General features: G+C 30.9%; 4 protein-coding genes across 8 annotated transcripts in view; 3 read left to right on the top strand and 1 right to left on the bottom strand.

Moving 5' to 3' along the window:
* Window positions 1–10,804, top strand: part of LOC118188241 (transmembrane protein 17B-like) — a 16,000-nt gene extending 5,196 nt beyond the window's left edge. For all 3 annotated transcript variants that reach the window (XM_035358637.2, XM_035358636.2, XM_035358635.2), the window contains exons 2-4: window positions 163–263; window positions 4,091–4,204; window positions 10,404–10,804. In XM_035358637.2, coding sequence (XP_035214528.1) covers window positions 171–263; window positions 4,091–4,204; window positions 10,404–10,658 — 462 coding nt within the window. In that variant the 5' untranslated portion in view covers window positions 163–170 and the 3' untranslated portion in view covers window positions 10,659–10,804. The remainder of the gene's footprint in view (window positions 1–162; window positions 264–4,090; window positions 4,205–10,403) is intronic.
* Window positions 10,805–35,732: 24,928 nt separating this feature from the next.
* On the top strand, window positions 35,733–36,611 carry LOC146996954 (E3 SUMO-protein ligase ZBED1-like). The gene is made up of 2 exons (XM_085819719.1): window positions 35,733–35,983; window positions 36,065–36,611. The coding sequence occupies exons 1-2, from the start codon at window positions 35,733–35,735 to the stop codon at window positions 36,609–36,611; spliced, it is 798 nt and encodes a 265-aa protein (XP_085675845.1).
* A 24,335-nt stretch (window positions 36,612–60,946) lies between these two features.
* LOC118189006 (uncharacterized) lies at window positions 60,947–126,436 on the bottom strand. 3 transcript variants are annotated; one of them, XM_035359536.2, is made up of 17 exons: window positions 126,156–126,436; window positions 110,219–110,332; window positions 108,014–108,067; window positions 104,735–104,806; window positions 104,450–104,639; window positions 102,576–102,703; window positions 101,100–101,188; window positions 100,192–100,368; window positions 99,615–100,033; window positions 99,363–99,527; window positions 87,130–87,179; window positions 86,574–86,822; window positions 82,295–82,526; window positions 79,224–79,459; window positions 72,641–72,743; window positions 63,094–63,627; window positions 60,947–61,185 (listed from the first exon to the last, which is right to left on the bottom strand). In XM_035359536.2, exons 2-17 carry the CDS (start codon window positions 110,240–110,242, stop codon window positions 61,181–61,183), a joined length of 2,727 nt encoding a protein of 908 aa, XP_035215427.2. In that variant the 5' UTR covers window positions 110,243–110,332; window positions 126,156–126,436; the 3' UTR covers window positions 60,947–61,180. The 3 variants fall into 3 exon arrangements, with proteins under 3 accessions (XP_035215427.2, XP_035215428.2, XP_035215429.2); XM_035359537.2 differs by having other exon boundaries at window positions 79,224–79,417; XM_035359538.2 differs by having other exon boundaries at window positions 79,224–79,402.
* A 381-nt stretch (window positions 126,437–126,817) lies between these two features.
* Window positions 126,818–129,209, top strand: LOC118189005 (2,3-bisphosphoglycerate-independent phosphoglycerate mutase-like). The gene has a single exon (XM_035359535.2). The coding sequence runs from the start codon at window positions 126,911–126,913 to the stop codon at window positions 128,432–128,434; it is 1,524 nt and encodes a 507-aa protein (XP_035215426.2). The 5' UTR covers window positions 126,818–126,910; the 3' UTR covers window positions 128,435–129,209.
* The last annotated feature ends 6,380 nt before the right edge of the window (window positions 129,210–135,589 follow it).

Here is a 135,589-nt window from a genome sequence, read left to right as displayed (position 1 = left end):
AGTCTATTTATTCAGGCTGCAGCCACAGAAAGCCATCTAATCTAGATATTTGGAATTTTAATTATAGCTTAGTCATCATTAACAATAAAATAAAATTTGCTCATATGATCTTGTTTTCTATATATGAAGTACTAAAACAGTCTCTGCATTTCTTTTATTTAGAAGAAGTTATGTCAAGTCTGCCTTTACAAATGTGCCTATACTTCAATGCAAGTTACTCTCCTCTTTGGATAGGTATTCGTATGGGTTGCCTTATTTATAAGGTTAGTTTAATGCAGTATTCATTTTATTATTCTTTTTTTTTTTTTTTTTATTTGTAAAATATACTATATTTAAATACTTAACATGAAGTGTGCTGCAGAAAAATATCTAATTATATAAATTTTCAAAAATATTTTTAACAAAAAGAATATCATGGATTATCTTTGAATCAAAATATAATTAATTTACATTTTCATGATGCACTACCAGATTACACACATTCCTCCCTCATCAGTACTTTATATAAATTAGCAGAATGATTAATTGTAATAGATTCATTTTTGTATAGATTGCATTTTTGATAGACAAGTGGGTTGCAAAAAAAAAAAAAAAAAAAGAAAAGAAATAATATGGCCATTAAATTAATTACAATGGCTTCCAGCATAAACAGATCTTGATGGCTCTTGACTTTCAAAATGGCTTTGATTATGTTTAAAAAAGCAGTCTTTTTAAAATGTCTATAAGTTTGAGAATATGTAGAAATGGATAAAATTTTTCTTGGACCAATGATATTCAGTTGTGTTTGTGGTTGAATGTTTCCCATTATGTAAACTTGGCTCTGTGCTATGGCTCTCTTAATAAAATTCTTGGCAATCTTCTATTATGACCAAAAGAGAATGAAATAATTTACATATAATACAAGTTATCAACTTTTTACATTGAATACAAAATCTAAAGATGTTTCACGTTTATTTAAAGTGCACAAGCTAAATAAACCTGAAAATGCTACATATGTAGAAATCACTTTGGATTAATAACTAAGTTTGGAGCAGGTATAAGATTGTGGGGATGGATACCTTTAAAAATATGATATTAAACTTTTAAAATATATTATTATTAAATTATATTGGGGGAAAGGGCATGCTTCACAAGACTTGCTATTGAATATGGAGCTGAACCATTGTCTACAGCATTTGAGACCATCTGGAAAAAATTCAAAATTGTTCACAACAGTACTCTTAAAATAATCATAAGTAATGCTCACCCAAACAAAGTCATGTAACTCCAGTTAATCTGAACTAGTAGCAACTTTTATTTCAGAGCCACTAGTAGCAACTTTTATTTCAGAAATAACCATGATGCAAGTTTTAGGTAATTCACCTTGTATGCATACATACATATAAATATATACATATGCTCAATTTAGATTAAAAAGTTAGAAAATCCTTTTTTTGGATTTGGCAGAAGACATGCTTGTCCATATCAGAAGTACCCTAATTAAATCAATGATCTGTCACAAACATATCAGTGCAGTCAAATTTCAGATCTAAATTCTTCCCATTAACTAAAAGTTTTCTATAGATACAGATAGAGCTCAGGATGTTTGTTTTTACTATTGACTGCATGTATAGATGGATGGCTCAGGAATACTGGAGCATTCTTTCAAAATATTTTAATTCAGCAGAGCTCTTAATAAATTTTATGGTATTATGGTGGTAAAGTGGCTGCTCTTTCTTTAGGTGATGGGTAATTGGCAGAAAAATAGAATCAAATGTTGTTAACTTTAGACTAACAGACGACTGCCAGATTGTTCTTCACTCTCTTTTGGAAAAGAGACTTACTTACATTATTATCAAAAGCAGTCTAGCTAAACCTGATTTATTTTCAATAATATTCTCTAGTTAATTTTTAGTCCAAAAGGAGCATTAACCCAAATGGGCTATCAGTCTCGAAATGGGATTTTGCTTTGAATAACTGTAAATGGCATATCGCTTTTCAAATTGTTGCCACCAAATATCATTGCCCTGTATTATTTTTAAAGAAATTAAATAATGAAGAATGTACATGAGTATATGAATGATTTTTGCAATGTAAAAAAAAGGGATACCTAGAGCCACCAAATTTTGAATAATGTAGTCCTCTATCCAAACTTGTGCACCTGGAATCTTGAATTTTGAATTTGTTTTATGATCTGTTTCATATTTTTTAAAAACTTTAATGAACTTTTGATTAACAAATTCAAAAATTTAAAAGCGAGCAGTGACAACACCGTACGGAATAAAGCATTTTTACCTTCAACGCACGAGACTGTCTTATTGAATTTTATGTGGCATAAATGCGAAGATAGTGATATTTAATAAATAAAGTTAACAGACAAAATGTTTATAATAAAAAGACAAAAAACATTTTGCTAGCCATCTTATTAAGAAAACTGAATACTGGTATGATGAACTGAGAAAAGAGTGAAAAATATAAAAATGGTATGCCAATACTTAATACTGCATTGGGAATTCTAAATTTTGTTAAGTTAAATAAAAATTTTGTGATTTTGCTGTTAAACTGTATATGGTGTAAGTGTAAAGAAAGTGATGCTTAATAATGAAGCTAAAAGGGGAAAACAATTGGGTTAGCAAGAGTGAGTGCAACAGCAGGCTAAGTAGACTGTAAGCTCAGCAAAAGCACAAAAAATCTTTAACAAACCCTTTTGGGTGACCATTAAAATCTGAAAGCTTTCAGATTTTTTTAAAAAATTATAATAACATGTATTAAGTTCAGCATTAACATGTACTAGCAAAACATTTTCAAAGAAATTGCCAAGGAAAAGTCATCAAATTCTTTACTGAGAACTTCAGTTCTCCATGACATATTTAGAGCTCTAGGCATTGTATATTTCTATCTCAGAACTAACCGTGACTATTTTTAAAAACATGTCCCTCATACAATCTGTAGTGGACACAATAATATACTAGTATTATGTGGACTAGCTATGGCTGGCAATAACTTCTACATTTATTCTGATCTTAATCATATTGTAAAGAGTGTTAAAATTTTCCTTATTTCTAAACTTTATCTAGCAGCCTGATAGAACATAATAGTTGAAAAGTGTAAGATTTAAAGATAAATAAATATGATAAAATTAATCATGTCACTAAAAATATTTGTAAATGTTTATCATAACAGTAAATTTTAGGTGTAGAACTAACCATAGTAATGAATTAAAAATTTAGACCTTTATGAATAGTTTCAAACTAGAAGGACCTCCCACGGTACAGTGGATTTGATCACCAATTATTGGTAATTAATCCTAGATTTGATTCCTAATGAATAGGGCTACCTGCATTTTTCCCTCACTTTTGTGGTTCTTCCAATATATAATGTTTAATATGAGCCAGGTTCCTTTAGAAAGTCTTTCATGAAGCCATAATTAATTAACCAGGATATTAAGGAGGTCCAGGTATATTAAAAAGTCTTCAGACATAAGCCTAGACCAACTATGAATTAAAGAACTCAGTAAAGGAAAAATCATGCTATTATACAGGGAAATAAAATAAAATAATTGTATAGAACTTCATGGTTAAGCTGTAGTAGTGTAAGACAATCATATGGACATTATCATTTTGAAAAATCTTTTTGATCACAATGTGAATAATGCTCAAATTATATAATAGCATTACGCACTTAGTTTTAATGAATCAAACACTACAATAACATACAATTCTTAGTTTTAATGAATCAAACACTACAATAACAAACAATTCTTAGTTTTAATAAATCAAACACTACAATAACAAACAATTCTATTTTGACAAAAATAAATAATGCAGCATTCTTCTTCTTTGACTGAAATAACTGTATCTTTTTTTTTTTTTTTTTTAATTTTACATTGGGGAGGATTTTATATAATTTTTCAGAACTAAGTATACAGATTGCTACAGTTTAGAAATTAATAATTAATTAATAGATTAAATTAAGAACTGTTAACTGTAAATATATTTTGTAGTGTAAATCATTTTAACATAGTTAATAAACTATGGATTTTAAAATATATTATTAAAGCATACTGAAACCTCAAATTTTAAATATATATATGCATATTGTTCTTTTTTAGTTTTCTGAGTTATCTCAACTGTATAAAATATTATTGACAGCAGTATTAGTTGTCATGATAGTAGTTGAAATGACACGATTATATTTGGGTTATGCAGGAAATTTAACAGAAAAGGTATGTTGTTTGTTATATCAATTTAGTTAATACCTGCATGTTTTCTCTAATTAAGAAAAATTAAGAGTTATATAGCAATTTTTTTAAGTTATAAATTTTTCATATCAACATCTTAAGTACAAACTTCATTTTATACATCAGTCAGTATCACTAACTTGGATATTTAGTTATCTGTACGTAATACTGAAAATGTCACGGCAAGAGCTGGAGAGATAAATAATGAAATCAATCAGTATACTTTAAAAGTACAAGATCAGTTTGATAATTAGATTATACTTTCATTGAACCTTACACCTGTAGTAAAAATATGCCCCTTTTTTAAAAAAAAGTTTCTGGAGAATATTTGTAAAGCAAATTTTTTTGATATGCTGAAACGTATTTACTAGGTCACCTTCTGAGTAATATTTACTGAAATACACATACTTGTTTCAGCATACCTGACATTCTTAGAAGTACTGAAAGAATGCCTCTTTCAATATCTGTCATAGATTAGTTGCTGCATCATCTCTAATAGCTTCAGTTGTTGGAAAATGTTATCCCTAAAGAACCATTCTGATTAGAGATAATAACCAAATGTCACAAAATGAGATTTGAAAAATGTTTATAGTAAGTATTACAGCATTCTGTTTCCATGCTCAGAATTCCTTAACTGATGTGGCCATTTTACTAGAAGTGTTGTGATTACTGAAAAATGCTTGAAAGAGCAGCATGAACTACACTACCCTGAATGATGTCACTACATATTTTTCATATTCTTTCAGTATTGCAAATTCCATTACATTACAAGATTATTTTTCTGTGAATTTCTGAAACGGAGGTGTGTAGTCTGTAAATTGTACATGCAAGCAGAAAAGTGTTAAAAATAGAAAAAAAAAAAAAAATTATCAGATTATAATTTATTAATGAAATTATATATGCTGATGAATACTAATGAATCAAAAGGCTGAAAACTTTCTACACTGCATCCTGTTCCGTAGTAAAATTTATATTGATTTGTTAGATTGTGTCAATATAAAGACCAAAGAACCACATTCTATACACAGTGAAGGCAGTATAGCAGTGATTAATTACAATTTTAATAATACAGATTCATTTAAATGGCTGGTCAGGCTGACCAGCAAAATTGTTGAACACTGGCATTTTGACATGATTTGATTCTAGATGAACAGGATGACTGCATGTGTGTTTTTATGGTTTTCTCCACATGTATATGAGCCAGTTTCCCATAGAAGATTCTCCACTGGTAACCACTGAAAATGAAGCTGATCATTACATAAACATGTATAAGCCTGCTGAAAGTTTAAATTCATCCAAAATAACCACTAATGACAAAAAAGGAAAAGGGAAAAAAAAAAAAAAGAAGATATCTGGATTCCACATAAACAAAAATTAATTTAACATAACATGTTAGCATATGTGGATTTGTTTTTCAAATGTTTGTTAACTAGTAATGAAAAAATGTCATGTACATAAAATCTGAACACGAAAGTTTATAGTCCAACCTGAAGAGCTAACTCAAAAAAAAAAAAAAAAAAAAGATGAGATTAGAAGTTATAAATCAATATTTACCTAACCCTTTGGGTGTTACAGGTTTGATCCTGAAACCTTAGCTTCCCTAAAATGCCATGAATAAGTGATAGTTTCTTCATTATAATTCCAAAATGACTCTGCCTTGACTCCTTTTCTTTCAATATAGATCCAACCCAAAATTGGATCCATCAAGGATTGGCAGAAATTTTCATTTTTAACGAATTGGAAAGCTAACCTTCTATGCACAATTTTACGCCCATAACCCTTTGAGGACAAGTAGCAAAATGATTGATTTCAATGTATACTATCGACAATTAAAGAAAGATGTTTTAAAGCAGAAATATTCAGAATCGAACCATAAAAATATTGTGTTTCTTCATGGCATTGCCAAACTGAATACACTTTCAGTCACTCATTAGAAAACATTTGAGTTTGATAGGGATGTTTTATCACATCCAGTATATAGCCATGGCTTGCACCATCAGATTAGCATTTGCTTTGTGCTCTGCAAAACTTTTTTCAGGTAAAACCTTTATTTCAAATAACAGTGTTAAATTCCATTAGCAAAATGATTTCTGTAGGGGGAAATCAGTTCTTTAACAGTGGAATCATGATGAACATAATGACCAACAGAATACTGATTAAAGCAGAAGGTACACAACTCAAATCTGTGAATGGCCATTTATGAAATGTTGAAATTGGTGAGAACCACACTTTAGAATAAATATTTTATGAATAACTATTATTATTATGTTTAAAAAATACGAACCCAAAGATACATACTTTATATTAACATATAAAAGTAATTAAAGCTTGAAAAATTATGTATTATTTTGCTTCTTAAATATTAATATTTATACAATTACAAACAATGATTCACAAGTTTACTTCATTTAAGAAACAGAAAAGAGAATTTGTTTATGATAAATAAGCACACAATTCAAAATGTAAATGAGAAAATGAAAATTTTATCATTTTATCTGAATCATGTAATCAGATTGTACCAAATACTTTAACTTACTTTCACAACTTTGATGAGAGAAGCCCCATGTTGAAGCGAAACTTGAAAAGCGTGAAAAGATGTTTTGGCAGTAGCACCATTTCGTCTTACTTATCACCGTTTTTGCTCCCTCCTTTTTTTTACAGCATAACTTTTTTACATATATATATCCCATATCTAGTTATGTAGAATCAAACAACAATGCAACTTTTTAAAAAAACAGCAAAATTGTGCTACAATTACAAAAGTATTCTAAAAAAAAAGATTTTGTTAACTCAAGTAAAACTGGAGAAATTTTGTTGAAATTTTATAAAACTGTTAACAACAAAAAAATATCCATTTTTTCCCCCTTCAAATAAAAATTTTGTTTGAAATAACCAAAATATACTCAATAAAACATGTTTTATAGTTTTAATCAATTTCTTTTCTGGGTGTAAGCTTCATTATTAAATGATCAGTGATAGGCTGCAGAAAATCATCTAGCAGACCGCATGTGGCCTACAGGCTGTATGTTGTGCACATCTGAATTAAAACTAGTTCTTTGTGCAATTTTTTTTTTAAATCCAAAAGTACGAGGGTAGATCTTTCCCCAAAAAAGATTACAAGGGGAATAAAAAATGTTTACGAACAATAGACAGGAAATACAAAAGGGCCTATCATTTTTCAGTATATCACACATACTTGCCTATCATTTTTCAACATAATCATCAAATCTATTTTGGCATTTATCTGAAGCCAGAACCAGCTTGTTTAACCTAACTTGGTAGAAATCACATCCCTTCAAATTTAGCCAGTTCTCAGTAGCTGTTTCACATCACTATCTGAAGAGATTCTCATTCCAGATAATGCTCCTTGAATTTTGGAAAAGGAAAATAGTTGCTGGGTACTAAATGGGGAAGGGTGACTCCAGACTTTCCACCTAAACTTTAGCAGCAATTCTTGAGTTTGGCAAGCATGGTTTGGCATTGGTGAGGATGACACCATCACCATCACTCGCCAGGCTGAATGGTATGGCCATACTCCAAATACTCAATCAGGACAACGAATCATGGCTCACACCTCAAAGCGAGATCACTTTTTTAAACATCATTTGCTCTGACAAATCTGCGAAGTTACTCTTCCTACCCACACAACCGCTGTTTGACAACCAGTGACATCTATCTACACTCTGGGTATAAAGTATTCTCTTCACAATAGTTACTGCTTGTAACCTTTCAAATGCTGATGCTCGTACCTTTTTTTTGGAGGGGGGGATTCACTTATGTAGTTTTCATATAACCCAGTATTAGTTCCCTCAATGCAACTTCTCTGATTAGAGAGAGAGTAATTTAATAACACATATTGGTAATTTTATTATCAGATGTCAATAAAAAATAATTAAATATTTTAGCTTTAGAGAAATGGATTGTATATATTGTATTAATATTTTTTTAAAATTGTTATAAAAATAAAAAGTTTACATGTTTATTTTAGCTATGTGACTAAAAATTTTATTTGAAATAGAAATGATTTGTTTGGTAAACAAAACATAATTACATTAATTTTTTTTCAAAAATTAAAAGAATATATTTTATTAATAGATATATTTGTTTTTAAACTGCACAATGCTTTTTAAAATAAAATTCAATGAAGAAAATAAATAAAATAAAATCTCTCCTACTGTTACTTTCCACTTTCATTAGTGATGCTTTAACTGTTTTATTTATTTTCATTGGTTTGCTGGAAAAAGAAATTTTTATTTTATTTATTTATTTATTTATTTATTTTTTATGGTGTGTGTGTGAAGAAATTCTTCAAGGATAAAAGATCCATCTTTGTCATCAGATTTGTTTTGTACTAGTTCTTTGTGCATTTTTTTTTTTTTTTTAAATCCAAAAGTACGAGAGTAGATCCTCCTCCAAAAAAGATTACAAGGGGAATAAAAATGTTTATGAACAATAGACAGGAAATACAAAAGGGCCTATCATTTTTCAATATATCACACATACTTGCCTATCATTTTTCAACATAATCATCAAATCTATTTTGGCATTTATCTGAAGCCAGAACCAGCTTGTTTAACCTAACTTGGTAGAAATCACATCCCTTCAAATTTAGCCAGTTCTCAGTAGCTGTTTCACATCACTATCTGAAGAGATTCTCATTCCAGATAATGCTCCTTGAATTTTGGAAAAGGAAAATAGTTGCTGGGTACTAAATGGGGAAGGGTGACTCCAGACTTTCCACCTAAACTTTAGCAGCAATTCTTGAGTTTGGCAAGCATGGTTTGGCATTGGTGAGGATGACACCATCACCATCACTCGCCAGGCTGAATGGTATGGCCATACTCCAAATACTCAATCAGGACAACGAATCATGGCTCACACCTCAAAGCGAGATCACTTTTTTAAACATCATTTGCTCTGACAAATCTGCGAAGTTACTCTTCCTACCCACACAACCGCTGTTTGACAACCAGTGACATCTATCTACACTCTGGGTATAAAGTATTCTCTTCACAATAGTTACTGCTTGTAACCTTTCAAATGCTGATGCTCGTACCTTTTTTTTGGAGGGGGGGATTCACTTATGTAGTTTTCATATAACCCAGTATTAGTTCCCTCAATGCAACTTCTCTGATTAGAGAGAGAGTAATTTAATAACACATATTGGTAATTTTATTATCAGATGTCAATAAAAAATAGTTAAATATTTTAGCTTTAGAGAAATGGATTGTATATATTGTATTAATATTTTTTTTAAATTGTTATAAAAATAAAAAGTTTACATGTTTATTTTAGCTATGTGACTAAAAATTTTATTTGAAATAGAAATAATTTGTTTGGTAAACAAAACATAATTACATTAATTTTTTTTCAAAAATTAAAAGAATATATTTTATTAATAGATATATTTGTTTTTAAACTGCACAATGCTTTTTAAAATAAAATTCAATGAAGTAAATAAATAAAATAAAATCTCTCCTACTGTTACTTTCCACTTTCATTAGTGATGCTTTAACTGTTTTATTTATTTTCATTGGTTTGCTGGAAAAAGAATGATTTGACTTGTATTATTTATACCTTGAAATAATAAAAAGATTTGACTTGTATTATTTATTCCTTGAAATATTACATTATACTGTAGATTCAGGGCTTAAATTCAGTGGAAGCCTACTGAAACCTGGTCTTTTATTTTCTATTTATATTAAAATAATTATTTTTTCTTCTTTCCTAATGGCCTGTCATAAGCACTTCTAATTCTAGAAATTAAGCCTTGAATATAAATTCACTTCTATTATTATTATATATACAGAATATGGTTGTGTATACATAATATGGCATCACATTTTTCCAATTTTTTAAAAATTATAATTAATTTAATAAAACATTTAAATAGACAGTTAAAATGAATCAAAAATGTATCTTCTAACACTCTCTTCATTCTAGCAACTTATTTTTTTAGATGACACATTAATAAGCATAAAATACTAATTTACATTTTAAAAACATTTCAATAAAATGGTTTCATGCACACATTATTTGAATCTTCATATAATACAAATGGAATTTCATATTTTATGAACACCATTGATACCATCTGTAATTTTGTTAAAAGTAGGAATTTTGAACATTTTATAAAAGTAAGACTTGTATACAATGAAACTTAATAATGAAAACTTTATTTCAGGTACCTGAACTAGCAGGATTTTGGATGCTAACATTGTTCCTACAATTTCCACTACACTGTTTGTGTACATTCAGCAAAGACTTTTTAATTTTACCTTGGGAAATAGTAACTGATATGATAATGATGGTGTTTCTAGTTTTAGAGATAATTATTGGATATTTTGCTGTCAAAGTTATTGCAAATCATCAAGCTTTAAAATTCAAATTGCAAATGGTGAAATATAATACTACTAGCACCGAAACATTTTTAGAATGATACTTCTGTACTTAATTTAAAAATGTATATCTTATTATTATTATTATTATTATTATTATTATTATTATTATTATTATTTTTGGGTGTTTGTGTGTGTGTGTGTGAAGAAATTCTTCAAGGATAAAAGATCCATCTTTGACATCAGATTTGTTGTGTACATCCTTTTTATATATTATTATTATTTCATTTATGAAGATTTTAAAAGCTAAAAAATGTACAACATAGCTGCCAACTTTGAACGCTTTAAAACTGGGAGATTTTGCCAAGAAAACTGTGCATGTTGCATGGTTACACCATTTCAAAGGAGCACTAAACTGACTTTAATTCATATTATAATATATTATTCAAGTTATTGTATTATTTGTAATTCAGTTCGGATGTAAAATACAATAGCATTTAATTGCAAATATTGAATTTACATTCTTTAACTCATTTAACTCTCTTACACTTTTATTCTGAGAAAGTCCTGAGTAGTGAAGGCAAATATTTACTTATCCAAAGTATTTTTAATACATTGAAAATAAAATTAATAATTAATGCACATGGTATTTATGTGCATAAATTTAGTAATGTACCATATATTGATGTAAAACAAAATTAAATGCAAATATTAACAAAATTAGGCACTGCTCGAACCTATGGAATTTATGGCTTTATGTCTACCTTGTACCACTGCAACATTAGTGCAACTGAATTCATTTGGAGTGATATAAAGCAACTCCTATGGAATTGCAACAGAGTTAGAGACATGGCAATGAATAAATTATTAAAAATTACATAAAAAACTCTTGAAAAATGGAATGACAGTAACATATTTACAGAAAACTGAGTTACTGCACTCACATAGATAGTGACTATTGGAAAAAAGATAGTTTAATGGAAGATTTATGCGAGTCTGATTATTTCTTCTGATGAAGAGGATGACAACTGAAATATGTATAAAGACTGTGATACAGAATAATAAGAAGTATAGAGGTTAGAAATTTTGTTTTTATCACCCTCAGAATGTATAATATTGGATATAGCTTTTAGAGCAAAAATCAAAAGGATATAATAATTATTTATCACTGTACAATTGTTATAATTAATCACTAAAATTTTTATTTAGTGTGCCACAGAAATTTTAGCTCAGGTGAAAGAGATAGAATAATTCTCAATTATAATATAATAATTATTCATTGTCATATAATTAATTATAATAATATAATAATCAAACTCATTACACTAAAATATAATAATTGCAGAATTATAATTACAATTAAACTTTAAAATGAACCAAAAAAACATAATAATTGAATAGTTATAATTACAATTGTAATGCAATAAAATTTACTAATAAAATTATTGAATAATGTATGTATGGCAAAACAAATTTGGAAAACACTTGTATTTTTACAAATGCAGAGTTGCCAACTCTCCCGATTTAGGCGGGAGACTTTCGATTTTCGACCGCTCTCCCGCCAACCCGATTTACAATATATTTCTCCCGACTTTTTCTTATTCTTAAAATTTCTCACCATTTTTATGGAACTTGGCTTAATACTTTGTTATATGAACAAAAAAAAAAAAAAAAAAAATGATTTTGGACGTCTGAAAGCAATTGAATTTTCTCTAGATATCTAAAACAAAACCTTGTGAATTAGATAACTTCTGCTTTGTGAGAGAATGCATATACTAGAGCTGGAGCAAACCGCATGTATTCGTTACTGAGTAACGGGTACATCGGTTGACTCGAAGTACCGATTCGGTACTCACAAATCCATTTCGTTACTCGCATCTGTCGTATGATGCGGTTTATTCGAGTACGAATGATGCAGTTATCGTGCGAATACGAATGATGCGGTTGCTGTTCGAATACGAATGATACAGTTGCGTCACAATGCGCTCGTATTTTTCATTGATAATTTTGAATTCTTTTGGGCATCGGGAAAACTCTTGTTTACATTATGTGTTTTAGTTGAAATATTATTTAGTTGATATTTAAAAAGATGAGCAATTTTGATAGCGTGAAGCGTTATTTTGTATTTCTTTTTACATTAAGATTTATAGTGCATATTATGTTTGTAATTTGAAAATTTAGATGATTATTGATTTTTTTTTTCTTGAGCGTATCATGGTGAGATTTTATTGATTTGAAATATTTATATACTGTACTGAGGTATTGTTTATATAAGAATATGTAGGTTAATATAGGTTCTTTACTTCCTTGTATGAAATAAAAAGGAAGTAAGTATTGTAATCCAGGAAACTTTTGGGTATCATATTTCAACGGAAATATCCATTTTTGACTATTACGGAATCCATGTGAATTATTTTTTTGGGCGACGTCTGTACGTACGAACACAATGAAGGACTCTTTTTTTTTTTTTCCCCTCCAAAAACGGATTGTTAAATGTAATCTCATTTACTCTAAGTTGATACCTGAAAGGGATTTTTTCGTGATGTGTAAGTACCTATGTATGCATTTCGCATAACTCAAAAACGATTAGTTGTAGAACGTTGAAATTTTGTATATGGGACCGTTATAACATCTAAATGTGCACATTCCTTTTTATTGCAATCGGTAATACTACCAAACGTAAATATGTATATATATATATTAAATAAATTATAATTAAATGTAAAGTACATATATATATGTCCTTATAATTAAATGTGTGGTGTATTTTAATTATGGCAAAGCACACTAGGGCTATCTGCCTAAAGGGAGGGATGCCTTCGTGGAGGACTTTCTGAGGGAAACTGGCTCGTATACAAGTTACACATGGGGAAAACCACGAAAACACCCATGCAGCCAGCCCGTTCGCGGGATTCGAACCTCGGACCGAACTACCAGTGTTCAGCGACTTTACCGCTCGGCCGCTGGTGGGCTATAATTAAATGTAAAGTACATATATATATATATATATATATATATATATAATAAAATAAAAGCCAAGTAAGGCGAAAATAAAAACCGCAATCGTTGGTTGCAGTCAGGACTTATTTTTTAAAATTAGAAGTGTTGGAGCTCTATGGAAGGCCATCAGTAAAGATGAATAAATAAATAAATAAAATAACTATTACAATAATAAAATAATTAGCAACTAGAATATTAAATTATTATTATTATAATTCAATAAAAATTTAAAGACAAATAAAAATTTAAAGACAAATAAAAATTTAAAGACAAATAAAAATTTAAAGACAAATAAAAATTTAAAGACAAAGAAAATTTAATTAATTTTTAAATTAATGGTGAATAACTAAGTAATGAAATAAAATACCAGACATCGTCTTGTTTGGGGGCTGTAGCTGAAATTGCAATTTAAGAACTAAGCCGAGCATTAGCTAAATTTAGGCTTTTGATCAGCATATAATGTACTGTTTACCACAGTATGGATAAAAATTTGGTTATGTAGCCCATTCTTCTAAAACGATGTTTCGTCGCTGCCTTCCACCACCAATTAATTCCCTTTTGTTTTCGGTTTGGGTTTATTTGGTTACGGCAAAGCATACTAGGGCTATTGCCTACGGAGAGGGATGCCTTCGTGGAGGACTTTTTAAAGGAAACTGGCTCATATGCAAATTACACATGCGGAAAACCACGAAAACGCCCGTGCAGCCAGCCGTTAACCGGAAATTGAACCCTGGACCGAACTATTAGTGTTCAGCGGCTTTACCGCTCGAGCGCTGCTGGGCTCTTTTTTCGTTTCATTCGCTGTTTGAAAAACATGTGTTCACTTTATGGTAAAGCAAGCACCTGTTTACTTCAATTAAAATGGGTTAGACGATATGATTCTTACTACTTTAATCTTAGCTTTTGATTTCTAATATTGATTCAATATTTTCTGTAGACAAAGTATTCTGATTAGAATAATGGATTTCAAACATGTCCAAAGGGTGTGTATCTGAATATAATTAGATTTTTAAAAGATAGGGCCCATTTTATTAGTTTCACATATTTCTAAAGCAATTGAACCATAGTATCGCTGTTTTGAAAGAAAGTAAAATTGTGACAAATGTATAATGAACATTAATATACATGCTTTATTAGAAGTAGTCAGCCTTTTTAAACGTGACCGTCTATGCTTTTAGAATGATTTGGGAGCTCTGTGCATTTGCTCTGCCATCTTAAAAAAGCAGATGTTCAATTATCAAAGTATGTTTACGTTCTCAAGAAATACGGGTCTCTTTCAGAAAGCGACCTCTTAGAAGTCGTCAATAAATGATAGAGTATAATTATTTTCTAATAGATAATAGAATTAATTTATTTTAACGTCAATTTAAAAATGGCTGCTTGTACTAAGAATTAAGAGCAATAAGACTCTAATTTTTCTTTCGCAATTAGCTGTTATGCTAGCTGAATTGTTTTCTGTATAATCTTTATTGTGTACAATTGAAATATTTAGTTACGCATTCAACAAATAAACAACAAATGTAAGACAAATCATTTAAAAAATTAAATTTTGAAACATTAATAATAATTTTTCTGTTATACATAATATTATTAATGAATGATGAATTTATATTATATTATATATAAATCAAACTTTAAACTCCTATTCCTTTATAATAAATTGAAGAAAAGGAAGTGAATTAATTTTTAAAAACAAGACGAAAATTTAAAAAAAAAAAAAAAAAAATTTTGTCGTATACCTAGAATCTAAAAATAACGAATACTGAATTTATCGGCTCATATAATAATAAATGCGTATTCATATTGTAACAGAAATTTTGTTAGAAGTCTAGCATATGTATAGTTATTTGTAATCTTTTAAAACTGTCGTAACATGATGCATATTTATCATTATCGTGAACCAAAACAGTATGCTTTACATCCTTACAAATATGCGTGATAGATTTTAATATTTATTTCTGCATATACTTAAGTTTCCCAGAGACATGAAAGCAAGTTAAGCAAATTTTTGTTGCATTAAGCAGACTTAAGTCTTAAGTTCTCTGTTAGCTAGTGTAAAATAATTTCGGATTTTATGAGCCTTCCAGAATTATTAGCAAAATAATGGAAATGTCTTTACAAAGTGTTTTGTAAGCAAACAGCAAATGTACACTGAGCAGTGATCAACTGATATATTTCTTAAATGATTTGGTTTAGTTGATTATGACAAAACACACTGGCACTATATGCCTAAAAGGAAAAAGTCCTTCGTAGAGAACTTTCTAAGGAAAGCCGGCTCGTATGGTTCGTGGTAAGCTGGCTTGTAAGCAGGTACGTGGAAAAAACCACGAAAACGCCCATGAAGCCAGCCCTTTCGCCTGAGATCGAACTCAGGTCGGAAATGCCAGTGTTCAGCGATTTTACCGCTCGAACGCTGGTGGGCCATTTCTTAAATGAATGAAGCTATACTCATAATATTATGAAATAACACCGATTGAAATATTTAGTGCTTCACTATTATCTCTAATAAAGTAACATAAAAATTTTCCTACCTTTTCTAAATTTCTTTTACGTTCTTTATTAATTCGTACTTAACCTATACATGTGCAAATGTGTTTATCGATCATATTGTTAAGTGTAAAAAGCAATTTGACATTTATCATATAGCATTCCTTGTCTCAACAAAGAGTTTTTGGAAAGGGGGTAAATCGGGGAAAATTCACATTTTCGTCATTAGCGGTTCTGATGAAAGAAATGGGGGGAAGCAGCGACCAAAACAATGAATAACGGACAAATAACAAAATCTAATCTTTAATGCAGTCTCCCAGTTTCTGTATTGTATTTGGGAAAGTTTTATGGTCATTATGAAAAGTGAATATTTGATATGGATACCACGACTTCCTTCTACGACTATTTAAATTATGCTTATTTTTGCTGCACTTCATTTAAACTTATTTCCTCGAATTATTCTAACTTAATTAAGCGATACCCGAAGGCAAGTTACAAATGGCATGAAAGATTGCAAATTTTGAAATTAAATTTCTCGGCCAATCTTTGTCCTACGGAACTCAAACTTCTTGTATTTTTATTTTTTCATAATGAGTATAAACTTTGGCAGATATAAATATAGGAACCAGAAGACAACATTAAAATTTAGATTTCATAATTTGTCCAAAATTAATTCTTTTTAAAATTTGACATTGACAAAATATGAATATTTTTGTCATTTAACATACTTCTGCATTTTTATTGCACCGTATTTAAACTTGCTTCCTCGAGTTATTCTAATTAATTCACCAGACCCTCAAGGCAAGCTGAAAATTACATCAAAAACTGCAAATTTTTAAATAAAATATGCCGATCAATTTTTGTCGTATGGAAGTCAAACTTTTTTTTTTTTTTTTTTTTGTCATAACGAGTATAAAATTTTCCCAAATATAAGTATATGAATAGGGAGACAGCATTAAAAGATAGATTTCGTTATCTGCTCAGAATTTATTTTATTTTAATTTGACATTGCAAATCATGAATATTTTCATGAGTTAAAGCACTTCTGTAATTGGGAATGTATGACTACGACCAACGATTGCGAAAATAAAAGCCAGGTCAGGGAGGGGAGAATATATATATAGTTCATGTTATCTTTCTACTTTCATTATAAATGTGTGTGTGTGTGTGTGTGTGATTTCAAGATTTGGAGCTTTTGATGTCATTTTTAACTTGCCTTGTGAGATCAGTTATTATATTAGATTAATTCAATGAAAAACGTTTAAATGAAGTGCAGCAAAAAATGTGTGCAATTTAAAAGGCTCTACAAGGATGCCGTGTGTGGTGTTTGCATCAGATCTTTGTTAGTTAGTAACAGATTGGATATGACAGAATAATATCTTGGGGGTTTTCGAATGAAAAGTGAAACAATGCAAAATTAATGTTTCGAGACTAACAGCATTTTTGGGCTAATATTTTCCCCCAAACTTGCAAGATATGAATCACATTAGAATCATCACTTTAGTCTCTTTCATAAGAAACTATCATCACTTATCAGTTTCCTCCTCAAAATTCAATAATGTTTGCTGTCCCAATTTAATATAATTCCAATAAAGTTTTTAAAACATAAAATAAAAGTCTAGAACTATGAAATAAACTATGAAATGTTTCTAAACATCGAAATAAAAATGTCAAGTGAGCAAGGGTATTTGAGAATGAAAATAAAACATGTGGATAATGCAAAATCAACATGAAAAAATATTATTTATTAGTATTATTATCTAATGAATAGAAAGAAAGTTTCAGAAAGTATATATCATAATAGAATACTATGATCTCAATTATCCTCACCCACCCTGTTAAATTCAGAAGAGGAAAAGATCTGTTATATCACGCTTTTGGCTTCAAGGTTTATCCTCAGTGTTGTGGATTCCTCCACAAGAAAGGCCGACAAAGGAAGGGCTTGAGCTGGAGACGCCAGTAAAAATTAAACCATTAAATTGGGAATAAAAGATCCTTTTTCTCTTCTGAGTATGTTATAGAGGGTTGTAGGAAAAAATGTCACCCGGAAAAAAGGGAAACGGAAAGAATGTCCCCGGAAAATAAGGAAAGGAAAAAATGTCACCCTTCGTTTGCAATGAGAAATATAAGGCATGTTTAGAAAGATCGCCAAGCTGGGTGATAAAAGTTTTATCTCAACAACCGTAACTTCGGATGGCCGGAAACATGTGCGAGTAGAAGCAAGCAGATGTGTTAGCTGCTTGTTTCTTCCATGGAGCCTACCTCCATGGTTTCTTCGTTAAGATTAAAAATAGAAGGTTGTTTAGCGAAGAAAGCTTTCGCGATGGAAGCCAGGGGGGAAGGCGGGTTGTCCAGCGTCGGTCATTGTCAGGTCTTTAGTAATTACTCTCCTCACACCCCATGTAGTTATAGCCTTAAGCTGCGGTTTAGTGAAACATTTATTGACGCACAACAGAAAATTAATTCATCCTGAGCTTTGGTATAAGAAACAGTTGTAGATGCAATTTAAAGTTACGGTTTGCGATAAGAACAGGACTAAATTTTTTACCTAATTAATTTTCGCATATTTTTTTTTTTTTTTTTTTTTTTTTTTCTCATTTGATTTTAATTAAAAGTAACGCATCTGCACAGGAAACAATTGTTTAATTTTGCACTTAAGTTTGAAAACAAGAATACCACAGTTATTAAAATTAAGAGGTTTATTTCAAAATTATTAGTCCCTGAGGGACTAATGTTTTCATTTTGTAATTTTGCGTCGAATCACTCTGAATGTCCGTTTCACTTTTCAAACTGTTGTCACCAAATATTGTGATAAAACAACGGTACCTAGAGCCATCGAGTTTCGAATGACGTAATCCTACTGCGAATATGGGCAACTGGAAGCCCAAATTTGAAATTTGGAATTTGTTTTATTATCGATTTTATATTTTGTAACGAATTTTTGATTAACAAACTCAAGAATTTCAAAGCGAGCCATGGCAACGTTGTACAGAAAAAACACTTTTATCTCCAGCGCGTGAGACTGTGAATCGGAAATTCTAAAAATGTGCTCAATTTAAAATTATTTTGCGATACTGCTCTTGAACTGAATTTTATGGTTTAAGTGCGAAGAATATGATATTTAATAAATAAAGGTAACACACAAAATGTTAAAAAAAGGCCCGTTTGGACGTAATTTAAAATCTGAAACCTTTCAGATTTTTTATTTTACTAAAATTTTAAAATCTAATTAAAATGGATCCTATAACCATGCGATCTGGATTTAAACATTTAATATGCAATGAACCCTCTTATGGCGACCTCTTCCAAAATAATTTCTCAGAGTAGAAATTAACACTTGTACCGAGCATTATCTCTTTAAGACGACCACTTCCACCAAAGGCCAAAATAATTAGAAACGCGGATGATCGTATTAGAGAGGATTTAATGCATTTTACAATGCACCAATGCGTAACCTACTCAGAGCCTGACCATCTAGTAGCTCATAAACGATTGGCGACCATCTCCTTAAGACGATCACTTCCAAAAGTGACAGGCATTTCTATAGGTATAAACAAACGCTTGCACTGAATATCATCTTTCTAGGGTGGTGATCTTCACAGAATACCAAAAATCAACTAGAAACATGGATGGATTAGGATTATTCAATTATGGCAAAGCGCACGAGGGCTATCTACCTAAAGGGAGGGATGCCTTCGTGGAGAACTTTCTAAGGGAAACTGGCTCGTATACATATTATACACATGGGGAAAACCACGAAAGCGCCCATGCAGCCAGCCCATTCGCGGTATTGGAATCTCGGACCGAACTACCAGTGTTCAGCGTCTTTACCGCTCGGCCGCTGATAGGCTGAAATCTGATGGATGGCTGATGGATATCTTAGAAAGTATTTTTACTTATAGTAGTTATATTAATTACAATTACGTGTAAAGCTTATGGAAACTTAAAAGCAGCCAAGCGGTTAAGTTGCTGAATACCCTGGTTGTTAGATCTGGGTTCGATTCCTAGTAAAGCAGCTTTTCGTGGTTTTTCCCCGATATAACGTGGTTACGAGCTAGTTTTCCTTAGGAAGCCCTCCACGAAGGCAACCATTCTCTTAGGCAGATACCTTTCGTGCGCTTTGTTATAGTCAAGTAAATCAAACCAAATTAAAGAAGCTTATTCCTTCTACTCTCCAAATTGAGCTCCAAATAAGTCATACGTGGGAGCTTTTCGTATTCATAACGTAAAACGTATCAAAACGGAAAATTAAATAAATTTAATTATTTAACTTGATTATCTAGAATTCCAGTTTTTAATTTATCTCTTGTTTCCAAAAATCTGAGCATGAATAATTGTGTAATAAAGCATAGACCGATAACTTTGAAATTCAGAGAATAACTTAAATGGCCTTCGACCACTAGCAGCTGAGAGGTAAAAATCGTTGAATATTGGTAGTTCGACTGGCGTTCAAACCATGGCGGATGTGCTGCTTACCAGGAAATTTTCGTTTTTTTCTCCATGTGTAACATAAATACGAGTCAGTTTCTATCAGACGTATGAAATAATTTTTGTCAACTACTCGCTATAAACAGTCCTCCATGAAGGCATCCATATTCACTTCGGCAGATAATCTTATGGTACTTTGTCATAACCTAAATGATCTGATTTGATGATCATGCTAATTTTTTCTCATACTGAAGCCTGTGATGCTTTAAATAATGTTTTATTTATCATAAACTGTGTTAACTGCTTTAAATTAACCAAATCAGGATTTTTTTCTGTTACATTTCCTTTTTGAAATTTTTGACATCATTTTAGAATTAAGACACAATAACACGCCGAATAAATACTAATTCAGAAGTCAAACAACAAAAATCAGCGTTATACCTACAAAATTTTGTAGGTATAACGCTGATTTTTGTTGTTTGACTTCTGAATTATCATTTTAGAAGCCTAAATATGTCAGATCGTTTTATCAAGACGTATTATTTGTAACTGTTTTACATATAAGTACAGAGAATCTCATGACGGTGAACTCTAAAAGTGTTTCCTACAACATCAACTAACAGGCTTTTATACATTTGCCTCTCGTATGCAACCATCTATAGAAGTGGCCTAAAAATCGCTTGCAGCGGCCGTTAGTGGTCGCATTAGAAAAGTCTCATTATATTTGCATTTTTGTGGCATTTAATAATTTCAGTTACATGTCTGCCTTATTGATTTTTCAAGAGCGTGAAACAACTTTCAATATAAATTAGAATAGTAATAATCTTTTACATTCCATTCGGATTATTGTATTCATATGAAAGTCTTGAATCAATTGTTGATCATTATTTTGTAGGTATGCTATTGCAAAAATTTAAAAATTCTTAATTATGATATTTTCCGATATTCGGGCTTTAAATGCCCAAGTTATTTAATTTTATGCCAAGATTTAAACTTTGTGCATTTACAATAAGAAGATCTTAATTCTGGAACTTTTTAACATCTGAAGCTGGTTAAAACTGGTTGAAATGTGTTGCAGTCGCAGTTCGTATGCAAAACCATTCTCGCACTGATTTGTTTTATGCTTAATTTATAGCAATTTCCCTAAGTAACCAAATTTTAGATTTATATCATTTTTTTTAATTGTGAAAATAAACAAAAAGAAAGAAGAAAATTTTTCTTTCTTACATTATAATTATTTTCAGTTCATCTTTTATGATAATTAGTGTATTTTTCAATTTTCCTCAACTGTCAAATCTTGTATTTCTAAATATTAGATTATTTACAGTCCCTGCAATTTTAGAGTTTTTATGTTAAACTCTAAAATAGTTATTAGAAGAATTATTAGAAGCATTTGATGTAATTAACGACGCACGTCGCCCATAGATTTGCCCATAGATTCGCAAATTTTGAATTTTCAATATTGTTGGAAGCATTTGAGCAGAAAATTCGTCTTTTCTAGCAAATTGCAAATTTTAAAATCCAAAAAATTCAACTCCATCAATCCAATTTTCAGACTCAATTAAAGGCACTGAAGTTATTTAACATTTAAGAACTCTCGGTGATTTAGAACTCCCCGGAATTGGTACTCAAGAAATGATTTCAAAAATGCTCTTCTACATCTATTAATAATTGTTCTATCCCTTGAATAGCTAGTATCTTCTGCATTTTCTTCTCATTTCTTCTTTGGTGGTTATTTGAATCATGGCAAAGCACGGGAACTGTCTGTCTAAGAGAAAGGATGAATTCGTGGAGGACTTAACGAAGTATGAGAAAGGGAAACTTGATTGTATTTACCTTACACATGAAGAAATAACTAAATTATCTTGCAACCAGCTTGTTTGCTGGGATTTGAGCCCCTGTCGAACTATTAGTGTTAAGCGACCGCCAGAGTCGTAGCTAGGGTTTTCAGCGCCCAGGGACAACTGAAGATTTCGCGCCCCTTACTGCTTGCCGAGGATGAAAAACATTTAATTCTACAATGTCTAAATTCAATTTCGCCAGATAAATTTTCCATAAAATGAAAAAACAATTTTCAGTACACATAAATAATTAATTGAATGAATGTAAATTTTTACTGCAGAATACATAAACTTATTTTCAGCTCAATGTAAAACTGTTCCCACGCAAAATTTATATTATAAGAAAAAGTTAAATGTCTGTTATGTCGAATATTTCTTCACTTAGATTGCAGAGACATTCGATATTTTATGGAAGCAGGAGACTTGAAAAATGAGCAACCCCCTCTCCGGGAATCGAACCGCGGATCTCTGGAATACGCGCCCAGCGTGCAGACCACTACACCACGAAAGCACGTCAAGAAGGCTCAAGTCTAAAATTTATGCATATTTAGCTTTAATTATATATTTTGCATATTAACATTTAAAAAAATACCTGACTAAATTACTCCTGGACGGTTGTGTATAAGCCTATGGTTTGTTTGATCAAGTGCGACTCATTTGTAAAGTATTGAATGGTGTACTCGCTTGCAAAACCTTGTGAATTTTGTGTTTCTTGAAAAATCGGCAATACTAAGTATGATTGCTAAATATTACATTCTTTTTAAGGGAACATTATAGTATAATTATAAGAATATTTTCTCCTGGGATATACTTTCATCAATGATATGTTACTGTAGTGCAGTTTTGCTAAATTCCTATAAATCAGTTCTAATTATTCTAAGCTGATTTACTAAGACTTGGAATGATGCTCAAGGCCGGCGCTAGACGTTTTGCCGCACGGTGCCTGCTTTACAACTTCAAAATTCTGCCGCCCAGCTCTTTCCAAAGTTCTAAAAATTTTGCTTTCTCTCAATTCTGCCGTCCGGTGCGGCAGCACCGATTGCATATGCTCTGGCACCGGCCCTGATGATACTAGGAATGACTAGGATTGTCATTTCCTCATAAACATGATGCTTACTAAAAATTACAGATGTTTTAATTAATAACAACCTTAAAAACTGGTTGTTAGTAGCTTTAATTTTGACTCCATACACTTCAACAATTAAAAAAGCCAAAAGATAGGAAGTTTCCTTGTCAGTCTTTTTGAGTCCTTTTCTAATACTGCTAAAATTCTACATGATATTTGTTTTAGAACTGCTAAGAAACTGCTAACAAAATTTTAAATACAAAAGTTATACTGCAATTTTAAGTCTGAAAAGTAATTAATTCAGACTTGAAAGCTCTTGAAACATAGAACTTGAGCTCAAAACAATAAGAATATAATTTTGCATTCATTTTTTTTAATTATACGATTGTTGCTTCATTGATAACAATGTTATAATTAGTTCGCTGCATTAGAATCCATATTTCTTACTAATTATTTAAACATGAAAAATGAGAACTATAATATTTATATGTACTTTTTAATCTCCTAACTAACTTTTAATTAACTTTTTAACTCCTAACTAAGTCATAATAAAGTTTTCTCATAAATAGGAAATTGACTGTTTTCAACAGTTTTCACCTCTTCTTCAAGAAAAATTTCTTTTACGGTCCTAATTAAAAATTACAGAACAGCAGAACATAATCTATCTCACGAAATTTGCTAAAACAAATTCTTTCGCATTAATTTTGAATTTTATTTAACTCAAATTTATTCAATATTTCGAGTTCTGGATAATCAAATTAGCGGTATCATTCTAAAGCTGCAAAATGTAATTAAGAAGCTCAGTTTCGTTTCTAATGATTCATTTTACCACGCCACTGGGGAAAAAAAAATATCTGAGTTTTCAGATTTTCAATTACGTCCAAAGGGCGTTTTTTTAATGTTTTGTGTGTTACCTTTATTTATTAAATATCATGTTCTTTGCACTTAAACCATAAAATTCAATTCAATAGCAATGCCGCAGCATATCTTTAGAATTTCCGATACACAGTTCCGCGCGCTGGAGACAAAAAGGTTTTTCCCATCCGTAGAGTCTTGCCATTGCTCCCTTTTAAATCGCTGAGTTTGTTACTCAAAAATTCGTTAAAGTTTTGCAAAATATAAAATCGATAATAAATCAAATTCCAAATTTAAAATTTGGTCTTCCACATGCCCATATTCGAAGGAGGATTACGTCATTCAAAATTCGATGGCTCTATGTACCGTCGTTTTATCACAATGCGAGAAATATACATACATTTATGCAGATTTTTCATTATTTAAAGGAAAATCTGAAAGCTTTCATATTTCATATTGCGACCAAAAGGATTTTTTTTAACGTTTTGTGTGGTACCTTTATTTATTAAATATAATGTTCTTCGCACTTTACCATAAAATTCAATTCCACAGCAATATCACAAAATATTTAAAAAGCGCAAAATTTAAGAATTTCCAATACACAGTTTCGGGCGCTGGAGATACATTTCTTTTTTCGTATAGTGTTCCCGTTGCACGCTTTTAAATGGATGAGTTTGTTAATTAAAAAATTCGTTAAAGTTTTGCAAAATTGGGAATAGCTAATAAAACATATTCCAAATTCGGAATTTCAAGTACTCATGTTTGGTTGGAGTACTACGTTATTCAAAATTGGATGGCTCTAGGTACCGTTGTTTTTTTGAAAATGCGTAAACATTCATGCATTTATGCAGAATCTTCATTATTTAGTTTCTTTAAATACAATGCATGGCAATAATATTTTGTAGCAACAGTTTGAAAAGTGAATCAACGCAGAAAGTGAAACTACGCAAAATGTCGTTTTGAGACTAATAGTCCTTTGGGTCTAACGCCCCTCTGGACTAAAATAAATAAATAAATAAATATTAAATTAGCAAGTTAAAAATCGGAAATAGCAACATTTAACCGATAAGAAAGTCAGAACGCCTTACTACCTCGCTCGAAAAATGCAATTTTGAATACAATGATAATTTTGCTTCTTTATTAAATTATTCTTATAACAGGGCTTGCATGAATGGATTATATTCTACTACACGAAATTTTTTAATAGCAATAAATTGCTACAGTTAGAGAACGAAAGTACAGTAAACCCTTTCTAAGATGACTAGCACAGGTTCATAAGATTTTGGGCTTTTGCGAATTATAGAAATAGCTCTCAGCACCAATGTCCAAGTTCTCAGAAATATTAATCAAAGTAGGAAGATAATCACCAGAAGAAAAAACACTGTTCACATTCAGAAGTGCATTATTCTATAAATGAAAATACATTAAGCCGATTCGATTGCGTGTATGCCCGTATCTATATTTATATATAGTAAAAATTATAATATAAAATAAATATAGTGTAAAATATGTTACCGTTAAAACGTATAATGCAGTTATTTCCTCGAATAAGTGAGTATTCGACGGGGAAAAAACTAGCCAAAGCTAATTATTTTAAAATAACTATATTAATTTGTATAGAATATAGTATTCTATCAACTAACTAATGATAAATGCCGCACAGACGGTGTAGTGGTTAGGGGAGCCAGCTGCGATACCTAACGGCCTGGGTTCGAGTCCAAGGGAATGCATAGTTCTAATTGCCCGTCCCTTCATAGGAGGCAAAGGTGGCCCACTTATTAGCTGCATGCATAATAAAGTGACAACTACTTCTGGCCGTAGTCGAAGTCGGCTGAAGGCCCATCATTCATATTAAAAAAAAAAAACTTAATAACCAAAAAATCTGAAAGGTTTCAGGTTTTAAATTACGTCCAAAGGGGGCGGTTTTTTAACTTTTGTGTGTTACCTTTATTTATTAAATATCATGTTCTTTGCGCTTAAACCATAAAATTCAGTTCAATAGCAATGTCGCAAAATAATTTTAAAATATCTTTAGAATTTCTGATACACAGTTCCGCGCGCTGGAGATAATTTTTTTTTTTCGTATAGTGTTGCCATTCTTCGCTTTTAAATCGTTGAGTTTGTTAATCAAAAATTCATTAAAGTTTTACAAAATATGAAATTGATAATAAAACAAATTTCAAATTTGGGCTTCCAGATGCCCATATTCGCAGGAGGATTACGTCATTCATAATTCGATGATTCTATGCACTGTTGTTTTATCACAATGTGAAAAATACACATACATTTATGCAGATTTTTCATTATTTAATTTCTTCAAATATAATTCAGGTCTCTAACATTTGGTGGCAACAGTTTGAAAAGTGATTCGCCATTTATAGGGATTCAACGTAAAGTCGCAAAACGAATAGTCCTCTAGGAGCAAAGTCTCTTTAGCCCCACCTAATGATAAACCATTAAAGTGAAAAAGAAATTGACACTAAAAAATATCTATCGTTTTATAAATTAACTGATGATAAATCCTTAGTGTTTAGAAAATTATATTTCATATTACGGATAGATTAAATAATAAAGGAATGCGTAATATAATATTATTGCTATATTCGTTAAACCATAATAAAATATAACAGACTATACTACGCCAATAGTTCTGTTTAAATTTTTACAGCTTATCAAATTATTAAGCTATTTAGTCCTGCAAACAAGCAGCTTTCGTGTGCCGTCTTTACTGACGATTCCTCATTTATCAACACTTTAATGTGACACAAACTGTTAACTTCCAGTTAGGGATGGATGAAATTTAGTTTTAAGGGCGGCAATCATTGATATAACAGAGAAGAAACATTTGCTCCCCATGGATTCTTTCCTTCCGGGTGATGTGAGTCGATTTCCTAAATGAAACGGATGAAGCAAACGCGGGGGAGAACATACCATTTTCCCGCAGGCAAGTTGGAAAAACCTCCCATCGAAATGACCTTGCTCGGCTGCAGCCAGCTCAACGTCTTACCCTTAAAACCTCCCTCAAGAGAATTCGCTATAACCCTACCGGTTAAATTAGAATTTGGCTGGTTTACAAAACTAAGATTGGCGGCATTATTTGGCGAGATTTTAGAGTTCCTTTTTTTCCGTTCCTTATTTTCCGGGTGACAATTTTTCCGTTCCTTATTTTCCGAGGACATTCTTTCCGTTTCCCTTTTTTCCGGGTGACATTTTTTCCGCACACCGTTATAGAGAGTAAGTTTTCTCTTTCCTTAATGAGAAATGAACCACGGGGTTCTTCCTCAGGGGTAGGAGCGCTTTGAAAAAAAGCTTTCTATGTATGAAATTGTCGGAAAGCCTTTCGTCCTAAGAGGAGGTAAACGGATACGACGGCTTTGTTAAAGAAAAAAAAAAAAAAAAAAAAGTTTTAGCACTGTCTTCAGTTATTGTTTAATCGGACCTTGGACGATAGAACCTTGCTCTGTCTCGATATTACATTGCTCTAAGAGCAAACAGAAGAATAGACAAACCTATTATTGATTAGTATTACCATCTAATGAATGAAAAGAAAGTAAAAATCTCACAGACAACAAACAGTACGTATCACTAGAGTACTATGATCCTAATTATCCTCACCTACCCTGATATGTCGCAAATTTGGCTTCAAGGGTTTTTTTTCTGAGCGGGAGCGCCAGTAAGAATTAAACAATTAGATTGCGATATCCCTTTTCTCTTCTGAGTATTTCAACAGAGAGTAACTTTGCTCCTCCGTTAATGAGAAGTTGACCATAGGGTTGTTCTTGGGGGCAGGAGTACTTTGAAAAAAGCTTCTTATGTGTAAAATTGTCAAATAGCCTCTCGTCGTAAGAGGAGGTAAACGGATACGGCAACCTTGTTAAAAAAAAAAAAAAAAAAAAAAAAAAAAAAAAAAAAAAAAAAACTTGATCTAACGTTGGCGTCAGTTATTGTTTAATCGGATCTTACTCTGTCTCCATATTACATTACTCTAACAGCAAACAGAAGAATAGACAAACCTATTATTTTCAAAGAGACATTTTGTCAGAACGGGAATCACTGAGAATTTCTCACGGCAAACGAAAAGAGGAAAATTTTAGCCCCTCGCTTTTAGGACACTGTGAAGATTTGCACGACGCCTAATTTTAATTTCTGCGTGGTTATAATTGGCCTAGAGTAGATTGTGATAAACTGGAATTCGCCAATTAAATTCAAGTGAGGCGTGGTGTGTCAGAAGATGACTTTTAATTAATAATTAGGTCGGGAGTTAAATAGGGAAAAATTTCGTCGAAAAGAGTTTTTAGTCTGAGTTTTTCTTTCTTTTTTTTTTTTTTTTCTTCCTGTATTTGGTTTGGAGACTTGAAAATGAAATGTCGCTTTACCTTGAAAAGTGAGGAAAATAGGAAGATTTTGGAAAAATGATGCCTGTCCTTTTGCTTGGGCCTTGAGTTAGAAAATTGAAAAAATCGCAAGAAATATAGTTTTTAAAGATGGTGAAATGGGCTTCTCTTCCTTTTTGCTTTACGAAATGAGTTTTGGACTGGTGAAGTTTCCTGTCCGAATGATTACAGATGGTTTGCAGATATTCAATAAATGACTTAAGGAGAGATGACTTAGATTAGACTGATTCATAGAGGCTCCTGTTTTATCATGTCATGTTTTATAGACTTTAAGATGGATTGTACTTGTTTATAGACTTTTAAGTCAAGACGGAGAGAAAAAGATTGTGAAGGAGAGTTCCAGCTGAAAATCGACTGAGCGATAAAAGTTCCTGACCGCGGTGAACCAGCCTTACAATTAAAGACTGACTGTATGAGTCGATGATTATATAGGACTTAATATAAAAATTCATCCATAGCCTGACTCTTAGTGTATTACCTTTCAGAGCTGAGAAATTTGATTTTATTGATTGTGTGGGAACAAAGTCTGAAAAGGTATGTACAATTTTTCCTCTTACTTTTAGTGATCTATATATAAACTATTATTGATATTTTAATATGTATTAAAGAGTTAAATCCGAGATTAAGGAAATGTTTCTATTCCTATATTTATTGTGATCTTAAGGTGTTAATATGTTATTTAGGACTCTATACATAAAAATGAATAATTTACAACTAGGATATGTGGCTATTTAAGAATATGTTTTCTGTCCACTACAACACAATAACGTATTGTTAATTGTATATTATTTATCAAAGTGTTGTAATGTTGCGGTTATGCTAACTTTCAATGTTCCCGTAAGGAACTGTAAATTGTAGATGTGAAAGAACCTTTTGTTAATTATTTCCAGTTGTAATTGATTATTTAATTATTCATTCGGAAAAAGTGATTTAATATGTTTCACAATTTTGTGACTGATATTTTTCACCCCAAAAATTCACCATAATATTAGTCCCTAATTACCAGACTGAATATGATTTGCAAGTTAAATGTAAATCTGAGTGGACAGATAAAATTAATTTATGGTTAGTTTAATTAATTACAAATAATTTTATGAAGATTATTGTGTTGTGTATGAATATTCGACTGAAAATTAGTTATTTATTTACTTAATTTAATGAAAGTTCGTTACCTAATTATTCAGTTCATCCATTGTTAAAACGTGTTCATTCATTGTTATGACTATTGCTATAACTTGTGTATTGTTTGCAAGTACTTATTTTTATTACGAGTGCATATTGGATTGAACTTTAGAACTGACCTATTTAAATGTCGAATCGAATCATCTCATTAGAAACAAGTACCTAACTTTATGGCTGTTCGCTTGTATTAATTTAGGTTGAGCATTTGTAGTGATGAAGTAGTGCGAAGAGCGCCGCCAAAATAAGCGATAAACATTAGAGTCTCATCATAATTGGAGAGAGCGTTGACTGTTTAAATATGTTATTGAAAACTAGGAATTTACTTATTCAATCCATTGCATTAGTGGTTTATAACTTATGTATATGTGTTTTAGCTATTGTTTAATGATTTTTGCTTTAGTTGTTTGGTACTGAGTTGTTCTCAAAAACATTGCTAGAAAGTTAAGTACAAATTATATTGAGAAATATGTATTGGTGCTATGTGGGTTCAGAAACTTAAGAAATGGGAAGAGTTAGACAAAAAGATGTACTCGGGGTAACAAGCGAGGATCGTTTCAGTCGTGTTTTTGGCTTTGATCCATTAGAGTCCACAGTTTTCAGGCTCCGACTCAGATTGTTATTTTTAAAATTTTATAGATAGAGTTAACCTTATAGATTCGCATATCGGGTAATCTGACTCAGAAACTTTGATGGCCAAAGAATAACATTAACAGGAGAAGTCGTGAGTTTCATTCGCAATAATCCCAGATTACGAAGAAAAACGGATTTAAAATTTGTGTTAGAATCTCTTAAACATAGATTTTCTACCACTCAAAATTTGCATTCGCTTTACAGAGCCTTGATCTAAGCCTTTCAGAAGCTTCGGGAATCAGTTTGACAAAATGCAGCTCGCGTCGAAGCTTTATCGTATAATTTATCGTATCTGTAATCGTATCGTATCTGTATCTTTATCGTATCTGTAATCTTGGATAGACAAAAAGATCCAATTTCAGAAGCACACCGTCTGGAGTTGTTATTGTCAGTTTTTACACAAGGACTGTTCCTCCATCTCAAGAGGCTGTTGCTTCTCCAAAATCACAAGTCCTTCTCATTACGCCCACCAGCGGCCGAGCGGTAAAATCGTTGAACACTGGTATTTCCGATCTGGGTTCGATTTCAGGCGAATGGGCTGGCTGCATGAGCGTTTTCGTGGTTTTCCTTATGTGTAACGTGTATACAAGCCATTTTACCTTAAAAAGGCCTCCACGAAGGCATCCCCTAGGCAGACTGCCCTCAAAAGCTTTCCCATAATTAAAATAAATCCAAATAAGTAGGAGAAGATTTTGAAAGTTGGAGAAGTGATTTTGATCTATCACATTTACCCACAGCTCAGAAGGAAAAGCTGCAAGATCCATTGAGTCGTTATAGACATATCTTTAACCTTATCGGTATTGGAATTGTCGCGATGTCTAGCTATTCTTCATAACATTAAGTTACGCGACAGCGTTTCAGCGCGTCAAAGTGCCATGTCACCTGAGGGATAAATTAAATAGACAGATCTCAGACATCATTAGGGAAAGCACTTCTGCTTATAGTGCCCGAAAATACCCACAAATTAGTCACAGATTTCAGGAAGCTAACGAAAAGACGGTGGAAGATAGTTTCTCCCTTCCGAGCACATTATGGTTAATGAAAGGATTGGGGGGCTGTTTGAATTATCCTCGACTTTAGGTTTCTTTCAGATGAAGATGCACCCGTCGGGCATCTTCAAATACAGGTTTTCGCTGCCACAGGACATTAAGAATGGTCTCGAGTGGTGTTCGGTCTTAAACGCTTCGAGTTCCTATCCTTTCAGCGGTTAATGGACACTGTCCGGCTTGTTCCCATTACAAATAAGAATTTATATTGACAATAATATTGTAAATGGTTCAAAAGCATTGAGGATTATTTAGAAAAACTGAAAATTTTTCTTTGACTGGTTAAATATGCATAGCCTCAAACCAACAAATGCAAATTCTTATAGCTCACTGTGAAGTATATGGGATATAAATTGTCCAAAGGAATTATACAACCGGACGATAGGAATCTAAGAGTGGTTCAAAAATATAAGCTCCCTTCAAACAAAAAGGAAGTTAGAAGATTTTTGAGATTAATTGGGTGTTATCGTAAATTTATTCTAAATTTTGCTTAAAGAGACTTCTGACGAAACTGACTTAAAAAAAGGAAAAATTTAAATGGTTAGAAGATGTTCAACATGCCTTTGATACCTTTAAAGCGGAACTCTTAAAGCAACCAACTCTTTAGTTTTTTTTATATATTATTTAAAACATGTAAGAGTTATTTTAACATGTAAAGGAATATTTCTTTTAATTATACTTATCAGATTTTTTTTCTACCTTTAATTTCAACAATACATATTCTAAAACTCTTTTTTTTACTACTTTCTTAAGTACGCATCTCATAGAATTTACTTTACAATACCTTTTAACAGATTGCTTTCCTGTACGATTTCCTGTACGAAAAATTCTTGCTTAAATAGTTTTATAAGCGGATTTGTCAACAGGATTTCAATTTATTTGTACATTTCAATGTTAAGGTTATTATAAATTTAGATGCATTGAATAATTAGATTTTTTCACAGTAACTTTCACAGGAGTTTGTGAATGAAAAAATCTTTAATTTCAAACACATTTATAAATAATTTGATAAATATTTACGTATTTTGTTAAAGGCAGATACATGCATTTTGCAAGCATTTGCATAAATACCCATACATATTTCATATTTTTCATTTCCGGCATGTATAAATCTTCTGTGCATTCACTATATTTTTCGAGTAAAGTAATTGACAATAATTTAGCATAAACCCGAAATTTTTACATAAGAAATATGTATAGATATAATTTGAATGAAAATTACATGCGTTATTTTTAATACCCACTCAAAGATCAGATTTTCTTCGAAACCCAAAGTGATTATTTTTCAATTATATAAAAATAAAATGATGAGTTCAAAATGAGCAACTATAAAGCCTGTTCTCTAAAAATTTTTAAAAAGTACACGTTATAATGATATGTGAATAACAAAAAAGTTTATTTTATTTAAAAAAATTTGGCGTTTGGAGCGTAAAATAAAAGCAGCGAATACTCTATCAAGGGTATCAGAAGGCGTATACAGTTTTAAAGGTAACGTAAGGTATTTTTCATTCTTTAAGCAGGCCCACCAGCGGACGAGCGGAAAAGTCGCTGAACAGTGGTAGTTCGGTCCGAGGCTCGAATCCCGCGAATGGGCTGGCTGCATGGGTGTTTTCGTGGTTTTCCCCATGCGTAACGTGTATACGAGCCAGTTTCCCTTAGAAAGTCCTCCACGAAGGCATCCCTTCCCTTAGGCAGATAGCCCTCGAGGCTTTGCCATAATCGCACACACACATTCTTTAAGAAGAACATTTTTGCTAAAATCTATATTTTTGTACTTCAACAGCTTACAATTTTATAAAACAAATTTATAATCAAAATCGCTGTTGTTAGTTATCGAAAAATAACCAAGATGTGATTTTTGCTTAAATGTCATTAAACTGTACAAATTGCTATTATCCATCACACAATGAATGTTTATTTTATGCGAAAGTGTTCCGTTTTTTGATTTGTATGGAACTGTCGTGTGTCGAAATACTATCAAAGCGCTGTCAAGGAAGCTTCTGAATGTAAACACCCCCCCCCCGATCTGGAGAAAGAAGCCTCGGAGCAGTGCTTCACTTGTAGTGCAGAGTTCCTTCCTATCTTACCTAGATGGGTTTTGCACTGCGGGGGGGGGAACTCTCCTTATCAGTGAGTGGAATCTGAATGGGGCCTTTGTTTATTGTCCTGAACTGTGCTTAGTTAATGAAAACGTCATTATATGTTTTCTCAAGGTAACGGAAATTTTATGGTCAAGGAAAATAGAGCGGTTTTTGAACTAATGAGAAGTTTATGATGGCTGAAAGGAAAGTAAAATATAAACAAACGCTTAAGGATCAATATCGTGTGTAATCAATAAAAATTAGGGTTTATGAATTTCTGATGGCATATAAAAGTAATTTGTTACGTTATATGTTAAAGTTTTTATTGTGTTGTGTCTAGAACCAAAACTATTGTGTAAAATGAAAATTAAGATTAGTTTAGTAATATTATTGCTCTTAAAAATTACTTTAAAGATTACATGGATTACTTTAAAGATAATTAGATGCTTATTCATATTTTCATTACTGACTCACGCAGTACCAGCCAATAAGATGTATTTCCTTAAGTGTAATACTGTTGTCATTAAATATCGGTATCAACGTAAGGAAATATTCTAGATTTTAAGATTTTAATTTAAGTTAAACAGTAATTATCAGATAGACTATTTTTGAATAAAATTTTAATAGCTTCCTGAAGGGATGTTAGAAAGTATATACAATCGTAATTAAAAATATAAATAATAATACTATTCAAAAAAATTTTGCTTAAGTATAACGAAGATTAAATTAATAATCTTCACAGACATTTCAAATCGAAGTGTTAAAAAAATAACTTACATAGACTCGTTATCAGGCCTAAATATCATCAGGCTTACCTATTTTAGCAATAATAATAGGAACATAATTTAATACAGTATCTGAAAGAGAAAATATTGAGTGATGGAGACCGTTGGCTCAAGTACAAGGTAGGTGTAAGGCCTATACAAGATACAGGTAGTCAAATTGAGGATCGATCTTACGACCTTCAGTCTCTAGCCAATATATAGCTTGGCGCACGTTCACTTCTTACGATTCTGAGTTTCATTATGCAAATATAAGTAATTTATTTTAAGACTGACTGAATGAGATTTTACTGATTTCAACTTATATAGACTGCATTTATTATTTATATTTGATACTTATTTTCACTAACGTTTTTAACGAGCTTTTATTATTTTATGTTACAGTGCAATCTATAATGGATAGGAAGAGAAGTCGGCTATGGAGGTTTTTTACACAGGCTACCGATGAGAAGGCAAAATGTGATATTTGCCACTCGCTATATTCAGTAAAAGGTGGCTCAACAACAAATTTAAAAAAACACCTCATAAAAAAACACAGGTCAACTTACGAAAACGTCATTCTATGCTCCATGTCGGATACAATAATTCAAGAAGTTCCTGTGTCATCAACATCAGCAGCAAGTACTGAACATATTAATCATTCAATAGAACTGATATCTCAAACAAATTTAAAACAAACGACGCTGAGTACTTTCCTTAAACGCCCCGTAAGTGTAGTACGGGAAAAAAAAATAAATGACTTAATTTTTAATATGATAGTCAAAGACCTACAGCCTTTTTCTGTCGTTGAAGATACTGGTTTTAAAGAGCTAATTAGTTATTTAGAACCTGGTTACAAATTACCTTCAAGGTACACATTTAGTAATACCTTCCTGGACGCTCAGTACCTTGAAGTCCAAAGCAGATTAAAAGAAGAATTGCAGAGTGCAAACTTTGTATCAATTACGACCGATGCTTGGACTTCGCGAGCAGCGACTTCACATCAGGCCGTTACTGCCCATTATATATTAAATTGGGAGCTGAAGTATGCACTATTGGGTTGTTTTGAATGTCATGAGCGACATACAGCCGAATATATAAAGAAGGAATTATGTAACTTGCTGTCTCATTGGAATTTACAAAATAAAATATTTGTCTGCGTAACAGACAATGCAGCAAATATGAAAGCAGCCATACGGTTGGCCAATTTTGAACATTTGCCTTGTGTCGCGCATACGCTTAATTTAATTGTGCGTGCGGGACTTCAGGGCGCTGAACTAGATTGCCTCATAAAAAAAAATAAAAACCATCGTGGAGCATTTTCACAGAAGTCCGTTGGCAACGAAAAAATTTGCTGAGGTGCAAAAGCAGCTGAGGCCTGGCGAAAAGCCTCTTAAATTAAAAATGGACATAGTGACCAGATGGAACAGCACCCTGGATATGCTAGAAAGAATGTGTATCCTTCAGGAGCCTCTAGAAGCGGCCCTTGGACTCCTACACAATCCAGTTGCAAATCTGTCAGAAAGTGACTGGCAGGCTCTTCCAGATGTAATTAAAATTTTAAGACCATTTAAGCAGCTAACCGAAAAAATGTCGTCTGAAAATAAGGTTACTGTTTCAATGGTCTTAGCTGCGACTGAAAGTGTAATTAGCATGTTTGAAAATTTAAATTTAAATATTAATATAGAAATTGGAAAAAATCTATCTAATAAAATAATAACAGAATTCAAATACAGGTTCAAAAATTGTTATAGAAACCCAATATTATCTAAAGCAGCACTATTAGACCCGCGGTTTAAGAAGTTGGCATTCAGACTAGCTGATGAATCAAATTATGAGTGTGCTAAAACTCTGCTGAAAACTGAACTTGAAAAATATTTTAATGTTGACAAACAGCAGACAGTGCAATCAAATAAAGTCACGCCAGCAATATTCACTGACACTAACGAGGACTCAATATGGAAAGACTTTGATGCAAGAGTGACATCAAACTCCGTCTCAAACTCAACTGTATCCAGCATCGTCACTATGAGGCAATATTTTGAGGAACGCATTCTTTCTAGGAATGAGTGCCCATTAAAATGGTGGCAGGCGCGGGCATTACTCTACCCCGAACTTTCAATTTTAGCAGAGAAATATTTATCGATCATGGCTACCTCGGGACCATCCGAAAGAACGTTTTCGAAATCGGGGCAAATACAAAGTGAAAAACGTTGTTCCATTCAACCAAAACGAATGGAAAAAGTTTTATTTTTAAACATGAACAAAAGATTACTTCGCTAAAAATAATATGAAATTGTTCTTTCTGTAATGCTTAATTTAATTATTTTTGTAAGTTTTTTAAAATGTGCATAAAATGTTTCATAGTTTTTTTAATTTTTAATGTCCATATATAATTTTCCTAATGTTGTCGAATCGAATGTCATTTAAAACAATGTTAGGAATTGTTATGATCGACCTGAACAAACATAATGCTTTACATATCATATTATAATCATAATCATTGATTTATCAATAGGCCAACATAAAAAGGGATCTGAATAAGAATAACAAAACAAGAATAGTTCAAAATACAGAAATGTGTAAAATATGTATAATATGTAATATTTATATGTACAAAGTTTGCTAAAACCAACCGGTAATTGAAGAAACTGACCCAGTCAGAATAAGACACTGCCGGAGACTACTCTTGGTGAGCAGTTTTTTATATCAACAAGTTAAGGGGTTGGTTTTTATTCGTCTCTCACTCAAATGCCTCTTTATGTATCTGAGTTGATATTATCATTTTTATTTAGAAATAAATGACTTAATAATGTATAATTTTCTGTAATAATTTTCTAGATTTTATTCTCAGAAAAGATACCGAAGTGAATAAAAAATCTGTAGAATACTCATGTGAAATGGGTAATAAAATTCTGGAGATCAAAAGAAAGAAATGCATTTGTAAATAAATTAGTGTGTGTTGTTTACGGTGTTGTATCTCAAAAAATAAAACAAAACAAAAATGTTCATTGCATGTTTTTTCAGGACTATCAATCCGGCTCCGCGAAAGATTTTTTAAAATAATTTTATAAAATTTAAAATAAGCAAGGTAACATGCACATTAACTATTTTATATAACAACCAATCTATGAATACATTGCCTGTCATGTATGTTCTTTATATATTTTAAACATTATATATAATTATTTCTAAATTTACAGTGTGTAAAATAATATAGCATTCTATTAAAAAATTTGTTGCTGTACTTTTTAGGAGAATAAAGGTTTCATATGTTATCTTTACCAACTTTCATAATAGTATTCTATGTTTGTTCTTAGAAATTTTCAGCAGAGATATTATATTTTGCACACGGTGTCATATGTATAATCGCAAAATACAACCTGAAGTAAGAATATTTCAAGTATTTGTTTCTTATGTACAAATAAGTAGTTTTGTATTAATTTAATATTTCACACTCAATTTATTAACAAATTAATTAAATTTTATAATGGTTCTTAGAAAGCAACCTTAAACCAAGCAAAATAGACTTTAGACCATTTAACACATTATATATTCTGAAAACATAACATTAGTGTAACCATTGTAAAGCAGTAAATTAATGTTAATTATGTAACTAAGTGCATAGTTATTCTCAAATACGCACCTATTTGTGATAAAGTAGATAGTATAATGAATTGAATGATGCTAGCTTATTAAATCTGCTTGAAAAAAAGCAATTATAAAGAATCATATTTATATAGTTATTCTACTACTATGAATAATTCTTCTAAAGGAAAGAAAATGCAACTGCCAAATCAGTTTTGAAATGAAAAAATACCAATGATGATACATCATGTAATCGTAACTTTATCCAAAGATATTGCTGCAAAGTAAAGTGGAAATCGTTCTATAAAACAGACAAACAGCTTTCAGACTCCGACAAATTGTTACCATTTTTCATAATTAGTGTTCATCAGCAGTTGAATGGATAATACTGTAGAGCACTGGTAGTTTAACTCATTGCATGCAGGTATATCTTGCCAAGCCATAAATCAACCTTTCACTTACAAGAAGAATTTAACAAAGCTCGCCTACTTGGCCTCACAAGTTCATCCGCACACAATGTGCTAATAACGCAAAATCAGAACTTAAGTAAATAACAAATAAGTCTAAATTAATTAGCTAACAAGCTAGACCAAAATTCTAACTACTGCCGCAAATAAATTAATCTTCGGCTGTATAGACCAAAGCAAAGATATCAAGTGGACAGAAGAACGCTGGTAGAGTAGAGAGTCGCGCAATGCCGACTCTGTATTCATTTAAGTCATATAACTGCTGTGTTTATCTCACGACTTTCGAGTTATGATTTGAATTTAGTATATAATCATGTATTCATTATTATATTATTTTTTATATTACCTTAAAAAAAATATTTATATGTGAGCTATTAAGAGTGTTGTGATGATGTACTAGTAGCTCACGATCGACCTCGTTCTAGATATGACTACCTGAACAGACAAAGTTTTCTTACGTTTATTTCAAGAATAAAGATATAACAGTAAATAAATTGAGAAGACGAATGCGGATCTGATTGGGAACTAGCGCAAAATAGTTTTGACTGGAGTGTCTACCTTTGAGGAAGATTGAATTTTGATTAATTGCAGGATACATGAAAACTATCAGCCTAGCAGAAGATTTGTATTCGTAGAATGCTGTTTACCGGAAAGAGAATAATCTTCCCGTTATGCATATGGAAAATCTCGAGTTGCGAGTCTTTTACTTAAGTTACTTTGCATGAAAATATGCAAATTTTTTCGATGCAAGGAATTTTAAGCTATTTCTGCTTTAAATGTTGTAGGCAGACGAAAAGAAATTTTTAGCATACTAACTTATTATTTAGGGCTTTAATCAAAATAATATTCGTCTAGTAATTTTTTTCCCCAGTGAGTGACTAATTTTCGGTATTCAGGAAATGTTACATTGCACTAATCAAATAGTTCAATTCTCCCCCAGCTCAAAAAGTATCTATAATAACCATTCTCGAAATATTACTCTACAGTAATCGCGTTTGACATTGAATAGAGAGAATATGGGAATGAAAAACAAATAATGCCTCGTTATTGCATAAAAGTTAACTTTGTTTTATATGTATGTGGAAATTTTATATATGAAAAGGATGTTACTATTCTTATTTATTGTAAGAATTGTTGTGTTTCTTATCAACGCTTATGATCTAAAATCGCTTACATATGTAAATAAATCATCAAAATATGTAAATTAAGCAATAACTGATTTAAAATTAAAAGATAATAATAAAAAATACAAGAATCTAAACAAGGTATTTTAACAATAATGAAACTCATTTAAAAAATAGTTTACTAACTGTAGATATCAGAGTAAGTTAAAGATAAGAAAACAGAAGTAATGAAGACTTAGATAGAGTTAAAAAAAATCCTCTATCTCTCTCTCTCCATCTAGCACATGGGCTGAGATTAGGACAATGGGGGAGAATTGGACAAAAGGACTACGTAACCAAATTTCCATCCACACACTAGTACTATTTTCAGCATTCTCTATATTCTCATTAGTGGAGCTTTGATTGTTTTCCTTTCTTCATTGGTATGCCGTAAAAATCATGGTCTTTGTTTCTATCATCCTTTGAGTCATTATATTATTTGCTCATTCAGAGCCTAAATTTAGCAAATGCTCGGCTGAGCTTTAGTTCTTGCGAAATTGTAATTTCATCCACATCCCCAATTAAGACGAAGATTTCCCGGTTTCCTCCTGTGATTAAAATCGTACCGGTTTATTCGCTGCTATCCCTCATCCCCTCTTTAGACACCCCTACTGACAATTTATTTCCCATTTCGTCCACTGCTTTTCAACACCCCCTCATCAATACCCCTACTCACGGACGGGGGACTTTCCCCCAATTCAACCCCCCTTTCAAAAAGTCGTTCTTGAGAGGCACATTTCTTGACATAGGGAACATTACATAGCAAATGTCAACTATGTACCAAACATCGATACACACATTTGCAAATATACAAATGAAGTAGGAATCAAGAAAAAAAGAAATGTTTAAAAGGTAAGAAAATATTTGTGTTACCTTTTTTTAGGGATAACAGAAAGCTCAAAATTTGTCAATCAGTACTATTTCATAATGCAAGCACAGTTTTATTCATTTAAGAAAATTTTTAGTAATTCGCTGCTCAGTGTAAACTGTTGTTAAACTTAAAAACACTTGAAAAAAAGTCATCATATGTGCGTTCGGCGCGCACACACATACTAGTTGGTTTGGTTTGTTACACTAGAGCTGTCTTAAGAGGAGCACACTAGAGCACACTAGAGCTGTCTTAAGAGGAGGGGTGCCTTCGTGGAGGGACTTTCTAAGGGAAACTGGCTCGCATACACGTTACACATTGAAAAAACTACGAAAACGTTCATGCAGCCAGTCCGTCCACCGAGATTCGAGCCCCGCACAAAACTACCAGTGTTCAGCGACTTTATCGCTCGGGCCCTTATTGGCCCTCACACATACAAGAAAAAAGTAGATGATTTATGCTGAAAAAAATATTCTGAAAAAGGAACTGCGTTTTTTAACCGTTTACATCTGTTGTGCCGAAATAAAAATGTAATCAAAAACAATTTTTTGTATTCGAACGAACTTTATTGTGTGCACATGAATTATTATTATAACAACGTATGAAAGGATATAAGTTGAGAAAAGATTTCGAAGAAAATAATTTTCATTTTTTAACTAGGAGCTTCGCTGCCAGCCTTCGTCTGGCTTTTAAATGTACCGGAAAAATGGCTGAAGGGAACACCAAATGTTAAATTTAAAAACCGCGTAGAATTTTACTCTGCAGAACAACTTCATAAAAAAAAGTTACTACGTATAACAAAATTACAAAGAAATAAACAATATCCTTTAATACAAATATTAATTATCCTAATAAATAAATTAACCAACTTCCCTTTGCAAAATCTTAAGAACTCAAATGGTATAAAGGAGGTTAAGAACTTTATTTCCTAAAAAAATCACTCAAAACTTTTCAATATCTTAAAAACTGTGAAATGAGCAATATATAACATAAAAGAATACAAAAAAACAAAAAATTCTGAAAATCAAAGTATAATTAATGATATTTTATCTTATATTTTCAAGAGAAAAAAATTACAATGAAATAAGCTATATCCCTTAATAAAAATATTAATTATCCTAATAAAAAATTATTCAACTTTTCGTTGAAGGGAAAAAATCATGCGGAACGTTTCAATATCTTACAAACAATGAAATAAACAAAAAATAACATGAAAAAAACAAAAACAAACAAACAAAAAAAAAAAATCCGCGCGGAATTTTACTCTGCAGGGCAAAATAAAAATGTATTATATATATATATATAAATGACAATGAAATATGCCAATCTCTTAAAAACGATGAAATACCATAAAAAATACGATGAAAAATTGTTGCCAAACCCATATTTCTAAAAAAAATGAAACAATTTAAAATGATGCGATTTCATCAAAAATCTATCAACAACAATAAGACAGGAAAATTGTTGCCAAAATCACATTTTTAAAGATCTGAGAAGTGTACTCGGAAGCTTCATTTAAAAAAATTTTTTAAAATACAATATATTATTATTTTTCCAAAATTCTTTTGCAAAAGCAGTTGCAAGGATGAAAGTTTAATGTTTCCAAAAATCAAAGAAAAATAAACTGTACATTTAAAGAAAAAAAAAAAAAAAAAAAAAAAAAAAAGAAAAAAAAAACCTTTTTATAAAAAATCCGGTTGAAATGGTGTTAAGCTCCCTTTGTTAAATAAATTCGTACTGAATCGATTTATTGAAAGACGAATTTATTTTAAGTTCGTAAAATAGCTAAGTGCCTACGTTTCATGACGATGTGAAAATGGAGTGTGTAGAGTAAAATCTCGCTTAACTATAGCCCATTATGTCTCAAAATGACGCGATTTCGTCACAAAACATAAAATAAAATAAATTCTAATTCTAATTTCGAAAAAACTGCTTCGAGGTGCACTGGCTCTTAACTAGATGCACTTACTATGTGCCAAATTTCGTAGCCGTGGGTCTATTAGCTTATGCGCAGCGCGAACGAAAGACACACACACAGACACTTTCTTTTATTATATGTAGAGATTTTTTCAAAAAGAGATATCATATTAATTTCCAAATAATTTAAATCTGCTGTGCTGAAATAAAAATTTAATAGAGAATATTTTTTGTGTTTGTTTATTGTATATGTAGGATTTACTATTATTACGTGTGTGTGCCTGTCTCAAAGTAAATATTTCAGTTATGTATAATAAAAAGTATAAAAAAAGAATTAAACTCGCATAACAGCTAATTGCGAAAGAAAAATTAGAGCCATAAATCGCTCATTTTTTTAAAATTACATTAATTCCATTATCTATTAGAAAATAATTATTGCAAATCATCTATTTAAACGACATCTCTAAGAGGTCACATTCTAAGGAATCTGTATTTTTGAGAACATAAACAAACATTGGTAGTGAACATCACATTTTTAAGACCACCACATGTAAGATGCTCTAAAAGCATGAATGGTTGCATTTAAAGAGGACCCATTACTTTTAATAAAGAATGTAACTTTAATCTTAATTAAACATGTTTTTGGTGTGCGTGCCAAAATAGTGATACCGTGGTTCTGTTGCTTTAGAAATGTGTGAAATTAAAAATATGGATACTATATAACAAAAATGTTATTATATTCAGATTGGATTGGATTGGATTATTCAATTATGGCTAAACACACGAGGGCTATCTGCCTAAAGGGAGGGATGCCTTCGTGGAGGAATCTAAGGGAAACTGGCTCGTATACACGTTACACATGGGGAAAACCACGAAAACGCCCATGCAGCCAGCCCATTCGAGGGATTCGAACCTCGAACCGAACTACCAGTGTTAGCGTCTTTACGGCTCGGCCGCTGGTGGGCCTATTATATTCAGATACACACCTTTTGAACACGTCGGAAATTCATTATTCTGCTCAGCATAATTTGTCTGCATAAAATATTAAATAGTATCAGAAATCAAAAGCTAAGTTGAAGTAGAAACAGTCATCTCTTCTAAACCATTTTAATTGAAGTAAACAGACGTTCGTCTTATCGTAAAGTAAACACTTATTTTTCAAACAGCGGATAAAACGAGAAAGAAGGAATTGGTGGGGGAAGGCAGCGAACGAAATGACACTTTTTCGAGCTCTGGATGAAATGAGAAAGGACGAAACGGTACTAAGCCAATAAGACAAGGTCTGGTATTTTACTTTATTATTTAACTATTCATCATAAGTTTAAGAATTATTTAAATTTTTATTTGTCTTTACATTTTTATTAAATTTTACTTATAAGTATTTTATATTTCAGTTGCTAATTATTATGTTACTTTAATTATTCATTATTTTAATCACTATTTTTTATTATTTTAATTATGAAGTTTTTTAATTTATTATTTTAATTACTAATTAATGTTATTATTGTCATATTTATTTCCTTTCTTTCTTTATTTTTTCCTATTTTCCTGACGGCCTTCCGTAGGCGCTTCTGACTTTAAAAACTAAGCCCTGACAGCAATAGAAAATTTAATAATGAATCATATCCAGTGCACCAAAAAATAATAGCCAAAATAAAGTGAATTATTTCTACTCAAAAATGTGACGCAAAACTCCCTATCGCAGCACTACCCAATTCCCGCGGGGTAGAAAAGCTCACGTGATTCAATGCGATGCGACGTTTCAAGGCCCTTTTTAGGGCCGTAGACCGATAAAATAGGCTCAGGATACGGATACCGATGGATTTTACCGAAAGTAACGAGTAACGATACGATAGTAACGAGTACTGGTTCACCGAGTAACGAATACATACGGGTACACAATTTCTCGTTACTTCTACAGCACTAGCATATACGTATCCAGAAACTTCGTTCTCCAGTTCTCCAATGGGCATCGTGCTCCACTGCGTGTCATCTGGCATATATTAGCCAATGAGGACAAAGCAAGCTGTTATTTGGATGTTCTTTAGTTATTTCGGTCATTTTGTCCTGAGTTGTGTGAGTACACGTGCCTTCGGGAAATAGTTTTAGAAATTATCATCTTTTGTTATGTCTGAGAGAAAAGTGAAATACTCGTGTACTCGTGTTTCAAAAATCGTACACAGTTGACTTTCCTTCCGTTATTTCCTCAAGGAAATGTAATAAATTTGCGATGTATACCGCCTGTCCTTGCGATTTTTCGATTTCGCATGGTGGAAGAGCGGATATTCTCAAACATGTGCGTACACAAAAACACAAGGACAACAGGAGTTGTTTTGAAAAAACGGAAAATTAAATTTTTCTTCGGAAACAAAGGACCAAAAAGTTATTAATGCAGAATATCTGTTCTCTGCTTTTTACTGGAGCACAACCTGCCACTGAGTGCATCGGATCATGCTGCAGTTTTATTTTGAAAAATGTTTCCCGATAGTGAAATCGCTAAGAAATACTCAAGAATCAAAACAGGTGCAATTGTTAAAGAAGTGGATTTGAAAAATAAATCTTCAGTTATTGATTGCATTAAAACAGCTCCGTTCTGCCTCTCTACGGAAGCAATAATACCGATTCAAAACTGTATCCAATTGTTGTTCAAAACTGTATCCAATCCAGAGTCTTTAGAAATTGAATGCAGTTTACTTTCTGTCCCCACTTTAGAAGGACATTTGACAGGTTTTAATATAGCACAGCTAATTATTAAAACTTTAAAAGAAAATGCAGTTCCTCTGGATAACTGCTTAGCACTTGGTGCCGATAATGCACCAGTATTGGTAGGCTTGAAGACTGGTGTTGCAGGCATCTTGAGAAAGGAAATTTGCAGATTATGAAGTGAACCTGTCACCTCTTAAATTTAGCAGCTGAAAAAGGGGCAGCTTCTTTACCAATAAATGTGGATGAACACGTTGTTAATATTTATTATTATCTTGAAAGGAGTTCTAAAAGGAAGGAAAAATTGAAACAGTTCCCACAACTGCATAACAGCAGTTTACAATTAGAAAACTTGGATGAAGTTATAAAATCAGCTAGGACTGACACCCAGTGGAGTTTAATTGGAAAACTGAAAGTTGCTGATGGAATTTTAAAATATAATGAACTGTCTAGAATTATGTTGGCCATCTTGACTGTTCTCCATAGTAATGCAGAGTGTGAGAGGATTTTCAGTGTTGTTGGGAAAACGAGGACTAAATTTAGATCTAATATTAGTGATGACAAATTAGAAAAACTTTTATTAACGAAAGCAGGCCTACATGGCAATTGCTATGAACAAAATTATGAAATTTCTTTCTTAAAGAAAGCAAAATCTGCCACTGTTTATAACATTTGTACAAAAACTGATTAAAGTTTTTTTTTTTTTTTTTTTTTTAACGATGCAAGTAATAAAATTTTTATTTAAGAATTAGTTACTATTTAAATTCATTATCAAAAACTATATTTTCATCATTTAAAAAGTCTTTTTAACATTGTGAAATTCTCCCGATTTCTTAAAAAAATCTCCTGATTTTTGAGTGTCATAGGTTGGCAAGTATGCAAATGTATAAATAAATGCACAAAATTAAGCACAATGTAATAAAACAGCTAAATATAATTTATGATCAGCATATCAGCTCAGATTACTTAAAAGCAATTTTCTATCATTTTATCTCTGAGCTTTCTGAATGCCATAGATATAAAACAAGGAAAAAATAAGAATGGAAAAAAATCCCTGCTATACGATTCATGTCCATCCACCATATTTTAAAAATAAATTTGTCAGAATGGTGCATGTGTGTTTGCACTCAGGGTCACAGTTGAAGTAGTTAAACTATGGACAGTAATTAAGTCAATATCAGATGTCAGGAAATCAAACTAAAGAATGGAAATAAAAGCACCAATTCTAGTTTTCACTATACCTATCAGTATGCACAGCAAAAAGCATTGACAACACTATTGATTTATTATAAATTATTAAATCCACATAATTTGACAGCCTCATATACCCATAAAAATTACAGTATATTAAAGTATCAGCAATAACATCAAATGGATAATACATAATAAGCTATCATGTATATGATCCACTTAATGCAATATAAACCATAGCATTCAGTTATCAAAAACTTAAGCAAGCAGAATATTTTAGAATCTATTTCTTTTTACTAAAATTTATGCAAATGAGAGACCTGTAACACCATCATAAAGCACGTATCATTACTCTGAACAAAAAAAAAAAAAAAAAGAGAGGAGGGGAGACCTGTCTTGAAACTGTGTGATTTTACTTCAGTAATGGATAAGCATGATGTCACAATACAATCTTAACTCTTGATAAACTGTTCTAGTTCTTGTGAAGGATATGAATTAACTGTTATTTATTTCCTTTCTCCTCACATTTAGAAAAATCTTTAAAATCTGGGATCTATCATAAACAAAACAGTGGAGTGCTTACAAAATTAGGTATCCTGGCATTAAGAAAAATGCATGTTAATCAGCATAATATGCAACTTTATTTCAAAATAGATACACGACAATGCAGTGTGCAAAATTATTAAGTGATTTAATTTTTTTAATGTTGTATTTTTAACTTGTATACCTTGATTATATAACTACTAAAGTTTAACCAGTTCTTTCAAACTTCTACCCAAATGACTGTTACAAGTGTGGCAGAATCTCCACCAACTTTCATGATTAACAGGATTTCATAATTAGATAATACTTTCAAAAATATAGCTAAACATTTACTGCATTATTTGTTGCTTGAATTTTAGAATATTTAAAAGTGTGTTAGAGTCAAAGGCATGGTTACATCAAAAGCTTTTGATTTGTTATTCAAACTCTGTTAATTGTTTGAATCAACATATAGATTTATGTTTGCAATGTATTATATTAACTGATGATTCTTTTTCTTCTGTTAGCGCCGTATAAAAATCTGTAACACAGGTTAATATGACTGAAAATTTATTTCAAACAGGACAATTTCAATGAAGAATGTATGGCTAGTTTACTCTGATAATTTTTTAAAATGCAACCATTAATCTTTTAATTTCAGTTTAGTGAGTGTAAAACTAAGGACCTAATAAAAATTAAGTAGAACTGTTATTAAATTCAGAATATTTCTTATTTCAATCGTAAATTTACTGTGTGTTACAATTAATTTTTGTTTGTTTGCTTCTGTTCTTTTAATTTTAAGCAAACATACAATAAAATATTGCTTTAAAAATTTTTAATACATTTTTGCTTTGTCTTACTTTTAACACAGTACTGATCATAGCTTTATTGAGATTAGCAAATGAGTTATAAAACTGTTGCATTCCTACTAAATGTCATCCAGTACTTTTGCTACTTACTCTCTCTAAAACTACATTTGCTTCAAAGATGACTTCCTAGATTTCTTCTCTTCTGCTTTGCTTTCAAAATTGGATAATTCCACAATCAATTTCTAAACAGTATAATTTTTTTTTAACTGTTTCAGGCTCAGATTTTACTTCATAAATTACACTGAAATTGCATTAGTATGCATTTGCTATCCACTTTTATTGAAAATAAAAAAATACTAAAACTGCAAAAAAATATATATGGCTTTAAAAGTAGATGATGCTAATTTTTTTAAAAGACTGCTAAATTGAGTAAATATATCACTATGACTAGAATAATTTGATGCTAGTTCTACATATTTTTAGCTGAACCCCCCCCCAAAAAAAATACAGATGTTAAATTGAGAATATTGTTAAGCTGGAAATTAATACCATATTTTTAACTTCTACCTCCTAAATTTGTAAATTTTAGAAACTGCGCAAAACTGACTGGTATTTAGGAATGTGGCAACAGAGTCAAAAATATTATTCAAATGGTATATGGAAAATTGTATGCTTTTAACTTTCCAATCTGGTACTTTAACTCAATAGTGCCCAACCTTGATGGAACCAATTTAGAATTTAAAAACATTTTGCCAACATTTAACATGTTGAGCGCCACATCAGCCATCTGTGGCTAACAGCATGTAACATGATATATAACTATAAAATTTACAGCTTTATGGAACTACAGAAAATTTATTTAAAATTTACTTAATCTTGATTCATTACAAAACTAATGGATTTCGTTGAAATATGGTAAACATAAAAACAGTTCTCAATTACAGCTATTACAAAATGTGACAACTCTCTTAGTCTTTTTTCTGGCCATTACTCTACCAGCTTCTCTTGAATTTTCATCATAACATAATTTATGATATTTCCGTACTTCAGAGGCTTTTCCCGGTTTTCTTTGGAGTTTATGTTGTCGTTTTTTAGATATTCTTGCATTTCTGCTCGATGGAATGTCTTTTCACAACTTATAAGGGATAGCGCTAATTCTTTCCAGAATTCAGTAATTACTTTGAATAGAATTTAACTAGTATTTACAAAACAGACTTGGTGTGTAACGTGTTGAATGAATGCCTATAGGAATCACGTTCCTAACATAAACCATCTTCTACTGTGATAAGAATCACTGGCCCTATAATACTAGGGCTTTTAAACGGTGTGCATGGCCTGAACGGGATTGCCTCCTAAGAAATTCGCATGGCACTCAATGTGTTAATATTTCAATTATAAAAGTGTATAGTGCACAGCCTATTAAAATGTCTTGTATAATATGGACTCTAAAAAATGCAAAACTTTTCCCTGATAATACATGGTGCATGATGCAGTGGTAGTTAAATAAGTCAGCATCATTCTTACATATTGATGAAACGAACTACAGAACCAATTATCCCAGATATGCCATCTATATGGAAACAGTGTTTGGAGGGGAAACATTAATTTTGGTTATATGGTTTTAAATATCTTGGTATACATCCACTCTTCATATATTGCTTTCTAATGTCAAAAGAGTAGGACCAATCACAGCAAGTGTGGTATCATATGGATACAAGTTTTTTAATAGCTTTATTTATGTCCATTCTGCATATTACCTTTTATTGGCAAAACCGACAGCATATCTTACTTCACTGAGCAATTATTAAAGACCATCCTTATAAAAATATTTACTTGAACTACATTGCAGATATTCATTGATTAATCACACTGTAAACTTAAGAAAAACTCATTTTTGTAAATCATCTTTTACTTGTTCTCTGACATTTTCAGGCATAACTTCCATTCTATGAGTGATGGAATTTTTGGATAATTGGGTGTCTTGGATAGTTAACATAATTTCATTCTTATTTCTTGAAATAAAATCTTCAATGCAGTAGGCATTCGTTCTTTAATTACGTGTCATTCTCACAGTTTTTTTGTTTTTGTGTGACCTTAAATGATGCAATTCTATCAACCTTCATTTTATTTGTGGAATTAATTAGGTAAATATTCATTGTTGGGCAACCAATGTGCTTTTCAATTCTTTTACTTTACATTTTGTTAAACTGCCAATAGAAGGATATTTATCCGGTATCAACTGTTCTAAAGTGTTGTTCTATGATGCTTTTTTTCAACAGAAACTGTTGAATTACAAATCAAACTTATATATTTGTACTTAAAATTAATGAAAGAATATTTCTCTTCCTATTCATTATTAAAATTATTATTGTAGGCATGCTTGTTCTTCTAAGCTCATATGATGACATGATTAAGTTAACTATAAAATCATCAATATCTATTAAAACTAATGACTAGCATACATAAAAGTGAATATTTTTTGTACCTGTATTGCAACCATCAAAATTAGCTACTCTATACACAAGTTTGAAAATTCGTACAGTGTTCGTTGGCTTGTATTTTATGCAGGCTACAGCGACTATCAGTGGCATGATGAAATAACTAAACATTGTGCATCGAAGTTACTTATAAAAATCAACGAATGAAAATGCAGCATTCAGTTCAACTGAAACAATCCACTGTAATGTCAATGCTGACACATGGAATTTTGACAGCAATGTTGTGCCACATCTAGTATAAATAGCGTTGGCTGCACCTTTGAGTGTGAGGCATAACCTTTTCCCTCTTATAGCCTGACTTTACAAGATTGAGAAGGGATTAGATGTGCACATCAAAAGGTCACACAAACCCATGTGGCTTGCAAGCTACTGGTTGGACATCTCGGCTTTTAACTTTTTACCAAGATAATTTAAATAAATATTTTACATTAAATATTCTATTTACCCCAAAATTTATTAATTTTAACATATTCCTGCAGAGAATGTGTGAAAAATAAGCCTAAATTATCTAATCAAAAGTGATCAAACGGCTTATAATCTGATGTGTGAATCTGGTGCTTTGCACACGGTGAACAACTGAGTATATTTCTGCAATACAGCATTTGATTTCAGTATGTAATGACTCAATATATTTTGTTATGGCTGCACTGTATCATTTGGAAGAATCTGTGAAGTGGTGAATCAGCTGTTTAGAAGCAAGGCAGACAATCTTGGAAGCAGTGAGATGTGTGAATATTTTCAGGCAGACACTATGGGAACAATTTCAGAACTTTGGAACTGTTGTAAGGAGGCCTGGACAAGATTATAAATAAATAATAAAAGCTTCTCAAGGTTGTAATGATGATTATGTTATGATTGCAATTCCCATCATAAAAGGATGTCTACTATTATTTGGCCAATAAATTCAGAGCTTGCAGTCTTTATGAACATAAGAACTGAAGTGAAGACAAATGCTGTCATGTTCTCTTTATTTCCGAGTCGAAATTTAGTTTAATAGCTGATTCTACATGTTTCCATCTGGAGAAAGGAACGTGAAATCTTTCAAATACTATGGAACAAGACCCTTTTGGTAATGCATGCATCATGTATGCGAAGGAATTATGATTGATGTATGTAGGCTCTTTTACGCTTCTAAGAACAGGAGGTCTCATAACCTTATGACTTTTCAAACATGCATGTGGTTCTTCTTATTTGTGGATGGTGCTCCTTGACCACACTGACGAATTTCATGAAATTGAAGACATTGAACAAATGCCATAGACAACAATATCCTGATTTTAACTTAATAGAAAACTTGTAAGGAATACCTTAAAAATATTGTTGCATGGAGCAATTTTCCTTTTAGAGATGCAAATGACTGCATTGATGGAGGAATGGAAGTAATTTCGCAAACTGTGGTTAATGTTATTGCCAGCATGAAAACATGTTGCGATACGTGTGTATAAGTCAGGGGAGATCATATTCCATTTTAAATTCATAAGCCTCAATTTTTTTCTTTTGTTCTTGCCTGCTATGCATCATTTCATACAAATTTATAAAATTATTGTTCACAGTTTAAGAAATCAATCATTTCATGCATGCAAAGATATTTTTGGACATCAATGCAGAACCAAGCAAAGATGGAATAAACAGCACAATTAAATATGCAAGTTACATATCTGGATTTGTGGATGGATACCAACAATTCTATAAAATAAGGGACTAAATGGTGGGATTTTAGAAGAGAGCTCGCCATGGGATGGGCCTCGGATACAAAAAACTGAATCTACAATAACAAATATGGAGTTTCAAACTCTTGATTATGATGTCAAAATGATATGAAAACTATAAGTTTACTTTTCATTAATTTATTTTTACACTGTTTTACTAGTGTACTGTATTATTAATTATAATGAGTATTTCTAATTCTATTCCAAGAATTTCTGAGTCTTTAAGAACTGTTCCCATGAAGTCTATTAAATTTTGCATCAAACTGTGTTTAGAACTGTAGGTGATAGGAAAAATAGGTCTAGATTACATAAATTTCCCAGCTTTCTACCAGACTACTGTAAGTGAAATGAAACAAAAGCTACCCCAGACCTTTGTCTGAAAATGATTTAATTTCTGTATGTAATATGTTACATCTTAATTATGAGTCAAATGCTGAAATAAACTCAATTAATATTGAAGAGTCTTTATGATTTTAAACTTTCAAGCTTGATAATGAGTTATCAGAAAACAAAAGTAATTATGATCCTGATAATGATGATAATTCTCTTAAGTCATAATCACCTCCTGAAAATAATTCAGTAAAACAAAAATTATTACATAGTAATACTTCATTACATTTTTTAAAACTGTTTCAAAATTCAATGGAACCGATAAATATCCTGTTGAATCATGTAAATGCAATCTTTAAATTATCTTGGCTACCTGAATTACAAAAGATTGTGTTTACTAAAAAATTGCTTACTGGTTCTGCTAAAGTATTTATCCACTCTTTGAAAGATATTATGTCATGGAACAAGTTAAAAGAAATCTGTTATCGGAATTTGGTTTCAAACAAATAGCGCACAAGTTCATACTTCATTACAAAAGTAACAAATTTTCTGAGCATTTAATAACATGCCAGATACAGTCAGTCATTCTGTTGACTATTCATATTTTCATTATGAATTAATAGGATACCTGATTCAAATAGCAACAAAATTATTCTGTATGGCTGTAGACATATTTTTAAATTAAAAAATGTATGAGAACAATGCTGCAGACAAAAACCCTACAGGTTATTCAAATATCAGCGCATACGATAAAGCACATGCTGTCAGAGTTTGCCAACTCTCTTGATTTACATTTTTCTCCTGACTTTCTCTTAATTCTTAAAATTTCCCATGATTTTTATGTAGCTTCATTTAATACTTTGTTATATGCACTCAAAAAAGTTATTTTTTGGAATCTGAAAAAATCTTAGTTTTTTTCCCCTCTAGATTATGTAAGAAAACCAACATCATTTTGTCTGTGAGACATTATGGCACACTTCTTTCTCCTTTGTGCGTGAGAACATATGTGTCTGTAAACTTAATGTTTCAATTCTCCAATGAGCATCAAATGCTGTTGTGAGTCATCTGGCATATATTAGCCATTTAGCACAAAGCAAGATTTGTGGTTGCTATTTCATTTGTCTAACTGTGCTGTAAGCTTCATATATTTCGAGAAACAGTTTTAGAAATTTGGATCTTTTCTCTTAGTTATGTCTACAAAAATGGTTAAATACTCGTATACGTTTCAAAAATCGTACACAGATGACTTTTTTTCTACTATCTTGACAAGAAAATGTAATACATCTTCAGTGAGTACCAATTGTCATTTCGATTTTTCAATTTCATAGGGTGGAATGTCAAGTGTTTTTAAACATGCCTGCACACAAACAAACAAACAAACAAAAATTTTTTTATTATGAAAACAAAGGACCAAAAATTAATACAGAATGCATTTTACTAAAGCACAACCTGCCACTAAATGCATCCGATCATGCTACAACTTTATTTAGAAAAATGTTTCCTTATAGAAAATTGCTACAAAATACTCATACGCAAGAACAAAAATGGATGGGTATGAAAAATAGATCTTCAATACTGATTGCACTGATTATGTGATTACATACTGTATAAATTTCCAATCAACGATGAAGTGATTTCACATGCAAAGCTGCAGATGTTTCTGCTTTAGCAAATGCATCCTTTTTCTGATATGAAATATTTTTTTGAATAAATTTCCAGTTTTTCTTCATTTAGTTTTGAAAGATGATATTAATTCTGCAACTGATAAACTGCAGTCAAAAGGTGCTGATGGAATTTTAAAATACTATCTAGCATAATGTTGGCCATCATCACAATTCCCCACAGTAATGCAGATTGCTAGAGGATTTTCAGAGTTACGAAAATAAGGACTAAGTTTATATTCAATATTAGTAATGACACATTAGAAAACCAAAAGTAAACATTTGTACAAAAACTGAATAAACTATTATTTTTCTATTAAAAGGTACACATTATTTTTTACCTCTAACTCATACTTACGTGTAAATATTTTTGTACTATTTGCATTTAGAAATTAGTAACTGAACTTTTTGCTATTAACTACTATTTAACACCAGTTCATTATCAGAAATATATAATTCTTTAGATATAAATATTTTTATCATTTAAAAAATCTTTGTTGTTGGAAAATTCTCCTGATTTTTGAGTGCCGTAGGTTGGCAAATATGTGCTGTGCTTAATAATAATAAAAGAACCATGTTTGAGTATAAAGCCCCAGATCACGCTAAAATATTTACTGAAAATTACGAAGCTGTTACTGCAATTGCTCAGACTTATCGGAAAGAGATGCATAAAACTGTTAATTTAACAAATTTTCAAATTGACACTTCAGTAAACACCAGTAATTAAGTAATGGTAATTCGAGGAGATATATATAAGATAGGTTCCTCTGAACATGGCCCAGAAAATCTACAATTAATAGGATTTGGTAATGGGAAAATTAAATCTATAGAGTAATTTGAAGATGAATTTAAAAATTAATGGTTTTTCATTTAAATCAAATATTTTCTCTATTGCAGAAAACAAAATGCTTTTAAAGGATATCCTTGTAACAGGCATTATCAATCAAAAACTAAGTACTATGCGTCGAATCGCGTTTTTTGCTCAGGTACAGAAGCACAGTAGTTGATTGTCACCACACTACTTTGACACTGGGCTTTTGGAGCAGAAAGTTACACAGTCAGTTACATTAATTTGCCTACTGTTCAGCAGTGAACATCCTACGAATTAAAGGCATTAAAATTTCATTAAGAAAGGCATTGGCATGGCTGTGGCCAGGTCGCACGTTTGGCTACTGCTCCAATTCAAGAGCAATTTGTTCATGTTCTCTCCAGTGGAAAGATGTTTTCATTATGTAGAGATTATGGCTTCCGAGTTATTTCTAAATGCTGAGTGATTGCTATAAGGAGGGTCAAGAAATTAGAGGTATAAGTAGTAGATGAGGCACCTGCAAAACTAAACGATTAGGTTGTGAATAACAGATCCTTTTCATTTTCTGTGTTTGTTGCAAACAGAGAATGCTTTCTCTTCTCTTAATCAGAAGCGAGCTATCGAGGGTCTGAAAGACTCAAAGGGAGAGTTAAAATTTATTTTGTTATAGGAGGCAAATAGATGCTGCACATTCATTATATATATATATATATATATATATATATATAAGGCCTGAATTGGAACATGGCAGTTGGACTATAGTGGAAACAGACAAGTATTATTTTGTTGAGAGACGTTTTGCCAGAGTGTGCAAATTTTTTAACTTTTCTTGCTAACCAGATGAGAAAAATACCCTACTCATCTTTTCTTGATGTGATCTAGAAAAATGAGGCGCGTTTACATCAGAAGATTGTTAATTAATAATAAGGTCTGGAATTAAATAGGGCAGATTTTACCAAAAAAGGGACTTAAGCTTTGACTTAAATGAAAGTTTAGCAAAATAAAAAAAAAGAGAGCGTGAGAAATTTGCACATGATAACTAGCAGAAGGGTGTGAAAATGGAGGAGTGACTAGAGTAATGCAGCGATAATTCTCAAGCACATGCAAGATAAAAGAGAAATTACTGAATCGGGTGCTGTACTGAATGATGTGAACAAATAAATCCTGAAAAGGAAAAGCAATGATCTGTGTTGTGTTCTTGTTATGATGTGTGTAATGTAAAAAATATCAAATTTATGATTCTAAAAGTGGTGATCAACCAAAACTCTCTCTTTAATGAATGAAGACAGTACATATGTGCATGAGCATCCAAATTACTGATTTAGAGATTTAGAATATCAGCTTCTGGCACCAAATGATAATGCACGATTATCCAAGCATTGTGTTCCTGATTATAATATATTATAAAAAAAACTACAGGATTGATACTTAGTTAGCAACTTCGAATATCAACTTCTGGCTTCCAGCTGAGGAAGTGCGAAGATCTGGGCATTGTGTGCCTGTTTACAAAGCATTATAAAGAGACAGTTCGAGACTGGTACTAGCTAGCAACTTAGAATATTGCCTTCAGACTATTACAAAGTGCAAGGAGCTCGACGGTATTCCTGTCTATGAAGTGTCATAAAGCGACTGTTCTGAATTGATATTCAGTATGATGAAGACTGCTTCCTTCTACAAACAATAATGAACAATGAAATATAATGTGTAAGTGACGGTGTTAGGACAGATTATATTAATTTATTTGCAACCTAACCATGTTATCCTTCAGCATCAGAGTCCAGATTCCCAAAGTCTGCTCATATAAGTACTCTTCACCTTCTCTTAGTTTGTAGAGTTGATTATGCAAAAGTGAATTTTTGAATGTCAATATGTAGATATTTATTCAGGAGTTTAGTTCTAAAGTTAAGATAGTCCGTAAGTTTATTGCGAATTTAATATGCCAGTCTGTCAATGATAGAGAGTACAGTTAACGAATTTTAAACTGTATTATGTAAATGAGCCTGCGTTAATAATTTGTAACTGTACTTGATTTGGATTTCAAATTCTTTGAAAGTAAGATTAAATACTGTGTTTTTCATTTTGATCATTAATTATTGCACCATAAAAATTCCTTCACAACACTTTTACAAGTGGCATAATCATAAATGAAGAGGGAACAGAAATTTTATAAGCCAGAAAAGTATTTAAAGTGCCTACTTGATATTTATAATGATAGGGAAATTAATTTGAGTCATATTAATAATGCTCTGCATCATGAAAAGATGCCACAATAGTAACGATAGCTCATCGAGACCTTGAAATATAGTGGCTGGCAGAAGAACTACATTCTCTTCTCATGAATTTGGCAATTTTTGTGCTAGAGGATATTCTTTTATCTTTAATCACAATAGGATTGCCATCAGCTAAGAGACAAGTAAATTGCTTAAATTCCATAATCATATCAGTCATTTCTAAATTGGCCATAGATTATCCCCCAAACAGGTACAAACAATGTAAATGATGTTCAACAAATTTTCAGAGAAGCATAAATTCATTGCCTTTCAAGCTTTTTTAACACAAAGATAAGGACAAGGTCAAAGAACTAATAAAAGCTTGAATTGTGAACGACTTCACTGAATCTAGAGACCATTAACCTTTAACTGCTGTGAGTGGTCTGAGAGATAGCTGAGGATTTTCTAATCGTCATTCCCACCCCTAAAATCAGAGAATGATTCCTGCCCTTCCTCCTACCTTCCAAAACCTTTCCCACACGGTCACACATCCAGTTTCAAACTTCTAACTTTATTATGGTTTCAATTACCACATCTTTTGCTTTATAAGTGGTCTGGAAGACTGGTCACAGCAGATGCGTACCAGTGTTAGTGGACGATAGGCGTTATTTATCGGATGCTTGTTTTTCGTAAAAGTGATAAATATGGCTTCATATTTTACAAGAAAACATTCCATATATATATATATATATATATATCACTCAAAAAGAAATTGAATATTTTGTCAATATTTTTTGATGCAGAATACTCTGATTCAAAAGAATCATCTAGTATTCACGGCGAAAGCAAAATCTGAGCTTTCAACAGATGAATATGATAATTTTTCTAATGACTTTGAACAAAATGATAACTTTTATTGAAAAAAATCACTTCAAATGGTGCAAGAAAGAGCCAAATTGGGTATTACAAACATCAAAGCATAACATAATTATTCAGCTCCCTGGGTCTGAAACATACTGCAAAAATAGGCTCTAGAGCAGTGCCTGAAGTTACTTGGAATTTATGTCCATACATATTGTTCCAGTGATATCCTGATGCTACAATGGAATTTATGTTCATACATATTGTTTCAGTGATGTCCTGATGCTAGAATGGAATTTATGTTCCTAAATATTGTTCCAGTGATATCCTGATGCTACAAAATTGAAAAGAAAAAATTTTATGCCTTTATTAGCTAATCAACTTATTAAACTGTATCTGAAAGCTAAATAACTGTCGCTTTTTTCCATGGGAACTGAAGATAACAATTAAAATAATCTTTGGACAGAATGAAATTAAGAGAATGTCTTCATCTGGAAGAATTCATCTGGATTTATCTGTGTATTTACTTCTGGACATCGAGAAAAGTTTGCCTTAATTCTATGAAATAAGTTATACAAAATGAGATTCCACAATATGTAATGACAGCAAAAAAGTTTATACTTTAAAACCACTTTATTAAAAATCTTTTGGTATGTCCTCTCCTCTCCCAAAAAAGTATATTTAGCAATAAATCAATATAACTCTCCAGAGTTACCTCATTTTCTTAGAACCCTTCCTACTCAAATTTCTAGTTCCTGCACCATAACAATGATTAAGCAGTTGAGTTCTCTGCTGTTTTATTCCCCTGGAAACACTATCCCCAATAGCTTGAGGGCTTGTCCATCTATAATCCTTAGATTTTACAATGGACATTTTTAATCTGCGTCTAGTTTAGGACCCTGAAAGCAATCATAATGAATCAGAAAAAAGCTATAATTTCTTGTCTCTTTTACAGAAATCAACCTGCTGAGAAAAATCAAAAAGTACAGTAAACATTCTTGTGCATTACACGGTTGAAGACTATAACCGGAATAAAAAACATTTTCCCACTACAACAAAAAGCTGAAAAAATTGCATCTGAAGTAGAAATACCTTCAAGTATTTTTGTAACCTTAATGAAGAATATAGAAATTGTTAACAGAAACTAAGATTAAGCATGACAAAAAAAAAAAAAAAAAAAAAAAAAAAAATAAAATAAAATAAATAAATAAATAAAATAAAAAATTGCAATGCTCAGAGGTAAAGGAATATATGCAGAGGTAAATTAGATAATGACACAGTCATAAAGTTCAATATAGTTGACCAGTGATATGGCAGAAAACTGTGGACTTCACTAAGGAACCTATTTACAAAAGCAATGAATTTAAACCTAACTAATGAATGGCCACAACCTTTAAAAATAGAAGATCTTGAAATTCATTTGAAGATTTCTTGAATGCAAACACTCATTGTGATTTGCGAAACTTCAACAAATGCAAAATTTACACCAGATATAAAATCTCTTATCAGATATTAATAAAAGAAATGTTAATACAATATGAACATTTATTTTTTGTAAGCAATCATCCTGAAATATGAAAATATTTCTAATAGGAAACTGTGCTATAATAAACCAATTAATCTTTAGTATTAAAGCTGTCATTAAAAAAAAAAAATCCGGTACTCTTGCTAAGCCTGGAAGCAAAATAATTTCACGATAATTAGAAATAATGTATGTGATAAATTCCAAATAGAGTTAATATAAAGCCTCTGTTCCTTGTAAATTTACAGCTTCTTCTACAGAAGACAAAAGATCTCAAATTCCCATGTTGAAAACAGTAAAGTTTTACATTAAGAAATTATTGCTAAAAGTTTTCAATGAATTTACAATACAAATAATTTGTTTATATTTTTAAAGAATTACTAAGAAACTTTTAGTTTATTGCTAATATCTGTATTTATGAGTTTATATATCATACATATATGGCAAACTATCTTCAGTTGTTTGACACGCAAGCACAGATATTTCTGAGTTATAAAAAAGTATCATTCAAAACAAATGTGACAAACTGAATATTGTAACTTAATAATTTAAATGCCTCATAATAATTTCTCTCTTAGCTTCAGGAATAAGTTAAGTTGAAATTCTGACATAAGGTTTTACATATTTACAGCAGAATATAATTGATTAAATATTTTTGTTTTTAAAAGTAATACTTTTAAAAATCTCTCAACTTACCAGAGTGAATAAGTAATACTTGTGCTTTTGTTATAAATAAAATAGTTCTATAAAGAAAACAAAATTTAGATTCAGTGATAAAAAGTATGGCATCCTTTAAAGTGAAATCATGTGGGAAACTGTCCCCTCAGTTACAGAAATGAAATTTCTTTTGTCTGTGTAAAGAGTTCAAGGAATGGCACTCTGATGTGCATGCAACTTCTACAATAATGTTAGAGATATATTACGAGAATAGCAGGTACCCAGTGATTCTAATCCAAACCAAATAATGCCTTGCAATGTTTTGTAGACAATAACATCTGAACGCATATACAAAGACTGCATTGGTCTTAATAATGCCATTTTGCAATTATGCTCAAGTAAGCAATTATCTTCTGTGATATGAGTAAAAAATATGTAAATTTGCATGATTATGCTCAAGTAAGCAATTATTTCTTGTGATGCTAGTAAAAAATATGTAAATTAATAATCATTTGATTAGAAACCTCTACTGTAAGTCCCCAATACTCGGCAAAAGTTGATACAATAGTTTCAGAAGCTAATGTGAGACAGAATCATAGTTGAATACTAGCATTATGTTTTCCTCCAGATTGGCATTAATTCCACATACTGGTCTTGCATTGAAGCCTTCATGCTATGAACAACTAAAGAGTTGACATTTGGTCACCATGACATGTAATTTTGAAATACATCAAGCTGAACAATAGTGAGGGTCTGTTTAGCTAATGTAATGAATACTAACGAGTTGGCTATTTTTAATAATTTAGTTATACTTAGCACTAAAAATAATGATTTATTCAAAAACATTTGTTTTTGTCCAGTATTCTGATTATGCAAACTGGGGGGGGGGAACTAAACATATTTTTTATATTGTGAATTGATGCAATATTCCTATGCTGGCTAAATGAGACCAAGATGATGACTGCTTTATTTTCAGGCAAATTATTAGGAATTTTCTTGTTATTCCTTAATACTAGCATATATTTTAAGGAATTATGTAAAATAATACACTTTTTACAGTATTATTATTACACTAACAGAATTTAAAATGCCACTGTGAACACAATAACAACATCAAAAAATAAAATAAAAAACTTGTACCAGAGCTCAATTTTATTAGTAGTAGTTTCATAGCACATTATTCAATCTAAGACAGCAGTTCTGTTAGAAAATGTTGGCATAATCTTGTAACAAAAGAAACATTCTATTGTACTGTATTCTAAGTCTATGAAGTAATTTGCTAACTTTGTTTTCTAGCTCTCTATCATTTTACAATAACTTGACTTCTTTTTGCACACTCCCATTTTTAACTACGAAGCTATCTTGGCATCACACTGAAATAAAGAGGAATTTCAATGTCATGTAATTGCTAAACAATAATGAAAAAAAAAAAAAAAAAAATAAAATAAATATTTAATTCTTTTAAAAATAGTATGTCTTTAACAGCTCCAGAAAGAAGACACAATTCATAGTTGTTTCATAATCTAAATATAAGTATGTTCACCAGTTATTTGATTGATTAATTAATCTGATTGCATTTTATTTGATCTGAAGAAACAAAAACACAATTTTCTTACACTAATTTAAATGCCATTGAAGAAGTCAAGGGTTATCCATAGAATAACTGATACTGGCAGCAAATTTAAGAAAAATCAGCCCCCCTTGTATTATTTATCATAAAATTAACAAACACTTAATAGCATTACCTAATCAGTTATTACAAACAAAATATTACAGCTTTAACTCTTTTGTTAAAATGTTTTACAAAATTTGATAATTCAAAGGAAAATATAAATAATAATGTAATATTACATTTTATTAACAAACTAATTTGTTTAGTAATATAATAAAAGTCTGAAAATGAAAATGTCAGAAATTCAGCCCAGCTAAAGAATCTTCCCCGCTCCAGAACTCATAAATTTAGATTAAATTTAATTTACTGGGTTTTGAATGCCTAATTTTATTGCTAAGATAAGCATTTAAAAAAAGCAACAGAAACTGAGGAAATGAAAAATGTGGGCATGCTCATGTTTTATGAATACATTTAGTTCTAAATTTATTTCATTTTTTAAATCACATTCCCTGCCTTTAATACATAAAGCATATTTCATTTCCTAATGAATGACTATCAAAATTTATAATGCCAATTTTTATTTTATTTTAAACCTGAATTTTAAAGCATTGCATGTAATGAACTGAAAAATTTGGAAATCAACACAGTTCCACAAGAATGAAAATTTTCAGACTTTTATTAGATTATTAATCTACTTAAAAAATAATACATTTGAGATTTAAAATGTTTCATACAAATTACCCAAAAAAGGAGTGCATTTTAACTCCAGGCACTGTGTCAGCCCCTTATCTCTTGATTACACTGTAAACCAGTTATTAATAAATTAAATTTCAATATGTATATTGGTTAACTCCACAAATGCCTATCACATGCAAAAGTGTAACAAAATAATGCAACACTTCTGCTTTAAAAAATGTCATTTGTTCAATCAATTTCGTCAAAAAATATTGATTTACTTTTTAAACGTCCCGTTGTTTGTTCACCCATTATATAAACTTTTAAAAGTCTGTTACATTTCAGTAAAATGATGCATATTTGTTCAATAATTATATAACTATTTTTACTTGAAATTAAATAATGTATAAAAATTGTGAAAAGTATGAATGAAACTGAGAATTAAAACAAACATACACATGACGTTATTTTTATACAGCTTCGTATTAAATAAAATTAAAACACTCTAGTTTATTAGCTTTATAAATTCATTTACTTTGGCTCTGTAATTATTTTTAACTTCAAAGCTTACTCAAACATTTATATATCAATATTCAAGTTTTAAACACTTTTAACTGTTTATTTCTATGCATCTTTCTGATGTTAGTCATGGAATTAAAAACAAAAAGAAATTATGATATTTATTTTTCAACTTGAAATAATTCATAAATATATTTATTTTTGAAACAGCATTTTATTTAAAAAAGACATCATAAGTCAGAATAATAAGTGAAAAGAATGCTTTAATGTTTTCTGATACATAATTATACATAGTTATGTTTCATATTTTGGGGAGAGGACTGGCTTTGATTCTTTTATGACATGTTGGCAGATGTGGGATTAATGACAGTCATCTGACACTTTTGAACTTTTCTTATTTTTATTAAAATTACAGTAATACACTACTTAAGTATATGCTTTTGAAAACTTTTGCTGGTTACATAAAACTGCTTACCTTGAGAGTGTGGAACATAATGGCCACTGCTAATGGCTGCTGTCTGGGTATGTACCATAGCAGCAGATGTTGGTATCATAGCCATAGGGGCATGAGGCAAAACATGAGTTGGAGTTCCCACATGACTACCAGGAGTCTGACCATGCAGATGATGATTTTGCAATGATGATGCAAACGTAGCAGGGTGAGGTGCATGTGGCTGCTGTGGAAGCAGTACAATCGGTTGAGGTGTTCCTGCATATGAGGCAGCAAAAGGATGACCCTGATTTGATGATGAATGATTCGCATGCAAAGGATGTTGGGTAGTCATATGACCATGCGTATACATCACTGGTTGGGGAGTTGGAGCATTACTAGGATGACCAGTTGGAGTTGGTGGCTGTCCATGCCCACTTGAAGGTGGTGGTTGATGAACAGGAGATGGAGCAGGGTGGAGATTTGGAGTTTGTGATTGAGGTGTAGATGGAGCAGAATGCTGTCCACTATTAGCAGATGCCATAGCATGCTGAATACCTGGAGTTCCTGGATGAGGCACTGGAAAATAAAATCAGCGTTAGTTTGAAGGAAAATTTAAATTATAACAGTTTGTCATTAACAAAATCTCTACAGTGTACAGATTAACAAGTCTGCTTTAATATAATGAATATGATTACACTGAAGTTCAATTAAAAAAAATATAAGGCCATAAACTGGGATAAACAAAATTCAAGTATGCTGCAGTATTACATATGCAACATGATATGCACACATAAATATATCACCATTAGAGAGCAAAAATTAAAAGGGAGAAAATTAAAGGATGGAAAACTCGTGAAGGTGGTTTTTGATGTGGTTCAAAGAACTGAATTCATACTGCTAACAGAAATCAGATGGGATATGAAAACATAAAAACCTGATGAAGCTATGTCTACAGAATGTGCAGGGTTTGGTAGGAATCCCACATTCCTGATACATTTGTAATGGAATATGAGGTATAACTGCCTGTTAAAACAAAATGTCTCTCTTATTACTAAAATAAAATGCATTTTGTTGGTTACTGCAGGGGGGGGAGGGTAACCCAATCGTACCAGCCAGAACTGAAACGTCAATCAAACAAATGGCGTCGTCATGGGTCATCACGATGTTCGAAATTTCGTCAGAACCCCAGCACAATGTGAAAGTTATGGTGATTCTCATGTACGACTGTGATGGTGTCATCCTAATGCATACCGTTCACCCACAGCAGACCGTCACTGCGCAGTATTACTGCTCATTTTTGGAGCACAATCTCCGACCAGCTTTGAGAAAAAAACGGCGACACTTTCTGCAGAATGCTCCTATCATTTTGCACAACAATGCTCGGCCGCATGCAGCGCAAGCTGTGACTGATTTGTTCAAGCGATGGGGCTGGGAAGTGCTTTACCATCCACCATACTCCCCAGATCTAAGCCCTTGTGACTATGACTTAATTCCTTGATGGAACCACTTCATGGCACTCGCTTCCTAACTGTTCCTGAGATTCTTGCGGCAGTAGACTGGTCCATTCAAACTATCAACAAAACAGGTGCTGCTACAGGTATTCTGCGACTTCCACATCGTTGGAAACGGGTTGTACACAATGCTGGCGACTATATTGAAGGACTGTAAAACATGGTGACATGAATCACTTTTGTATTCCTTGTAAATAAATAGTTGCCACTATTAAAGTTCCAACCCTCGTATTATGAAAAATTAAAAAGAAGATATTTTTAATTAATTACATAGATAATTTTGCTTTTGCTAAGAGCTGTTTCATAAACTGTGCTTTATAGATTATATACTTTGTTTATTTTTCAGATTCAAAATAAAAAGTTGTATAATAAATTGTCAAAACGAAACTTTATAATATGACAGTAGAAAATAAAAATGTTTTATTTAAAATATAATTTTAATATATTACCATTGTTTTAATGAAATTTATCAATGTTATGATGTTTTAAAAAAATGACTAAAAAATTCTCAGATCTGGAATTAAAAATTTTCTATAGAAACTGATCTTAAAATCGTCAAAATGTTGACAAATTTAGAACCGTTTAATAAAAGAATTCACATCCCCAAATTGAAAAGTTGTTTAAGAGCTCTATATTAGAAAAAATTTATTTTCGAAATGCTTATGTTCCACTTCTTGCTTAGAAACTTGAGTATCCCAACATTTATATTAAAAATAGAAACAAATTCTAACCATAGATGTGAGTGAATCACCAAAAATATTCCTCCAAAATGCTAATTCACACTCAAAATGGTAGTCGTAAAAACAGACAGAAATTTCAGATGATTAAAATTAAGGACCTTCTGCTGATTTTGACCAAAATTAAGGACTTTTAAAAACAAAAATAGATTCCAAAAATAATCTAAGAACTCTTAAGGACCGTAAGAACCCTGATTTCTGTATTTACTTAAATAATATTTTATCTGTACTGTATTTATTTTTTAAGATGTTTACAACACCAATTTTCAAGCTTACCACAACTCACGCATTCTCTATGCACCATGAATTAAAAAAATCCAGACGAGAATAATATATTGATTATTCACAAGAGCTGCATTTTCCTTCAAAATTTTAATAATTAGCAATGCTATATTAATTCACATCAAAATTCTTTCAATAAAATAAAGTGTTCAGTTATAACTAACAAAACGTATTTATTTATATATACATAATTCTAAAGCATGATAAAGAGCTGCTAAGCCACCTCCCCCCCCAAAAGAGCTTAAAGGCCCGTCGTTTCCACTACTGCATACGAACGCGTTACGTCAGTTGAAGATACGCCTACGGCATCCGTACAAGCGTATTGTCGCGTGTCCGTAGATTATTTTCATTTTATGCCGCTAAGTGTCACTGTAATATTTTGGCGCCAATCAACCAGTTCACCGAATTACGACGCTGAACATTTGAATTTTTCCAGTTTAAGTGAGTATTGTTTATTTTGGATTTGATATAGATCCTGACGTAAGACGCAGAAAAGTTTTGTTTCTTTTACTCTAAAAAAAATGGGGCGGTAAAGAAAGGAAATTCCATGTTATTGGATATTTTTACTTCTGCTTATGAACTGCGTAAATAAAGTACACGAGCATTTTTTAGATAAGTAAGGTTATTATGTATATTATGAACATCACTAATAGCATAAAAGCTGAAGTAAATTAAAAAAATTTCTTTGCGTTTCTAGAAACCTTAAATATTAATCAAATAATATATATATTATTAAAACTAAAATGTAATATTACTGAAAAAATAAACAAATAAATAAAATAAAAAAGTTAAATGAATTAAAAAATAGTTGGTACTTTAAAAATACACAGCAACTGTAAAGAAAGGTTCACAATATTTACATAAAATTTGCTATGCTTGTATACCACTGACTGCCAAGTGAGATTGTATATTTTTAAAATATGCCCAAATTTGGGGAGAAAGCAGGTAATATATAAAATTTTAGCATCAATTTCTTCATTTTTAATTTCTTCAGGGTCATAGCCGGATAATTTACTAGAAATCTTGTTTGTTTTAAAATGCACTATGCTTTATGCATAATTCATAAAATATTTTAAATTTAAAAATTTTTAATTCATATCTCTTTTTATAGAAGAAGTTATAAAAAGAAGCTTTTTCTCTTTATATATATATACACACACATTAGGTAAAGAAAGTGGAAATATTTAATTCCTGCACTTCTGCTGGAGAGGACTGAATTTAAAAGCAATTATTAATTTCAAAAAAAAAAAAGTTTAAGGCATCAATACTGTCTCATGCTAATTGTAGAGCTGGAAACATCCTAAAGTCTGAGCACAGGAATGTACATTCACATAAAAGTGAAACAAAATATATATATATATACAGGGTATGCTTTGAATTCGTATTATATAATTTTCAAAATTTTTGCAGGGAAAATTTAAATAAATAGGAGCATAAATAAAACATTATATTTAATGCATATAAATAAATTATAAAAAACGAATATAGGTCAAATTGGAACAAGAAGCTAAGAAAGTTGCAGACAGGGTGGAAGCGTATGGGATTCGAACAAACGCCCCCAAAAGTTAAACGTTGTCACCATCAGCTTTACCACTAAGCTAGCATCACACGTGGATGGTATGCATATTTTGGCTTATATACATCATTCAGTAAATCAGTTCTTAAAACTAAATTTTTTGGTTCTATTTCAGTGTGCTATCGTCTAAAAAATTCAACAGAGTTTGTTCCTCAGCTTCTAGTACATTTCTTACAAAAAACATTATCTTTTAAAGTAGCATTTCGATTGAAGTTAAATGGGCTGCTAAAAATATATTCTATGCGCTTACAAATTATATATTAGCCAAAAAAGTATATTTACAAATAGAGAAATACAAATTTAACATACACTTTAATGCAGAAGAATATTTAAAAGGCTATCAAATTTAATTTATAATTAACGTTTTTAGTTTTTACCCGTTTCAAAAGAAAAAAATAACAAATCTTTTAATACGATATCTGATTTGCTATAGCAGTTTGATATAGTAGGATGTTCATTTTCATTAAAGGTAAATGTGTAGGCAGAACTAGGAAATAATTGTCAGGACAAATCTTGCTATTTCATGGATAGAATTATAAATTTTGCGCTGATTTTCTTGAACTGAATTTCTTGAATGCCTGATGATATCTGCGAACAAGTACTGTAATTGCAGTTATCTTATTTTTCTTATCTTTTTTAACTAAATTCTGCTGATTGCTGTCTTTTTTAGCACGCAGATTCCTCGCTATAATGTTAATTCAGAAATAAGTATTTTTTATCAAAACATTCTTTCCCTAAGCAAGCGTTCATTGCAACTTCTGCCGCCATTAATTTTTGGCGACAACACCTGACTGCTCCTTTTTTACCACGTGACCCCAATGCATCCGCAGACATACGGATAGAAGGTGAACATTGTTGAACTCCCTCCGTGCATCATCCGTCACCTCACATCGACTGGATTGCAGATGTCAATCAAAGTGAATTCGCTCGCTGATTGGAGAAACACATAGACACTGCAACGCATACACAGCAGTGGAAACGGGCCTTATGAGTTCAATCCATACACTTGACCTGCATTTTAATCACTCTCCCACTTGTAACAGATGGCACATGAAGCAACAGCAGAAAGTGAGCTAATATCGGGACCACCACATCTTGACAACAAAAGAAGATCATCTTTAGCTTTCCATTCGTCCACGGACTAAATTCTAACAATATATCACTATGCACAATCCATAAAATACTAATCACTTCAGTTAATTCCCATTTCTATTTAAGCTGATATGGAATTTCTAGCCGACATTTCAAAAAATGAAACATTTTCAAATATTTCATGACAGATACCAAAATAGTTTTTATTCATATACTAGCAATGACAATTATGAATAGTTTATAAATATATTCAATCTCTTCCCCCCCTGGTGAATTACAACCAGGAGCAACACTGCCAACATTTCTACCCATTGTTTCCATCACCAGCTCGCCAACTTGTTTCCTGTAATTTTCATCTTGTGTTTTGATAACAATATTGCTTTTGCATTAAAATTTTAATTTTATGTGGTACTTTGCACTTATTTCTTATTACCGCCAATAGCTCTGGAGCAAATCCAACGATAAGTCAAGCTCATCCTAGCTGTATGTACTAAGCACCCACCAAGGATTCATGATTGAATTACAACCACTTTGTTGCAGATAAACACTTTCAGCCGGTCAAGAGTTTGGATTGAGAAAAAAAAAAAAAAAAAAAAAGAAACAACAACTGGATATACTGTTGCATCCAAACATTATTGGTTCCACAAGTAGAAAAGGCAGAATGAAGCTATTTGATTGCAAACAGCAACAGAAGATTTATTTTTCATGTTTTAACAACTACAATCATTTCTGTTCTTGTACATGAATATTTTTTAATGGCTACATAACTGGAAAACATTTTTCTAAATGAAATTGCAGTGTAACCAGAGACATTTAATGGCAGCTTCTGCTCAAGTAAAAAGGCATTAAAAACTTTGGTCCCGAAGAAAACTATTAATACAATTTACATAGTTTAGGGATTTTTCTTTATGCACGTTTCAGTACATTAGCTCTTTCCTCACCCGAAATCGATAAATTCTAATGATAATCAATTGTGAATGTATTACTTTTTCCTGATGAAATAATAAAAGAAGTCACCTAATATAATTTTGAAAAATGCAATGGCGTTTTACTTTTATTTTACAAGCACTGTTAAGAGGAAAGATTGTAGACCTTCAAGAATATATTAAAGCACATAAAATTTGCACTGCCTCCAATGCAATTATGTTCTTGAGTTTTTGTGCATGCACAAATAAGAACACTGGCCTTTTTCACTGAACAAAACTGAAAAATCACAATAACAAATCATAAACATTGCAAAAGTATTATTTCCTCTATGCAACAATACTCAGAATATCATCCATCTGTGATTTCTGAAAAATCCGTGAGCATTTTACTTAATTTATTTAGTTATAAACTTAATGAAAAATCACAGACCTTTATAAATATCTTAATACTGGGAGCACTTAAAGTGTCCTCACGATAAAAATGTGCTGACATATACAACACAATGAGTTGAATAATCATTAACAATTTACTTTTAATACTACACTTTAAAAAAGATTAAAACACAGTAAATATGCTGTACAGATATCTTTCTTAATGCACTACATATTTTCAAACTTAATAGTGTAATCAATGGCCTTAAAAAAGTCTTTATTTTTTAATTTACTTTTGTATAATCATATGATAAACTAAAAAAATATTAGCACATAAAAAAGTTGAAATTTTACCAAAAGATTACAAAATGAATATCATTCTTCAACTATAAAATGATTATATAAATATCTGATTATAATCTGATTATATAAATATCTGATTAAAATCTGATTATATAAATACTTAAATATATAGATAATTTAATTCAGTGACTTCACTGCTATTTCTTTATTCTATTCTAAAAGTTTTGCACATCAAACTTTCCTAAGGGGTTAACTTTTTAAGTAAATACCCAAGAACAGTATGAAGAACTTTTTTGCTACAATGTCAAATTAATTCTGCTTTTATTTTTCTGCTGGTGAATAAAAAATAAATAAACAAACAAGTGTTTTCCCTTAATTATTACAGATTAAAGTAAATAAAAACTATTCTACAATTTAGACTTTACAATAATTATTTTTCTTAATGAATTTTTTTTTCTTTGCATATTATTTCTGAGATATCAAACCAAAAATCATAGAATAAATGAAGCATATATTGTAAGTGAAGAAGATGCATGATTTTAATTCAAAAATTTCTTACAGCTTTCTAACAAAGGTAAAAAGTAACAGTTTCAATATTTAAATACAAATGTACATTTACAAGCAGGTCAAAGGCACCCATAAATACTAAATAAGGTACAACTCTGATAAACGCCCTAATTTCACCAAATGTGGCGATATGTGTTTTGCGCTGGTTTTTGGCACGATTGCATGTTGTATGGCAACCATGTCGACATTGAAAAATCTTTTGGTGGAGTAGTTTAATAGCTAGTTGGCAAGGTTGGTTCGTGTCGCGTGTGATTTTGAAATGGCCTATGTTGCGATGAAAGACGTGGTGGGAAGGTTTCAGCCGCGTATTTTAGATTGTGTGCAGAGTAAATTTAGTATGAAAAGGTACGATGTTGGAGTTGTTAACGAGTATTTTGTTCACGGATGTATTTATGGGGATCGTAGTGTATTTTTGGAATTTCTGTGGGAGTCAGGACTTTTAAAACGGAGTGTGACGTGTCCAAAATGCGGAGCTGATATGAGAACTCGGACGAAAAATGGTGTTTCTGATACTTGTGTGGGTTTGCAGTAAAATTGTTGCTAATAAAGTATGTGGGTGTCAGCGGAGTTTAAAGGTTTGGATCTTGGTTTTCGTGTAACAAGTTAACGTTGGAGGAAGTTTTTATTGTTACTTTCGAAATTTTGAATCGTAGGAAGGCATGTGATATAGCAAAATCGTGGAAGTTTTCTTCACAGACGCTGTGTGACTGGCGAAATTTTATTAACGAATGTATTTTGGACTTTGTATGCTCTGTATCTGAGAAGATAGGCGGGAAAGATATTTCTGCTTTTAAAAGAAGCTTTCATTATGGTAAGTGCATTTTATTTTATTGTTTTTATGTTGTAGAATGTTATATTCATTGTTTTTTGTATGAATTTCCGTTTTTATTGATGTTTTTTGAATTGTCTGAAATTTATTTTAGTTTATTTTCTTGATTTGTTTTTAGTATAGATTGTGCAATTCGTAGATGTTTTTTAAAGTTGAAACAGAACGCTGTATACATGGTATTCTTTGAAATTTATTGTTATTTTAATTTATTAAAGCGAGGTGTGTGTAGTTCGTAGATTCGTTCGTTACCTAAAGTGTGCCATTCGTAGATGTTTTTTTAAGTTAAAACATGTCGCTGTGTACATGGATTCTTGTCAAATATTTTTGGTTAGAAACTTTACATTTTTGCTATCTAAATTTTTTGTTTTTGTTTCGGATTTTTAGCTTAAATAGTGTGTTCAAAACGTAGTTTTTGCATGTGCGAAAACCGCGTTTTTGGAGACATTTTAGGCTTAAAGTTTGAAATGTAGACAAAAAATTTAGATAGTAATATGGCCGTGTAAAGTTTCTCGCCAAAAATGTTTGGCGAGAAATTTGGCGACTTGAAGGCGCATATCAGAGTAGTTCCCTAAATAATATTTCTGAAGTAATACAAGCAATTGTACTATTCTGTAACTTCCTAAGCAGTGAAATGTTTTAATCTCAAACATTTTTTATAAGAAATTGATGCACAGTCTTTAGGCAGAAAAGAAATGCTTAACTGGTTAATCATGGCAAGACACTAGAATGCTATGGAGGTCAAAAGTCACAGTGCGCAAAGAAAAATTAACTTACATTTATATTTGAAATAAACTTAAAAGGTTTAAGTTATGACATGCTGTTAGTTTGGGGCCATTGACCAGACTAATAGAACAGATATCAAACAAGATTTATTAATAATCTATAGTCAAAGATAGGAACTGCTTAAAAAGATCTGGTTTACTCTGATTACTTATTTCTACAAACAAAATATGTAAAATTCCAGACTTAGAACATGGAGAACTACAATATGGAGTTCTAATTTACTTAGAACTCCATATTGTAGAAAAAAGAAATGTGTCAGTTGTTAAAAAAACAGCGAGTTCATAATCAAGATTTATTCTTGTAAAGTTAACTACAATAAATCACATTTCTCAGTCTAAAGGTATGATGACTTCCTTTAAAGCAAAACTGGCTTACTCTTATATTACATATTGGAAAAATTATAGAAAATACCCATGCAAACATCCTACTCTGTCAGAACAAAGATGAAATTCCACATGCTCTAACAATTCATCGATACAGCCATTTGAAAGCATAAAGCTAAAGTTCAATTTGAATTCATTAACTATAAAAAGAGAAAACAGCACAATTTCACAGTTTGCTAATATTACAGTATTTTAACATAAATTACAAACTATTTTAAGAATACTCACTGTACACGTGAGTTGGAATCTGGGGGCTCTCTCCATATGCAGCAGATGTTGGAACCATACCAACAGTCTGAGGTGTCAGAACTCGAGGCATTAAAGAATACATCTAAGAGATGAAATATTTATGCAAGTTTGATATGTATGAATAATTTACATCAGAAAAAATGCATTACATTCATAACATGATGAAATATTTAGCAGTAACCATGAACTGTTCAAACAATATTTAAATATGAGTATCATAACATTAATATTTTATATGTACATGACCAAAGTGTCAATGATCAAAATTACTAATTCAAACAACATACTGCTTTAACCAGATAGGAAATTATTGGTAAATATTTCTGTAACACAGCAGTGCATACAGCAGTCAAATACAAATTATGTTTACATAAAATATTGCAGTTTATCTGAAAATGTATCCATCTTTTTTTTTTTTTTTTTTCATAAATTAGCCGAAATTTTAAAATGGAACTTGAATACGCCACTTCAGTTTTGATTCCACTCCACTGCTAATCTATTCTACCAAGAAATGACATTCATGTTCATCACAACCTTATATGTGACTTTACTATGCAAACCATGATATTTATTTAAATTAACCATTTATTTTATGTTCAGAAACTGTACTGTCATCTCTCCCTTTCCTGCCAGAATGCAAATTTTACTCTGTGCATGTTTAAATGAGGTAGAAAGAGATATTTAAATGGAGGTTTTAGTTTGCTTAGTCAGAGTGTGTGTTCTGACTGCAGAAGGCTACATTACTAATTGAAATTCCATGATAGCATTCTGTCTATGGCGTTGCTTTAACCTTGCTAATAGTGCTGCCAATTCAGTGTAGGTTGGAGTCAATTTGCATGTTAATTAATTTTGCATAGCCTTTGGCTAATTTAACAACTTTTAAATTTGAATATCTTACTTTTGAGTATATGCCATGAAAGCTAGCTAGTTTTGTAAGTACCAGGAGTGCTTGAGTTATATCTAGTACAAGAAGCACAGAAAAGCACAATAGCCACCACTGCTTTAAGAGGACAGCCTTTAGTTTGGTATAAATGAATTGGCAAATTTATGTTGGGTGATCCAAGAGTAACACCTACAAAACTGAAATATTTACAAATGCACTTGCCAAAGCATTCCCCCACTATAAAAGAGAGGGCTAAAGCTGGAGGCAAAACTTTTCAGTAAATATCAGTTTAAAGCAGAACCGATATTCATCTTGCAGAAAACACAAATTTTTAATTTGTTGTACAGAAAAAGGTCTGTTGAAGAAATTATACCAGTCATTTTACCTATGTGGCTGCCTCAAGTACAAGATTTCTTTGAATTAAGAAAACCAACAACACTTGAGAATCTGTTTGAGTCTGCTGTGAAATTTTAAACCATGTGTGTGGCAGAAAAGACACATATCACAGGATATGGCCAGAGGTCAAATGGGCAAAGTTTCAGGCCTGCATCTCAATGAAGACCACAATTTGCCAGAATAAGCATTTTGGAAGTAGGCAAAAAGATTCAACCATGAATGGTGGTAGCCAAAATGAAGAGCAAAACAAGGAAAATAATAAGAAAATTTTAAACTACGCAGGGGTACTGAAGATTAGAAGGTACAGTTACTATGGAGGCAAGAATATCCAGCTAAAATTCAATTAAATACTTTAATTGTTAAAATTTTAGTGTTGACAATAGTGCAAGTTTTGCCAAGTAATGTCCCTGCAGATGCACTGTTAGACATTAAGGCTCAGAGCAGTTTCTATTGGAAAAATTTTTCTCCAAGTATTTTAGAAAATATAGATTGTTTGGTGTGGCGGGAGCAAAAGTTAAAACCGTTTAAGACAAGCACTGCATGTATATAGATAAAGTATAATTGCACATTCAGTTAAAATGAATGGCAAAAGATTGTATTCTTTGTGGTGAAACATTTGTGGTCCAAGCATCCATAATTTTGAATATGGATTTCTTAACAGCAGCAGGAGCAAAATTCAATTTTCAGGAATCCACTCTGCAGTTAGATATGAAGAAGATGGAATACAAAAAAGCGCAGTCACTAGTGATTGACCTAAACCATTAAGTGGTGGAAGGAAAAAACACACTGGAGAGTTTGTCAAGACAATTCTCTAAATTATTTAGTGAAAAGGCTGACCACAGATTGTGAGTCACAGCACTCACATCAGAAATGAGGCCCTTGTAAGAGCAAAGCCCTATCGGTACAATAAAGCTAAAGAGCAAATTATAGATTCTCATATTCAAGAGATGTTGTGAAATAAAATTATAGTTCTAATAAGCAGCCCTTGTGCAAACCTAGTGGTTCTATGCTGAAGGAAAAATAATCTCCCATCTACAGATTTTAAAACAGGGTGATTCCTAGATGACTAATGGGAACTCAGCAGAGTGATTTAAAATATCCTGTCTATCCTCTTCCCATAGTTAAAGAAATTATTTGCAAAGTTAAATCTACCAAGACTACTTTAGATTTGACTTCAGGTTGCTTGCAAATTGGTGTAAAGCCAGAAGACGTTCCAAAAACTGATTTATCACAAAGTCTGGTGGTATATGTGTTAAAGTAAAATGCTTGCATATAGTAAGAATTACAGTCTTGTAGTGTGAATAAAATGTTTAAGTTAGCAAACTAAGTTGAATTTAAATTAAAAGCAAATGCTAGCAGTATGTATGAAATTAAAGTTTAGGCTTTCCAGCCAACACAAAAGTTTGATCAACTATTTTGTTAGCATGTTAAATGTCGGTTTGAAATTAAGGCGTTTTAGAGGTCTATTGACAATGCAGGATGTGGGTTAGATGGTTACACTTATTCAAATGATATTTGCTCACACATCTCAGTACACTGTACTGGAAAGCGGTAGAGAAGAAAATTTGATTTTGGAACAAATGGAAAGAATGAAAGTTCGGATAAAATTCTATTAAAAAGATTTTGATGAAATGTTTCAAATAAGGAAAGGTTCAGAAAAGCTGAACTGAAATGAAACAATGTAATTTGTTAAATTTTTCTCTTAAATTCTTTTTCCTTCCATGTTACTAGAAAGAGAAAAGCAGTTGATTTATAGTGAAAGTAAATTGAAGAATATTTTCTGGTGGAGATCTAGCTCCTTGTCATACAGATTTAAGACAGTTATAACTTACAACTATTTTAAAGTTGGCTCAGGGTTAATTAAAATTTAAGACCTTAACAAGGTCATTAAAGGCCTTCATTGCAATTGCATAAATTCTGGCTAGGAAAGATTATTTTTTAAAATTAACCAGTTATTTTATGTTTAGAAACTGTGTCATTTCTCCCTTTCCATTTCCCTGCCAGAATAAAAATTTTAGCTCATGCATATTTAAATGAGGTAGAAAGTATGAGTATTTAAATGTCTATTTAAAATGAAGTTTCAGTTTACTTAGTCCGAATATGTTCCAACTGCTGAAGGCTATGTTACTAGTTGAAATTCCTTGATAGCATTCTGTCTATGGCATTGCTTTAATCTTGCCAATAGTGGCATCATGCCGGTGTAGGTTTGAGCTAGCTTGTGTGTTATTTCTGCATTGCCTGTGGTTATTTAAGACTTAGATTCAATTTACATTTGAATTCCTTACTTTTGAGTTTATGCCATAAATGCTAGTTGGTTTTGTAAGCACTAGGACCCCTTCTGTTCAACTACTTCAATTCTTAATGAAAGTGTCTTTTACCCTACTTACATGTCTGTATGATTAACCACACATAGCGATAAGCAGCTTATGTCTATTCAATAGTCTTGACTTTATGTATGCTACCCTCAAAGAGTGAGATTCTACAAGTTTATTCATAGCCATGATATGATCAATAATAAAAATTAAATTTTGTGGAAGTTCTATTAAAAACCAAAATAGAGTTATCAGTTCTTTTACATAATTACTAAAGGCATTTATTTACTAAATAAATTAAAGCCTTATTAAACTCCTTCAAAAGTAAACAAATCTTGGTCAAGAGCAACCAGCATGAGAATATTCAGAAATAATAAAGAAAATGTCAGCCTTAGTCATGGAAAATCAATATTTAATGATTCTGCAGCTTTATAGCTGTATTTTCGACTGAAGATTAGGCTCAGCATTATGTTGTAGCAAATTTATAAAAATGCCAGCTGTAAAATCTATCTAGTTATTAGTGGGAGCATGCTGATTGCAATACTCAAAATCCAAACTTCATAAAGAAGATAACTTGCACTGAGCCTCAGAACAAAATTGAAGCCATCAAAACAGAAACTATTCATGTTCTAAAAAGAAATAAGGTGCAATGGACTTTGGGGCAATGTAAAAAATATCACATAAGAACATTTTCCGATTCATTACACACAGTAGACAGCAGTGTTCTCAAATTGCATGCATGTTAAATGAACAATCTAAAAGCAGCTGACGGGTCACTTTTTTTTTTGGGGCGGGAGGGATAACCAAAATGAAAAGTTTTTAAATATACTTTTTAATTAAATTTTATTTATTAATTATATATCAAAATATATATAAACAGTAATAATTATGATGATAAGGAAAAATATTCCAATTTATTATTTTAGGTCTGAAAATCAAAATATATGTAAACTAATAATAATGATGCAAAGGAAGAATTTGAATTTATATTTATTTTCCATCTGAAATCTAGAGGTTAGTAACTAGAAGTAATTCTCGTTGGTTACATTTTGAAATTCAAACATATTGATGCTAAAAATTAAATTTTCAGATGATCATTTATTTTAAATAATTCTAATATGTTGAATTAGCCATTAAAGAACTTAATGTAAACAAATTACAAAAGCTTTCCAAGTGGAACCAAACTTGAAAATAAATAATGACAACCTATCATCTTTCTTTTATTTATTTTCCTTTTCGGCATAAATAAAAAATACACATATTTGCACATAAATAATAAAATTCATTATTTTTATTATGACTTTTAGTTTCAACACTTCATGGCATTTTGATTTTGATAAAGCTTGTTGGAGAAAAATTAGAAACTATCACGAATTTTACATGCTCATTCAGTCAGTCTGATACTTTTTTTTTTTTTTTTCTTTTTGATTTATTAATTTTAAACTGAGGCAAACAAAAAAAAAAAAAAAAAACTATTCACATATATGTATATTTCTAAATAAATTGATTTTTCTTATTGCAAAAATGCATAATTAATGGATTTAAAAAAATGGTAAAAAATATTAATCATACATGCAACTTCAAATCTGAATAAAATTTATACCACAGTTTAAATTAATTAGTTCCATTTGTAGATTTTCTGTGGCATTACTTGCAATCAAAATCATTAAAATCTTAAAGCATTTCTTCAAAATCTTGCTATAACAATTAATGCTATAATAATGCCAATTAACTTATGTGAAATGCATTCATGGGCTGCATTGCTTGCATCGGGGACCACCAAGTTGAGATGACTGCAGTTAAGTAGTTATTTTTTAATTCACTGGGTATCATTGTCAATTATGGAAAGGATAGTTCATTATCACCCAAGACATAGAATTTCAGAGATCCAAGAGTTTGTTTAGTCACATGGCTCATACTTCCTTGCAATTGTTCATTAAAAAGACCTAAATACAGGGCTATTATAAAAATTTAAGAATCCCCTCTCCCACCCCCAAAAAAGTAAATATGACAAGCCCATTTTTATTTATTTTTAAAACTGAATTTAGAGCATATTTTCATCAATAAAAAGGCTCCTTAGAATAAAAGTACACTTCCAAAGTGTCTACTTTGAAGGGTGAATAACTCCAAATTCAGGAATAACACTACTTTTACTTCCAGCTTAGAAACTTTTCAGTTAAACTTTATACAGTGGAAGATTTATAATCTAATTTGGCTAGACATTAAAAAAAGAAATTTTTTTTTTTTTTAAAGAAAGATAAGAAGTTATTTATTTTTCAAATAATTTCTGTAACAGATTATATAGTATACAAAACTGCATAAATTCGAATTCTTATAATTAAAAGAATAATATATTATTTAATAGTGCTTCTATTTAATACATTTATAAAGTATTTCTCCTGCCTTCCTAGCTTGCATGGTGGGCACACATGCCAGAGGTATGTGGTTCGATCGACGGCGAGGGCATTTCTCATTTTTCATCTCTCCTGCTTCCAAAAATTACCTAATGTCTCTACACATTCATAAAATAAATGATATACTGCATATGTCAATTCAAACTTTTATCCTGTCTGAAGTATAACTGACAAATAGTTGTTTAAATATTTAATTTAAAATAAAAAAATGTTTTAAATAGATATTTAAATTCCAATGAAAATAAATGAGAGATAAGCATTTAAACATGTCTCAGATAAAGTAAAGGATTTTAAAAAATTGAAAAAAAAATTACATTAGGGAATAGCATTTAAGATTTATATTTTAAAATACAACTTAAGAACATTAAAAACTTCTGAAAAAGTAAAATAAAAAATTTTGCATTATAACTTCTTGTTTATTACGAGTTTCTGATATACATGATAGATATAAATAACCATATGAAGTAACTACCATAATCATTACCTCATTAAGAATTCATTTCAAGCCAGGAAATGTTAATTCAACAGACAATATAAAAATGAACATTCTGACGTACCTGAGCATAAGCAAGCTGCTGAGGAGGACCAGGAGGATGAAGCATGCCAGGGGATGGTGCATACTGAATCGTAAACTGCGGAGCTGAGATGGTCGGCTGTGCCAAAATTGGTTGACCAGTAGCTGCTTGCACATGGACAGGCTGAGACAAATCATGACGTTGGAGAGTCATAGGCATAGCTGTAAAAATTAGGTCTTCATACTGATTAAGTCCCATATCTACACCATATTCTTGATCTTTTAACCAAAGGATTTCAAAAGCAGAAAGAAAATTGGCAAGAATGAAAAGAAAGAAATTAGTAATAAGAACAGAGATGGAATATTTGAACAGAAAAATATATAAATAAAGATAAAAGTTGGAACCAAAATATTAAGTTTTTTTTTAACAAAACTTGATAGAAATAAAGATAATTTAAAATAAAAATTGCTCTCATTATTATTTAAATAAATAACCATGAGATTTATTCACATGCAACATGCATAAACAGAAATCCTTTGTTTCAAATACAGTACAATAATAATGATATAAAATTATAAACATTTTATGCCAAAATAAAAACTAGAGAAATCTCATTACATACCCGCAAAATCTACAGACTCCACAGCCCTGCCTACAAGAGCACTCTTTACAGACACAATGCAAATTTTCTTGTTTTTTAGATTACATAGTATTATTTCAAACTACTGCCCAATGAAAATGTAGTTACTTTATGTATACTTACTTTCTAGTGTAATGATGATATGAAAACAAAAAGTAAGAGTGATGAATGAGTAAATAAGAATGAAGAAATTACTAATGTGAGAGCTCCTTATATATGATGATTGTCATTCAAAATCATCTGTCCATCACAGAGAATAATAGCAAATAATGCAAGTTAAATGATTAGCAGCTGAGTAATTGGAAAAAAAAAAAAAAAAAAAAACCTCTTACCTACCAAATGAAGAAATGGAAATACAAAGACCCCCCCCCAAAAAAATAGCATTGAACGTTCTAAGAATGAATAAAGAGTTTTCATATTTGATTTCCTTTATTTAAATTGTGGGATTTATGTGAAAGATTCGTATATAAATTTTAAATCGAATTTAGACAAATTAGCAATGCTATTATTCAATGAAAATACTCATATTTTAATATTATACAATGCAAACATTCTTACCTCTATATAACTTTTGAGCTATAAATAGCTTGCTCATTTTTGAGAAAATAACTAGCCTAATCTGTAAATCATTATATAGTACTGCACAAAATTATTTTTTTTTAATCTTAGGGACATTTTAATTAATAAATGCTTTCACATCGACACAGTTTTTTTTACCAATGACTGCATATATAAATAAAACAGAAAAAAGGTTAGGCTAATAATCCATTTTAAAAAATAAGTTTCTAATGACAAAACAACATGGTACATCCTATCATTTTATTGCAGCTTAAAAAATATGAATTTCTGAAAAAGGTCAAGAAGCAACATTGCACCCTAAAAAAATAAGTCATTCAAATACCACACAAAATCCTAAATTAAAAATTAAAACTTTAGGCAAGACCATGTTATGATAAATACACAGTTCTTCCGGTTGATGACACCTGTTGTTCCCTTTTTTGTAAAATGAAGCATCCTCAAAATTATCTCGAATCAAACTGGATTGTTTGATTATTAATTTTGATACTTCATTGGGCTGCTCATTACTTTGTGTGGAAATGGATGATAATATACAAGATACCTGGACCAGTATAAAATTATGCATGGATATTTAACTAATCTCATCCATACAGTAAGTCGAAATATTAATATCCATAGGCACATTTTCTAATGAACTTCATCTTCAGACAAAACAGAATACACTATGATGCTATCTAGGCAGCAAAAGTTGTTCACATGATATACTTCTTGCTGACTCATCAATTTTCAGGCTACAAAATTCAGAATTTTGGGTGAACAAAAAACTTCGAGAAGAGCTCTGAAATAAATTAAACTGGACTACGACTTGTCTGGGGATTCATTAGGTGTTTGTATGTTGTTCAGCCTCACATTTCGTTTTCTTATCTTTTGTCAGAGAAAGGTGATTAAGAGCGAATTCAGGCTACGAATCCAAAACAGTATTTATTGTGATTAGGAAAAGTCAGGCCCTCGAGTGCAGCTCATCTGCAAGTGGAGAGGAAAATGTACAAAGAAAAGGCCTGGTCCTCAATCTGGGCTACATTACCTACCTTTTCCATTTATAGTCTGAGTCACCTATCAATGAGCGGGTCTGCAGTGGCCCACCCTACGGCTGACAGTATTATGAATGAAATGGTAAGTAAATCAGCCAGGGCATTTAACATGTTAATAGCCTTCCTGCACTGCAATAAAAGATGTGATTTATATGATTAAGATGACGTTTTAGAATGAATGGACTGAAAAAAATCATTGATGCTGCAGATCTAGAGAATAATAAAAAACTGCAATGACAGAAATGATACTGAGAATGACGTATCATTTCTGTCAGACAATGCAAAAACTAGTTTTTTTGAGTTTCTTTAATTTTTAGAGCAACACCTTAATGCCTGTCCAATGGATCTCTCCCCCTCTTTTTTTTTTTTTTTTTTCAATTTTTATTTTATATAGAAAAGAGGTGTAATTGTGCAAAATGCCATAAATTCACATATGCTTTTACAATTTCTCTGTAATCACTGCATAAAACAAATGCAAAATGAAAAAAGCAATATTCAAGAAAAAATGCAAAGGTGTTTTTATGTTGTTTGTATAAGCATAGTACTAAAGTTAATATTATAAATCTTTCATACCAGAAAAGTTGCGTAAAACAAACTTTCATAAAATGAAGGATACCAAAACACCTTCAACATCACAAAAAGTGCTAAATGTGTACAATTTCTTTGCTAAAAATACTGATATTTTTAAAGAAAATAAATGAATACATTGTACCAACTAATTTAAAAACTATATTGTATTTTTAAAGTACTATAAATTAAACAGTATTTAGTATTGGGGGGGGAGGAACTTAATGAACCATAATGATAATTTTTCCAATAAATACATTCTCTGTATGTTAAGCAAAGGAATAAAGAACAACTACCTTTTCTAAACCTTGGAGCTTGAGTAACTGATGCAGCAGGTGTAAATGGTGGAGCCATAGGAACAGAAACTGGAGTTGCAGATACTACATAATGAGGAGCCATATTGAAAACGGTCTGGGCCATGCCAGGCATTATATGCGGCTGAGGCATAGCCATGATTGGGCTTTGGGTGTGGAGACGAGGAGGTGGTTGCACAGCAGGTGGTACAACAGTTTGCATTGGAATTCCTCGCTGGAAATTACATAAAAAACTTACAACCAATAGTACAATGAAGTATACACACAACACACAAGAGCATAGATAGAACAGATGTTAATGTTTAAATTAAAAAATGCTGAAAATTAATATATTTAGAATTTAATACAATATGAACATATGAAAATAAATTCTTGTACAATTACCTCAAAATTAATCAATGTCTTAAATAGTTAGGCACTTTTATGTGAAATATAGCTAGATGGTGGCAACCTAAGGTTACATAAAGCTTTATGAGGGGAAAGAGGAAGAATTGTCAATAACAGTAATGTATCACATAATGTTTTATGTGCAAAATGGTAAAGTAGTGCACAAGAAATTCACACAGCAATATGTTTCTGTTTAAAAAAACAGAAATAAAATAATGCCTCAAATTTGGCAGCATGTGTAATCTTGGAACTGTGCACATTATATGTAGCACAATTATTCATGACAATATAAACAGGCTACCATTTTTGATGACCAGTGGTCTGTTAACAAAAAAGTACCAAAGTTACTTTGGATTTATTGAATGCTACCCCCATTCATTAAAGAATAAAACTTTTTCAATGTTTTGTAATAATTCAACATTTAAATATATTAATAAAAACTTTAGGGAGAATGGTTAATGCTTACAAATTAACGTAAATAATTTCACAGCAGTTTATTAATTATTGAGAGACTGAGTTCCTTAAGTAAAAACTGTATTTCAAGTATCAATTTAACAGCTCTTTAAACAATACTAATACTGTGTACACTCTAGAGATTTTCTGCTTAAAAAAAATCTGATGTGTACACCACATGACTTCCTTGTATTGGAATATTAAATTATACGCATTAAAATCTAAATACGAATTAAATCTACTTCGCCGACAGCGCATAAACCACAATAGAATAAATGCATTCTTTAAAATTTACCTCTAATATTTGTTTACCATAGCGACACTCTGGTGCTAGATTCACTTAACAGTATTAATAATTATATAACAGTTAACTTATATTATAATTATATAATGGAAACTAAGTTAATTGTTATATAATTCAATAATTATATAACAGTTAACGTATAGATTTTGTTCATATTATAACTCATAATGCACAAACTTTATATCATTTAAAGAATAGAATTATCTAATCGTTGCCACATGTTCTATTCAAATACTATAATAAAACTAGAATGATGTATAAAAGAAATTAAGAAAACAAAACAAAAAAGAAACAGTTTTTCACAGACGATTGAGTATTTCTCCTTTAATTAATTCAGTTCTCACTTCGCGAGAAGGCAAAAATACATAAAAACTCAAAATATCTATATTAAAAATTACGAAGTAAATCTCAAACACTTATTTCCTCGAAAAAATTCCAGAGAGAATTAAGCATGATTTAATTGGCAATAATAAATGAATGCGTTATCTTTGTTGTTGCGAAGCTAAGTTTCTCTATATTGGCAACAAATCCACTAGTCTCTTGTTTCAAATGTAAACATCAATGGCCGCCATTAAAAAAAGGCTTAGCGGCAATTAAACAACTTTAAAATTGCTGATAATTCTAAAAATATTGCACACAGATTTACTAAAGGCATAAAATCCTTAACCGGAAGATAAAAACAACACATTTCAATCATTTTTAAAGCAAAATATGTACAATTTACAAACATATAAGAGTAAAGAAACTGAGATCACTGAGGCGGGTAACAGAGTGGATATATATATAAATATTTTTATATACGTTTGGTGCGGCCGATTGCAACCAAAATACGAGGTGCACAACTACATGTTATAGCAGTCCTATATACAAAATTTGAATGTTCTGAGGCTACTCGTTTTTGAGTTATGCGAGATACGTACGTACGCACGTACATACATACATTCGTACAGGCGCCACGAAAAATTCTCTTCAGAATTCCTTTTAAAGCAGTTTTATAATTTTTTTGAAGGAAAAGAGTATTTTATTCTGTCCTTACGTACAGATATCACACAAAAACATCGTTAAATTGCATTCGATAGCGGTCAAAACGGATATTTTCGTTGAAATATGCTGCCTGAAACTTTTCGCGATTACAATACTTCCTTTTTACTTCGTACAAGGAAGTAAAAAGGATAGGACCAATTACACTGTAATTTTAATTCAAATGAAGATTATAATTATACACGAAGAAAGCATGGTTATATTAGATAATTTTTAGTGATAAGGATGATGTATATAAAGTAGTAAATTTTTCATTTATAACTAGTAAGAATGATTTATAACATAATATTAAAAAAATTATGTACAAATGATAAGCATTATATTTCCCTAAATTCTGAAAATGATAATAGTAATACATCTGAAACAATTTTTATTGAATGAAAGTTAAAACCAAATGATTTTTTTTACTAAATACACCATATGCTATGCTTTGTTAATGTTTTGGATAAATTATGTATTAAATGTTCTTTAAATTACATCAATTAAGTACTGAAATTAACAATAAAATTATACCATTAGTTATAAGTGACTACATAATAATTAGTTATTCGTCTAACGCTCCTGCAAAATTGCCAATCATTAGCCACTTACCCTCCCCCCATACTCTAAAAAATGGTGGCACGCTGAAAATATAAAACAGCAGTAAATTAATGAAATTAAAAAATATAACAAACATCCAAAAGAAAAAAGTTTTCTTGGTCTGTGTGCACAGTAACCTGTTTTAATGCCCCCCCCCAAAAAAAAAGGATAAGGGGAAAGAAAAGCTTTCAGATTTTATATTACAACGTTTTGTGTGTTACCCTTATTTATTAAATATCACGTTCTTCACACTTAAGCCATAAAATTCAATTCAACAGCAATATCACAAAATAATTTAAAAACAGCACACATTAAAATTTCCAAAACAGTCTCGCACACTGGAGATTAAAATGTCTCCCTCGTACAGTGTTGCCATTGCTCGCTTTGATATAGTTGAGTTTGACAACATGAAACAGATAACACAACGAATTCCAAATTTGGACGTTCGCATGCCCTTATTTGAATGGAGGACTACATTATTCAAAATTTGATGTCTCTAGGTACCGTTGTTTTTCACAGTGCACGAAACATGCACACATTCATGCAGATTCTTCATTATTTAATTTCTTTAAATATAATGCAGGGCTCTAATATTTGGTGGCAACAATTTGAAAAATGCAATGCCGTTTATAGTGAGCCAACGCAAAATGCCAAAACAAAATTAATATACCCTTTGGGCTAGAAAAGAGAGAGATAACTTCATAATTTTTGGCATTCCTCTCCATGTACACACTGACCTATTTTAACTTTAGTAGTTATATTCAGAGACATACCGAAACAATAAGATCTGTAAGAATGACAAAGCTTTCCAGATGCACATTCTTTAAACCAACAATAACTAAAGCAAATAGCTTTCATAAACAATATTTGGCTAGTCTCAAACCCATTTCCTACTTCCATTTGAATACTTTGCTGGAAATCCTTAGTAGCATATTTTCATACAATTTGATTGTTTGCTTCAAGGAATTTCAAAATTGTACCTATTATGTGCTAGCATAATGCATGAAACCATTAGTGAGTTGTCAGATAAAACATGTGTTTTTTATATTCTTGGTTACCAGCTTTGACAACATAGTGTTTTGCCTAGTGATTCTTCTCACCACTGGGGGGATAACATGAAAATACCATAAAATGCTTTCACATATCCTTTTTCTATAATTAAAATACAAAAATAATGTAATTTATTTTTTGTTTTTACAAATCTTTTATATAATAGGCAAACTATAAATTATTAAATTAACTTATTTTTGCATCTAAATGTGCTACTATTACATATATGAAAACATATATCACAATTGTACACATTGTGTTTTCAGTTTCAATGCATATTGTGCTTAGCAATATCAACCTAAATTATAATTTTTGAACAACATTACCCAAATTAATTTTATCCAAATACAAACAAAAAAATAAAAAAATGAATAATAAGATCATGTGCAGCTCAAAAATGAGAATTATAACAATAAAAGCTAAAATAATAAGAAAAGGCAAACATACAGGAGTGAATGATTTTGCATTAGGATTAAATACAAATTCCTTTGCATTTGGATTCAAATTGGAACTTTTGGGGTTATCAGGACTAGCCCGACTTTCTGGCACACTTTCAATTTTTCTTTCTTCTTCTTTAGGTTTTTCTTTAGGGTGATGCTTAATTTGTGCAGTAGATCCAGTACTGATAGCTGGTTGTGTATCCGTTTTTGGCACATTACTTTTCATGTCATGTCCATCTTTACTATCCTCAGAAAGCTACATAAGATTAAATTCTTAGTATTGATATAGTGAAATTACATTTTTATATTATATCCAATTTTTGAAGAGTTATTAATAAAGACATATTAATATTTATTTCATTTATAAAGAAGGTTCATTAACATAATTTTATCTCTTGGCAGAAAGACACATGCCAAGTAAACACAATTAAAAAAACTTATTTTAAGCAGAGTAAGTTTTGTGTAATAAATTACATATTAGCACATATACGTTATAATTTATAATAAAAAACCATTGGACATTTCTTTATTATCAATATTAAAATTAAAAAACCATAGTTTACCTTGAATTTATTATGAAAATTCTTCAAATCCTCACTTTTGTCATCCCGAGCTGAAAAATTTTTTAAAACATGAAATTTAAAAAAATTATATAAAATAATAAATAGCATAATTTTAACATTTGGGAAGAAAGTACAAAAAGAAATAGGGGGAACAAGTTACCACAGGATAACAAAACAGACATAAGAAAATATAAATCATTCTTACTCTGACAGTAACTGTACAGATATTTATAGAATAACCTACAATTTGTTTCTATTTAAATTATTAATTTTCTAATACAAAGATCACAGAGATTAAATGGTCAAACAATCAAAATATTGAACAAGTAACTACATAGAGATACCTTCCTAACAATACACTGAATCTTCCAACAAAATTATCTTGATAATCATTTAGCCAGATGCTGGAAAGCTGCAAAAATAACTGCAAGTCACACTAAACAACTCACCCTAATATAGTACAAAGTCTTTAATCCAGGCATCCATAATTTGGAATGATCTATAATTCGAACCTCAAAGCTACAAACTTTCTCCATGCGCATGTGCGTTTAATGTATAACGGACGGTATAAGCTAGGCTAAAATTATCTAATTATCCATTTCAGTTAATGTTGCAGATTGTGTTGTTACTTAATCTTCTAATTGGATCAGGCTTATTATTTTTTGCAGACTGTTAGAGCAATTTTATAAAAAGCAAGCTTGAACTTTCAATTGTGTCAAAAAGAGTTTCCGATTCTGGAGCTGCCAAAGGATCTACAAAGTGGAAGCATGTTTCAATGTACCGCTTCTGATAGTGAAAAAATTGACAGAGAGGTTATTGAAAATGAAAAAATTTCAATTGACAAGTTAGTTGGTATTCTCGACACAGCAATTACAGGACTTGAAGAGTGGAACTGAACAAGAAATTATTAGCACAAAAAGTGAAGCAACTTAAACAACTTACATTGAAAGAAATGTTTAATAAAGTAAACAAATAAATATTATGCCTTTTAATTTTGATACCCTTTAGATCATAATTGCTCTTTATTTCATAAATTACGGTTTCATGTTTTTAATTTTATAATTTCTGCATGCCATCTTACCAGATTCAAATTGATGATCTACAATCCGGAAAAAACCCTAATCCAGAATCGCCAAAGTCCTGAAGAGTCCGAATTAAAGACTGTATTAATCTTTGATGGCCTATAAGCGACTAGCATTTGCTTACACAGTATTAGTTACACCAATTTCCAAACTAATTATCTGGCAGGTATCTTTTAAGAAGCTTCATATTGGCTGCCCTAAAAAACCTCCAGTTCTTGCCATTTCAGAGACAAAAAAAAAAAAAAAAAAAAGTTATCTGTTCAATGCTAACAGCAAATCCACACTTACTGAAATTGTATTATATGCTCATTTTTGATGACTAATTTTGAACTTACTTTTGAAAAATCAGTGCAGTCCTACTTTTCACTTTTAATTCAGATACTGTTATTGTGCTCTGGGTGTAATCAGTCAACACCCCCCCCACCAAAAAGCAAGACTTATTTATATTTAAACTTTACAAATTTAAGCTGGATTATTATGAGAAATATTGGCATAAAAAATTACCAGGTGCTTAATAAATAAAATATAAAGCAATTTTTTTTACGATTCCTTAAAATTAATATGTAGAGTATCCACCACTTTTTAATCTCACTTATCAATAAAATCAGCCACTTATGTTCAAAGTTCCACAAAATCAAAATTAATACAGTAAAAAGTCGTTAATCCGGACTCGTCCGGACTTCGGCGATTCCGGATTATACATCATCAGCTTAAATCTGGTAAGATGGCATGCAGAAATTACAAAATTGAAAATATGAAACCGTAATTTATGAAATAAAGAACAATTATGATCTAAAGGGTACCAAAATTTACAAAAAGAAAAAGCTTAATATTTATTTTTTTACTTTATTAAACATTTCTTTCAATGTAAGTTGTTTAAGTTGCTTCATTTCATGTGATAATACTTTCTCTTTAATTCAATTAAACAGACATAATTTCTTGTTTAGTTACAAAGTTCCGCTGTTCAAGTCCTATAATTGCTGTGTCGAGAATACTGACTAATTTGTCAATCGAAATTTTTTCATTTTCAATAACCTCTGTTACTTTCTTCACTATCGGAAGCGAATTATAATGATTATTAATTAATTTTTAATTACATCAAAGACGGAGTACATCGAGATGAAATACTACATTTAGTAAGGGATTATAAGCCAAATAAAATAAAAACATCTGCCTTGAAGATAAGGATAGTGCTGACAGATCAACTTCCAATTCATTGCACGCCGCGGCGTTCCCCCCGCCGAGCAGCGTGAAATTGATAAACAGATTTCGAAACATACTTTCGCTTTAGATACTTTACATATTAGCAAATATATATCGGAAATTCTATTTGATATAATGGAAAGTTCAAGCTTACTTTTATAAAATTGCTCTAACAGTCTGCAAAAAATTATAAGCCGGATCCAATTCGAAGATTAAGGAACAACGCAAACTGCAACATTAACTGAATTAGGTAATTTTATCTTAGCTTATACCGTCCGTTATACATTAAATGCGCATGCGTAAACGTTTTATGTGCACACGCACATTCGCAGCCGTAAAGGTCTTACGCGCACACGTTAACGCATGCGCCACGTTGATGCATGCGCAGAAAAATTGTAGCTTTGAGATCCGGATTATAGATCATTCTGGATTATGGGTGTCCAAATTAACGACTTTTGACTGTACATATTAATGAATTGAAAACCCACCATTTCAACACAAATCCAGCATTTATAAGACACAAAGCCATCCAGACGATATAGTGGTTTGGGGAGCCTAGTGCAGTACTGAAGTTCCGGGTTCGAATCCCGGAGAAGGCATAGATGTTTGTAAATGTGTTGTAGTAAGTCCTTTCAAGAGGTTGATGGTAGAGGAAGACGGGGGAGATCCTCGGATACATCCACTCCAGGGTGTTCTCCATCAAAATTCGGGACGAAAATTAACAAAGATGTACTGTTACCTGTATGGTGCTCATGGCTTTTCCCAACAACAGGTGCAATCTTGCACCCTTGCCATGATGAATTTCATAGGTTTGTTACTCAGACAAGTGAGATAAGTCACAACACACACAGACTAACAGAAAACTAATTCTTCAATGACAGAATATCTTTCATCTGCCTTTCAAAGCTGTTGGTAGAAGTATGCTGTGCTTCATTAAAATAAGTTGACAGAAATTACTCCTCAGTTCCTGTATGCCGAAGATACTGCTTTTAGAGCTTTTTGTTTGCATTGAAGCTCAGATGGCTAGAATTTTCCTCATCTTAAAGTAATAAAAACAACACTTTAGGGGCACTGTAAATGAATGAGCATTCCTTCTCAAATACAAACTGATTAGAAATGCAATTTCTTCATACAATCTTTTAAAGTTTACAAATTTAAAATCTTCATTTTGGGATTCACGTATCATATTCACAGAAAATTCTCAAAAAGTTTATGCAATTTACTTTAAAAACTCTCTTTTCACTTTAAAAGCAGTGGAATTAATCAGAATGCTAGAACTGAATTTTTTACGAACTGAAAAATCAAAGGCTAGAAAGAGAGAAATTAAACATTGTTCATCAGACACTGTGCGGTGAAAAAGAAAAGGCAAATCATCATATGGGTAATATCTAGATAAAAAATATATTACCTGGGCTTCTAAATGAATATCAGCCACACAAAATCGTAATACAGACTAAAGTGGCCTGCATTACATTATCAAGAAAAGCTGCCCAGATGAGATAGTGGTTAGGGAAGCCTGACTATGATACCGAAGAGCCCGGGTTCGAATCCCGGAGAAGGCATGGATGTAGTTGTCTGTATTTCATACGAGGCAAAGTTGACTTACCTATTAGGTGCCTCCATAATAAAGAGACAAGACATCTGGCCTTAGGCAAGTGCCCAACATTGGGGGGGGGGACATTATCAGGACATACACTAACATTTAAAACAACAGCTGACTTTAGAAACTGAAGGAACATGTTACTGTTTTGTTAACATGCAATATGGACCCAATAACAAAGACAGCACTGGTTACTGACAACAGCTGAAAAGCTTGATACTTGAAAGAAGTCAAGATTGGTTAACTTAGCAACAAGAACTCTAGGATGACAAGTACTATTTTTACTAATTTTCTTTTGAAATGAGACAGCAAACTGAAAAATGAAAAAATATCTTTACTAATTTGATAACTATGCACACACATCTCTGATCTCTTTCTGAAAAATGTGCCTTGTAGTGCAAATACAACTTTTAATATTCAGCTTTTAGACCTGAGGATTACAGAAGCTTGCAAATGTTATGTGCAGCCAAGTTTCTGTCAAAAAAAGATAAACATAGCCGAATCTTGTAAAAATACACTCAATTTGAAGTAGAAAAGTAAAAAAGAAATCTGTGGTAGAGACCATGCATCATATAGTCAGTGCTCGAAGTCATTATCTTAAAATGCAGATAAAACTGTTTCCAAAATACTTTTTGAAGAAGACTCAGAGGATGTGCAGGCTTTATGAGATTCATTTTTAGAATATGAATAAACTGACGATAATATAAAGTGTATACAAACTGACTATGATATGATAAAAAGTGTTAAAACAGCTTCAGAAACTGACACTGAAAGTGGTACAGAAAAATGTGAAGGCAAGCCAACATCAATCGAATCTACAAAAATAATACAAAATTCTAAGAAAACTCTTCATCTAAAAGGTTCCTGATCAAGATCTACTAGTAATCTTATGAAATTGAAAACACAACTGAAAAACTGTTTATGATCATTATGAAATAAACATAGACAGAACAACAGTACATTAAAAAGTTAAAAATTTATCAGGTGTGCAATTACAAAAATATTAATTTTTAATTATTATTTTAAGATTAATTACTGGATTTAGTTATTCGTTATTATTTTAGAGAAGTTTAAAACTGATTATTATAACTTGTAATACACAAATCGCTGTCTATTAAACTCAGCCACTTAATTCAAATACATTTGGAACAGAAGTGATTTTAATAAATAGCAAGCACAATATCTGCAATTTCCAAACAATATGCTATATATTGATTTTTATTGAAATTATAGTTTTTAAATTATTAAATCACTGAGAAGTAGATGAAACTACAGAAACAGAAATTTAATAAAATTATGTGTAATATACATGGATGAATATTTAAGCAATTTAAAAGTTTTTTGCCGAGCATCATTTGAGTGTTGCGAAATGGCCCTGATTTGCACATACACTGCTTAGGCAGTACATTTTCTTACACCAATCTGCTGATTTGTCTGGCTTTTTCAATTTACAGTATTTTCAATAAATGAATGTCTCTACTAGTCCGGGAGAGATTGAATTGTAAAACCAGTTCAAGGACAGATTTTACTGCTCTTTGCTTGGGCTTTGTGTGTTGCTCAAAAGGCATGATAGTGGAAAAAGTGTCAGAAAAGAAACCAGATATTTTTGTCCCAACTGTGATACTGGACTCTGCTTTGTCTCCATATTTTAAAATATATCATACCAAAGCTGAATTTTGAAAATAAATAAAAATATAAGTCAGAAAAAGGCAGCTTTAAGTAAAAATGCCGTATTTTTGACGTAATTAAAAATTATCTTAAATTAATAAAAGCAATATTTAAAACAGCTTTGATTGCTGATTTGAATTCATGTCATATATTTGAATACAAAATTGTTTATAAAAAATATGCTTATTTTTGGTCACAATATGGGCAGAAAATTGAAACTGGTCAGTTAAAAATAATCCTACCACACCAAAATGATTGTCATATTTGCATAAATTATTGTCCATTTTAATGTTTTCTCCCACTCTGTCACCAATTTCAAGGCATAAGCATAAATTATTAAGTATAATACAATACTAGTATAATAAGTATTTAACTTTTATTTTATACATATTATGCATTATTTAATTTCATAAATTAGTTATTGCTTTATGAGCCACATTAACAGATTCTCAGGCACATGTATAATTAATTTCGGGAGTGCATTTTGAAATCAAAACACTATCTTTTTCACGTGTGGCAGCTTATTATTATTTCCCCTGCCAACCTGCATAGTGTATTCTATGACATGCTGCAAGTCAAAAAAGTATCATTCAGTGTTTCAATATTTAACTCATTTAAAGAAGTATAAATAATCTGAATAAGTCGGTCTATGTTGGTGGGCACAAATTGCAGCTGTAATGTCTGTATGGCATTTTAAAGAATCTTAAATCTAAGATATTAAAAGTTAGGGCTGCCAATACAAGTGGATGTTACATCCATCCTTCATCCCTGTCTTAGCAGTGTTTGCCTTATTGCCATACCCTAGAAAGAGTTTTGGTCAACACATTACATTTTTTGTAGACAGCTGCTCCAATACCATTCTTAAGTCTTTCATATTTAAAGTTTATCAACAGCATCAGCAGAATCACATTTCTCTCTTCAAACCTTAAAATATATTCCTCCCCCACACACAAATCTATAAAAAAGAATGATAATAAATTGACCATGATATTAAAATTATTTTATAAAAATAAAAGTTGATGTATTCAAAACCACTCTTCCTGCTTCTATTTCTTTAATCCAATACAAATTTATAACTTGAATAATCATTTGAATATGAAGGGAGTGAAAGAAAACGTAAAAGAATGAAAATATCAGAAAAGTCTCATCCCATGACTAATTTTAAATGTGCCTTTAAAAAGTACTCTTCTTGATTATTGCTAATACTGGAGCTGTAACCCATTTACAGATTTCCACACAGAATAGCAAATTTAAATTGCCTTTGCTAAGAAATTCAATTTAAGATGGACTTTTCCCTGATTATTTTAATATTTATAAGTTGTCCCAGAAATATAATAACATATTCCAAACCAATTTCAGAAGTATCTACACTATTATGTTATTTTGATAACCACATACTTGCCAACTTACAACACTAAAAAATCAGAAGAAATTTCTAAAAGACTAATAGATTTAAGTACAAATGTTACAAAAATACTTGCATGGGAGGGGGACTCATTTTTATTTGTTGTACTTTTTAACAGGAAAATACTTTAATCAGTTTTACTAATCTTTAAACAATAATTTAACCAGATCACTAATCATTCATTGCAAAACATGAATTAATCAGGGTTGCCACTCAAACAGGAGAATGAAATTCCCTGACTTTTCCAGGTTTTCCAGGTGTGTTTCAAGACAATTCCAGTCTATCTGTGTAATGTACGTTGGCTGTGCTAAGAGGTAAATTAATTATGGTATTACTTGTATTGTGTAGCAAATTCACTTAATTATTCAATAAATCCCAGAGGACATTTATTCTTAATTATTCTTGGTATACTTTGTTTGATAATTTTGTTTACTTTTCCACTTAAGAAACTTAATAAAATTTAAGATGTATATATTGGATAACAAATGTATGCTTTATTTAATTATTACTCATGATCATTACCAGTTCAACACGAGGCTAATCCGGTCCTTATAAATCACAACGCAATAATGCTAAATAGTTAGGTTAGATTTTAGGTAAATTTAATTTGCGTGAGGTATGTTCTTAAGACCTTAACACTTGAAAACACAAATATAATTATAATAGTTGTTGTTTTCTCCACTGAAGATTGAGATTAGAATCTTCCCAATCTGGAATAAAATAAGGCTTTTTTTGCAGACATTCTGCAGCTAAACGAAAGAAAGAAATCTATTTTAATAAATTGAAGTATTTTATATTTATTTTGCAGCATACATAAGGAAAAAAATATGTGCATTAAATTTCGTGATGGTATGTCATCATACTGCTATAATTAATTTCAGGATTATGCCAGAGAAAATTTCCTGAAATTTGGAAATATTATTTACTAATAATAAATAAATTTAGAGGGAAGAAGCAACATTAAATTATATGACTAACATAAAAATAATTACTTAAAAATTGAATTAGAATAATAATCTATATTTTAGCGAATATAGTTATATTACATGGCTAGCCTAGATGACTGATTACTATTTTCTTATTTTACTGCAAAATGGCAAGGTATTTATTAAAAAGAAAAAAAAAAGGGGGGTTAAAAAAGATTTTGCGGTAAAATTCTAGTCTACGGTAAGGCTTTGGCACGATTTTGAAAATTGTCGCCAAGACCAAAATGACCCATTTACTGCGCATCAAGATGTCGCCAAATTCCATTATTATTCTAACCAAAGAACGTCTATGTAAAGAAGAAAAGGTTCCATACAAGTAAAATGCTATTACGCCGCTAGAATGCGGAGGGAAAATTTGCCAAGGGATTTGGCGACGGCACCTGGCGGTCAGAATTTCCCTCTCCGCGATGTGTACAGGAAATTGAGAAACACGTGTTAAGAAGAAACGCTCTTTGACAAAAAGAAAACTACGAAAATCCGTTTTTAAATTATTGCGAAAAATCCAAGAAGAAACGTTTTATCAAAGGACGTTTCTTCTTGGATTTTTCGCAATAATTTTAAAAACGGATTTTCGTAGTTTTTTTTTTTTTTTTTTTCTTCCTCTCTGAAAATAACTAATCCATGAATTAATTTACTTGGGCCAAAAAATATTTTCTTTTCCTTTAGAGTTTAACCACTTGCGCTAAGACTAAACTTCACGGTTGCGGTGCCGTGCGCTACAATATAACAAGCGCTAAAGTGTCTCATTTACGCCGCTCCGCATCTGCGAGTGCAATCCAGAACTGTAACTCGAGAAATAAACAATCTCGTTGTTAGGCGACATGTGCACCACGTTATTTTCATTTTTGCGATAAATGCTTATCGACGTGGTGTTCACGTCGCTCGCGGTTTGAGACAAAAGCATCTTGACGTGCGTGGCACGTCTTTTTAGCGCAAGTGGTTAAAGAAATTTTAAACGATATTCATTTTATGAACTCTTGATAACGTGACCTTCGAACTTCGACACCGGTTTCGAGCTTTGATGACAGATATATCAGACATGCACAGCTGTTTCCCTCTATGATGGAACGAGCCACAGCCACGTCTGTTGCAGAGAGGTTTTCCTTCTTTACAATACATATTCTTTGATTCTAACCTCCATAGTACCGTATACTAGGATTAAACCCATTTTGTTTTATACGAGAACAGGTACTTTCTTTAGTTCATGCACTGCACATGCGATTCTCGAGAATACTGGAAACCAAAAGTTGTGGGATTGCCTTTCTAAAAGACAATCAAATTGGAGCTGCGAAAATTGGCTCTATGCCAGCTACTCGAATGACACTCACGTGATACATAATTCGCCAAAAAAGTTACCTCTTCCGACGTCGGCGCAAAAATCGCTTTTTTTGGCGGGATCGTTGTATGAACTTCCCTGACTTTTCCAGATTTTGACAAAAATACTTAAATTCCCTGACTTTTCCCTGAATATTTTGGTCAATTTTCGAATTCCCTGACTTTTCCCGGTTCTCCCGGTTTTCCAGGTAGCGTGGCAACCCTGATTAATGGAACTCTGCACTGTAGAATTGTGTTGACATCAAATGATGACAACATCAGGCATACAAAAAAGAAAAAGGCTTTGTTAAGGTCCAAAGACAAAAACATAAAATATTTGTTCCTCATAAAATAAACTTAGAAAAATGGAAAATGTGCCCTTTTTCGAACAATTTTTTTTATTTTGGGAGAGCTATGTGCTTATATTTTGGGAATTGCCAATTAAATTGTTTGCAGGTGCGGAAATTACTTAATTTTTCTCAAGTAGTAACTACACTTTCATTTACTTTAGGTACTTTATAACTTTCAATAGAGCCTTTTATCTTAACTCTAGAAGCATTTACTTCTTACCTAAAAAATGTAAGTAGGTTCCACTGGTCGAAAACTCCAGATAGACATTTCTCGAACGATAACCAGCATATATGTTTTCAAAAGTTTACTTACTTCATTATTATACAGCTGTTGGAATTGTTTCAATTTTTCCCCCTTTTAGAAATCTTTTCAAGATAATAACAAATATCAACAATGTGTTCATCCGCACTCACTGGTAAAGAAGCTATACCTCTTTCAACTGTTAAATTTACGGCATCTCATAATTTACAAATCTGAATTTTTTTAAAGATGTCTGCAACACTAATCTTCAAGCCTATCATTACTAGTGCATTGCCAGCATCACAAGCTAAGGAATTATCCGGAAGAATTGCATTTTCTTTTAAAGTTTCAATAATTAACTATGCTATGTTAAAGTCTCTTGAATCTCTTAAATAGGTGATTGAAAGTACTACACTCAATTTCTGCAGACCCTGGATTAAAACAAAGAGGAACAACAATTGGATACAGTTTTCTATTGGTATTATTGCTTCTATCTGTAGAGAGGCAGAATGAAACTGTTTTAATACAATCAATGGCATTTTTCATATTCATTTCTTCTACACCTGCAACTTTTTTCCCTTGCACTTGAGTACTTCTAAGTGATCTATTTTTCTAAATAAAGCTGCAGCATGATCCAATGCATTAAAGGACAGGTTATGTTCCTTGAAGAAATAATAGAAGGAAAGTCGTCTGTGTATGATTTTTGAAGAGTCTATGAGAATTTTACCTTTCTGGCAGGTATAATTAAGATATAAGATGGTGATTTCTTAAACTGTTTCTCGGAAGCTCATGAAACTCGCAGCACTCACTGGCGAGACGAACAAAATAACAACCAATATTGCTTTATGCTCACCGGCATATACAAGCATAAGCAAATGACTCGCAGCAGTGCTTGATGCTCATTGGAGAACCGTAACTACAAGTTTTCAGACACACACAAAACAGAAGCGCACCATATCTCAATGATGAAACAACCTCTTCGATTTTCTTTTATATGTAATCTAGGGAAAAAAACAAGTGCTATCAGATGCCAAAAATCAATATTTTGAGTTAAATGAATGAACTAAACTACAAAAAAAATCGTGAGAAATTTTAAAAGAAAGTCAGAAGGCTTACTGCTCGATCTGGGTTGAATTTTCTGCATGCTTTCAATAATAACCAATCAAGACACAATTATCCTTTAAGATAGATTCCTTTCACATTAATGAGAAATTTTATTGACCTATGAAATTTTAACTGGAAGATACATTGCCATTTATTAGACACACTATGAAATGATAGCAAAATTAAAATACTAGTTACAGCTATTAAAAAGGACGTAAGATGACCAAGACTGAGCAGAGGATCTTTTATCTTGTTTGCCACTGAAAGTACGGATTTAAACAAAATCGGCAACAACTTTTTCTGCATCATTAAGTTCAAAGGCAATAAGCTCACCTTTCTCACCTCTTGTTTTTTCCAATTACTCACAAATCGATAAATCCAAACCTTCACACTAACAATTTTTCAATATCATAGGAACAGACATTAATCACAGACAAAACCATCTTCTTTTCTTGGCAATTTCTTCTTTGTCAATTGTGAAACCATTCCTTGGCCACTCTCTTGATGGTAAATACGGCCACCGAGGTCCTTCCCACCGTTTAAATTGATACAGAAGCATACCATAACGCTGCCTTGATTAAATGGTTTTGGTTTTCTTTGATATGTAATCTACAGATAAACCAAGTGCTTGGGAGAGTTGGCAACTCTGTAACATGATGTTACAAAGGACTACTTTAGAGCCACATAAAATAGGTCCTAAAGCAGTCAAATATCTTAATCCAGCTGCTTTTCCCACCAGCTTTTTGTTCTGAAATTTATGATCGCCTTCTCAATAGTCAATGATAAACTTCTCTTCTACTTTGAAAAAAAGGAACCAATTTCGCATAGTTACATTATCAATGGCATTCAAACTCTATACTCTGAGTAATCATTAATGGGTTTCTCTCACTAAATGTTTCAAAGCATAATAAAATTTGATTATTTCATGTTGAATGTGCAGATAAATTGAAATTTTTTCAGAGTTTATGTAAACAGTCATAAAAAGGAAATTTTTAAGTAGATCAATATTTAACAATGTGAATAGTTAATTGAACAAAAAAAAAAAAAAAAAGCTTGATTATTGTGCACAGGCACCTTTAGGTGATTCTTCAAACTTAAATGGATTTGATCTGTATGACACGATATGATAAAGGAAAAATAACTTTTTATAACACTCTACAATAGCCTGTACATAACTGAAAGTTAAAATGAAATCTAACTAAAGAGAGGAAAATAACTAATCAAGGATATAAACAGTCATAAGAAAATATAAAATTGATATAACACAAAGCAGAGAATACCTTTTTGTCCAGCAGACTTCTTCTCAACTTCCTTCCTCCTTTCAACATTCTTATTAGTATTTTGTTGATTACTAACGGCATCTCTCATTTCTTTGTTGGCAGCAGATGGAAGATTGAGAGATCGTGGTGGTTTAGGAGTAAATTTTATTTCAGTTTTATCCACTTCTAAAAAAAAAAGGCATCATAATTAGTTAAACTGTTATGAATTCATCTATAACTTTTTTATGATGTACATTCTTTTAGATATCTTACCTCCATTTACTTTATGAGTTTCTTCCCCTTGAGGCACAGTTGGAGTTGTTGGTGGAGTGGCACGAGACACAGGCTGAGCAACACTAACAGCAGTGCTAGTTACAGGCACAGGTTGGTACTGTGTTGTTGGAGGTTGCTGCTGCAACGGTAGTTGATTGGGCTGTGAAGGAGTTTGTCGAGGGGTAGGGGTTGAAGTGGGAGTTGGCCGTGGAGATATCGTTGATACACAAGTAGGAGGTGAGACAGAGCTCACCATCTTGTAATTTCCCTGAGAATTATTGACAGCTGTAGCTGGACTAGATACTCTATGAAACACTTGGGAATGCTGGTGAGAATTCCTATTGGTATGATGTGAAGGCGCAGGACTACTTCGAATGTTTCGAACATTCTGTGGTTTCCTTGTGCGATGCGATACATACCTAATTAAAATTATTAATTTATTATTTTGCACTATAAAATTTCTAAAATCTTATTCTCAATGCAATTCATTAATGAAATAAAAATCATTAAATAATCAATTTTCAAAAATTGAATCAGAAATTTTAATCAAAATGTGAACTCTTATGAAGCAGAATACCTAAAGTTATTCGTATTCTCAGGCCTCACAACTGCACTGAATCTGTCTTCTTCATCCCCATTTTCTAGAGCAGCTCTAGATTTATGATGAAATCCACTTTCAATTTCTTGAGCTATTTTACTAGCCCTTGCCTCCTGTTGCTTGTACTCTTCAGTATTTTGCTTATTCAGTGGTATACTAATAAAGAAGAATTTATCAGGAACAAAATTAAAGTACCTTTTATGTGAAGATTTTTTAAACTAGCACTGAAAAACAAAACAATAAATATGCTAGCTGTGAGCAAAAAAATAAAAGTGATGTGATGGTTTTACATTTAAAACAAAATATCATTTTCAGTGTATGATATATGGCCCACCTGAAATCTTATAATTAGTACAGTAAATAAAAGTTATTTTTCTTAGACATAGTAAGTAAACTAAATCACTCCGGTTGGCATTTGTTGTTCACTGTGAAGACTGAGAGTAATTACATAGAATACTTGAAATTAAGGTATGAATAAGAATTCAGCTATTATATTTTAAGCTTAATTGCAGTATTAATTTTAGCATTGGGCAAAATACATTTACCAATACATTATAAGCAACCTGGTCATTGATGTCTTAACTAGAAACATAATATCTAAAAAATTTGTTTTTAAAAGGTTTTGCTTTTGATTTTCTTTCTATAAAGTCAATTAAAAAATGAAGTGTTAACTGTTGTAATATAGCAACACTATGCTATTAAGTAATTTTTGAAATTTATACTAGTGATTTCATTTATTCACCACTACGCATACTGGAAATCTACTGTAGTTAATAAAAACAGTTAACCATTTTTTTTTTTTTTTTTTTTGATTACATACTTTTTTAAAAGATATCCTGGTATTGAATTGCATCAGTAAGATAACATGCACATAAATTTATACTTACGTGTAACCAGGTAAATTGCTATCAAAAGATGATTTCACACCATACTTTTCCTCATTAGTGCGAAACATGTCATTTGGATCCCATCCATTCTGCAATTAAAGAAAATACATAGGTTAATACACACACTAATATTAACATAAAATTATTTCATACAAATATATGAAAAATGACTTAAAGTAACAACCTTTTTTTAGACAGAGAGGAATGACTGATTAAAAAGAATTAATAGAATAAAGTTTCAGCAGTGTTGATATCCCATTCAAATTAACTATTTTTTCTCAGAACCAATTTATTATTGCAGATACAACATTTTATTTCAGCTCAATATCTTTGTAATACAAAATCTCCTTTCATTTCAATTGTTGTTTTTACATTAGGCTTTTCATATATCTCTTCATATAAATTAAATGATTTAACAGAAATCATAACTCATCAGATATGCTTTATTATTTGGTATGTGCAAGCTTCACATACTATAAATTTTTAATTTAAAGCTTGATTAAATCTATAAATTTCCAGAATTGTTTCTTACAATAAATCAGGGATTCTCAACCGATGGTACACAAGAGAAAAATAAGTGGTATGCAAAGAAGCAAAGTATTTTTAACAATTAAATTCAAAAATTAAAACCCCAACATCCTGATTGAGTTTTTTCTCCAACACTCATAAATTTATGCAATCTGAGCTTTTGTTCAAGAGTGGTGGTAGTGGTAGTAGTAGCACTTTGGTGGTGGTACTAAAGTTTTTCCATTTTTGCTTAGATGGTACGCATTAGTCAAAAAGTTGAGAACTTCTGCAATAAATCAATATTTACTTTAGTCTGTTTATTAGTAAGTATTTATCAAAGTGCTTTTAAATATGACAAAAATATTATTAATAATCAATGTGTATATTATTGGGTGAATAAACTTAGTAATGCATCATGTATTGATATAAATCAAAATTAAATACAATTATTAACTGATTAGACACTGGTTAAATTTTCATAAAAATTTCTAAAAATGTTTACAGAAGATAGATAACTCAGATCAAATTAAATATAATACTACTAATAATAAATTATGTTGAAAATTACTAGAGATGGGAGCTGGAATAGAATTTGCACAATTTAAGTTTCATTAATTCAATAAATTCCAATTATTGCTGAAAAACACTGTCCTTAGTGAAAAGACTAGAAATTAAAAAATAAGAGAATCAGTGATCTATCTGGCGATCAAGACAAGTAATGAAAGACAGAACAGCTGGCAGCTTTGTGATATAAAATCAATTTATTACTTTCGACAGTTGTCTCAAAATTATTATGAAAACTGTAAAATTCAAACTCATATCAAAATTAATTTTAGTAATAAATAAATAAATTTAAAAATTAGAAAAAATATATACATTTGAAGAGAAGCAGAGTTCTATCTCTCCTTATGCTTAAGAAAAATTTAAGCAATAAAACTCAGTGTAATGAAAAGGAAAATGTAATCATACCGCTTCTTCTTCACTCCCACCAAGGTCTGCCAAGCCATCAGCAGACAAAGAACCACCGTCCCAAGGTTCTAGTTCTTTTTCGAGGATTTGACCATTAAATTTGCTAATAGCACTATCGGTAAAACTCTCTACAACATAACAAAAGAATTTTTTTTTTTTTCAGTTTAAAGGCAAATAAATGAAAAATATATGTATACACCATTATCATCAATTTTAAAAGATTTCTGATTTTTGTTTCTTAACAGAGAATACTGTGAAGAGTGATTTTCATTGCTTATAAAGGAAAAAAAAAAAAAAAAAAAAAATCTCATAACATTAATAAAAGCATATTTTAAATTTGAAATGCAAATTTTCTTTTTTAGATTCTCCTCATTTTAAGGAGATATGATATATTGCCATTTACTCAATAATAATACATTTAATTTCACGAATCATTTGAAGTTTTTTTTTTGGGGGGGGGAGTAATTTTACGTTTTTCAAACTATTGCCTAAAAATTCTATAACTGAATAAATAGTCTTCTAATGTGTAAAATTTACATTTTTTTGCACTAGAGTTTTTACAGTTAGCAAAATAATATATTCTGGATATGGACTGCCCCCACATTTACTAAAATAATAAAATGTTTTTCAACTTTATAACTCAAACTTACTTCAAATTTCATAAATTCATTATAATTTAGAAAAGAGAATTTAATGAATATTTTTACATTTCTTAAACCACTAATTCAATTTACTGCATTACAATGTTAGCCATAATTCATATTTCATTCTGATACTGTTTTATCTTTCATGAAGAGCAGCAAAAAAATAAATGCATTTAGATTTCCAGCTATTTTTAAGAAAATTATCTTTATTTTCAAACAAAAAATTTGGATTCAGTTTCAGTAAACATATTTTGGACACACAATGTTCCATCCCCATTATTCATACTAAGGATTTGCGGTGCTTATTTTTGATAAATTAATACTATTGGAACATATAGAAATTCCCAATCCCGTTTGTGGGAAGGAGGTTAAATAGATCAGTGATTTTGTGCATATGAAACCTCATTTGCAGAAACAATGTCTTTTTATGAAAGCTTACACTTTAATTGAAAAATTTTAACCCTTAAGGCTTTATTTACATATGAGTGCTAAAGTGTATGCATCATTCAAGATCATTTCTGCTTACTATTACTAGAGCTGAAAACATTTAGCTTAAAAAGCCAAGTTCTGTTCTCACACATATACTACACGACTGGAGAACAGGGCTAAGCTTAATGCACACATGTATATGAACAGGGCTTTAGTAATATGATTAAATGACTTCTGTCAAGCTATAAAACTTTCCTTCAGAACTGAAAATAAAATTTCAGATATTAAATCAAGTTTTAAGCATTTAAAAGAGTATTCTTTTATTATCAGGACTGGCTTCAGAAATGGATGTGTTCATGTATGCTACACATGTGCATGCACACATTTCTGAATCCGGAGCCTATAACAGAAGAGCATCTTTAAAAGTTCATAACTTCTTTATATCAAACATTTAATAAAAAATTTGTTAAAATTAAATATTTGGTAGAACTTGATTAAGTTGTTCAATGTACAATTTGATAATAAATGATGGAACTAAATTCAAAGTTCAAATGCCACACCAGTCTCCAAAAGAATTTTCTCAGTAACTTTTACCAAGTAAATAAAATTTGGTGGAGCATAAAAATTACTTAAAATAGCTCTAGTCATAAAAACCATGATACTAAAACCAGCTCTACTCTCTAAAACTGTGACCTCACAACAAATTAATGCATTACATCTTTTGATCGGATTAAAAATATGTAAATTAATGGTACTAATTAAAACATCTACTAAAAAAATCCTAATCAAAATTCTACATACCTCGTGTTGCGTATTCAGGATCAACATTGGCAGCAGTTACCATAACCAAGTCTGCAATCCTGAATACCATTTTTTCAGTGATTTCTTGTGGGTCAGTAATAGAAGTCAGCGTAGAATTGGAAACAGCAGCAGAATTGTTGACAGGTTTCTTAATATCAATTTTACGAACCATTTCAAGTACAAAATCAGCCTACAATATAAAATTCAAAATATAGAAATTTTATATTTTAATGTCATTTTGAACCACGAAATAAAATGCATATTTAAATTTAATATACTCATTACCTTGCTTGAGATTGTTGAGAGAACACCTTCATAGACAGAACCACTTTTAACTTGTATATGAACAGTGCATCCCTAAACAGAAAAAGTACATATCACTGTGTAATAAAATATACATCAACTAAGTATCTGTAATTTAATTGAACTAAATAAATAACATGTAATCCAAAATTTAATTTCTAAATAAAACAGTATACTAAATATTTCATCTACAAATAAAATCTTTCAAAAGAAAAAAAGTCAAATGAAAAATGCATTTTATTATTTTTTTCATATAATGAAAGTGAAATAATGAACAAGGGCTGACTAAAAAATAGACAACCTATGCACCTTGCCTTAGGTTAGCTACTTTTTAAACACATTTTAGCCCACTAAGCCTTCCACTGCCGAAAAACCTTATTGGAAGACATTTTTCGTAATGGTGTTTGTATCATGTTCTGCATTATATCTTCTCTAATTCCCAAACAAGATATTTTTAATGCCGTCTTAAACTGCAGAAACAACTATGTCTTGAGAGTAGGGAGGTTGGTGAACAAATAGAATTCCACATTTCGCCAAGAAACACTGGATTACATGGGATGAATATGCTGGAGTATTGTCACGCTGCAACTGCCAGTTTTATGCTGCATCACAGATATCCTAACCTTTCACTGCAACACCAGCACATGCTGATTCATTCTGCACAAACGAACAGAATTTAAATAAAAAAAGCTGATGCAATGGTAATCATTCATAAGAATCCTGCCCTAAAATATCAGCCAAACACATTACAAAAGAGTCTGTCTTGGAAAAAAGATCTTATATGAAGAAAACTTATATAAAAAGATAAGAATTCACTCCTTTTCTGCACCATTTACATCATGACAAGCAATTCATGTCTTGGACAAAATGTTCTACGAAAACAAGCAAAATGGAGCCCCAAACAGCATAGAAAAAGTGACAGGATATTCTCAAACGTTTCACATCATCTTGTACATATTCGTTTATCTTTTAATCTTCATTTCTAAAAGCATGGCAAATGATTAAATGCACGCATATCCTCTCTAGATAGTTACTATCCTCTACTTCCATTCAATAGTTTTCTTCTGTCTTCTTTCATGATCAATTTTTGAAGGGATGTCTTCTTCTGTTTCTTCATATTCACTTTGACTTTCATACTGCATTGTTTTACATTTCTGAAGCTTCTTTGCTTTTATGAACATCTCCGATAAGAGGTTTTGAATATTCTTTATATTTTGCCCAAATCCTTCCACCCATTCTTGTTAAAGACGAATTTGATATTGCCGAAATCTCAAGATCTTCCAAGACCAAAGCCTATACACATTTCAGTATAAATCATTATAAAAATCTTAAATCTCTACATATAATAAAACAAAGAGTCTGTCTGTGTGTGTGTGTCTTTTGTTTGTGCTGCACGTACGCTAATAGACCCACGGCTACGAAATTTGGTACATAGGTGCATCTAGACAAGAGCCAGTGCACCTCGAAGCGATTTTTTCGAAATTCGAACTTTTTTATTTTATGTTTTGTGACGAAATAGCGTCATTTTGAGACATAATGGGCTATAGGAAAGCGAGATTTTACTCTACACACTCCATTTTCACATCGTCATGAAACGTAGGCACTTACCTATTTTACGAACTTAAAATAAATTTCGTGTTTCAATAAATCGATTAAATAAGAATTTATTTAACAAAGCGAGCTTAACACCTTTACAACGGGATTTTTTCTAAAAGAGTTTATTTTTAAAAATGTACAGTTTATTTTTCTTTGATTTTTGGACACGCTAAACTTTCATCCTTGCGACTGCTTTTACAAAAAGAATTGGATGTGTTCATGAATAATGAAGCTTCCGAGTACACTTCTCACATCTTTAAAAATGTGGTTTTGGCAACAATTTTCCTTTCTCATTGTTGTTGATAGATTTTTGATGAAATCGCATCATTTTGAATAGTTTCATTCTTTTAGAAATATGGGTTTGGCAACAATTTTTCATCGTATTTCTTATGTCACTTGTGACATAAGAAATATTTATTATTTTTAATCATATTGTTGCGTGCGTACGGGTTCGTTACGAAATGAATGCACAAGTCCGATGAAAAATTAAGAAAATTTATTAATTATCACAACAAATATGATTAAATATCCTCAAATAATCGTGCAGTATCACAATATATCACAGTAGTTATTTTCTAACTACTCAAACGTTCAATAGAACTTGATTCAAAACAGCTAAAGAAAGCTAATACGCGAATTCGCTACAGTCAACAAGAGCAGTTTTCTAAACAACAAAAAACTACGTAACTACCCCAAACCTAGAGGTTTTCCTACTTTTATAAGATTTTAAAAATCGTGTGCGAGAATTTTCTAGTACTTTCTCGAAATCAAAAAGAGATATTTATTAAATGTTAAATGCACGCACTCTTGTATTTTCAATTTTCCAGCTTAGCTTTCTTTTAACATTCATCATGCACTGCACTGCGTGGGAAATAAAACCATTTAATTTATAATTGAACTAACATTAGCTGTTTAAATACCAAATTCGTAACAATATTTCTTATGTCACTGTTTTTAAGAGGTTGGCATATTTCGTTGTCATTTATATATATATATAATACATTTTTATTGATTTTTTTTATAGTTGCCCTGCAGAGTAAAATTCTGCGTGGATTTTTTTTTTTTTTTTTTTTTTTTTAATTTTCTTTCATGTTAATTTTTGTTTATTTCACTGTTTGTAAGATATTGAAAAGTTTTGCATGATTTGTTTTCTTCAACGGAAAGTTGGTTAATTTTTTTATTAGGATAATTAATATTTGTATTAAGGGATATCTTATTTCATTGTAATATTTTTCTCTTGAAAATATGAGATAAAATATCATTAATTATACTTTGATTTTCAGAATTTTTTGTATTCTTTTATGTTATTTATTGCTTATTTCACTGTTTTTAAGCTATTGAAAAGTTTTGAGTGATTTTTTTAGGAAGCAAAGTTCTTAACCTCCTTTTTATCATTTGAGTTCGTAAGATTTTGCAAAGAGAAGTTGGTTAATTTATTTGTTAGGATAATTAATATTTGTATTAAGGGATATTGCTTATTTCATTGTAATTTTGTTATATGTAATAACTTTTTTTATGAAGTTGTTCTGCAGAGTAAAATTCTACGCAGCTTTTAAATTTAACGTTTGGTTTTCCCTTCAGCCATTTTCCCAGTACATTTAAAAGCCAGACGAAAGCTGGCAGCGAAGCTGCTAGTAATACATATAACGAAACATTTTTACTTACTACAATTAATCCAGCTTGATGCATAAAGCGTGGATTGGAATAAAGGCCTTCAAACTAGAAAGAAAATTATAATTAGAAATAAAACATTTGCACATAATTTTCAATCAAAAAAATCCCTATACAGATAAATAATTCAAACTCTCGGATATATATAAATTACAAAGGAAACTAGCTTTCATGTTTGAAAAAGAATATCAGCATTTGAAAGGTAATTAACACATTTCAAAGATGCTCTTTACAAATAAAAACCATCATATCTTCCCTACTTTTCTTCACTACAGTTTTTACATTTAATGAGTAATTCAGCTCCAGAATATCTCTTAATAACAAGTAACTATTCTAACTAAATTTACAAGCACATTCATTTAAATACAAGTAACTATCCATAACAGTATGTAACAAACTATTCATTACATGCTGACAAAAGATATACATTAAACAAGTTAACAATAATCGGCTGATCTTTAGAATATGGTAACTGGTAGTTTGGCGACATTTTGGAGGCGATAAAGGTTACTACCTGGGACTTTGGTTATAATGTGAGCAGTACTCAGTTCCGATTACGCATTATTTTGTGTGAGGGAAATGAGAGATCATGAGATATGTCATGTGATATTAATGGATGAATTACGGTTCTTTAATCGGAAAAGGGGAGAATTTGGAAAAATATCTGTAGCTGTATATTATTTTGTATTAAGCTTCATTGTGTGTTGTGTGAAGTAGGGTTGAATAATTTTGGGATTGTATGGCGCTGTCTAAAGTGAAAAATCGTATGAATGTTTGGAAGATGAAGGTTTTAAACATCTTGCTGTGAACCACAAATATTATTTTAAAGATCTGGAAACGGGTGCACATAACAATACAATAGAGGGCATGTGGAGTGATATAAAAAGCGACATTCCGAGGCATTGTGATAAAGAGAATTTTGCTTTTTATTTAGCGGAGTAAGTGTGGAGGAAAAATTCGCAGAAAAAGTCGTTCAATAATTTTATTGAATACATAATAAAAGTGTATCCACCATGTAAGCAAGATTCTGAAGAAGATTAGGTAAGGTAGTATTTTTAATTATTTGAGGATATTATTTTTATGCATTGTTCTAAGTGTAAGGTGGAAGTAAAGTAATTTGGTATTATTGCGAAAATTGTTATTAGCAATGATTTAGTTTAAAGTAATTAGGATTGTAAGCTAATTTTTATTAATTTAATGTATGTGCTTATTTATATTTTAAGTAGTGTTTTTGAATTTAATTATATTTTAATTAAATGATAGTTATTTTGTGAATTTTATGTTTGTAGGAATTTGGTATACGTTTTAGTTGAAGTAAACGTGCATGGAAATAATTTAAATATTTGACACTAAGTATTTGTAATGCTTGCGGTATGAATTCGTTGGTGACGTTTATAATATAATAGGCAGTTTTGGGATATTTTATTTATTTTATATGTGGAAATGTTCATATTTGGAAAGGCTATATACTTTTTCGTGATCAGGTAATTTCATATATGTTCTTTTTACCAGGTTTAAAGATTCAGAAAATTGTCATGTATTTTTGTGAAATTTTTCTAATTTATGAGAAAAAAGCAGTGTACGTGGATATAGTGAAGAGTGTGCGCAATGCCATTTTTGTGTAATTTTGGGATGTTTTTTTAAGTAAAAATAAGTCGACGTGTACATGGTTTATGTGTATGTGTTATTTTGAAAAACGCGTAAGGAATATGGTATTGTGCACTTTTCTCAATTTTGCAGTGAATATTTGTCATGATTAAGCAGTTTTGTTAGATAAAATTTCTAGCATAAGTGTAATTCGGCTAGTAGATTGTTGGAAGAAGTGTTCAGTAGATAAAAAGAAAAGAAACATGTCTTTACTTCGTGAAGACAAAATGCCGGCGGGGGAAAAAAAAAAAATAGAGGGTTGCTGTAGGAGAGTTGGTCGCCAAAAATTCGTCAAGTTACCATAAGCTAAAGATCAACCCAATAATCTTATCTCAATACATAATACAAAAAACATAGCAGTTAATTTAGAAGTCATTAATTACAGACTATTAAATTTTAAATTATGCAACCAAAATTCAAAATATGGTAGAAAAAATGGAAAATATATAATTTTAAGTCTAAGAATTTAAAACTCTGAATGTCTATCAAGAAAATATATAAATGCATATGAATTCTACTAATTTTTGATATAATAAGAAATCAGTATTATACGTTTTTTTCTGCTGGTCCTTTCATGATAAAATAAGAATTTGCATTCAGTAGCCGCTTTTCTGATGAAGATGGAAGAACAAGAGAGTAGGAAAAAATGAATTCTCAGCACTTCACCTGAAAATATTTTAAAGAAACAAACATATACTAATTATTAATTACTCTAGACTTTGTTGTGCTAAAATTATAAAAGATTACTTAGAACAGGAACCCGTAAAATAAACTTTGTTTAGAGTACACTTTAATACTTCTAAAAGTCTGTAATAAAAGAGAAAATACAAACTAAACACATAACCCAAATTTTACCAATAAAAGAGGTACAATTTTCAAGATAAATAAGTGCTGAACTCCTATTTCAACTCCTAGAAAGTTGTAAAAATACTGCATTCCAATATTTTTCACTTAAACACATATGAAAAAGGCTATAAGCATATGCAGATGGAAACTGCCATCCTGATATGTGAATAAAAATAAACAAATCGGTAAAACGTCAGCAAGCAAACCATTGTCAAAGAGAACATTTGCTTATGAGCTACATTTCTCCCAGATCTTTAAATCAATAATGGGGGCAGATTCAACTACTACAAAATTTTATTTGGTTTTTACAAATTGCAATTTTTTTATCTTCAATATCTGTTTGTACAATAAATTTCACTGAACAGAAGAGAATCCTTACTATTTTTACCCTTTTAATAATGAGTTCACAAATTTTGAAAACTCTGAAGTTCCAAACGCATGAAATTCAGAGGCGGTAGTTTCAATTACTATTGCTTTCTTACAAGTTCTCCTGCAAAAAGTTAACTAGATATTTAAAAACAGGAGTTTAATCAGAAGAAAAGCAGTCATTCGATTAAAGTCCTGGTGGATTGGACACAAGGAAGAATTATCCCAATTTTCATTCAGTTGCAGAAAGTATAGTAGTAATAATAGTAATAATAAATAAAAGTAAGTAAAAAAAGTAGTAATAATAAATTACCACTACTGATTGAGTCAATTCCATTCTTTTAGTCAATGATATTTTTTGATAGACAGTTTCTGAAGTACATAAGAGAGTAAAAATGCTGTTTCTTTCTCTACTCAAAGTTTCAACATTTTCAAAAATTTCTGTAGAAGATATTCACACTAATCTACCAAACAGAGAGATTTGGTTTTCTTCACTTATCAGTTCAGTTTATGAGAAAAAAATGTATGAAGCTTGAGATCCAGAATCATTGGGCAATTCCGAATTTTGGAAATTTCTGGAGTTTAGATCATTGCTTTAAATGTAGTAAGATGGCATACAGACATGCAAAATTCAATTTCACTTATTGTTTAGATTAGATGGGAAAATGCTAACACCTACAAGGCAAGCATCAGAGCAGGTGCAATCGCTTCAGCCGAATTTATGAGCTGCAAAAATTTTGGAATTTAGAGCAACATCAAGCAGCAAAAATTAAGAATGGCAAAATTTTCAGAATTCAAGAAAGGCACTGGGCAGTAGAATTTAGCAGTGGCAAAATTTTTAGAATATAGGGAGGTATTAGGTAGCAGAATTTAGAAAGCACAGAGCGCAAAATATAGTGATAACAACCCTACCCCCCCCACACACAAAACCACTTAAGGGCCGAAAGTATGATCCTGGCTAACTTCAATACAGCATCAACTCCTTAGCTAGCATGTTTTTAAAAGTTGGCACGTAAGAATTTCAGTTAGTCTCGAGAAAATTTACATTTACAGCAATCCTGCTTTCTTTTGTTATTATAGTCTTTATTCTACTTCCTTCTGTTACATATTGCTTATTCCTAGATGTTTTAAAGAAGGGACGATTTAATTTTATTTATTTTTTGCTTGGTGGCCTTGATTCCAGATTTTGGACTTAGTATTGTAGATATTTCCAGTAGTCATAAAGAATGTACCCTTTTATACACTTTATGCAGCAAGAAGTAGATAATTTTTGCTTCATAGAATAAGAAAATATTCTTAAAATATGTTAGATTGAATTCACTTTTTAATCTTTAAGTAAATTTTACAGATACAATTTTTTTTCCCCCTGTGCTTCAAAGTAAGTTACAATCTATTTTTTCTGTCACCTTTTTTTGTTATTTCCCCTGCAGCAGCTTTAAGGCTTTCAAATAAAGTCATGACATAAAAATAATAACTTTCACAGTAAAATTTTTTTAACTCCAGTCTCAGCACTGGATTTTCTGAATAAAATTTTTGATACAATTCTGGATTAAATATTTATTAGTAAACTATTAAAAATCATGATTTCCCTCCTTTAAAACCAATTTCTTTTGACTTCTATAAAATTATTTTTTCATTTAAAAATAAATAGTTCCACTTAAATTGATATCTTAACTAGTGTGGCAGCTTCTAGCCAATATATTAATTAACCTACAGTAGCTAAAGATCAAGACCCCATGAACCTATTCAGATTGTTTTATTCTTATGCAACTTACATACTGGGTATTAATTTTAGTAATTTCTATCTCAAGACTTAAAAAAGAGATGAACTTTTTTCTATCTCCCTCCCTAGACAAAGAATTATATTTTCTCACATAGGCTGAACATGGATTTCATACCATTATTCTCAAGATTTGGTGGTCATGGAGGTAGAAATATTTTATGATGTTTTTTATTAACCAACCAGGTTCCAAACAGTCTTTTACAATGATTATACTTGTGTTTTTGTAAATTTAAACAATGACATCTCAACCTCTAATCATATTTTCCTACATGCACATTTCTACTTATACCTCTATCCAAAAACTCATCCAATCCATGACAGATTTGACAGATCCAAAGTATTGATCTTAAAGGAAATTAAATCGCAGTTTCATACAGAGATCACTCAAAAAGAGTTCCACAAACCTTCAGTTGAGTTTATGTGAGCCCAAAAAACAGTGTCCTTAAGTACCATACTATGACTGACTGAAGGGTGTATCATTCTTTACTATCATACTATGACTGAATAATAGGTATATAAAAAAAAATTACATGCCTTTCAACAATTTGAGACAACTATAGTACATATTTAACATTTCTCATAACAACTTCATCCTTTTTTATGATTTTCTCAACAAATGCAAAAGAAGAAAAACTTGTATGCCTCATTTCAATGCCTCCAAACACTCAGGCACCTTTAACTCTCTATGTGAAAAAATAAGCATGTTAAGAGAAAGACTTCCCGAACTGAAAGTACAAAATTAAAAAAACTTTGTTTTTACTGTTCTTACAAAACGTCTTAAAAAATAAATTCATCATAGACTGTAAAACACATCCATTACATGTTAATACCATGAAGACATTTTTCCTTTTGGCACAATTTTTTGGAATCTTTTAAAATTATATAGGTCAATAAATCATGCCTTCAAATCCTTTTACACCTTCCGAGGTGCAAGATTAAAATTCAAAAGAAAAATTAACCTTACCAATTCTATAAGAGCAAATAGCAAGATGATTGAAAAAACATTCTGAAAAAAGACTGTAATGTGGATTTTACAAATAAAACTGATACACATTTGAATATCCTAAAACGGTACTATTTGTTTTCGAGGGCCGTAAAAAAATTGCAGCAAAAATGTACACGCAAAAGCGCCAAATCTAGCAAACGCACCCATTTAACAGTGCCCCAAATCTAGCGTATGCACTGATTTCAGATTGCGTAAGTTTATATAGTTCTATATTTCTTAAGACACCATTGAAATACTAGTTTAATTTTTAAATCCTTTTTTGATATCCTATGGATTAACAATTTGGGAATTGCCCATGACGAAAACTCGGCAATAGAACTTTGGGTAAAGTGCAGAATCACCCACTTCTTGACGCATTTTTAAGAATTGCACATACTCAGTAACCATGAACACATCGGCCTATTTTCACTTAAAAAAAAATACCAGAATTGCACAAAAATGGCACTGTGCACACGCTTGACTTTATCTACATTGACCTATTTTAACTTAAAAAGTAAAAGAAAATTGACAAAAATCCAATTGTTTTTAACCCTTGTAAAAAGCGGCAAACAAATAAGTGAGCGATTCTGCACTTTACCGAGAATATTTTCAAAGAAAAGGCATCATTCATTATAGAAAATTATGTTTGAACAACCAACGAGATAAAATTATGCTTTAGCGATAACTCGGTAGCGAAATAGCTATGGAGGCATCCATTCAGTTATGTTTAGCAATTTTTATATAAATTATAATAATGATTTGAAATAGTTATTTACTCTTGTGCTTCTATTCAGTCATGTTTAGCCTTTTTCATATAAATTATAATAATAAAAGAGTATTATATGAAATTAACCTTTCATCTAAATTAAAGCATCAATCTTAGTTATTTACTATTATACTTCCTTTCTTGTCGCAATTATTAGGGTTGCCGCAATTATTTTTGGCATCATTGGCATCAACAATAGTTTGGCGATTTTTTACGGCCCTTGAAACCGAATAGTACCCCTAAAACAATTGTGAAAAATATAAAATATGCATATGAAATTAATTTTAAAATAATTACAGTAGCTTTTTTGCTTTGGTTGAGAAATATTTCAGAAACTATGCTTTACAGCATTCTTTATCTTGCTCATTTCCTAGAACCAAAAGATTCTTGTTACCAAAATGGAAAATGATAAATATGTATTACTTTAATGTTATTTTAAAAACATAATTTTGATATAATTACTTTGATGATATTTAGCAAAGTTGTTATGTCTGCAAACAAACAAAAAATCACGATTCTAAAATTTTGTGTACAAACCGATCTTCAAATCAACAAAATGTTGATAATCTCCAAATTTAGTGTTACATAACAAAGGAATTCATACCCTAAAAAAGAAAGAGTTATTTTTCATACACCATTTTATGAACTTTTCATTTACAAAAAAGAAATAATCGAGGTATCAAAAAAAATCAATCGAGGTATCAATCATTTCAATCAAGGTAGTGCTTCATGCCCAGAAACTCGAGTATTGCACCATTTATATTAGAGGTAGGAACAAATTCAAACAAAACCCTGTCAAATACAGTCAAAAGTCGTTAATTCGGACACCCATAATCCGGACCTCAAAGCTTCAAACTTTCTGCACATGCGTCTTATTGACGCATGCACGTAAGGCCTTTACGGCTGAGAATATGCTTGTGCGCATGCACAAAATACGTTTACGAGTGCGCGTTTAATGTAGAACGGACGGTATAAGCTAAACAAAAATGATTAAATTATCTATTTCTGTTAATGTTGCAGATTGCGCTGTTCCTTAATCTTCGAACTGGATCCAGCTTATTATTTTTTGCAGACTGTTAGAGCAATTTTATAAAAGTAAGCTTGAACTTTCGATTATGTCAAATAGAATTTCTGATATATATTTATTAATATGTAAATGATCTACAAAGCGAAAGTGTGTTCATTAAACAAAAAGTGGAATTGCTACAAAAAATGGATAAAGGCATATCCTTTGTTTATCTAAACTTTGTTTATCTTTAACGCCGCTGCCGCGCGCAATGAATTGGAAGTTGATCTGTCAGCACTATCCTTATCTTCAGGCCAGATGTTTTTATTTTATTATAATTCCTTATTAAACGTAGTATTTCATCTCTCTGTACTCCATCTTTGATATGATTTAAATCAAATTCCTCGTCATTATAATTCGCTTCCGATAGCGAAGAAAGTAACAGAGGTTGATCTGTCAGCACTATCCTTATCTTCAAGGCAGATGTTTTTATTTTATTTGGCTTATAATCCCTTACTAAATGTAGTATTTCATCTCGATGTACTCCGTCTTTGATGTAATTAAAAATTAATTAATAATCATTATAATTCGCTTCCGATAGTGAAGAAAGTAACAGAGGTTATTGAAAATGAAAAAATTTCGATTGACAAATTAGTCAGTATTCTCGACACAGCAATTATAGGACTTGAACAGCGGAACTTTGTAACTAAACAAGAAATTATGTCTGTTTATAGAATTAAAGAGAAAGTATTATCACATGAAATGAAGCAACTTAAACAACTTACATTGAAAGAAATGTTTAATAAAGTAAACAAATAAATATTAAGCTTTCTTTTTTGTAAATTTTGATACCCTTTAGATCATAATTGTTCTTTATTTCATAAATTATGGTTTCATATTTTAAATTTTATTATTTCTGCATGCCATCTTACCAGATTTAAACTGATGATCTATAATCCGGAATTGTCGAAGTCCCGACGAGTCCGGATTAATGACTTTTGACTATATATATTTATCAATGATTCACCTAACAAACTTTGGCACTAAAAAATTTACTGATTTTTGAAATTAACTGTTTAAAAATGCAAATGAATTATTAATAACATTCTCCTCTTAATTATCGTACGAGTTATTTTTCTTTCCTTTCTTCTTTTTTATTTAGGCCCAACGAGGCATCAACCGGAAGGGCCATTTAATCTCGAAACAGCACTTTTCTGTTTCACTTTTCATATTGTTGCCACCATATATTACCACCCTGTATTATAATTTAAAGAAATTAAATAATACAGAATCTGCATGATGTATGTACGTTTCTCGCATTGTGAAAAAACAACACTACATAGAGCCATCAAATTTTGAATCGCATAGTCCTCCACTTAAATATGGCACCTGGAAGCCTGAATCTTGAATTTGTTTTATTATCTATTTCATATTTTTTAAACTCTAATGAATTTTTGATTAATAAACACAAGGATTTCAAAGCAAGCAATAGAAACACTACAGAAAAAAAACATTTTTATCTCTAAAGTGCAACACCGACTATAGGAAATTGTAAAAATATGCTGTTTTTAAATATTTTTAACCGAAATATTCTCAAAACATGTATGCATATGTAAATGTATGTATGTATATATATATATATATAAAATTAACGCTTTGGGTGTAATAACGAAAAATTTTTAAAAATCGAACTTTCCTGGCATTAATTCATTCTGAAAATTATACAAACATTTTTATCAATTAATGGGCTACAAATTTTGACACTTCATATTTACATTCTGAGTAAAAATTAATTTAACATGCAATTTACTTAAAAATCCATTGCAGCTTCAGGGAAAAATCAAAAACTGGCATGTAAAACAGTGTAAAAATTTATTATTAAAATGAAACAAGTCTTATCATCAAAGTATATATAAAATTAATACCTTGATTACATTTTAGATAGGCAATACTGCAGTATTTTAGAATATTATAAAATAATGGTAATAATTTTTAATGATAATCATTCAAACCAATATAATCTTCTGGAATTTTTCTCAGTATAACACTTTAACCAATAGATGAAAAGTATGCTTATAACTGAAACAACTTATCAAATTTTTCCTTGCTATTTCTTGCATAGAGCCATCAAATTTTGAATCACATAGTCCTCCACTTAAATATGGCACCTGGAAGCCTGAATCTTGAATTTGTTTTATTATCTATTTCATATTTTTAAACTCTAATGAATTTTTGATTATTAAACACAAGGATTTCAAAGCAAGCAATATAAACACTACAGGGAAAAAAAAAAAAAAAAAAAAAAAATTATCTCTAAAGTGCAACACAGACTATAGGAAATTGTAAAAATATGCTGTTTTTAAATATTTTTAATCGAAATATTCTCAAAACATGTATGCATATGTAAATATAATGGAAAACCTACTTAAAATGCACACTTTTTCATAACTACATCAAGTTTCAAAATTAACTTTTTAAACAAGTCAGAGGATTGCCAATGGGCTTACATTCCAGCACCTCGATCTGTAATATCTTTTTATTTGTCAAAGAATTTAACTTCCAAAAAAATCTACAACCACAAGAGTTAATTTACTACAAACACACCTACAGATATATTAATGACCTTATTACAATTAATAATTTTGGTAAAATTGAACACTCCGAGATTTATCCGAATTGTCTTACACTTAATAAAACTAATAATTCACAAAATAGCATAGACTTTCTAGATCTTCAAATCATTAACTACAAAAAAATTTTACTTTTTGACAAAACAAGAAACTTCAATTTCAATACTAACAAATTAATGAATTGGAACTCCAACATATCCAAAAAAAAGTAATTAAGAATACTATAATTAATCAAATACAACAAATTAAAACTATATGCACAGATACAATAGATTTACAACGCGAAATTTTGATCCTTATTAAAATTCTCAAAAATAATCTAATTCCCATTCAATTTATCAACCATTGCCTTAAAAGAGCAGGCGTTAAATACTCACTCTAAATCATTTAACTGATAGGGATATGATAATTTGTTCCTAAACCTGAGAAGGCGGTATAAGTTGGATGACTGTCAGTTGGAAGACTTGTATATAGTGTAATTACTCAATTGTATATATTGTAAAAAGCTAATTGTCTTCAGACATATACTGTTACTAAAAAAATGGGCCTATTTCATGCCTTTAGTCTGTCTATTAGCTCTTGGACAGTGAAAATTCCTTTTTCCTTTCTTAAATTCTTAATCATTGCGACATGACAATTAGCCAGAAATTAATTAATTTCCATTAATTGTTCCTAAACCTGAGAAGGTGGTATAAGTTGGATGACTGTCAGTTGGAAGACTTGTATATAGTGTAATTACTCAATTGTATATATTGTAAAAAGCTAATTGTCTTCAGACATATACTGTTACTAAAAAAATGGGCCTATTTCATGCCTTTAGTCTGTCTATTAGCTCTTGGACAGTGAAAATTCCTTTTTCCTTTCTTAAATTCTTAATCATTGCGACATGACAATTAGCCAGAAATTAATTAATTTCCATTCACTAGTATTTTCAAAAAAATCTTAACAGACAGTCTCACTCAGATAAGAACTCCACAAAATACATCCCTCAAGAATTCCAAGTCCCACCCACTACCATAAATTACTTCACCCAAGTCTTACCGACTGATATTATTCAAAGCCCCTACTGCCGCTAAGAATTTTCGGACACCCTACACTTATGAGTCAGACACGAAGAGAACACTTTGCCAACTCCCCCACTAGAAAGAATGTAAGTTACTTAATATCTTTTGTGGCCTTTATATCTTCATGTACATTCACTGATCTTATTCATACTATTTTCTATATTATTTTTATATTGTCTTTGATTTGTTTTTACAAAGTTTGCATTATTTATCTTATTTTGTAATCTTCTATGTTTATTTCAACTTTACTTTGAATTCGATTTCATAATGACAATTTCCAATGTTTAATTTCTACAAATAATATAGTACTCAAATGCATAAACATGAAAGTGTTAGGGAGATGGTTACTCGAGTTAAATAGGATTTCTCTACAGTAATTGATTTTTACTCCAAACTGAATTGACTAAAATGCTTCATAAGAATAAGTTCTTTGAGTATCAGCATTGGTTCATAATTCCTTCTATTCGCGGAAATATTTAGCCTGACTAGAACTGCCGGTTTGGCTTTTACTTATAACTCGAGTAAAGATGAAACACTTTCGTATTTACGTAGTTTTATCAATTATTGTTGATTGAACGGGAGTTGGTTTGTTCCCCTTGAAAAGTCAACTAATTTCCGATCAATGACAATGATTACATGTTTTAATTTTTCCTTTTACGATAGAAATTTTATTCTTCATGATGATTTAACTCCAGTCCCCGTTAAAACATTATTAACATTTTACTTTCAAATTACTTCAAAACATCTTTCAAAATATAACTTACCAATATGGATTCACACTTTTAAAATAATTCTACTTTAATTAAACTTAGGAGATAATATAATCAATTAATCAATACTGTTTAGGAAATAAATTATTATTAACTAACTTTGCAGCAATTACGCAAGTAGTAATAACTTGTATTCGCACTAAATGGATTTAAGATCACACAACATTTGATATGCTAAATAGCAGCTATTAGCGCTATTTATCTCTTACCTAATGAACCCACTTTATATATTATCTCCATTCTTTTTTAAGTTTTAAAGTTCTTATACAAAAACTTTACTGTATTGAAGGTTAGCAGCCTCCTTAATTTTATATCTTGCTAGTTTAACTCATATTGAAATCATTAAATGTCATTACACTAGATGACAAACTTGAAAATTTAACGCCATGCCTGCTACAGGTAAACCCAAAAAACAATTTCTATGAAAAACATTTAACTGTATTTACATGATTACATGTGGTACTTGACATATTAAATATATAGGACAGACTAAAAACAATCTTAACTTTCGAATCAATAACCATAGAGCTCAAATCAAAAAATTCAACGCACAAAAAAACAGCATTAAAATAAGTACACCATCACAACTCAATACAGCAGAATTAGAACACTTTAAACACCATGACTTCAACTCTATTCAACTTCAGATACTAGATATAATAACCAATCACAAAACACGAATTTTTCAGCAATCTCTCTATATACTAAAACAACGTTCACTTTATCCATATGGACTTAACACTTATATACATAGTCATAGAGATACTTCTAAGAAGTCTATTTTCAGCCAATTTAAGCTTTACAGCAACAAAACACAGAGAGGAAAAAAAGGAAGCAAAATAAAAAATAACGCGAGATTTTTATCCACTTTGTATACACTAGCATTGAAAAAACAATTGAAATGTTTTTTTGACTCAGACTACTTTCCCAAGAAACTTCTCAACTGGTTACACTCCTGTACTAATAAATTCCTTATCAAACTAAAAAAATTCATTCAAGAAAGCTACGACGACATACAAATCATTAAAGACATGATTCTTGATTTTAGTCTTTTCAGACTCTCTAATAGTCTCATTCAACGCAAAATTTATTTTAAAGTCAATTTTCTGCATCCGCAGTTTGACAATATTATTTTCTCAAGAATCATCAGAGATTGTAAAGATTACTTCCCCGCAGTTGACACAATACCAATGATTGCATTTAAATATCAAAGGACCTTAAGCAACTTGCTCACTAACCACCATGAAATAGATGAAACTGCAGAATGACATTGTAAGACACCAATTTACAACAATTACGTAGATTCTCATCACCAGCACATAATTACTGGCAACCTGAATATCATACAAAACCATCAACTTAAAACACTAATGAGTTATGGTACAAAATTTAGACCAGTCAGAAACATGACTACAAATTACTGTTACAAGACTTTCGAAAACAACATCAACGAATTTATAGTTAAAGCAAGCTATCAACTGAATTTACCCATAGATACCTTCTTAAAATGGAAAGCTAAAATTCTTCAACGCATATCCACCGAAATCAGTCACCTCAAATTTAAAAGTACACTGAATTGGTCGCAACTTACATCAGATAATAATAAATTAAAACAGCTTTTTACTATTACAAAAATAGATAAAGCAACTAATAACTTTAGCATTATATGAAAACAATTCTACGCTGAAATTATTCATAAAGAACTTCTCAATGCAACTACTTATCAATTAGCCAACCTTACAGAAACATCTATAACAAACAGGATTAAAACTTTTCATAAGAAACTCAATATTACTTTCAATGCAAACTACAACAGATTTACTAATCTTTATGTGATTCCCAAATTCCATAAAACACCATTAAAATTTCAATTTATAGCTAATGGAACTAATAATTACAAGAAAAATGTAGACTATTATTTTTCAATTCAACTTTATAAAATCTGTAAATTTATTTTCAATGATTGTAACACTAATCATAACTATTGCTGGATCATTCATAATAACACTCCTGTCATTAATACCATTCAAACCATTAACATCCAAAACATTAACTGCTATGATTTTGAAAACTTATATACCTCACTTCCTCTAGAAGAAATCTATACCAGTCTACTTGATCTACCTAAACTTTTCCCTACTATACTCAATATCATGACTCTTGACAAATGGAAAACCTACCTAAAACGCACACTTTTTCATAACTACATCAAGTTTCAAAATCAACTTTTTAAACAAGTCACAGGATTGCCAATGGGCTTACATTCCAGCACCTCGATCTGTAATATCTTTTTATTTGTCAAAGAATTTAACTTCCAAAAAAATCTACAACCACAAGAGTTAATTTACTACAAACACACCTACAGATATATTGATGACCTTATTACGAGGGCTATCCAGAAAGTAGATTACGTTTTGGAATAAAAAAATAAACAAAGTATAGGAAACAAATTTTATTATATACAGATGAAAGCCACACTCAAATACTACTTTTCTACATAGTCACCATACAAATTAAGGCATTTATCGTAGCGATGTACGAGCTTGGAAATTCCTTCGTCGAAAAATTCGGCCGCCTGCGCCTTCAACCACTTCGTTACCTCTTCTTGCCTTCCATCTTGCACAAAACTTGTGGTAACCAAGCTTTTCGCTGATGATTTCGTGCAACAAACTTCGCGAAATTTGTGGAAAACTCAAAGAAAGTTCCGTTATTGTGAAATTTCGATTTTCACGGACTTTAGCATCGACTTTTTCGAGAAGTTCGGCGGTCACTATGCTGGGTCTCCCACTTCGATCTTCGTCGTGAACATTGGTTCGGCCATTTTGAAATCTTATGACCCACTGACGCACTCCACCTTCAGTGATAATGTTGTCCCCATACACTTCACGAAGCTGCCGATAGATTTCTATCGGTTTACAGTTTTTTGCAGTCAGAAACCTTATTACTGAGCGCACCTCGCAGGATTTTCAATTAACGCAGACATTTCAAACCGTCACAGTATCTGAACGGAGCACAGCACGAACCTCTCACTAGCACGGCTAGATGCAGACTGAGCTGCGCAACGCTCTGACCCCAAGATGGCCGCGCTAGCCCCGCCCCTAGCGGACACAGACGGAAACGTAATCTACTTCCTGGATGGCCCTAGTACAATTAATAATTTTGGTAAAATTGAACACTCCGAGATTTATCCGAATTGTCTTACACTTAATAAAACTAATAATTCACAAAATAGCATAGACTTTCTAGATCTTCAAATCATTAACTACAAAAAAATTTTACTTTTTGACAAAACAAGAAACTTCAATTTCAATACTAACAAATTAATGAATTGGAACTCCAACACATCCAAAAAAAAGTAATTAAGAATACTATAATTAATCAAATACAACAAATTAAAACTATATGCACAGATACAATAGATTTACAACGCGAAATTTTGATCCTTATTAAAATTCTCAAAAATAATCTAATTCCCATTCAATTTATCAACCATTGCCTTAAAAGAGCAGGCGTTAAATACTCACTCTAAATCATTTAACTGATAGGGATATGATAATTTGTTCCTAAACCTGAGAAGGCGGTATAAGTTGGATGACTGTCAGTTGGAAGACTTGTATATAGTGTAATTACTCAATTGTATATATTGTAAAAAGCTAATTGTCTTCAGACATATACTGTTACTAAAAAAATGGGCCTATTTCATGCCTTTAGTCTGTCTATTAGCTCTTGGACAGTGAAAATTCCTTTTTCCTTTCTTAAATTCTTAATCATTGCGACATGACAATTAGCCAGAAATTAATTAATTTCCATTCACTAGTATTTTCAAAAAAATCTTAACAGACAGTCTCACTCAGATAAGAACTCCACAAAATACATCCCTCAAGAATTCCAAGTCCCACCCACTACCATAAATTACTTCACCCAAGTCTTACCGACTGATATTATTCAAAGCCCCTACTGCCGCTAAGAATTTTCGGACACCCTACACTTATGAGTCAGACACGAAGAGAACACTTTGCCAACTCCCCCACTAGAAAGAATGTAAGTTACTTAATACCTTTTCTGGCCTTTATATCTTCATGTACATTCACTGATCTTATTCATATTATTTTCTATATTATTTTTATATTGTCTTTGATTTGTTTTTACAAAGTTTGCATTATTTATCTTATTTTGTAATCTTCTATGTTTATTTCAACTTTACTTTGAATTCGATTTCATAATGACAATTTCCAATGTTTAATTTCTACAAATAATATAGTACTCAAATGCATAAACATGAAAGTGTTAGGGAGACGGTTACTCGAGTTAAATAGGATTTCTCTACAGTAATTGATTTTTACTCCAAACTGAATTGACTAAAATGCTTCATAAGAATAAGTTCTTTGAGTATCAGCATTGGTTTATAATTCCTTCTATTCGCGGAAATATTTAGCCTGACTAGAACTGCCGGTTTGGCTTTTACTTATAACTCGAGTAAAGATGAAACACTTTCGTATTTACGTAGTTTTATCAATTATTGTTGATTGAACGGGAGTTGGTTTGTTCCCCTTGAAAAGTCAACTAATTTCCGATCAATGACAATGATTACATGTTTTAATTTTTCCTTTTACGATAGAAATTTTATTCTTCATGATAATTTAACTCCAGTCCCCGTTAAAACATTATTAACATTTTACTTTCAAATTACTTCAAAACATCTTTCAAAATATAACTTACCAATATGGATTCACACTTTTAAAATAATTCTACTTTAATTAAACTTAGGAGATAATATAATCAATTAATCAATACTGTTTAGGAAATAAATTATTATTAACTAACTTTGCAGCAATTACGCAAGTAGTAATAACTTGTATTCGCACTAAATGGATTTAAGATCATACAACTCTGAAAATTATACAAACATTTTTATCAATTAATGGGCTACAAATTTTGACACTTCATATTTACATTCTGATTAAAAATTAGGTTTAATCCTAGTACCGGTGCACATGGGATTTGGCTACTTTATGATGAGCAGTAAAAACGGGACATATACGGTGAGTAGTAAACGGGTCATTCAAAGAATATATATAGTTATATATAGTATATATTACGTATATACATACATAGTATATAGTATATAGACGTTCTTTGAATCATTTTTTGTGTTGGCGATAATTTTCAAAATCGTGCCAACGCTGCACCGTATACTAGGATTTTACCAAAGATTCATTTAACATGCAATTTACTTAAAAATCCATTGCAGCTTCAGGGAAAAATCAAAAACTGGCATGTAAAACGGTGTAAAAATTTATTATTAAAATGAAACAAGTCTTATCATCAAAGTATATATAAAATTAATACCTTGATTACATTTTAGATAGGCAATACTGCAGTATTTTAGAATATTATAAAATAATGGTAATAATTTTTAATGATAATCATTCAAATCAATATAATCTTCTGGAATTTTTCTCAGTATAACACTTTAACCAATAGATGAAAAGTATGCTTATAACTGAAACAACTTATCAAATTTTTCCTTGCTATTTCTTGCATCAAGTCAAACCCATATTTATATTGTACAGTCAACTTCTCCATTACAGCGATTTACAGCATTACCAAAACTTTCAATTAATGTACAATGGGTGCATCGCCCATTTTAACGTTGCTTATAGCAATACACACCAAAATAAAAAAAACCATGAAAGAATAACTGTTATAAAAATGAAGTTTCCAGTGACAAAAAAAGTACACGCAACTAAATTATATTATATAATAATTTCAAAATGTGCAACACAATATCTGTACAATGCTTACAGCAAAATTGGATTCTTAAGTTCAATATTACGTAATACCTAAAACATTCACCGATTAAATGAATATTATCATTCACAATCGTAACATGTTAAACTTCAACCATTACATAATAAACTATTTTATCATTAAATCACTCATAAAATAATTCTGACAAGTTAATTTCGACTGTGATCAAAGTCCGCGACAGTACATTTTGAACTGCATTCCATTGTGCCTACAATAAGAAATATTTTCAAAATGCAAAAAACATAAAAGCATGCATATTCTAACATCTACGATATTTATTAGTGAAAAAGTATTTTTTTATTATTTTTTTTTATGAATTAAGTACTATTTTAGATTTACAGGCAAGGTTAAAGGAAACTCAAAAATAAGCTATCAGTAACGAAATATGTATGTATATGCTTTCACACAATAAAAATAAATAAAAAAAACTATAACTCTAAAAAAAGAAAAAGTAAAACTTACGTCAAAATCATTAATGTCGACATCCGCCCCAGTTAACAAGCACATGAAGAGCATAAATGCACGTTGCTTATTGCTTTAGCTACAACCGGATATAGTTGCAGGATAAAAAATATACCAATTACTACAAATACTCATGAAATATGAAAGTTAAATAAAAAAATAACAAATATGAAATCGATGAAAATTAATGCACTGATTCTTTACACGTTTTAAATTATTTTAGCTTAATACTCTTATGCGACCGTGCACCCTCGATGAGAAATTGTTAAGCCATTAATTCTGAGTTGCCAGATTAAAATTATAGATCTTTTTAATAAACGCACATTATCCTATAGTTGAAAGAAAAAAAATATCATAAAACAATTATTGATATTCCTATATTATGATTATAATATAGGTATTAAAATAAATGTCTCTATATGAATTTCAGAAATTTTATACACCTCTACAATAATTTATTTAATTACATTTTAAATTTATAAATTAAATTTACTGTTAAATAAATGTAAGTAATTATTGTGTTTTCAACATTCGGATCACTTTACTACGTATTACATATAAATATACGCTTAGATGCAACTATTTCTTTTATTGAATCTTTCTATTCATATTGGCAACTGTTCATTATAATATTTTCCTTTCTCTGATTGGCTACGGTTGGAACGTTCTGACTTTTAATCTGAGCAAGGTTACTCAAGGACTAGTCAATTGTCAGTTTCATTGGAAAGCGGTACTTTTTTTTTTGAAAATTAATAATGAGTGTCTGCTTGGTTGTAATTGATGGTTGGGGAATATCAGAAGTGAAGGAAGGCAATGCTATCGCCAATGCTAAAACTCCAGTTATGGATGAATTGGCAAAATCTCCTGGTCTGTATGTCACTTTGGATGCTTCTGGACTTTCAGTTGGATTACCGGCAGGTTTGATGGGAAACAGCGAAGTAGGGCATATGAATATTGGCTGTGGTCGTGTGATGTATCAAGATATAGTTCGAATCAATATGGATGTTGAAAATAAAAAAATAGGTGATAATCCAAACTTTGTAGCATGTAGTGAAAACGCTAAATCTGGAACCGGAAGGCTTCATTTGTTAGGTTTGATCAGTGATGGTGGAGTTCATGGACATATTGATCATCTTTTTGCTTTATTAGAAGCTTCTAAAAAACAGGGCGTTCCAAATACTTTCATTCATTTCTTTGCTGATGGTCGAGACACTAGCCCTACGAGTGGGGTCTTGTATGTGCAAAAAGTTTTGGATAAACTGAAAGAGCTTCAGTATGGAAGTTTATCTACGATAATGGGTCGCTATTATGCTATGGATCGCGATAATAGACATGAAAGAATTAAAATTGCGTATGAAGGTTTGGTTCAAGGAATTGGGGAGAAATCATCACCTGCTAATGCTGTTGCTTTGATACAGAAACGATATAACGACCCAAGTGATCCTCAGACTGACGAATTTTTGAAACCTATAATTCTAGATGATAAAGGACTTATTCAAGATAATGATACATTAGTTTTTATTAATTTCAGAGCAGACAGAGTTCGTCAAATTACTGAAGCTTTTGGCATTAAGCTACACTTTGAAACGAGTAAAGTTCCTCAGAACCTAAAGATATGCACTATGACTCAGTATAAAAAGGAATTTCCATTTACTATGCTGTATCCTCCAACTGTCCCTGTAAATGTGTTATCAGAGTGGATATCTAAGAAAGGTCTTCCTCAATTTCATTGTGCAGAAACTGAAAAATATGCTCATGTTACTTTTTTTTTCAATGGGGGCCAGGAAAAAGCATTTGATAAAGAAGATAGGTTGATGGTCCCATCACCAAAAGTTGCAACATATGATCTAAAACCTGAAATGAGCTGTCTTGAAGTTGCACAAGAAATGGTAAAAACAATAGAAGGAAAGAAGTATCCATTTGTAATGTGTAATTTTGCTCCTCCTGATATGGTTGGTCACACGGGTAAATACGAAGCAGCTATTATTGGTGTTGAAACCACTGATAAGGCCATTGGTATGCTTGTTGAAGCTTGTAAAAAGCATGATTATACTTTACTTGTTACTGCAGATCATGGAAATGCTGAAAAAATGATTGGAGACAGTGGTGGCCCACATACTGCACATACCACAAACAGAGTCCCATTTTGCATGTCAGGATCAAGAAAGTTCCGAGATATTAAGCATAATGCTGCCCTTTGTGATGTAGCTCCTACTGTTTTAGGATTGATGGGCCTTGATCAGCCACCAGAGATGACTGGACAATGTCTTCTTGCTTAGTGTTACCTCTGTAATTAGTGTTTGTACTGACTTAGTTACCGGTGAAGGCTGTCATTTTCTATGTCTTGCTATATGAAAAATTCAAGCATGTTCTAAAAGTTAAGTTAATGCTTTGCAAATTTTTTTTTTTGCTTTGTTTTACTGAATCTCTCTCATGACATTATTTAGTAAAGAATGTTGGACTACTTTGTTTACATAAGTTACAAATGCTGAATGTGTTAAAAGGCATTTTTTGAAGAATTCTTAAGATGTTTATATATCCTACCATATTAGCTGTTAATTCTTTTAAATTTTAACTGTTTTGGAGAGTTTATAACCAAGTTTGAAACTTTTAAGTGTTTTATGCTATGAACCAAAAATTAAATCCATCAGTATTTATATACCATATAAATGTTACATCATCATTCATAGATGTTTTCAGTTGTTAAATTTCCTATAAAAATTTCTATGAATAAATCCTTAATTTTGAAGTACATTTGTCTTGTATGGAGTGTGTTCAATTGTATATAAAAATTTGTGTTTTGGAAAATTTATACTGTTAGTTATAGAGAGTATTTAGTAATAAATGGATAAATTTCAAGTAAATGTTATTTAAAAATGTGTTGTTGAAAAATGTAGCAGAGTGTTAACGTGTGGACTTGATATCAGTGGAAGATACACATTTCCATATCTTCTATGGTACAGAAAAGATGTCAAATATATGTCAGAAAAACAGAATTAAAATATTGTCTGTGATTTATTTTTAGTTGTTAAACAATAAAAAATTTGAATTGTACTTTGAGAAAATTATTTTCAGTTATTTGGAAGACTTGGTAATTTTTTTATTAAATGTTTGTAATTTACAAGTGACGTTACTCGAATTCGATGTTGTTATTACCATTTATTAAGATACAACATTTATCATAATTTGAGATGCAATGCCTTTGCTTGAAGAAATTGAGAAATTTACATTTAATTTGTTGATAGCTTTAAAGATATTAGATATCAGAACTAATGATTACCCATAATATAGTATAGAATTTTGGAAAGCCTAAATTTTTTAAAGCATTAAATATGTGCAATCTGTTTTGAAATTTAAAATTAGGCAAAGCAGTAACTGTATTTTGGTGTGCAATTTTAACTAGCAGTGCTGAGGATGTTCTTGCACAAGTCCCTCTTTGGAGACCAAAAAAAAAAAAAAAAAGTCTGAATATTTATTTCCATTTTCCTGCAGAAGAGATTTTCTTTTATAGTGGCGTGTTTCTCCTCTAATTCCGTACTGAAATATTTTAAAGGTTTACTTGCAGGATGTAAATAGAACTGCAATCGAGTATCAATGTGCAAAAGGGCAGTTAAACATGATACGTTATAAGAAAAGTTTATTATATGTTAAAATAATTATGTGTTTCAATGTTAAACATAATATATTAAAAGATGTATCAATTAAATCTTTATATTTAAATAATCAATTTATTCTGATTTTACTCATTGCAGTGTAGTTTATCGTAATTTATGTAGAATATCTCGTATAATGTGAAGTCGAAATTATAAAGTTTAATTTTCATAAAATTCCGTAAATGAACGTGAAGACAAGACGAGTAATTCTGTTAGCTCTTGTGGTTTAGCATGATAGTAATTTAAATAAAGGAAACATATATTTGTATGATATGATTGACAGTTGTAGTTCATGACAAATTAAATGAAATATTATTTCATTACTGTATTTTACTGTTTAACTTTATTTTTTAGAAAAGGCATACTGAACCAGTTTGTGTTATATATTAGTGACAATTTCATATTGCTATAAGAAAAGGTATTTCAGTTTTTTTTTAACTGGCTTTACTGAATTAAGATGGACTTTATTAATAAGTCTGAAATGAGTTACTGATCTCGGTTGAATATTTTTTATTAAATTTGTGAGATGCATCCTGAAATCGCTTTCACTTGGTTCTTTGTTATGACATGAACTAAGAAACATATAAAGTGATTTTTTTTAGATTTTGAGGATTAAAAATTAAATACAAAAGATTGAGTTAAAGAAAACCTAAGTTCTCAAAATCTTAGAAAGTACTTTTTTATAGCAGAATATATGATAATTAAAAATTCATAGAAATAATTACTTCATATCAAGTTATATAACATCCATGTAAATAATATGTGTGCAAACCAAAGTTCTTACATTTTCGGTTTCAAGATATTGATTTCATACATCCATTTTGGCTCAGTATTCAATCACTGGTGTATTCCTGCACCTATGCAAATTATGTGCTATTTACGTGAGAAGTTTTAAATCCTGGGTTTTGAGATTTTTGGTAGTGCAGGAGCACTAATATTTGTGTTTTATTATTCATAATATGTCTTTTGTAAATGTCTAGTAATCCGTGTAATGAAGAGTACTTGTTAATGTTGATAATATAGGTGAATAATTTTTGTTCATATAAACCAGAATGCACTAAGAGCAGAGTACATATTTTATTGATTAACATTTTTTAACTGTTTAGCAATATGTACAATAATGGATAAATTAATAAAATAAAATGTTGTTAATATCTCGTTAAAAAACATTAATGATAAAATAATTGTATACGTGTGTTTATGTAATGATTTTAAATGTTGATGCATAAAGAAGAAACTTGCATGCGAATTATGACTGAATTTAATATTCTTATGAATGAACAGTTTTAAAAGTAAACACTTGTAGAATCATTAGGTTATTTCAAAGCTGGAGACGTAAAAATTGAGCAATACCCTCGCGGGGACTCGAACCACGGACTTCTCGAATATGCACCGAGCGTGCTGACCATTACACCACGAAGGCATGTTAAAAAGGTGGGTGAAATACCTTATACACTGATAAAGTGGTGTCGTAAACACCTAGTCTTGAAGGATGTTTTTAAGAGAAGTAGCAGCAAGTTGGCAATAGAAGAGCGGAAAAGCAAATGCAACATACATAAGATGAAATCTTAGTTCAAAAGAATTTGTGTTATGGTTCCAAAATTTTTCAATTAGTTGGTTTGAGTTTCAGTTTGCAAAATTATCTTCATCATTAGCATTATCTGAGGATCAAATGACATGGGATTAATTTTAAAATGGCACAGTTTTAAGATATTTGTTATAAGCAGCAATTATTTTTTTTATTTCAGAAAGGAGAAATAGCCAAATTGAAACAGATTTAAGAGACATTAAATTAAAAAATGGAGAATTAAGGAACCAAATTAAAATAAGAGTTAAGGCTGATTTATAGTGAAAATTTTTATTTACATATTTTTTATCTTGCATACATATATGTGAACAGAGAAAAAATTATCTTTATTTTGTAAATATAGTTTAACCATTCAAAAATGGCTTAATAGAAAGTGACTACAGTTGAGACAAAGCGGAACAAATGGAATGAAATGAAAATTATAATTTAGTTATGAAAGCAGATCAATAGTTCAAAAAATATCTTTTATTATATATATTCATATACTTGTCTATAAATATACAAAAATATATTTATTATTAACTATTGATGACTATAAAAATATTTGTAAAAAACAGTAATTTGAATATTGTGTTTTTTTAATAAATTTAATATTTTATTTAAAAAATATGATTTTCTTTCACGATTATATTTTTTATCTGAGTGAATACTTTGCAATAGATTCGGATCATTTATTAAAATATGAAATTTCTCGCATGAATTGGTCAAATTATATTTTAAGCTTAATACGGATTTTAGAGTTTTAATGTTCAACTGCATTTTTTTCAATTGTCCGTATTGTATCAATACTAGAAAAAACAGGCTCTGTTGCTGCATTTGTCCCTGGAAGGGAGAATGTGTGTTCTACAATTTCCGGGCCCACCAGCGGCCGAGCGGTAAAACAGCTGAACACTAATAGTTCGATCTGAGGTTCAAATCCCGCGAATGGATTGGCTGCATGGGCGTTTTTGTGGTTTTCTCCATGTGTAACGTGTATAATTGCCAGTTTCCCTTAGAAAGTCCTCCACAGAGGCATCCCTCCCTTTAGGCAGATAGCCTTAGTGTGCTTTGCCATATTCTCAATACACCAAAAAATCTACAATTTCCAAAATATTTTCATAAGGAATATTATTCTGTTTAAAATGAAGGAACAACTCCGTCCATTTTTTTGTCTGTTTCCACATTTGCAGACAACCAACATTTAATTTTTTCATCAGTAACTTATCTTTTTGCCAATGACACCTCATAAAAAAAATCATTTTGGAAAATATTATTTTTCGTAAAATGGTTACTAATATATTAAAAAGATTTTTCCACTTATTCCCATATCTCATTTTTTAATGTTATCCAATGAAAGTTTTTAATATCCTCGAACTGAACTGTTCATTCTTCAAGATATTCCAAGCAGTTATTACAAAAATTTATGACTTCTTTCAGAAAATCAGGTCCTTTATTATGGCACCTTGTTCTTCCAACCTAGTGATGTCCTTTCAAATAACTAAAGGAACGTAATTGTTATCAATTCTTTTTCGCAATTTTGTTTTTTTAAATTATTGATTTCATTTGATACTTCCGTACTTGAAATTTTGTCCCCTTCAGTAATTTTCACAGCATTGTGAAATAATGTAGCTTGGTTGTGGATGAACTGTAGATAAATTTGTGATGTGTCATTTTCAAAAAACAGCTGCAATATTCTTGGACATTTATCTTGTGATAAAAAGTATGATTTTAATGGTTCATTTATTTTAAAAATATTTTCTACAGCTGGTAAAAGAGCTAGTCATCGTGTTTTGCTATAATCAATAATTCTTTTATATTTGATTTCTGCACTTTCACAAAAATGCTTCAAACTTTCGACACGCACAGTATATATATAAAAATACGAATAAAATTTTTGAAATAATATTTTCAACATCCACTGGAAGTAAGTCAGATGCTGTTTGAATAGTATTGTGTAGAATGTGCACTGCACAATTTACTCGAATAATGTTTTAGTTCAAATGTTCGTTAAGTTTCGTAAAAACGTTATTCATGCCACTTCTAGCTTTTCCACCAAAATTTGCGTTAGTGTCATCAATAAAATTATTGCTTCACAATAGGCAATAATTTTTATTGTTCAAATTATTCTTTTTCAAAATGGTACTTATTGAATCAAAAATTATTTATGAAGTTTCACCCATCAACCGCCAAGATGGTATAGTGGTTAGGGAAGCCTGACTGCATTACCAAAAGGCTTTGGTTCGAATCCCAGAGAAGGTATGATTATAATTGTTCATCCCTTCATAGGAAGCAATGGTGGCCCACCTATTAGGTGCCTCCATAATAAAGAGACCACCACATCTGGCCTTAGTATAGATTAATGGACACTGTTACAAAGCTGTAACTGTTCACAAACTGCAATTGGGCAAAAAATAAAGTTTCACTGGGCAATGAAACAAAATCTAATATTCTAATTTTAATTGCTGTTTCTGGATCAAAAAGTCTAACAATTGTGGGAAATAATTTTTAATCTTTGTTGTTGGAAGCATCATAATATATGGACATAAATGTGCATTTAAAAATCTAATTCTTTCTGTAGTTGTGAAAACGAATGTGGTGAAAAAACATTACAAATAATTGCTTCGGCTTTTGTCCTTGCACAGGGCCGCTGCGTGGGTATTAGGCACCCTTGTTCAAATTGAAATTTGGTGCCCCTGTATGGGGTTCTGTTGCACTCAGATAAAGTGCTGCAAATTATACAGTCAAAAGTCGTTAATTCAGACACCCGTAATCCGGAATGATCTATAATCCGGACCTCAAAGCTACAAACTTTCTGCGCATGCGTCGTTTTGACGCATGCACGTAAGACCTTTACGGCTGCGAATAAGCTTGTGCGCATGCGCAAAATACGTCTACGAGTGTGCGTTTAACGTATAACGGACGGTATAAGGTAAGCTAAAATTATTTAATTATCTATTTCAGTTAATGTTGCAGATTGCGTTGTTCCTTAATCTTCGAATTGGATCCGGCTTATTATTTTTTGCAAACTGTTAGAGCAATTTTATAAAAGTAAGCTTGAACTTTCGATTATGTCAAATAGAATTTCTGATATACATTTACTAATATGTAAATGATTTACAAAGCGAAAGTATATTTCGAAGTTCATTAAACAAAAAGTGGAATTGCTGCAAAAAATGGATAAAGGTATATCCTTTGTTTATCTAAACTTTGTTTATCTTTAACGCGGCGGGCGCAATGAATTGGAAGTTGATCTGTCAGCACTATCCTTATCTTCAGGGCAGATGTTTTTATTTTATTTGGCTTATAATTCCTTACTAAATGTAGTATTTCATCTCGATGTACTCCATCTTTGATATGATTTAAATCAAATTCCTCGTCATTATAATTCGCTCCGATAGCGAAGAAAGTGACAGAGGTTATTGAAAACGAAAATATTTCGATTGACAAATTAGTCGGTAGACACAGCAATTATAGGACTTGAACAGCGGAACTTTGTAACTGAACAAGAAATTATGTCTGTTTATAGAATTAAAGAGAATGTATTATCAGGTAAAAAACGAAGCAACTTAAACAACTTACATTGAAAGAAATGCTTAATAAAGTAAACAAATAAATGTTAAGCTTTTTTTTGTAAATTTTGATACCCTTTTGATCATAATTGTTCTTTATTTCATAAATTACGATTTCATATTTTCAATTTTATAATTTCTGCATGCCATCTTACCAGATTTAAACTGATGATCTATAATCCGGAAAAATCGATAATCCGGAATCACCGAAGTCCGGATTAACGACTTTTGACTGTATGTGAAATACTCTTTTATAATATTCAAAATTTGACTTTCAAACTGAAAAGCTCTAAAATTTTAATATTAAAACACATATTTGTCTTATTGTTTTTTATTATTTCATAAATTTTAAAAACAAAACACTGATAAAGCATTTTTTTAGTAAAACTTAAAAATTAGAAAAATATATTCAAATATTGATTCCTTTAGCTTTAGCAGCTACAAATGCACGTATCAATTTCTTTATATTTAATTTATCGAAAATTTCACTCTCTATGGATAGAATTGACAAGTCCAATAATCTCTCCTGCGCCATGGTAGATCGGATGTAGTTTTTTATAATTTTAAGTTTTGAAAAACTTCACTCTCCAATAGCCACCGAAACTGACAGGGTTAAAGAAATCCGTAAAGCTATTGCAATATTTG

The sequence above is a fragment of the Stegodyphus dumicola genome, chromosome 6 (genome assembly GCF_044657685.1).
Source record: "Stegodyphus dumicola isolate Sdum_Otavi_A_Nest chromosome 6, ASM4465768v1".
Taxonomy (NCBI): Eukaryota; Metazoa; Arthropoda; class Arachnida; order Araneae; family Eresidae; genus Stegodyphus; species Stegodyphus dumicola.
This window is presented reverse-complemented; position numbering and strand designations above follow the sequence as displayed.

Bases quoted from the DNA above. Each gene is read 5' to 3' on its own strand.
- LOC146996954 (XM_085819719.1), top strand. From the start codon at position 35,733: ATGGACATAGTGACCAGATGGAACAGCACCCTGGATATGCTAGAAAGA. The intron at 35,984-36,064 runs GTTTGAAAATTT...ATTCAAATACAG, and splicing joins ACTGAAAGTGTAATTAGCAT to GTTCAAAAATTGTTATAGAA.
- LOC118189006 (XM_035359536.2), bottom strand. From the start codon at position 110,242: ATGAAAGGACCAGCAGAAAAAAAC. The intron at 100,034-100,191 runs GTATTCTGCTTC...AATTTTAATTAG, and splicing joins GAGAATACGAATAACTTTAG to GTATGTATCGCATCGCACAA. The intron at 79,460-82,294 runs GTAGTTGTTCTT...TTTGGTTAAAAG, and splicing joins AGCTCCAAGGTTTAGAAAAG to ATCAAGAATATGGTGTAGAT.
- LOC118189005 (XM_035359535.2), top strand. From the start codon at position 126,911: ATGAGTGTCTGCTTGGTTGTAATTGATGGTTGGGGAATATCAGAAGTG.